This window comes from Manihot esculenta, chromosome 6, assembly GCF_001659605.2.
Source record: "Manihot esculenta cultivar AM560-2 chromosome 6, M.esculenta_v8, whole genome shotgun sequence".
NCBI classification, from domain to species: domain Eukaryota; kingdom Viridiplantae; phylum Streptophyta; class Magnoliopsida; order Malpighiales; family Euphorbiaceae; genus Manihot; species Manihot esculenta.
Window position 1 is genome coordinate 20,567,494 of NC_035166.2, and position 125,163 is coordinate 20,692,656.

The window sequence follows — 125,163 nt, forward strand, 5'->3', positions numbered from 1 at the left end:
AATTAATTTGAAGAAAGTGTTTTGCTGATTTTACATGATAATATAAATTATTTTATTATAATTATATCACTTAAATAAATATTATTAATATAAAAAATTTAAAATTTTTAACTATTTTATAATTTAATTTAAAATTTTAAAAATCAATATAATTCAATTCAAAATTTTTAAATTATTATTTTTCATTACTAAATTTTTGAAATTGTTATTGTATTTCACTCCCATTATTCAGTGCAAAGATATTATAATAATTTTTTTTTATATTTTTTAATTTTTATTTCCTTCAATTTTTTTAAATTTTAATTATATATAATTTTAATATAATATTTATATTTATACCATTAAGTATTAATTTATACTATTAAATAATAATAAAAGATTAATAGTGCAACCGTACATAATTTATAATATACAATCAAATCAAAAAAATCAAATCAAAAAAATTAAAACCAAATTAAATTTGATTCATAAACTGAGTACCACTCCGATGCCATGCGATTCTTTTAAGAGTTCACAACATGGAGGCAATCTATAAAAGAAAAATTTATTAAAAAAATCCATAAAAAAATATGATATAAATTTATCAGTATGCTTAGATTTTTAGATTAAAAATAAATAATATAAAATCAATTAATTTGTTGGAATTTTTTTTCCATTGAAAATATTTTGTGTATAATTTTTCACATACAAATTATTTTTTCTAAAGTCTTTAATTTGAAAACAATATTTTATTATTCTAAATAATATTAGGTTAAATATATTGAATTTAATTTATATTATTTATAGTTCCCGTTAATTAAGTGGTAAATATGAAACGATTTATGTTATTATTAATAATTTTAGATAAAGAATTATTTGATATATTTTAATATCATATTCATTTTCTTGTAAAATCAGATTTGTAAATGAATTAGTGGTCCAGAACTGGGCCACGTTCATTTCAACGATTCATGTGATGGGCTTCTAATTTAATCACTAGTTTTTTTTCTAAAAAACAAAAAAAATTGTAACCTAAAAACTCTAAAATCTAAAATATATAAACTCAAGAATTTTGTAATAGTTGAATTCAATCAATTTATTTTCTATTATTTCTCTTATTTCTAATGAAATAAATTGAATTTATTGTAACCTAAAAACTAATTTTGAAATAAAATCAAATGATGTATAATTTTATAGGGATTAGTTTGATTTTTTTAAATTGCAAATTAATGTTCCAAATGAAATCTTATAGCTAGCAGTTTAAAAATTGGATTATAAAATTAAATATTTTTAATCAGTAAAAATTATGGTCAAATAATTAAATTGAACTTCAAAAGTAATAAAAATTATAATATAATCTTTAAATTTTGTTTGATTAATAATACAATAATTTGATTTAAAATTATCTTTAAATTTTTTGTAAATAAAATCTTATAACTACGACCAAACTTTCTATACATAAATGTTATTAACATTATCTATCGGCAATATTTTTACTAAATAATAAAAATAAATTATTTTAATAAAATAAATTTTTAAAAATATTTTTCATATACATGTTATATTTTGAAAAAAAAAATCTTCAAGTAAAATAAAACCACTCAACTAAAATCAGATTAACCCAATACAAAAAATCAAACAAAAGCAACCACCCAACCCAAACTCAAACAAATCGAACCAAGCAAACTAACAGGCCATCGCCTCCTTACTCCAACATCTCAGACACCAAACAGAAGCAAGAAAAGTTTCATAGAATAATAAACAGCCAAACCAAAGTGGAGTAAAAACAACATTGACCAAAAATAAAGAGAACAATCATGCAACAAAGAAAGTAGCCCTTCACACAACCAATAAAGACGGCCAGCAGCATGAGCATAGATGGGAAACTGCAAAGCTCAATCAAAATACGACCAATAGGAGCGATATTCACAGGATTCATCAGTGCAATATTGAGGTGTCAACATCACTTTAATAAAATCTCTTTCTCATCGTTGAAGTCAAAATCCTGAGTCATGTTCAACATGCAACTTTCCTTAAAATCTTACTTTTTTTTCGATAAAAAAAATATTACTTCTTTACCCTCTATTCTCTCTCTTCTCTTTCTTTTTTAATTTGTCAATAGATAGTAGATTCATCGATGAAAGGCCATTACAACAAATAAAAAAACCTAGAAAAAAAGGACTAGATTACAGGCAACTTAACATAAGGAGCCCAACAAAGTACAAGAGCCCAACCCAAAAACAGGAGCCCAACTCATAACACAACTCTGACTAGAGCCAACCCGATCCAGACCTAGAAAGAGGGAAGAGCTTTGGCCTTCTCTATGGCATTTACAGATTCAGAGTCCAAGATGAGTGGGTCCGTGAATGTCTCTGAGACGCTTTCCCTCTTCAGACCCCTCAAACGAGAAACATTAGTCGCCCTTCAAATTCTGATCTTACATATTCAAACGAAAAATAAGCAAATACCAGCATGCAGGATCAAAGAATGTTACAAAAGGAAACTGGGCCGAAATTGAGATATTAAGGCAAAATAAACTTGATTATTATATTTAAGTAGAATATATTTATATATAGTTTTATCGAGTATTTTAGAAGAAAGTATGCGTAATATACTGTTATTGTTATAATAGAAAAACACGTGAGTTAAGAGGGAGTAAAAGAGAGAAAATTTTGAAATATCTGATCGATTTCAATCCGATTATTTTAGAATAGTTATCTGATCTAATCATTTTGGAGTGATCTTCTGATCGTTTATTAATTTAGTTATTTTAAAATAGTTATCCGATCCGGTCATTTTAAAGTGATCGTTTGATCGCTCATTTATTTCAGTTCGATTATTTTAGAATAGTTGTTCGATCTAATTATTTTGGAGTGATCGTCTGACTTGATTTATTTATTTCAGTTCGATCATTTTAAAATAGTTGTCCAATCTAGTTATTTTGGAGTGGTCGTTTGTCTTAATCTATTCGAGTGGTCATTCAACATGATCTTTTGACTTGATCGTCTGTCTTGTCTGTTTTTAGGTGATCGTCCAATCTAATTTTTTAAAATAGTTGTTTGATCTGATCTGATTGACTTTTGTTTGACTTTGAATCGTCCGATCTGATTTTAGAATCATCGTTCAATCTATTCAATTTTCATCTAATTTTGAATGGTCGTTGGACCTCTGGAGTGATCTTTTAACCTTTTATTTATCACATGACGAGGAACACCTTCTTAAAATCCATTATCCAGCAAAAGAAAAATAAGAAAAAAGCCCTATATACACGTAGCTCAAGCTATGCTAGTTGATGCGGCTGTGTTGAAAAATGCTACGGTGATATAAGGACTTTATATAGGAACAATTTTTAAAGTACCTCGGATATTCTTGTGTTGTCGTTGGCCTGTGCTGCTCAACATATGAATGAATGAATGAGATATATATGGGAGACTTTTACCATTGTGTATAATTTTATATTTAATTAATTAAAAATAAAATTATATTTTACACTCTACTTATTAATATTGTGATAATATGTTAATTTTTTAATGGATAAAGTCATAAAGAGTAGATAAGAATAACACGCATACACTTTAAAAAACCTCCTCCATCTCTAGATAAGTTATAAATTTTCAAAATTTATTTATAAATTATAATAACAATTATAATAAAAAAATATTAATTCTAATTATTTATTATGAAAGCCATGAATGCTAAAAGAATAACTATTTCATTTTTAGTTAATTTTTTTTTAATGAAAATGGGTATATATTTTATTAAAATTTTCATTTTAAAAATTTTGTTTATGAATTTGATTTTAACTTTGTAAAACTGAGATTTTTCATACATAATTTAGAATTTTTTGCGAAAATAAATTTTGAATAATTATTTCAGGTATTTTTTTATAGAATTTGTTTAGAATTACAATAGAATTTAAGTATAATAGGACAAAAAGGATTTTAAGTATAATAGAATAAAGAATTCTAGATATATTTAAAGTATAAAATTAATTTAAATAGTAAATTTAAAATAATTATACTCATTTTATAGCATAATTTTTTATTTATTTTATAAAATTATTATTTATTCTCGATTTTCACATTTTAATAATATATAAATCGACTTTTATAATTTTATTTAACTTTATTTTTTAAAAATCTTTAAAAATTTCTTTTAATATTTAATAAAATTATATTTATATTATAAGAGAATTTATTAACTTTTTATTTTTTAAAAAATTGATTAGTTTATTTTGTTTTAAAATTACTTAAATTAATATTTATATATTTTATAAAATTAAACCCTTTACTTTCAAAAAATTGTTAATTGCTTTTCTTTTTAATATTTATATTATTTAATTTATACAATTTTAATTATTAATATATTATTTAATTTTTATAATATTAAATACCAATACTATTTGATCTCTATAATTAAGGTTAAACAAATTCATTAATGTTTTGATAAAAAAAAATTAAATAATTTAGCTGTATAAAAGATAAATATTTTTTAATTAAGTGAGATTTTTTTATAGGAGTCTATAAAAACTCAAGAGCTAATAGGAAGCCTCCCATATTGTTTTTATTATTATTACGGATCGAGGGAAAAAAAGAAAAGCGATTGAAGTCGAGAGTACTGTCACAGAGATCGGATAGTAGAGGAGGAAGAAGCAAAAGAAGAAGAAGAGAAGATGAAAATTTTCGTTAAAACTTTGAAAGGCTCTACCTTCGACCTCGAAGTGAAACCTGAAGACACCGTATGCTTCTTTCGTACTACTTGCTATTCTCTGTTTGCTGGTTTCTATGATTCTTGTTCATTAGGGTTTTTTCTCTTTCTTAATTATTGTTACTTGCTAGTTTCTCAATCCAATTTGGAATAATTGGAATTGAATTGAGATTCGTCAGTGTTTGCTATAATTACCAAGGCCGCGTGTTTGGACTATTTTTGTGCTGGTTGAATGGGTGTTTAATTGGTTTAGTTAGCGTAGCTGCTCAGTGAACTTGTCTCTGTTAGGATATTAAGGGATGTCGGGGCTGATTAGGGTTTGGACTGTGTGGTTTTGTAATTTATATATTTGAACTTTGGAAAATTTGACGCATCATCTGTGCCTTGCTCTTTGGAGCTTTGGAGTTAAAATTGATTAGATTCAAATTGCCTGACAGTAATTACGTGGAAAGCCTAACAATATGTGTTATTAGGGGACTGTAGATGTGATATGACTCGAACACTTTTGATATGTAGTGGGGTGTGTTATTGTTACCTGCACATCAGTTATTGTAGCATATACATTGTTGGAATTTGGTGTTTGTAACTAAAGAATAAAGACTAAGGAGAATGGGACCAAAACTGCAGCTGTTTCTATCAACCCAAATTGCTTAATATAGTAGCATGCGTATTGTCCATGTGACTAAAGATTAGGAAAATATTTGGGTACAGAAGTTCAGAGGAGTTTGTTTCAATCATCTTTTGTTTTGTCATTGTTGGTACAATATTTCGTTATATTTTCATTTATTGCTATTATTTCTAGAGCCACATTCCACATGTGATATATTGGTCATAAATGTGTTATAGCTGATATTTGTTGCCTATTCTTCAGTTTAATTTATTACGACAGTTAAATACATAGCTATTTTTTCCAGATTGCTGATGTCAAAAAGACTATAGAAACTACTCAAGGGGCAGATGTTTATCCTGCTGGACAACAGATGCTCATTTATCAAGGGAAAGTCCTTAAAGATAACACAACAATTGATGAAAACAAGGTTGCTGAAAATGGTTTTGTTGTAATCATGTTAACAAAGGTGGGATCTCGTATTAAATTTTCGAGAATTATTTCACACTTTTATATTTTTAGATTTCTTTATCATCTGAGAGCTTCTGTATCTGTATATACTCATATTTTCATTGTCCAGTATGCAGTATGTTTTTTGATTGGGCGTAAGCAATTGTGTTGAACTTGATATAATGATACTTGGTAGTGCTGTCTGGTGTGATTTTCCAGCAAAGTCTTTCTTATTTGTATAATTTGATTTTAGATTATTATATTGAAATAAAATAGCACCCGTATTTTTGACTTGCCCATTTTCTTGTTTTCATGAGCTATAATAATACAATATATTGGAAGTTACCTTATTTCATGTGGTTTCATGCAAAATTAGGTATTCTTATTAAAATCCCTTTATTGGCTACTTGATAAGCAGTTAAGCACTTTCCTGCAATACTTGCTCTCTCTCTCTCTCTATGTATATATATAATATACTTGTTGAACTTGTTACCATTCTCATCTTATTCTTCTTAGTTATATGGGTGTAGAGAAAAATTCATGTATCTTTCATTTGATTTATTATAATTGAACTGGTTTCTTTGGATTTAATCTGAATACTTTGGAAATGCCAGAATAAGAGCTCAGCTAGGGATGGTTCAACTGCATCCACTGCTTCTACTACTAAGGTAACGACAGTACAGTTGTTTTTGGTGCTTTTGTACAATCGCTGCTATGAACAGTTATTGGTGCTAGTTTTTTATGTAATTCTTCAATTGTGTGCACATAGCATTGCTGTTGGTTGGAATGTAAAACTAAAGCTCCTACTTCTATGTGGTCTTCCTGCACATAACATTATGACTTACATTGTTATGTAGGCACCTCAGATAAGCACCCCACCTCAAGCGCCTGTACCAACCTCATCACCGTAAGTCCGAGTTCCCGGCCATTTCTGTGCATATTGCTTGGTTCATAAGACATTAGTCTGCATTCTATTCTGATCTGATTTTGATTGTTTGTTTCAATTTCAAAGGCCTGCCCCTGCCCCTGCTCCTGCCCCTGCCCCTGCTGCTGCAGCACCTGGTCCTGCTTCTGCTCCTGCTCCTGTTTCATCAGCTAATGCTACGTCTGTATTTCCCTTTTATTTCTCCTTCCATGAGATTACTCCCATTTTTTCCCTAAAAAAAATATTTTTAATGTTTTTGCTTTCTGAACTTCTAAAATTACTTGTTATATCAGGTCAGAGGCTGATGTTTATGGTCAAGCAGCATCTAATCTGGTTTCGGGAAGTAATTTGGAGGGAGTAATCCAGCAAATTCTTGATATAGGTGGAGGGACTTGGGATAGGGATACTGTTGTTCGTGCTCTTCGTGCTGCTTATAATAATCCTGAGAGAGCTATTGAATACTTATATTCTGTGAGTACATTTCTTTATAGCTGTCTTTTAGTTTATAAAGTTCCGAGTTACATTTTGTAATTTTTTGTTTAAGATTATGTTGGATGTGAAAGTATGAAACACTCTCACAGTGAGAGGTATGAGTTAAGCTATTTTCCAAACTGAATACTGTGCTGGTTATTTGGATATTCATAGCAGAGGTTGTCTTTGGTAGGCCATATTGCATTATAGTGCAGTCAAATTCCTGTTGGGATTAAATGGAAAATTTGATTGTGTTAAATTGCATTACAACTTACGAAACATAGCCTTAAATCACAACAGATGGCTGAAGCGTGTTGCTTTATTAGAAATGCTATTATGTTGCAATATTTGTGTTGTTGGTTTAGCATTGCTAGTGAAGTTTATGGCCCTGCACTGGATGTTATGTCATCTGATATCTGATCTGTTCTGGTAGGTTATTTGCATTGCAATAAGCAATTTAGTTTTATATGCATCAAAAAAATACCTTTGTCCTTGAGATTATTGATTAGTTGCTAACTATTAGCAAAGTAATTTTTGTTGTTGCTGATGCAACTGTTTTCATTTTGCCTGTCCTAATTGGCTCATTATTTTTTTGCATGGATGTGCAGATACTAATTTGACTACAAATATTCAAGTCCAAGATTTTGATGCGAGTGTATTTTTTTTTTAATTTTTAAACCTCATGTATTTTTATGTTTTCTCAGGATATGTAATTTTTCTTGATTTGATTGCATTGTCAGGGTATCCCGGAAGTTCCACCTGTGACTCCTGTCCCTGTGAGTGGGCAAGTTGCAAATCCTCCAGTGCAACCTCCGCCACCTGTGCAACCTTCACCTGTTCCTTCCACTGGACCCAATGCTAATCCTCTAGATCTCTTTCCACAGGTATTTGATATGCATTATGCACATCAATCATTGATATTGTTCCAATTAAATCTGCTGCTTCTTCCCCTTATATTTCTTAAATCTGGTTATTGTTGGTTGCCTTTCAGGGCATCCCCAACACAGGTTCAGGTGCTGCAGGTGTGGGAACTCTTGATTTTTTACGGAACAGTCAACAGGTTCCAAACCCACTTTTTCTTTTCTTTTGTGATTGATTCACGCCGAAGGATACTTCAACTTTATAACGTGTTGTTCATTGTAGTTCCAAGCATTGAGAGCTATGGTGCAGGCTAACCCACAGATATTGCAGGTTAATAAGCCCTCACTCCCTCCCCCAACCAGGTCCTTATTTTTTTCATTTGATAAGAGCTCTTATTTATAATATTTATTTGCAGCCTATGCTTCAAGAGTTGGGGAAACAAAATCCTCATCTAATGAGGCTTATTCAAGAGCATCAGGCTGACTTTCTTCGTCTCATCAATGAACCTGTTGAAGGTGGAGAAGGGTAAGATCTAATGTTGGTCATTTGGTAGAACCAGTTAAGCATTCAAGTCTTGTTCTCATTTGTTAATGCGCTGTAGGAATATCTTGGGGCAGCTGCAAGCAGCTATGCCACAGGCGGTAACAGTTACACCCGAGGAACGTGAAGCAATAGAACGTGTAAGTTTCTCCTTTTCTTTAAAATTAATTTCTTGGGGCATGTTTACTTTTTTAGAATACATGGGGAAAGATCAGATTACTTCTCGGCTGCTTGTTGACTTCAATCACATTAGCTTTGTTACTGGGGATGGTTACGGGTCTCTGGTTGTGGTGTAGGGGTGGAATTGATTTTGATATTTATTTTATTTGTTTTGAAGTAAATGTCACCTTCTGAGCTTTTTGTGTCATAAAACAAGTTATAAATGATTATTGATGAAGATCGCATTACTTCTGTAATTGTCATCTTTTCTTGTATCATTCATGATGATTATTGATGGCCACTTCATTTTGCGTCTCTCTTCCTTCCACATTTATAATCCAGCTTGAAGCAATGGGTTTTGATCGGGCACTTGTATTAGAAGTGTTTTTTGCCTGCAACAAGAATGAGGAGCTGGCTGCCAACTACCTTCTAGATCATATGCATGAGTTCGAGGAATAATTCTTTTTTTTTTGGAAATACTCTATCCCTTTTTTTCCCTCCTCCTTTTTGCCCCCTATATGTTCGTCAACTTCATTTTATAGCAAAGTTTGGAGTCTGGAGTTATATAATTTGTGAAGTTTCTAGACGAGAAGCTAAATGTAAAATTCCTTTCTCCAGTTTTATCCCATGTTAGGAGCTTTTGATATTGTTTACATGCTTGGCTCGGTAATTTGCTCTCGTAATGTATACCTGGACTGGTGATCCCATCAATCAAATACGCTGAGGTTTTACAGAATTGTGGTAATATACTGGTTTTCATAAATTTGCTTGGCCTGGGAAAAAAAGCGTTTGTTATTTATGAAATATACATAATTTGGTGAATTTTTTTAAACAAGATAAGGAGTGTATCTATTATTTTGGAATTTATAATATTTATAGTAAAGTTACTATATTTAAGAGAGATGATTTCTTAAATTACCATGATCATTTAATTCTGTACATAAAATTACTATATTTACTCTCATTATTGGACAGCTAAATTATTATCAGGAAGGCGAATTAAATCATATTCAATGGTCGAGTTTGATCATGCTGTTGACTGTGACTGCTGACATTTTTCTTACTTCTAAGAAAATATAATTAATATAATTAAATTTATTAATTTAATATTTTTTAATATACACTCTACACATTTCTTCATTACTCAATTATTGTTACTATGAAAGGTTTTATTTTAAATTAATATATAAAAAGAAAGGTGACCAATAATTTGAAATAGATAAAAAAGAGAAAAATATATATCTTTATGGAATGGACAGAATAATTAACTTACAAATTCCATCCTCATAAAAATAGATTTGTATTTTTTATTCGGTATAAATTTGCAAGTCATTTTTCCTTTTCAGACAATATTATATTAAATATCTTTTTAATATATTTCTACTTAAATTGCATTAAAAAAAATAAAATTTATTAGTTTTCAAAATAATTGAATAACGAAAAATTATGAGCAAAGTGCATATTATGAAAAATAATACAAAATTTATTGATTTAGCTATATTAATTATGTTTTCTTAATTTATCATCTTGTGGAATGGAAAAATATTAAATTTTTGTCTTTTATCAAAATTGTATATTTTTTAAAAATATTTATACTTTATAAAATTAAAATCTTTATATAGCCATTTATTATAACCTTAAATACTATTTAATTCTTATAATTTTGCAATTTAATTTTTATAATTTTAGTTTTTTTTTTAAATTTAACACAAACATATATATTACTAGAATAATGAATGGTGGAGGAATCAAATCTGCCATGGAAACAACTGCCCTTCCTAAAATGACTTAGAGATATACTAAAGTCGTGCACAATTTAATATTATGAAAAATACCAGCAAAATAGGTGAAATTAGAACTAGAATTTTGCGAATTTTCTCTTGAAGCATCAGAATATCATGCATCATTTTGTAGAAAAACAAACAAGATGCCGGAAAAAGGCTAATTAAATTTAATGCAGATGAGAAATGTGCATTTAAAAAATAAATGAACCACATCCTCCTCATACTCTTCACAAACTAGGTAGCACGTTGGGATGTCAACCTGGTGTCCTCTCAAATTCAATCTCATTGGAAGGATATTACGACACATGCGCCATACCACGTCTTTAACCTTTCCTGCTACTTTAACATGCCACAACTTCTTCCACGATGACATCAACAATGGTGGAATAGCAGTAGCACAACCTTGCGGTGATGTGAGCTGCCAATAGCCACTATGCACACTATAACACCCCCGTTGTGATCCAAGCCACATCTATGTATCAGAATAAACATGTTTACTCAAGGGTATGTGTCCCTTCACACAAAAACACTATGAAAACAAGATAGGTTCCATGATCGGAATAGAACAAACACATGGATTATTAAGGCATGGCAATCAAGGCTTGCTCTGGATATTAGTAGATAAACCATCTCCAATGCGTCAGCAAACCTCCTTAATTCAAAAATGCTCCTCCATACATAGGCAGGGGAATGGCTTAATTCTTCATTACTCATTACATAATAAGGCACTGTTTGGGCAACAGATTTGAGGAGGATTCTTTACCTGCCTTGAATAGTGAACGACGCTTCCAGCCTTGTAAACGTTTCCAAAACTTCTAACACTAAATATAACAAAAGCTTAATTTTATAAATATAAAAAACTTTTATTTTACTTTTAAAATAAATAATTTTAATAAAATATAAGAAAGAAATCAGTTCCCATATATTTGTGGCACTTATTTTCCTGCTTGTGTCATCTCTTGCGTCACTTTGATTCCAGCTCGCCAATAATTTTCACTTCCAATTTCCAAATACTTCTTAGAACCCACGTTGGCTGTCCAGGTCCAACTTGTTTTTTTTTTTTTTTTAATATTCACCTTCAAAGCTATTTTCGTATTAATTTTCTATATTAAGATTAAATTTATTTTACAAATAATTATATTTTTTTACATTATCTTAGTATTTTTAAAATAAATAGATTTAAAATATTTCACAACGAAATCAAGTCCCAATTAGTAATTTTAATTTGTTTTCAAATTTAATATTCTCACTAAAACTCATTAAATTATTTTTTCTAATAATTTGTTCTATTAAAAATAAATCATGTGCCCATTTGAAATAAAAATAAGCAAATATGTATTTGTACGGTAAATATAAGATAGGTGATGCTGGTTTGGTATGGTTGTATTTTTTTTTGTAGAGAATAAAATTTGAAATTTTTTAAATTTATTTAAATATATTTACATTTATGAGTATAATTGTCTTATTTTTACCTGTTTTTTCGGCGCTTATTGGATCAATAGCCTTCTCTCATTTTTTATTTTTTTAAAATTTGTGAAGTAGTTGAGATTTTTCCATCCTCAAAATATACGTGAACATTTAGATAATTTATTTATATATATTTAATAAAATATTTATTTTTCTCAAAAATAAGAAGTATATATAATTATTTAATTATAAATAATTATTTAATTGCACTCCGAATCTTAGTCTGGTGGAAAATGTATCCTTATAGTCTTGAGAGGTCTAAGGTTCGACTTCCCCGACCCCTATTTTAAAAAAAAATATAATTATTTAATTATATATATATAAACCAACCAACTGGATTGAATAATTTTTCAATGACACGATTACACTTTATAATTTGTCTTCTTGTGCTTAATTTCTTCTACTCCAATCATGAAGATAAAACACCGCCCAATCTTTGCGGGATCATTTATTCAAAGAAATTTAATTAAGTAATGAAGGATAAAGATGTATAAATTTCCTATGATTTAGTGACCCAAATTTGCATGATTGCTACTATTTTTAATTAGCTCTAAATAGTGTATATATAGACTATGTATACGTACAGCCCATTTTCAAGCTTAAGACTTTGGCTCTAATGGAGCAGAAGAATATGCAAGCAAAACGCAGCCGTAGAGGGCAAAAGGGTGGGATTATCACCATGCCCTTTATCTTGGGTAAGCTCCTGTTCAGGCCAAGGAATATTCCTTTCTCCTTTAATTTCCTTTTCTGGGTACTAATAATTTTTGTAATTAAAAACTTTGTTTTTAATTTAATTGTTATTATTTTTGGTGTAGTGAATGAAATTTGTGACAAGCTGGCAGTGGTGGGTTTTGGTACCAACATGCTTAACTACTTAACAAAACAACTACATTTGCCATTAACAAGAGCTGCTAATACTCTCACCAATTTCAATGGAACTGCAAGCTTGACTCCATTGCTTGGAGCCTTCATAGCTGATGCATATGCTGGGAGATTTTGGACAATTACTTTTGCCTCCACTATATATTTATTAGTTAAGAATCTCTCATTTTCTCATTAATATTAGCTCTCACTTCATATAAACACTGATAAAATTACTTATTACTCTAATTTTAATGTGATTAGGGAATGATCACTTTAACAATATCAGCAACACTGCCACAGCTAAGGCCACCACCATGTCAACCAAATCAAGTTTGCCAGGAAGCCAATGGAGTTCAACTTGGAATTCTCTATCTCTCTCTTCTGCTAAAATCTCTTGGATCTGGAGGAATTCGGCCCTGCGTAGCTGCATTTGGGGCAGATCAGTTTTCTGGGGAAGATCCAAAGCAAAAGATGACAACTTGGAGCTTCTTTAATTGGTACTATTTTGTCATGGGAGGATCGATTCTGTTGGCTTCAACTGTGCTTGTTTACGTTCAAGATTATGTTGGATGGAGTTGGGGCCTTGGAATTCCTACGATATCTATGTTTCTGTCAATAGTGATATTTGTCGTTGGGTACCCACTCTATCGAATTTTAGACCCAGCTGGTAGTCCATATACGAGATTGTTACAAGTCACTGTGGCTGCATTAAGGAAAAGGAAGGTTTCTATGGTTTCCGATCCTAACTTTTTGTACAAAAATGAGGAGCTTGATGCTTCTATTTCAGCAGATGGAATGCTTAATCATACTGAACAATTTAAGTAGGTTTCAGTTTCTGTTGCTGATATAATGCTGCTGAAGATTACCCTGATTGCTATACCTAAGAAAATCTCATTTCTGATGCCATGCAGATTTTTTGACAAGGCAGCCGTCGTAACAGAAGAGGAGAAGCTCAAACCATTAGAAAGGCCAAATCTATGGAGACTAAACACTATTCATAGAGTTGAAGAACTGAAATCTGTGATCAAAATGTTGCCGATAATGGCTGCTGGAATCTTATTCTTTACGGCCTCTGCCCAACAGCATACATTCTCACTACAGCAAGCCAATACTATGAACAAGCACCTTACAAATTCCTTCCAAATCCCTGCTGCTTCCATGTCTGTGTTCACTTCAACTTCCATGCTCGCTACAATTGCTTTATACGACCGTATATTTGTTCCTTTCCTTCGAAAATTCACAGGGCTCGACCGTGGAATAAATTTCTTGCAAAGAATGGCCATAGGCTTCGCCATTTCAATATTAGCCACTCTGGTTGCTGGATTTGTTGAAGTGAAGAGAAAACACATGGCATTGGCCAGTGGGCTTACGAATAGCAACAGTACCACCTTTCCCGTATCAGTTTTTTGGCTTGTGCCGCAATATAGCCTTCATGGGATATCTGAGGCTTTCATGGCAGTGGGACATTTAGAGTTTTTCTATGACCAGGCACCAGAGAGCATGAGGAGCACAGCTACTGCCCTGTTTTGGACAGCCAATTCTGCAGGGAATTATGCAAGTACACTTCTGGTATCTCTTGTTCACAAGTTCAGTGCTAGGCCTGATGGTTCAAATTGGCTTCCTGATGATAACCTGAACATGGGGAAATTGGAGAACTTCTATTGGTTGATCACATGTTTGCAAGTTGTAAATTTTGTTTACTACTTGGTTTGTATAAAATACTATACTTTCAAGTCTCTTCAGGGACCAAGCATTGAAATTGGTGAACCAAAAGAGGAAATTGAACTTGAGAGTCAGGCTTAGGAGAAATTTTATAATACAATAATCAAAGAATAAATTTTACTTCCCCAAGTTTCTTATAGAAAGAAACTCAATTTCCTCTTAATTTTTGCATGTCATTTTGTCTTTGTATAATTTTTAAGAAGGGACAGACTTTCGGCAAAATAAAAAAATAAAAAAAATTTATAAAAGTAATATATTCATAAATATTAATCAAAATCATAATATTACTGAAGTAAGTATTCTTAATAATAAAAAAAATAATTTTTTTATATTATAAAATAATATCTTAATTTATATTATAATCTTAAGAAGCCCCTGCTCATTAACATTCTTTTTATTTAGATTCATCTAACACATGAAACTTGTATTTCTTTTTATATTCATAATAATTTCACTACATTTAGTAGGGGAATTTTAATACTTTGTATTTCTTAAATTTAAGTCATAATAATAATTTTTTAATATAAATCATTCTCCATTTAGTCTAATTCATGAAACTTGAACTCATATTTTCCTAATTTTATTTTTTTTTCTTTTAGAATTAAATACTCTTGAACTGAAACCCATACTTTTCTAACTTTATTTTTTAAAATTTAAATAATATAATATATTTAATGGCGAATCCAGAAATTTAAGTTAGAAGTCTAATTTAAATAAGTGAATAGAAAAAATAAAACACATAAAATAATTATATATTAAAAAAATTTATATAAAAATTAATAATAATATAATAAAATTATAATGATTTACCTATTAAATTTATATTTTTTAATTTAAATTTTATTTTTAAAATTTAAATAGTCCATATAATCTACTAAATAATATAATATTACTAATAAAATAAAATTGAATACTCTTATTACTAAAATAAAAATTTTTTTACTATTTGAAATATTGTAACGTTGAAATCTTGAAGATTGAAAATAATAAAGAACGGGATAGGTTAAATATTATAATATAGTTAAAAATAGCATAAAAATTAAAACGTACTAAGAATTTATTTAATAAAATAACTAAAAAATTTGAATTTACAAAATATAAAATATTTTAATTAAATAATTTTAAAATAAAAATTAATTAATATATTTTCTAAATTTATGGAGAGTTAATTATAATTTTATTATTTTAAGGTAAAATTATTTAAATATTCCTAAAAAGTTTAAAGATTGTGAAGGGAGTCATGGTCCGTTGGCCGCTGAATGAATATCACTCATGAAACTTATGAAATCCTTAGAAGAAAAAAAACCTATGTAATCCATGCTTTCTTATATATAAAATTTATATTTTAAAAGTTAAATACTTTAATTCAAAAAACTCATGCGATTAGTCAATTCTCTTAAATAGTTACAACATGGTAATATAAAAAAAATGCAAATAATTAATTCTAATACAATAAATAATATAATTAAGGGATTAAGAAATTATTAATGCATCCCTAAAAATTTTGGAAATTTAAAGGGTCTAATGCCCCTTGGCCTACATGTGTGTACCCCTGGCTATAAGGTGTTGGAAAGAATCCTCTGCCATGATTGTAAATCAATCAGTTGTTGGAAAGAATCCTGTCATGATTGTAAATCAGTCAGTGATCAAATCTTACCATATTTAGCATAACACGATTCTAGGACATAATTGAGGGCTCAATCAAAGGTCTAATTGTTCATATCATGTACTATATAAACTCTGTAACTTACTACACAAGAGGTAAGAAAATAAAAACAGTTTTCTTCCTATAATCTCAAGATGGTATCAGAGCAAGTTTCGGTCTAAAAATATAGCCATCCTGCAATAATCCTTTACCAGATACCCTTCCCAACTTCTTTCTCTCACCAAAACAACAATGGCCGACCTCCCCAGCCCGGTTGACCAATCCCAGGCAATAATTGATCCAATAGCAGACCTGTCACAAAAACTATTCCAGTTAATTCAGAATAGCCAAGATGAAAATCAGAAATCAGTGAACCAATTCACTCTTAATTCAGCAAAGATGATGGAGATGTTTATCACGGCACTACAAGGAGCCGCGAAAGGAGGAGGCACGGGTGTCCCTTATGATCGGAAAGGAGGTATTTTAGGGTTAGAAAGGAGGGAAAATGACCTTTCTACCCCTGTCTCTTTAAATAAATCTAAATGTGCCTCTGCTTGTTTTAATTCTAACAAGGTACAAAATACTAGTGGGTGGATATTTGATTCAGGAGCCACAGACACTATGACTAATGATTCTTCAGATTTTGTTGTGTCAGCCCCACCCTCAAAATCCAATATTCTAAACGCTACCGGGGGCTCTTTTCCGGTCATCGGTAGTGGTACCATTTCTATAACCCCCACTTTAAATGTCTCCAACAGCCTCTATGTACCTTCCTTATCTTGCAAATTACTCTCTGTCAGTCAGATCACCAAACAGTTAAATTGCAGAGTACTCATGTATCCTCATTTTTGTGTTTTGCAGGATATTCATACGGGCACGGTACTGGGCCGTGGTACTGAGAAAGATGGACTGTACTATGTGGAGGAGATCTCAAGTACTGGGTCAGCTCATTTAGCTCAAGGGTCCTCAACCCGACACCTATGGCTCTAGCACCGACGCTACGGCCATCCCTCAAGTGATTATCTTCGTACTTTGTTTCCTGAGTTTAAATCCATTGACATTCCAGTTTGTTCTTCATGCGTGCTTGCTAAGAGTCATAAGAGTACTTATCATATATCCACAAATAAATCTGATACTCCCTTCTCAATAATACACTCTGATGTATGGGGGCCTGCCCCGGAAACTGTCTCCCCTGATTATAGATACTTTGTGACTTTTATTGATGATTGCACTCGTGTTACTTGGGTTTACCTGTTAAGACAAAAAAGTGAAGTGGCTGAGAAATTCTGTGATTTTTTCCGCATGATTAAAACCCAATTTCACAAGACCATTCAAGTCCTCCGATCTGACAATGGGGGGGAATTTGTCAATAACCATCTCCAAACCTTTTTTCGGGATAATGGGATCCTTCACCAAACTGCTTGTCCTTATACACCACAGCAAAATGGGGTTGCTGAAAGGAAAAATTGACATATCCTTGAGACTGTCCGAGCCCTAATGTTTGAAGCCCAAGTTCCTCCTAAGTTTTGGTCTGAAGCAGTTGCCACATCCATTTACCTCATCAATCGACTTCCGTCTCGCGTCCTTAATTTCCAATCTCCCTTGCATACCTTGTCCTCTCATCACACCATCCCTTCCCTTCTCAACCTTCCACCTAAAATCTTTGGCTGTACAGTTTATGTTCACATTCCTAAAACACACCGCACTAAACTTGATCCATGTGCTCTTAAGTGTGTTTTCTTTGGTTATGGTGTCCATAAAAAGGGCTATCGGTGTTTTGACCCAATCTCTAAACGGCTCTTCACTACCATGGACTGCACTTTTCTGGAAGAGGAATATTTTTTTCTCTCGCCAACTAGCAGTGAGGGGGAGACAACGGCACAATCACCACCACTGACAAATTAGCTTAGTCAGGAGGGGCCAGAACTTGATCATTCTTCTCTTCCTGAGTCTACACCAAAACTGGGAGACACTGACCATCTAGTACAGTCCTCGGTCTCAACGTCACAACCAGAACCTGACACCGTAGAATATCCTGAGGAACACACAACTAAGGTATGTGAATCTGAACTTTCCCCTGGTTCTAATAACCTTACTACTGAACCCATTTCCCTTGAGGTTTCTGAAACATGCCAATATGTCCTACCCCCTCGGAATAATAGAGGAATTCCACCCAGGAGATATGATCCAGAATTCGAGGCAGCCAGGTCCAGATACCTTGTGGCAAATGTTACCAGAGGAGAAAGACTATCACCTCAGTTGGTCAACCTACAAAAAAACATTTGCTCAGAATGGATACTAAAGGATGCCACAGAGGCCCAGAAGGACAAAAGATGGGTTGAGGCGATGGAGACCGAGATGGATGCCCTGGAGAAAAACAAGACCTGGGAAAAATGCTGGCTACCCAAGGGAAAACGACCAGTGGGATGCAAATGGGTGTTTACCATAAAGTATAAGTCAGACGGAATGGTGGACAGATATAAAGCTAGACTTGTAGCAAAAGGATATACTCAGACTTATGGAGTTGACTATTCTGAAACGTTCTCTCCAGTAGCAAAAATTGATACAATACGGGTCCTATTCTCTCTAGCTGCAAACCTAGACTGGCCACTTCACCAATTTGATGTGAAAAATGCTTTCTTACATGGTGATCTGGAGGAGGAAGTATACATGGATGCTCCACCAGGGTTCATGAGTGGGTATAGAAGGGGAGAAGTGTGTCGATTGAGGCGAGCCTTGTATGGGTTGAAACAGTCACCCAGAACATGGTTTGAGAGATTTACTCAAGCAATGAAGAAAAATGGATATCGACAGAGTAACTCCGATCACACTCTATTCTTGAAGAGGCAAGGAAGGAAGATCACGTGTTTGATTATATACGTGGATGACATTATTATAACTGGAGATGATGTGGACGAAATCAAACAATTGAGGGACAACTTATTCTAAGAATTTGAGATGAAAGACCTGGGGATGCTAAAATATTTTCTTGGAATCGAAGTTCTCAGATCAAACCAGGGAATTCTAATATCACAGAGAAAGTACATTCTTGATCTGTTAACTGAAACAGGAATGATAGATTGCAAACCAGTCGATACTCCGGTAATGGTCAATCACGAGTTGGGCAAGGACTCAAAAGAAGGACCCACAGACAGGGGGAGGTACCAGAGACTGGTAGGAAAACTGATTTATTTATCACACACCAGACCAGACGTGGCATATGCTGTGAGTTTGGTAAGTCAGTTCATGCATGATCCAAAACAAGACCATATGGAGGCAGCATTAAGAATCGTTCGATATCTGAAAGGAACAACTGGGATGGGCATGTTGTTCAAAAAGAATGGTCATTTCAGTATCAGTGGATATACGGACGCAAGTTGGGCAGGAGATCTCTCTGACAGACGATCTACTTCAGGATACTTTACCTTTGTCGGAGGAAATTTGGTAACGTGGAAAAGTAAGAAACAGAAGGTGGTGGCACTGTCAAGTGCTGAAGCAGAATTCAGGGGAATAGCAAAAGGATTGGCAGAACTCCTATGGATCAGAAAGTTGATGTTTGAGCTTGGATTTCCATCAAAGGATGCAGCTGAACTCCGTTGTGACAACAAGGCGGCAATAAGCATTTCTGAAAATCCAGTTCAGCATGATCGAACAAAACATGTTGAAATAGACCGACATTTCATCAAAGAAAAGTTGGACAGTGGTCTGATATCTTTACCGTTTGTTCGATCAGAGGATCAATGGGCGGACATCCTAACCAAAGCAGTAGCTGGACGAATATTCCATGAGGTTTTGGGCAAGTTGGGTATGCTAGATCCACATGAACCAACTTGAGGGGGAGTGTTGGAAAGAATCCTCTGCCATGATTGTAAATCAATCAGTTGTTGGAAAGAATCCTCTGTCATGATTGTAAATCAGTCAGTGATCAAATCTTACCATATTTAGCATAGCACGATTCTAGGACATAATTGAGGGCTCAATCAAAGGTCTAATTGTTCATATCATGTACTATATAAACTCTGTAACTTACTACACGAGATATAAGAAAATAAAAACAGTTTTCTTTCTATAATCTCAAGATAAGGTATATTCGAGTTCTAGAAGAGATTACAAGTAATTTTAATATTTCTTGTAAAATATTATTTTCGAGAATTGCATGTGATTCTATTTTGATATTAATTTCTATATAGACTTAGAAAATCCACACTCTCAAACAATTGTAAATAGTATATCCTTTCTTGTCTGGTTTAATCTAATCCAATATTGCGTATCACTTGTTAAATAGACTTAACAAGATTCAAGTTCCTAATATCTTTATTATTATTATTATTATTTTAAAAAAAGCCAGCATTCTTTTCTGCTAAAAAAAAAACTGCCAATAAGGCATATCACGTGGACTGATTTTTTTTTAATCTCTACTTTTGTTTTTCTTTCTCTCTCCTCTTTCATTTATTTCCTTTCTTTTTCATATATCTTCTATCTAATTATAGCCCCGCCATAATGAGATATTTTAAATTATAATGATTATATATAACAATTTAATAATTTCAAAATATGTGAAATGCAAAATAAATGGATAAAAAAATAAAAAAAAACTCATTCTTTTATTTTTTTTCATATATTTAGCAACAAATAAATAGTTTGTCACTGTTTTATTATGTAATTTCTCCTACTATAAGGCTCTTAATTGCATGTAGATTTGCTTAGTTACTCTAAATTTTAGAAAAGCAAACTCTAAAAAAATTTCAACTACTACCCGTATTTATCCATTAATTCAAATTCTCGATTTTTAATCTTTATACTTAAAATTGGATAATTTTCACTTATGATTACTGAATTTAAGTAATTATTTTATTATAATTATTAATTTTTAATTTTTTTAAAAAATTATTAATATTTAAATATTTATCATTCGAGTGAATTTTCAATAGATTTTCTGACTAAACGCACATGTGGCATGTCTTACATTACTCAAAAAATTTTTAAAAGAATTTTTTAAAAGAAGTTCCTTTGCTACGCCAGATGGTAGAGTTCCTTTCATATACTCTACAATGTATATTCTCAAATCTAACTTCTCACATTTTTGCAAACCCATTTTGCTCACACATCTTAGAAGAAGTAAAGGAAAGAAAAGGAAATTGACTCATTTCACTCGTACATCTCAAATGAAGCAAAAGGCTCAGTTACAGTGTCTGAAGGAAGCAATAGAAGCATGTAACCAATATGCAGCTGTAATCGTAATGCAGATTTAAAAATCTCATGGACTAGTTGGCTCTTTGGAGTTGAAGTTTTCTTGTCACTTTTTTTGAAGATATCCCTTCTTCTCTTTGAAGCGATTAAAGGGATTAACGACTCTGCTTCTACAGTCCTAGGGATACTTAGGGCTCTACATCAGGATGCAAATTGGGAGGTGGGGAATTTGGTGGGTCCAAGCAAGGCCGAGGGTGGTTGTAGAAGTGAAGTAAATGGAGAGAAGAATGCCGTCAATAAAGAGTCCATCGCGGGATAGTAGATCGCATTTCTAGAAGGATGGATTACGGACCATCCAGAACTGGAATTCGGAGGAGGTAGAAGCGTTGCTTCTTCTTCTACTATTGCATGGAGAGAGTGGTGCTTGGCTGGGTACAGTTTTGGAGTGTCCATAATTAGTGTATTGAGAAAGAGAGAGAGAGGAGGTAAGGTGTGAAAGTTTTTTAATTTGCTAAGGAGATGTGAGAGTTTTAGTCTAGGTAACTCTATAGTTGCGGGCAGTAAAGAAACTCTATTATCTAATCTGATAAAGGAATTTTTTTTCAAAAGTTTTTAATTATATAAAATATATTACGTATCCGTTTTATCAAAAGATTTATTAAAATTTATTTGAGTGACTATTTTAAAATAAATTAATGTTGAACAATAAATAATAATTTAAAAATTATTTGAGTGATGGTATGTGAAAATTATCAATTCAAAATTACTTTTTATTTTTTTTTTTTATGTTTTTTATTTTTAAAAATCTTCCTTGCGGAAAATCATATCAACTTAGTGGAGGTTGTACACTTAAAATAGGATGCTAAGATTCATTCAAACATGTGTATTAAAATACAAGAGTCGGATCTAGAAAGATTACTTTCTCTTTACAAGATTTTATTTTATTTTATATTTTACATTCACTTTAGTTAGGCTTGAGGAATAATCAGGCCTGCACTTCATCAGAGTAGTAGAGAATCACAATACGAAAAGGGTTCATAAAAAGACGTGGACCTCAAAGGATACGTGCCCTTAGATGGGGTACACAGTACCCTTACCCCATGTTCTCCTTAACAAAATTTCATATGCACTCCCTTAACTAAGTCCCTTATTATCTCCAAATAAATTAAAAAAATAAAAAAGACACCTCTTTTTTTTTTTTTTTCCTTCTTTAATTTGTTTCTTTTTGTAACCTCAAAAAAAAGCAAATAATTCATGGTTGGTCTTATCTGATACCTCATGGTCAGAAGTTGCGGACCACTTGATCCCGTTTGTCCTTTCGAAGGCCCCACCTACGGCCACCCCACTTACTCCTTTTGAAAATTAAAGTTCCATGGTGTGATTCTGGACTCCAAGTGAGACATTGTGTCACAGTCACAATCGCCTTCACTTGATCTGCTAATCATGCAAGACTTGGTGAGTCGAGGACAGGTGGGTGGCTGATCAACCATTGAATTTAATGGACATGGAATGTAGAAGGTCACAAACCACTAGTGCGTAACTTGGATATCTCTACATGAAAGTTCAGTGATCTGTAAATGGTAGGCATTTGGGTTAGTGTTCAATTCCAATATTATTGCTTGCATCATCTGTGGCGTCAAAGGTCTTAAAGGTGGGCAAGGGATAAGCAAAATAAGCATGCACCTCCTTCGCATCATTAGGTTCTTGTTGTATTTGTTGTTTTCTGTTTGTTCATATGTTCATATGGCATTTTGGCCATATTTTGGTCTCTTTCCCAGTCAAATCTCTCACGCAACATTCTCGATTGCACCTATCATCTTTTCTAAGTAGGAAAAACAAAAAAAAGATAGTTCCCTATTATTATTATTATTATTATTATTATTATTATTATTATTATTATTATAATAATAATATATTCTCAAGCGAAATATAAAACATATATACTTCACTATACTTTCAAAAGGTTTTGAGACTTCTTAATTTATTTATTTTCAATAAATTTAAATAATCTAAACATTTTGATCGAATTACGTTTATATCATAAATTTTAAATTTTAATAATTAAATCAAATTGATTCAAAAAAAAATAATTAAATCAAAATTTTAAAATTTATCACAATTTTATTTATGAGTCTAAATTAATTTTGATCAAAATTTAATATTATCATCTTGTCATTCTACTTGGTATTTTTATTTTTTTATTTATATTTTTAATTTATTAATTAAAATAATCTAAACATTTTTATAAATCCACATTTATATTCCAATCTTTTTAATTTATTAAATAAAATAATTCAAATTGTTAAAAAAATTTACATTTATATCTCAATTTTTCAATATTAAATAGTTGTAAAAATAATTATCAAGACACTCAAAACACTGATCACATTCTTAACTGAGGAACAGAGAAGAAAAAATCAAATTAGTCAGTAGTTTTTTCTTAGTTTTGACAATAATGAAACTAATAAAACTTAAATGATGATAAAAATAAAAATAATAAATAAAAAAGATTAATTTAAAGAATATAGTTAAAAATGGATAAATAATTATTATTTTTTAAATTATCTTTTTTATCTATTATTTTTTTTTCTTGTTACCCTATTTATTTATATTTTATTATTTCTCTATCTATTACTTTTTTTTTTTTTTTTTTTTGAAAATAGGGGTAGAGGAGTCGAACCTTAGACCTCACAAGACTGCTAGGATGCACTTTCCACCAGGCTAAGCCTTAGAGTGCATTACTTTTTTTTTATTATCACTCTATTTATTTAAATTTTATTATTTCCCTCATGATTAGAGCCATAAGGAAAATTACTGACCAATTTATTTTTTTTTTCATGTCGATACCTTGATCAAGAATGCTGTCACTGATTTTTTTGTATTGTTTAATAATTGTATTTCAATATTTAAGATTTAAATATTAAAATATAAATATAAGTTTATAAAAATATTTGATTTATTTGGTTTGATAGATAAAAAAAATTAGAATATACATATAAAATTATAAATTAATTTGGATGGTTTCTTTCAAAATACTAAAAATATAATTAATTAAAAATAATTAAAAAAATCAAGTAAAATGAAATGTGACGATTTAAAATTCCAATTAAATTTATAGGTAAAATTGTGATAAATTTTAAAAATTTAATTTAATTATTTAAAATTAAAAATTAAAAATAATAATATGAGTTGATTAAAATGTTTAAATTATTTAATTAATAGGCCTATTTTTTAAGCTCAATATAACAAAACCTATAGTTGAGATAGGATCATATGTATCATCATTGCCTAACATTCTCCCCTCAAAGTGTAAATAATTGAACGAGTTTATACCAAATTTCTTTCATATATGATTTTCTACACCAACTTTCTTTTATATACTTTTTTTCTAAGAAATTCACGATATTTTAATCATACAGATTATTACTGTAATGATGATAAATAATATTTTCTTACATTGGATTCTTTTGAACCTTTAGTTTTATAATTGTAAACCATGAATTTAAAATAGGATTATTAATCCACAAATGTTGAAGTTAAATTGTATAATTCAATCTTTCAGTTTATAATTTTTATTCTTCACAAAGTTTACCTAACATATTTATAATTTTTAAATAAGTCAATCATTAGGAGGAGTTAGCCATATCTGACAAGGGTGAAGGGACCCCTTCAAAATCATTTTCTTAATTGACCTCTCACATAACTCGTCTAAAATGATTGATTTTTTTCTTTGTTTTTATCAAATCAGCTCAAACGGATTAGACTAAAGTATTAATAAGACTTATCTCAGCGGTAAAATATACAAATTAATCCATCTAAAATGTGCAGTCCAAAATCCAGCCGAACCAATGCAATCTAGAAAAAGTGATCCTCCAGAAACATCCAGCTGCCGACCAGAACCAGCTTTCACTATAACCGCTCACTCCATTATCCTCGCTGAGTTTAGCTAAGTTATCATTCCTCGCATCCATCTGTCGTCCGTCCTGCGAAAATACCACCATCATGTGATGGAGAATCCATTGAAAATGCAATGCACCAAGCAAAATAAAAATTAAAGACAATAACTCCGTTGAAACTAGAAAAGAGAAACCATCCGAAATTAAAAAAGAGACGCCATCCGAAATAACTGTATAATAAGAAACCAGACTTTTTTAGATTGTTGTATTTCTTACAGATCGTGATCCTTGGACAACAGACTAACCCATTTTAATCTTGTATAGCTATAGAGCCATTTTAAGAAACTAAACATAAAAATATAGTGTTTTTTTATATTGATGAGGCGAGATCTAAAAGTGATACAAGAAAACTACGTATATTTATTAGAGAAAATTTAGTGCCTTAAAAACATAAAAGGTAAAATATTTTATTCAAATACAGTGTCGAATTAGAATATTGGGTTATAACTCAATTCACTTATGAAATTCTATGGATAAATCATCTGCCAAAAAATGTTGATATGGATTTTGTGTTACCTGCGAAACTTTGTTATAATAATAAGACTGCTCTTCACATTACTTCCAATTAAGTATAACGCAAATAGACTAAATATATTAAAATTGATTATTATTTCATTCGTGAAAAATTTAAAAAAATTTAATCTCCACGGATTATGTGAAGATAGGAGAGCAATCGAGTGATCTACTCTCTAAAATTTTAAAGGAGTTTCGAATAAAATATTTTTTTAACAAATTAGATATAATAAATATTTATACTCCAATTTGAGAGAAGTGTTAGAGTGTGAACATAATCTACATGATTAAAGGAAATTACATAATCATAAATCAATTGATTGACAAAAAATTTTAGAAATTATCTTAATAAGATCTTGTAATATATATATATATATATATACCTATTTTAATAGAGAAAATATACTAAAATTGTGTAATTATATTTTTTTATCTTATTTATACACTTTTAAAATATAAAGTTAACTGCACTCCGAGGTTTAGCCTGGTGGAAAGTGCATCCTTGTAGCCTTTGTGAGGTCAAAGTTCGATTCCCCACCACTATTTCAAAAAAAAAAAAAAATAATAAAGTTAACTAAAAAAGCAGGTTTTTTTTTTTTACTTTTAACTAATTTACCATTTGCTATTTTTTCTTTAACTATCTTGTACTTTAACCAATGAAAAATTAATTTTAAAATTTAAAATTATTATGCTTCATTGATAATAAATATTTTGAAAACATTAGCAAAAAAAACATATATTTTTATTACTAAATATTTATATTTAAATTGAAATTTTTTTTTGAAATCAACTTTAAAAAAGGAGGAATATATATTTTTTCTTATTTTTAATTTTTTTGGAGATATATTTTTTTTTCCTTATCTTTAATTTTTTTTCTTGTCAAAATTAAGAAAATATCTATTCCTTTTTTTTTCAAACTATATTAATTATTAATAAAATATAAAATTTTTAAATTTCAAAATTAATATTTTAATTTATTTAAAAATTAAATAAAGGAATGAATACTTTTCCTCTATTATTTTCTTAATAATAATGATGATAATCTTATTTTTTTTTTTAAATATTGAAAATGAAGAAAGTATAAAAGAATAATATGTTTACAATTTGAATAAAAATGACAAAAAAAATCGAAATTACACTTTTTACCATTATATCATGCATTTTTATTTTTAAAAACATATAATAAATACATATAAATTGATTATTATAATTCTATTTAATTTTATTTTATTTTTAAAATTTTTTTAATATTTAATAAAATTTAATATATTTAAAATGTATATAATTAAAAAATTAATAAAAAATTATATTTTTTAATACATGTGAAAAAATAAATTTTTCCACAAATTTATCAATAAGGAGTATATGTATATTCCATTTCAGAAAAAAAAAGAGTATATGTCTATTAAATAAATTTTCTATCCAATTTTTGAGAGATGACTTTGGAGAGTAGAATAATTTTTAGAGGCAGTTAATTTTTGAAGTGAATATCGATATATTAATCATTGATTTATTTAGATGAATTTATATAAGTGATTGGATTTATTTATATATCAAAATTATTAATCAATTTAATATTATAAACTAACAATTTATTTTGTATTTTTTTATATAAAACTTTTAATAAGAATAATAATTTAAATATAAGAATGATTTTTAAGTATTAGATTGAATTAAGTATTAAATATTATTTACTTGTTTTGTTATGGTTTGTTATTTTATAGACCAACAATTCAATAGTATTATTTTCGTTGGTGGTTGGGTGCCATCAGTTCAGAAGTTGGCTCCCCAGATACGGCCTCGTCTTACTCTTACCATACCTTGTGACGCAATCGTGTGGAAATGTCCAGATTTTACGGGTCTCTCTCAGCAATTGTACTCTGCCCCTGCCCCTGGCCCTGGCCCTGGCCCTGCTATTTTGTGTGAAAAACTTTATCCAAGATGAGAATCTTATTATAGTCTACAAGTATATATATTAAAAAATAAAACTGAAAAAAAAAAAACCATTTAATCAGTGGGTTGCATTAAAAAATTGATCAAATATTTTTTAAAAAATAAATAATTGAAATGCATACGTGTTAACTTTGTTTTCACTTACCATTTCATGTCAATCATACTGTCAACTATTATGGTGGGCTGGTACTTATATTTTTTATTTAATTTAATTTTTAAAATTTTTTTAAATATCATATTTACGGACTTATATTTTCTATAAAAATACATATTAATAAATTTGACACTGAAATTTGTTATATTTTAAATTTTAAATTCAAATATTATTTATAAATATATTGTTTTATTATTTTAATTATAATTTTAAAGGAATTATTATTATATTTTACATATTTCAACTTAGAGAAGCTGTCGAAGCATGTAAATAATAAAATAAAAAAAAGTAGTTATTCAGTTTTTTTTATTATTTATATATTATTTTGTAATTATTTTTAAATATTAACATTAAATAATATTTTATTAGATAAATATTTAAATTATTTTTAATAGCAGTACTTTATTATAATAATAATAATAATAAACTATAATTAAATTAATATTTGAATAATATGAATTTTTCAATTTAGCTAATATTGAATATTTATTTTATTTTTTAATATTTATTTTCACAAAAAAATACATGGATAAAAAGAGTAAAAAGGTTTAATATACACCACTTAGAAAAGTTGAAAGTTTATATTTAATAATTAAAGACAATAAATAGGACTTTTATATATAATGTGGTTATTGTAAATATTTTATTATTTGTGTTAATATGTAAAATTTATTAAATTTTGAATAGAAAATATGAATTTATGTGGGTATAAGAAGGGAGAAATAATATTTTTTAAAAAATTTTCACTAATTTAGAAATTTATTATATATTAGATAAAAGTAATTTTAATGATAATTAAATTAAAGTTGGAGGATTTGTATGAGACAAATTAAAATTAAAAGATAAAAATTGAAAATATTCTCAAAGTTAAAGTACTATAAATGAAAATTAATGACTTATCATTCATATAAATTTATTTACATAAAAAAACTACTTAATCATATAATTTTTCGAAAGAGAGCCTTTAAAGGCTTAAATTGATGGTAAGTCCATCTGAGTAAATTTGAGATATTTTAAATTTTAAGAGGAGCACATGCACATCATGTCACTCACTGCAATAATACAAACCAAGAAAATCAAGGGTGAAAGTTAAAAAATTTCAGTGTCCATATGTGCCTGTCGCACATCCATTTATACATTTCTCCTAATTTGTAATTATTTTTTTTTATTTGACAGTAACTAGAATTTTAATTTAAAATCATCTAGTTTCAATATTACTGAGTTTTACGATAGGTGTTATTGAATAGATCTAAAACTTGCAGAGTCTGTGTATATTCACATGCAAAGTTTTTCTAACTATAAAAAATTATTTTATTTTACAATTCTATCTGTTTATTTGATTTTTTTTTTTTTTACTTTTATTTTCTGAAAGGAAGGAACCCATTTGAACTTAAATGGTAGGATAAAATAATAAATGGAATTGCGTCACAGAGTTGGTTTCTATGAATTATCACTCTCATTTCTTGCCATACCGTACCGGCTATGGCCTCATGTAGTGACAAAAGCTTTATGATCACACATGCCTATATATATGGTTCCTGGTAGGCCAGTTAAACAACAAGGAATGAAAATGGAGAAGATGGAGGAGAAGGGTCTCCATGCCAAAAGGCAGAAGGGTGGACTGGCTACAATGCCCTTCATATTTGGTAAGTTTTTGAGGTTTCTTGAAGAGTAGCGAAGTTCTTGCTTTTGTTTTGTGTAAGGGCGCATGTGATGCTGATACATATTTTTGTATTGGCTTTTGTTTTGGCTAGCAAATGAGGCCTGTGAGAAGCTGGCTGTGGTGGGTTTTAATACCAATATGATTAGCTACTTAACAGGCCAGCTTCATATGCCATTAACTAAAGCGGCAAACACTCTCACCAACTTTGGAGGCACTGCAAGCTTGACACCTCTGCTCGGTGCCTTCTTTGCTGATGCTTACGCCGGCCGATTCTGGACTATAACAGTTGCTTCCATAATATATCAAATAGTAAACACCTTTCTCTTTATCTCTCTCTGCCAAGAATATTCTTACGACAACATAAAATTTTTCTTTTTTTTTTTTCTTTTCCTTTCAATGATTAAAGAGCATTAAGAAGTTTCCCTTGTGAGATGCCAATTGTGAATTATTGGCAACTTCAATTCGCAAAGTATATCTGAACTTTTTGAGTACTTTATTTTTCCTTTTAATAAATTGACCATTTACATTCCTATTATTTTTGTGTGTATATATATATATGTATATCAGGGCATGACAAGCTTAACACTATCGGCCACACTTCCAAACCTAAGGCCACCCCAGTGCAAAGAAGATGAAGTATGCCAAGAAGCAGACACAGGACAATTAGCAATCCTATATGCATCTCTTCTTCTGACAGCTTTAGGGTCAGGAGGGATCCGACCCTGCGTGGTTGCATTCGGGGCTGACCAGTTTGATGAAACAGATCCTAAGCAATCAACAAAAACATGGAGATATTTCAATTGGTACTATTTTGTGATGGGGGTGTCTATTTTGCTAGCAGTGACAGTACTTGTGTATGTCCAGGACAATGTCGGATGGGGATTGGGCCTCGGAATCCCAACCATTGCTATGTTTCTCTCAATTATTGCATTCATAATCGGATACCCACTTTACCGGAACCTGGATCCAGCTGGGAGTCCATTTACCCGCTTGTTACAAGTGTCGGTGGCTGCATTTAGGAAGAGGAAGTTGTCCATGGTTTCGGATCCTAAGTTACTGTACGAGAATGAAGAACTGGATGCTCCCATTTCCATTGGTGGAAGGCTTCTTCACACTAAACAAATGAAGTAAATTACAACTGTCTCTCTCTCTCTGCATAAAGCTGTGTTTTTTCATTTTTTTGCATGTGCATATGGAGGATAGAGCATGTCATAGGACATCTTGCTAGTGCAGTAATGCTAATCGTGCATAAACTTATTAGCTTTGGTACTTGACATTCTTTCACTTAAAGGGAGGAGCTAGGTGTTAGAGGTTAATTTACAATTACCACGTCATCACCAGTTGTGGCCTAGTGGAGCAATTCCGGTGGTTGCCATTGGTTTCAGAAAAGGCTGCTGATAATGGTTCAATAATTTGTCACCAGTAGTGCATAGTGTTAGTGTTTGGTCTAGTGGATGTCTTTTTCGGCTAAACAACAAAAGCCCACTACTGTATGCATCCCTTCCTCTCATAAAACTTTTCAGAAGCATCGCAGCTCACCATGACCCATCACCAATAGGAATATCTTTCCCAGAATATTGTGCCCTTCATATTACTACATAGTCACGGGTCATTTGCTGAGCCAAGTTGTGTCCAAATGTGGAATTCTGTCTCTTCTGTACGTTTTATACATTTTGTTATTCTCGCCGTCCAGGAGTTGTTTTTTTTTTTTTTTTGTTTTTTAAAAGAAAGATTCATTAGATCTTTAAATGGGTAAGGAAAATAATACATACTTGAATTGCGCTGAAGGATTGTAGAAGAAGGAATGAGAAAGGAGAGGAGAAAACTAAAGGGAAGATTATTCCCCTTGGAGAATATTTTCTTTTCTTTCCCGTTTTAAATGAAAAATGAAGTATAGAAATTGGTAAAATTCCCTATTTATCCTAATATATTTTCTCGTGAGTATCTATAATCTACAATTGCTAGTCCTAAAAATGTACTTTTCGAGAAAAAATGTGAAGAGAATTGGAAAGCAACTAGGAGAAGACATCAAAATTCCATATTCGTTCAAATGAAAAAAGAAAAAATTAGGGTAAAGCTATAAAAAATTCAGTTCATATGTCGCCGAATTAAATTGTAAGTGTGAAATTCATATATTAATGTATATTAAATTTTCATTACGTAATATTTATATAGATATACTAAGTGAAATAATGGAGACAATATGTAATTACTTGAAGGAATATAAAATTAAAGCACATGAAGCCGATATTATTTTTGCTAATATGTTGTAATAAAATGCAGGTTCCTTGACAAGGCAGCCATTGTGACGGAAGAAGACAACCTCAAAGCAGGTGAAACACCCAACCTGTGGAGATTAAATACAGTACATAGAGTAGAAGAACTGAAATCTATAATCAGAATGGGACCAATATGGGCAGCAGGAATTCTCTTAATCACAGCTTATGCCCAGCAAAGCACATTTTCCCTCCAACAAGCCAAGTCCATGGACAGGCATATCTCAAAATCCTTTCAAATCCCCGCTGGTTCCATGTCTGTCTTCACCATGACCTCCATGCTCACCACCATAGCCATATATGATCGGTTCTTAGTTCCTTTTGTACGTAGATTCACGGGGCTCGAACGGGGTATAACCTTTTTGCAGAGAATGGGAATTGGTTTTGTCATATCCATATTTGCAACTCTAGTTGCAGGCTTCGTGGAAATCAAGCGAAAACATGCAGCTGCTGCTAATGGCCTACTAAATTCTCATCACACTATTCCCATCTCAGTGTTCTGGCTCGTGCCACAATATTCCCTTCACGGGATAGCAGAAGCTTTCATGTCTATTGGGCATTTAGAATTCTTCTATGATCAAGCACCAGAAAGCATGAGAAGCACAGCTACAGCACTATTTTGGACAGCGATTTCAGTTGGGAATTATGTGAGCACGCTTCTGGTTACCTTAGTGCACAAGTTTAGTGCAGGCCCTGATGGATCAAACTGGCTTCCGGATAACAATTTGAACAAGGGGAAACTAGAGTATTTTTATTGGTTGATCACATTGATGCAAGTCGTTAATCTCGTTTACTACTTGATTTGCGCTAAGATGTATACTTTTAAGCCCGTTGAGATCCACAGAAAAGAAGCCAGTGACTCCATAGATGATGGGGTGGTGGAGCTTACAAACAAGGCTTAACCCAATCTATTAGTTTTTTCACACAAGATCAATGCTTGTATTCCAAGATGACATAGCTTGCGTAGTAGAATCTGATACTCTGAATAAACTTTATATATAATATGCGCAAAATGATGTAGAATCAAAATCAACAGAAAACCTATGAAAATCCCAATCTTCTAATTATATGTTGACGTGCAATTATGGGAGCATTTTTTCGATTCATGCATAAAAGAAAAAAAAATTTATCAATTCACGTGGGATCCGAAAATATTTTTCGATCCTGTGTGTCAGCGCAGCGTTCATACTACCGAACACGCTTGTTCGACATTCAGAATGTCGAACAAGAGATAGTTCGACACCATGGGTGTCAAACTGCCAAGCAGACCAGCTTGTTCGGCACCTTAGGTGCGAACACGCACAAGTATCAAGGCTTCGTCATTCATGCAGAACACTTTTATTTTTGATAGTGTTACCTCCATGGGTTATCTGATAGTCTTCAAGTAATGACCGTAATAAAATAAGTAGAAAATTTATAATCGGGGCGGGTGAGGAAGGAGCAAATAAGTAAGGTAAGGAGGGAGCAAGGAGGTAACAGGAAAGAGGTAGCACATGGAGGTAACAAGAAAGAGGTAGCACATGGAGGTAACAAGAAGGAGATAGCAAATTTATAGCCGGGAATATGGTGTAGTTCGGTGTAGTTCGGCAGTAAAACTGCCGAACTAGCCATTTTGGTTGAATAAATGTGGAGCCGGGCGAACATATGTCTGCATTGTTGCTCACATGGGGTGCAGAGACCATGTCAATTGGCATGTCACATGGGTGTAGAGATTCTCTGCACCCATGTCATATTGCAGACATGTTCGGCACTCACTTTGAGTGCCGAACATGTCCACACTTCCATACAGGGTGCCGAACACGCCTCATGAGCCACGGGAGCAGTTTGAAACTGTTTCCGTGGCAAGGGCCATAGTTGTTCGACACCATTGGTGTCGAACAACTATGCCGCTATGCTATCGAACTGCCATTTGTTCGACACTAATGGTGTCGAACAAAAGTGTTCGGCAGTATGATTGCTGAACATTTAATTTTGACACACAGGATTCGAAAATATTTTCGAATTCCACGTGAATTGATAAATTTTTTTTTTTATGCATCAATCGAAAAAATGCTCCAATTATGATATTGTATATATGTGGCCCTGGACCATAATGAGCCGTTGAGCTAATTCCAACCCATAATTGTCTGATCAGAATGTATTTGCTATTTACCAAATGAACCCTCACAGGAGCACGAAATTAGCAGGAAAATCTCCATTAGTTACATATGCGCTACATGATTTTTCCAGATTAATAATAGATATTTCCATTACTAATCAATGAAAAATCCGTTACTAATCTGTTTAGTAACGGATTTATATCTGTTATTATGAACCTCGTTGCAAATGCAATAGTAACCGATTAGTAATCCGTTACTAATTTTGTAATGAATTTATAATGAAATTTAATAACGTATTCAAAATCCGTTACTATTTTAATAAAAATTTTAAAAAATATATAAATATATATAAATTAAATCTGGTACTAAATTTAGTAACGGATAGAAATCCGTTACTAATCCGATAAAATAAAAAATAAAAAAATATATTAAATTTATATTCATTATTAAATTTGTGGTTAATTTTTAAAAAATATTTAAAAAATTATATTAAATTATTAATTTATTTCATTATATTTTACATTAAATAATAATTTAATTATGGTAAACTCTTAATTTTTTCATTGTATTTTACATTAAATATTAACTTTAATATTTTAAATTTTATTAATTTTATAAGAAAATTCTTACAAAATTATATAAGAAAAATCTAAAAAATGAAAAAGAGTGAGAGAAAGGAAAAAAATGAGATATAAAAGAAAAAATAAGAAAAAAAAAAGAAAATAGAAGAAAATAATGATAAAAATAAAAGAAAATAAGGAACAAGGGGAAATTAAAGAAAATGAGAAAAAAGAAGAAAAAAGAGAAAAAAAGAAAAGAAAATGAGAGAAAGATGAAGAAAAAATGAAGAAAAATAAATAGAAAATGGAGATATAGAAAAGAATGAAAAGGAAAAAGTTAGAGTATATATATGAGAGAAAAGAAAGTAAATGAATGAATAATGAAAGAAAAAGGAAGGGAAAAATGATAGAAAGTGGAAGAGAAAATAAAAAAAATGGAAGAAAATGAAAGAAAAAATATGAGAGAAAATAAAGAAAATGAAACAAAAATTAAGAGATAAAAGGAAGATTAAAAATGAAAGAAAATTGAATAAAAAATAGAAGAAAATAATTGAGAGAAGAAAATAAGATAAGGGAAAATTAAGGAATGAGGAGAGAATAAATAAAAGAAATGAAAGAAATGAAGGGAGATGAGAGAAGAAAATAAGGTAAGGGGAAAATGAAGGAATGAGGAGAGAAGAGGAGAAAGAAAGTGAATGAAATGAAGGGAGATAAAATGGGTGAGTGTATAAATACACGAATTAGTAACGGATTTAGTAACGGATTGAATCCGTTATTAAATTTAAAAAAAAAGCGGGCAAATTAAAATAAAAAGGTGATATTTTAGTAACAGATTTTTTAATCCGTTACTAATTTTTAGATTAGTAATGGATTCAGTAACAGATTTTTTCCGTTACTAAATTAGAAATAAAAAAGACGGAATTTTAAAATAAAAGCGTGTTATTTTATTCTCTAAAATTTAGTAACAGATTATAGAATCTGTTACTAATTTTCGAATCAGTAACGGATTTAATAACAAATTATATCCGTTATTAACTTAAAAATAAAATATGAAATTTTAAAAAATAAAAAGTCGATTTTTTGTTAAAAAAATAGTAATGAATTTTAATTCGTTACTAAATCCGTTACTAAAAAAATAATAGATTGCATTCCGTTATTAAATTCGTTACTATTTTATTCATTTAATTTATTTATTTAGTAACCGATTTAGTAACAAATTAATCCGTTACTAATTTTTAGCTAATTTAGTAACGGATTTATAATAGATTTCAAAATCAGTTATTAAATTTATAAATAATTTTATTAAGTAAGAGATTTAGTACCGGATTTGTTAATCCGTTACTAAATAATAAAAATTAGTAACGGAATATAAAATCCGTTACTAATCCGTTACAAATTTATAATAAGTTTAAATCTGTTATTAATATCCGTTACTATTCTGACTATATAGTGATATACATAATTACAGTTATATATTAGTTAAAAAACAAATTACATTAGTGAAGTAATTTCTTTACAAATTACATTTCATGAAATTTAGTTATATATATATAATTAAACATTTTTTAAATGAATTTTATATTTACTTTTTAAAATAATTGAAATATATATGAGAAGGGGAATAATATAATTTTTTTTAATTACTCTTAGTTTTTTTAACTATTAACAATTGTATTTAAATTTTAAAGTGGAGAATATTTTTTATTATTTTATTTATTGTTAAAAATAAAAATTTTGGGATAAGATTATTAAAATAATATATTTAAATATTAGATAATTATGAAAAGGATTATGTTGCTGGCCAATATAATTCAAGGTTATTAAAATGACTAAATTTTATTTTTATATAGTGAACAGTGAAATTATCTAATATATAAAATTTTAATTTAATCTATTTAATTTTAAAGATGAAAGTGTGACAATTCTATAATTTAACTTAAAAATAATTATAAAAAATTAACCTTGCTTTATCGCATTTTTAAATAAAATTCTATACTTTAATTTATAACAAATAGAGCATTATATTTTCACTCGAGATTTTTTCTTTTAACACTGTTTAATATTAATGGTAATTTATAATTTACTCTCTAATATTTAATTCATTAAATTTTGTTTGATTAATAAAATAATTTTTTAATTTAAATTTATATTTTTAATTAAAATTAATTTCTATGTTTTTATACAATCATCTCTAAATATTATAATTACTAGTAAGTTCTTATATTTGTAAATTAATCTCTATATTTGTTAAATTTTAATATGTTACTTGTGAAAAACAATAAAATAAAAATAAGATAAAAAAATATGATATCTCATTTTTGTGTTAGTTAATAAAAAAAATTATTGAGAAGGAAAAAGTTAGACTAAAAGGAATTATTTGAACTTAAATTTAAATACATATTGTATCAAGATTATTGATTTAATTTTTATTTTATTAATTTAATCTAAGATATTAAATTTAATAAACCGGTGAAATTAATTTTTAAAAAATTAAGTATTTATTTGTAAATAATTATAATATTTAGAATCAATTTATAAGAATATAGAGATGAATTATCATTGAAAGGACTATTTTATTATAAAATAAAATTTTATAATTAAATTTATAAATATTTGAACTAAATTATATATTTTATAAAAATTTAAAGATTAAAATATAATTCATCCTAAACAAAATTATTTTTAAATGCCACAACTAATGGTTAGATAGAAAAGTCTTATTTTACTAACGGAATACGACTCTCAAATTAAATTATAGGATTTTACTTAAAAAAATCACTAAATGATATGATAATTTTTTTATAATTACTCTTTTAATATAATTATTTATTATTTTAAGAGTTAATTTAATTTTGGACAAAAATTTTATGAGGATTATAACAATACATAAAATTAGGATAAATATTAAAATTAATAACTTTGATAATATTCAATGTTTAAAATATTAATTATCAAAATAAATGATTTTTCATAATTTTGATCACAAGTTTTTATAAAATTAGGATAAATATTAAAATTAATTACTTTGATAATATTCAATGTTTAAAATATGAATTATCAAAATAAATGATTTTTCATAATTTTGATATCAAAGTTTTTATAAGAGGGAACCATAAGATACCAATATTTCACGTTAAAATATTACAATACTTATCATAATATTGAATTATTATTTAATATTTTTTAAAAAATATAGGATAATGAAGTAAATATAATATAATTCAGCCGATTTAGATAATATATTTAATGGAACAAAATGTTTAGAAATTTTATTTTTATGGATCTCAATCATATAAATAAATAGAAAGAGAGTTTAAAAGAACCAAGTATTAATAATTATTTACTTGTTTTGTTGTGGTTTGTTATTTTATAGATCAACAACTTATTAAGTTTTGTTTTTTCAGTTCAGAACTTGGCTCCCCAGATACGACCTCGTCTTACCTCCCTGTCTCTTGCAGTCACCTAAACAGGGAGTATTTATACCCTGTCCCTGCCCTAGCCCTGCTATTTTATTCGAAAAACTTTACCCGAGTTGAGAATTTTGTCATCTATAAGTATATTAAAAAAAATTTTAATTAGTGGTTGCATTAAAAAATTAATCAAATATTTAAAAATATAAACAATTGAAATGTATACGTGTTAACTTTGTTTTCGCTTACCATTACATGTCAATCATGTGGCCTCATGTGAGAATAAAAGCTTTATGATCACACAGGCCTATATATCACGGTTCCTAGTAGGCCAGTTAAACACCAAGGAATGAAAATGGAGAAGATGGAGGAGAAGGGTTTCCATGCCAAAAGGCAGAAGGGTGGAATGGCTACATTGCCCTTCATATTTTGTAAGATCTTGTGGTTCTTGAAGAATAACAAAGTTCTTGCTTTGGTTTTGTATAAGGATGCATGTGATACGTACTGATGCATATTTTTGCTTTGGCTTTTGTTTTTTTTGTTAGCAAGCGATGCCTGTGAGAGGCTGGCTATAGTGGGTTTTAATACCAATATGATTAGCTACTTAACTGGCCAGCTTCATATGCCATTAACTAAAGCAGCAAAAACCGTCACCAACTATGGAGGCACTGCAACCTTGACACCTCTGCTCGGTGCCTTCTTTGCTGATGCTTATGCCGGCCGGTTCTGGACTATAACAGTTGCTTCCATAATATACCAAATAGTAAACACCTTTCTCTATATCTCTCTCTGCCAAGAATATTATATCAAAGAGCATTAAGAAGTTTCCCTTGCGATTATTTAAGATGTCAATTGTGAACTATTGACAATTTCAATCGCAAATTATCTCAAGTTTTGAGTACTTTATTTTGTGTGTGTGTATATATCAGGGCATGACAAGCTTAACACTATCAGCCGCACTTCCAAACCTAAGGCCACCTCAGTGCAAAGAAGATGAAGTTTGCCAAGAAGCAGACACAGGACAACTAGCAATCCTATATGCATCTCTCCTTCTGATGGCTTTAGGGTCCGGGGGAATTCGACCCTGCGTGGTTGCATTCGGGGCCGAGCAGTTTGATGAAACGGATCCTAAGCAATCAACAAAGACATGGAGATACTTCAATTGGTACTATTTCGTGATGGGGGTGTCTAATCTGTTGGCTGTGACAGTGCTTGTGTATGTACAGGACAATGTTGGATGGGGTTTGGGCCTTGGAATCCCAGCCATTGTTATGTTTCTATCAATTATTGCATTTATAATTGGATACCCACTTTACCGGCACTTGGATCCAGCTGGGAGTCCATTTACCCGCTTGGTACAAGTGTCAGTGGCTGCATTTAGGAAGAGGAAGTTGTCCATGGTTTCGGATCCTAAATTACTGTACCAGAACGAAGAACTGGATGCTCCCATTTCCATTGGTGGAAGGCTTCTTCACAGTAAACACATGAAGTAAATTACAACTCTCTCTCTCTCTGTACATAAAGCTGTGTTTTTTTTCATTGTTTGCATGTGCATAGAGAAGATAGAGCTCGTCATAACACAGCTTGCTAGTGCAGTAATGCTATCCTCTAGCATATACTGATTACCTTCGGTGAGAATTCATCAACATAACAAGCAACTTTGTATAAACATGTCAACTTTGGTGGTTAACTTTTTTTTCACTTATCCTTCGTTTATTTAGGAGGGGATTTTATATTTTTCATCTGTAATTTGTGTATTATTATTAATTACATTTAAAACGTTTATTAGATAGTTAATTAATTAAAAAGTCAAAAAAATAAAGATAAGTTTATATTTAAAAAATAGATCATATATAAATCTCTTTTTTCAAATTCAATTAAATATAATGGTATAGTATGTAATTATTTGAAAGAATATATAATTAAAGCACATGACACTGAGTTTAGTTTTGCTAATATGTTTATAATAAAATGCAGGTTCCTTGACAAGGCCGCCATTGTGACGGAAGAAGACAACCTTAAAGCAAGCGAAACACCCAATTTATGGAGACTAAACACAGTACACAGAGTAGAAGAACTGAAATCTATAATCAGAATGGGACCTATATGGGCAACAGGAATTCTCCTAATCACAGCTTATGCCCAGCAAAACACATTTTCCCTCCAACAAGCCAAGTCCATGGACAGGCATCTCTCAAAATCCTTTCAAATCCCTGCTGCTTCCATGTCTGTCTTCACCATGATCTCCATGCTCACCACCGTAGCCATATATGATCGATTCTTAATTCCTTTTGTACGTAGATTCACGGGGCTCGAACGCGGCATGAACTTTTTGCAAAGAATGGGAATTGGTTTTGTCATATCCATATTAGCCACTCTAGTTGCAGGCTTCGTGGAAATCAAGCGAAAACATGCAGCTATTGCTAACGGGCTACTAAATTCTCATCATACTATTCCCATCTCAGTGTTCTGGCTCGTGCCACAATATTCTCTTCATGGGATAGCAGAAGCTTTCGTGTCTATTGGGCATTTAGAATTCTTCTATGATCAAGCACCAGAAAGTATGAGAAGCACAGGTATCGCGCTATTTTGGACAGCAACTTCAGTTGGGAATTATGCGAGCACACTTCTGGTCACCTTAGTGCACAAGTTCAGTGCAGGCCCTGATGGATCAAACTGGCTTCCGGATAATAATTTGAACAAGGGAAAACTGGAGTACTTTTACTGGTTAATCACATTAATGCAAGTCGTTAATTTCCTTTGCTACTTAATATGCGCCAAGATGTATACTTTTAAGCCTATTCAGATCCACAGAAAAGAAGCCAGTGACTCCATAGATGATGGGGTAGTGGAGCTTACAAACAAGGTTCCAGTCTGTTAGTTCTTTACACAAGATCAGTCCTGTTATGTTTCAAGGTGACACAGCCTGCGTGGTAGAATCTGATACTCTGAATAAACTTTATATATAGTACGCAAAAAATGATGTAGAATAAAAATCAACAGAAGCCGATGAAAATGTGGCGTCCAGTTATTTGGGATGCTATCGTAAATCTGTGGGCCTGGAGCAACCCTTGGGCTAACTCCAACCCATAATTGGCAGATGAGAGAATGTATTTGATATTTACCAAATGAACCCTCAGAGGAGCGCGAAAGTAGCAGGAAAATCTCCATTGAAGAATTTTCAGCTGATATGTGTGTAACTACGTAACTATGAGCCACCTGCAGAACAGAAGAATCAAGAATGTGCTGCTTTCGTTAGGCAGACCGCAATTCTAGCGAAATTATTTATTTTTATTCCTTTCCAAAGATAAAATTGAAAACACGAACGCTCATATTATGGAAAAAGAAGCAACCAGGAAACCCCAACCAGATCAGACCCTTTATACTCATGTTTCCATTCAATTTTCAAATTCCAATTCCTTTTTGCCTTTTCAATTTTCATTCAGATCGACGATTCCATATTATCAGACTTAAATCATGAAGAGATATTTGTTTAGATCTAGCTCAGCCCAATCCCTGCAAGAACAACCACATCGACCGTCACCAGAACTCTTTGTTCAAGATTCCGCCATGACAACAACTTCGCATGCTGAACCAAACGTCAGAGAACAAAAGCCGCTGTCGCCGGTTGTAGAGGCATTTGAAGACTTAGCTAACCATCTACAACGTATTGATATTGATGGAGGAGAGCTTCGATTGGATACGTTCTGTGATTCGTGTTCTCTGGTTTCTATTCTCTTCAGCTGCCTGGGTCTTGCTTTCAAATTCGCCGAGTCTGAGTATGTCTCAAAGGTTCACAGCGATTCCTATTCATTTCTGTAATTAGTTTCTTTGTTTAATTTCTTGGATCCATCAAACACGAGATGAGCAGAAAAGGCTTTCGTCAGACTGAAAATGCCCTAACTTGATTCTAAGATCTGATACATTTCAGGTGGGCAGTCTTTTGGAAGCATCAAAGAGGCATAAAACTTTACAAAATATACTTGATTTGGATGTTGCAAATGGCACAGTGAGGACAGCTGGCAGTCATTCGCGTAATTTACGTAGAGTCAGGCAGGGTCTTGATCTCATCAGAGCTTTATTTGAGCAGTTTTTGGCAACCGAGTACGTTCCTTCCCTCCCTCTTGCCTTACTCATACAAGTCTTTCATAAATACACCAATACATTCACCAAATTTAAAGTGACATTTATAAAATTAGGAATTTTATATTTTTAGGTTTAGAATTTATTATTCAATAATTCTGTTTAGTTTATAATTTTCTAGTTAGATTGGCTTTTTATCCCTAATTTATTTTGATTTGGATACCTAATTAGTGTTTAATTAGTGTTCTAATCCTATGCAATAGCACTTGAAACTCTGATTTTATCTTATGGTCGTGCAAACTGATATTTTGAAATTTGTTCCTTGCAGTGATTACTCTTTAAGGGACGCAGCTACAACAGCTTATGCACAAACTTGTGCACCATATCACACATGGGCGATAAGGACAGCCGTTTATGCCGGAATGTACGCTCTTCCTTCAAGAGACCAGCTTTTGCTGAACCTCTGTGAAACTGGTGAGTATCGAGTCCATTTTTGCCGTAATATGTGTGTGTTTCGCTTCTACATGATAATTGAAATGAATTTGGAAGATGGCTTTTTGATGACTTGTCTACTTTTGAACCGTGCAATTCTACTTTGTGAATGAGGTTTTGCTCCCCAGATTCAATATAATCCCCCTGCATATTGCCCACAGCCGAGAAACAACCCCATGATTGCATAAGGTGTACAACTAGTATGAAGTATAAACTTAAAATGTGAGCTTATGGGCCATACGTGTTGCGAAGGAAGAAAGCATGAATATCGATGAATGTTTGTGCATTTGAGTTCTTTTAAATAAAGATTAATTAGGCAAAAGCAGTATCAAACGGCGAGTCTGTAAACCAGTAAATTTGAATTTAGTGTCTTCTACACCTTTTAACTCCTTGATTTCGACTCTGTTTCAGATCAGTCTGCAGAAAAGAAAATGAGAAGGTACATCAATGCCTCACTCCCAGTTATACAGTACATTGATAAGCTTTACGTTTCCAGGAATATCAGCTTGGATTGGTGACTCGTACCTGTGCGAAGTTGTCCAATGCATTGATTTGTTATAATTGAACAGCAGCTGCATTTCTTATAGCAGCAACTTGTAATAGCCTGTAGTTCTATAACATTAGCTTCTTCTTTTCCTGTTGTCACACATTCCGAGAGAGATCACCTGCCATTGATTACGTTAATTGGATTTCACTCAATTGTCGCATCACTAATCAATTAATGCAATCCTTCTTCTGTAAACAAAAAAAAAATGGTGATGGTAAAATTCTCTCCAAAAAAGAAATAAGCAAGTTATTGTAAGCTTGATTTGAGATGTTGATAAATGATGTTTTACTGACTAATCTTATAATACTCGTGGAAATTAACTCATAAAAACTACCAGAAAACGTAAATCATTTTCATAGAAGGCAACATCAACAAGGTTCTGTGAAAAGCTAAAAATTTTCCTATAACTTATTTCCTGCTTTTACAATTATTATCAACAGTATCTTATATGATGTCGCTGAAATCATTGCAAAATTAAAACACTTTAATTTTTTTTTTAAATAAACAACAACAACAATACGAGCATAATATCACTAAAGAGGAGTACTGCAAAACTGATCTCCTCAGCCAACGGCTTCCTTTAGCAGATGCCGGGGCCTTGATTGTTGACACTTGACACCCACCAAAATGGACTACTCAAAATTGGCAGAACTGTTGCATAAGAACCAAAAACGTCATCTACAATGTCAGGCTTTCTGGGTTCTCAACAATCTTTGCAAAGGTTTGAAGGAAGGCAGCCAAGTCAGCACCATAGATAATTCAGTGGTCAGCTGTTACATTCACCTGGTAGAAAAAATCAAATACAATTCAATCATCCTGTGGAAATATTTACCCAGGAGCAAAAATTTCCAAATCCAGATACATGCAGCTTATGGTCATTTTTGCATTTGCCAAATAAAAATATTGCAAATATTTTATCATGAAAAATATGCAGATAGAATCATTTAGTGGAATCTATTCAGCAAGAAGATATATTCCTCCATATATGAAGACAGGAGGTGAGGCCATAAAAATCAAATAATTACAAGGCATGGCTAATTGAGAGTTTGTAGACAAGATCTATTTCCTTTATGTTCTTCATCTTGAAGAGATCAACCACTTGGAAATATGAATTTCTATTCTTGAGATATATACAAGCTAAGATATAGAAGTAGAAAATCAGTATCACTACCTTAGTTAGTTAGGACTTAGGACAGACGCAGGTAGATCTTGTAGAAATTTTAAGCACTTTCCTCCTATCAGATGTGCAAATTTCTATGAATTATGATACTCCATGAAAAGATGATTTCCATTTTATGGTCATATTCAGTTTAGTCAAGTCTTTATCCATGTTAACAGCAAGTAGCAAGCACATTCATGAGGTGGAAATTAATTATTTAATTAACCAACATCTATGTGCGAGGAGAAAAGAATTTGCAAGTATAGGACCCGTTCAAATCCAACTTCTTTGCTTAATGCTGCATCTTCAGCTGGTTTCGATGCTCCAGCATTTTATTTTGCACACTAAAGAATCCATCTGCATCAGCCACTACAGTTGGTTTCGATGCTCCAACAGCCATTATAGCCCCCTGAACAACATTCTGAAGTTTAAGCAAAAACGACTAGGATAGAAACCCATTAACTGGTGGATTCCATTAACTAATAGATCTGATAAACCCATTCCCATTGCAATCAACTATCAAATCTCCTATTTACTCATCCATTGTCCCCATTCCTAGTTTGTTGGTAAGAAGTTTGGGTGGCACTCAAAGGATGCTCGTTTTGTGAAGTTCAGATGATGAAATTCTACCATTTGTGGGGCTTTTTAGGTTATTGGGGTTAGAAGAAAAAATATTTAGGACATGGGGTGGGCTAAAACATTTTAGCAAATAGGGTTTGACTGCTCATGTGGTTGTCTTTTTGTTTTTTCTTTTTAAAAAAATCCTTGAAGTGCGGCAGGCTTTGTCTTGTCGGCTGGCAGAGATCAAGAAATTTATTTATTTTTTTTAAATCAAGGCCTGCACGTCAAAAGTGCGTCTCTGCCAGCAACAGCACACCATCGCCAGGCTGTTTAATTTTTTGGTTTGTTTTTACCGGGGGATGCTCTCTTATTTAAGCATCATCCCCCATCCCTCTCCAACTCACTTTTTCAACCTCCTTATTCTCTTATTTATCTTTATCTCCCATTTCCTCTTAATCTCACCCATCCAAATTAAATTTGTTAAAGTATGTTTTTTCAGTTAAATTATATTGATTTTTATCTTCTCTCATTTCTTGTCTCATTGTATTCTTAAATTATAAATTTTTTTAGTTAAATTTTATTATTTATTTACAAATAGTTAATTTTTATGTATCATATATAAATTTTTATGTTATTTATTTTATTTTTTTATACTATTTTTTTGTCAAAATATTAACAAAGGGCAATTATTCGCATCGTATCAAAAATACTAAAGGGAGAAATTTTAAAGAAAATGTGAAAGAGAATCTATGAACTAAAAATAAATTTTAGTGGAAATTTAGTAAAATATATTTGGTTGAACTTTTATTTACAAGAAATTATTTATTTTGATTATAATATATGAGATGAAAAATAGTTGATGTATTGATGGAATCTATTCATTTAGTTATTTTGAAATTTTAGATAGCATTTAAAAAAAAACAAACTGAATGATTATTTTATTTTAGTAATAGACTTATTTTTGTATGTATAACAATTTACGAGTTTTTAGTGTTAGAAGAAAAAATATTTAGAATATGAGGGATGGAATAAAATATTTTAGCAAATAAGAGTTTAACGGCCACGTGGCCGATAGAGTTCCACCTGTCACACGTCAGAAGCACGGCAGGTTTTCTTTTTTCCTTAAAATTCCTTGCTTGCCGCGCTGCATAAGCACAACAGACTTTGTCTTGTCGGCTGGCAGAAATTCCTTTGCCAGCCGACAATAAATTTGAAAATTTTTTTTCACAAAAATCTTACTCTCCATGGGAGAGAATGAAAAGCCTTACTACAAGTGCCACATGTGAAGCAGCTGTCAGACAGGCGAGAGGCATGCCTCCCTCAACGGATACGCCTCTAATTGAGAAAAATTTTAAATTTTTTAAAATATAAATATATATCCAAAATCATCTTCCTAGCTCTCTATTATCTCCAAATATCTCCAAGCTCCTTTTCAAATTTCTTTCCACTTTATACTCCCCAAATCTCTCCCAACTCCCTCTTAAATTTCTCCTACCTCTTGCTAAATTTCTCTCGACTCATATCTTAATGTTAGTTAATTTATTTAAATAATTTTTTGCCATTTACATTTTCAGAATTAATTATTAGTATTAATTGTAATATTTTGCTATGTTAAATGGTAATTGATAGAATTAAATATTGTAATATTTTGCAATATAAAAATTAATTGGTACTTATCATAAAATTTATTTATTAAAATTTGCGTATTCAATAGGCGAAGATGATAAACTTCTATTGAATATGCAAATTTTACATAAATTTATTTCATATTTACCCATGCATGAATTTTATGTAGAAATAATAAATAAATTTTATAATAAGTACCAATTAATTTTTTCATTGCAAAATATTACAATATATTAATTCTATCAATGGGTTGTTAATTTTTATCGGTTATTTTGGAGGGTCCCTTTTAGTTATTTGATGCTAAGAATTTCAAGATTCTTAATCACTTCTCTTGAGTGTTGGACCATCGAACCCTAAGGTGGCTACAAATTATTGGTGAGCTCTTCTTGATATTCCCCTCAGACAAATCCTTGGCTGGTTTCCTTGTGTGATGGCTTTTGAGATCCCTGGGTGGTTCAAGCTTCAGCGGCTCTTTTCTCTTTTTTGACAATTATCTTCCGCATCTTCCCCCGAGTTCATTCTTTTTGCATGAATAAATTTAAAAAATTACAGATTCTACTTTTCTAATATTAAATTTTCATTTCAAAAAAAAAATCTAATTCTTTTTAAAAATATACTAAATAGTTATTACAGTTTTGAGCATTGAATTGGGGTATGGGGACTCATACTTAGATTTTTCAGGTTTTAACTATTGGACCAAGTCACAATGTTAATGGTGCTAAAATTTAATGAAATCAATATTTTACTTGAGTTTTCAAAAAACTATAGTATCTATTTAGTATATTTTTTAAAAATATAGAAATTAACTAATTAATTTCTATATAATATATGGACTAAATAGTAATTTTAAAAATTATAATGAAAAGAGGAAGATGAGGAGGATCAAGCCGTTGAGGAGATAAGGAGGCACAGGGGAAGAGCAAAGGTCAAAGAGGACGAAGTTGGAGATACAAGACGTTAAGGAGACAATGACGACGTTGATCATTAAGGAGAGGACGATATGATATTGGCAAGCGGGACAGGAGTGTTGGATGGAGGAGGCGAATGCAATGGATGCAAGGCAAAAGCAATAGTCAGTGTTAAAATTTTAGCTCAGAAATGTTGCTGGAGGATTTCAGCTTTCATCTTTCTGGTAATAAAATTTTATCACTCTACCAATCCTTATCATGTCCATTAATCTAGAGGTTTAAATATAATGAGCAACTTGTTATACCTGTTTGATTTCATCAGTGGGTGGCTACTACCTGATCGTTGCTTACTGCCAAAGTGTGTGCCGTGGTACGGTTTGTGAGCCTTGTTTGGTTGGATTCCTACCCAACAACGCGCTAAGAATCCGCCCGCACCACTGTAGTGTGGGTTCCCACGCAGAAAGGAGTATCCTTGAGTAGATTGTGGTCATTATTTAACATCATGATCTCTTTCTTTGTGAAGCCTAATCCCTGTTTTTAAGGAAATACGAACCTCTTGTGCCCCTTCGAAACAGGAAAAATTATTTATATACGACGATTACATGTGAGCCAATGGTTAATTGGTTATGATGGGACGTGCAAAGGACCTGCCATTATCAAATTGCCAAACAAATACAATGAATTTGCTGGGTGAATCCTCAGAAAGCAAGTTTTGTTGATCCGTTGGGTATTTCAACTTCAAATTGCTGAACAATCAAAATCAATCAGCTAAAAACTTCCTTTTGTTTATTTGTTAATCTTCAACGGTTACGTTGAAACTCACAAACTTTGGTGACCCAGCTATTTTATGGAGCCAACCTGGAGACCCATCCCTGAAAAAAAAATATATTACAAGCAACTTGGCTCAATTTGGCTCGTCGGACAGCAGCCATAAACACGCTCCTTGTGACTTGACTGATCAGTTGAATTTAAAAGTTGCACAAGTCTTTGATCTTGTAAGTAAGCTGCACAGGATAATTGTCGAGGAGAAAGCTCAAGAAAGTGGTAGTTGTGGGCCTGCCTATCTTATGTCAATAAGGCATCTAAGTCGCAAGGACCTTTTTCACTTCACTATGCTTTCATACTGCTGTACTAAAATTTTATCTTTATTCCTTCTTGTTCAATGTTCTCTAACAATTGAAGCATCTATAAAGAGATGGGCTTGCTCCATCGGTACAGCATAAGCCGTTGTTAGATCCTTTTCTGTTTCTCTGTCTCTCTCTTTCTTTGTGCACGATGAGATTTAACTTATTACCTTACTTCTTCTCTATATGAATATTTTATTTTTCTGTGAAAGTGTTATCATAACGGAGAGATGGCTCTTGCTAATCGGCCTAAGAAGGAGACACCGAGAATTGGACGCAAGAAGCCAAAGAATATGCTTCTTCCTGGAACTAGCCTTGCCTCTGTTGAATCCTTATCAGTTCCTCTTGTTTGTACTCTCTCTCTCTCTCTCTCTCTCTCCATATATGCTGCTTTTTGCAGATTGTTTAGGCTTAAAATTTATATCAAATGTTTATGGATCTTGTCGAGAGCAGGTCCAGGAAGTTGTTCTCTCAGCAGATATTCGATGTGCTGAATGTCAAGTGAGAATAGCTGAAATAATGTCCAGAATGGCTGGTAAGATATCTAAAACTGTAATAAGTTCTTATGTCTCCCTCATTCAATTATTTTAGGAATTGCTTTTGGAAGGATTTTCCTATGCTTAAATTGATGGCCAGACACGGATATAGTTTTGAAGGAAAATTTCCATTTTCTCATAAAAAAGTAGGTAATCCTATGGCAACCCTTTTATAATTTTTTTTTTAAGCAAGTGCTTTTAGTGGTAAATTCTAGAGATGGCTATGCCTCTTTTGCATAAAGCTGAGCTTTTGTTCACAGAAGCTGGTCCAGATATGTTAAGGGATTAAAGAAAAAAGCGGAAAAAGATGAAGTTTTGAAGTGCCAAGTTAGTGCATCTTGCATATTAGGGGTGAAACCATCAGTAGAGCTGTCTGCAAATTTTGATACTGTAATTGGAGACTTTAGTTTGATTTGCTTGCACTGTTTTTCACAGGTTTTAGATGTTTATGATTGTTGCAATTATTCAAGTAGGGTATCTTCCACAGGCATATTTATGTGTACTTTTGCTACAACCGGATTGCAATGTTTTGATTTGGTTAGAAAATATTGGCTTTCACTTTTTAATAGAATGATGTTAAACATAAACTTGTATGCTGGTCTTGCAGAGACTGATTCTCTGTCAGTTAATCTGTTGGAGAAGAAGGTAATCCTTACATGTAAATATCCTGGCGTTAAAGTACCCACAAGGCAAGTTGCTGCTGTGTACAGTAATCCTCTCAGCAAAATTGCCATGTTTAAGCGCATTTTTCGCTCTACCAGCAGTTGATTGCTTGTATAATCATTCCAATGCCATACGCTCTTATTATCAAAAGGTTGTGTTTGTACTGATGTAGTATTCAAAACTGAACCGACCGAACCGACAGATTGCACACTCTGACTACTTAGAGTGTGGCTAGTTTATCTGGTTCAAATTTTAACAGCAAGAAAATGTGTATATTGATCAGACTGAAGTAGTAGTGTACATAATTGTCACAGGATATGGAGGAAATAAGAAAGAAATGGGAGACAATAATAAAAAAGTTGTAGCATAGAGATTCTCTGTTTTTATTATTGTAGTTAAAGCTTGATTGAAAAGTTATCCATAATAAAGGTTTTTATTTTCCCCGAGTGTTAAACAGTTGCATCAAACATCACCTATCTTTAAAGTTTCTTAATTGTGAATCTTTTCTTTTTCTTCAGGGCAATTAAAATCAGGGTAAGATGGCTCAAATTTTGTGCCACATCACCTTTGGAAACAAGCTATTTGATGACATATAATGAAGTAAAACAAAGCACGGAAAATGAGAGAAGGAATGTTTTCCCTCTGACTCTGAACAAAGCTCAAAAAAGAAGTTAGGAATAGTAAGCCAAACGCGTCAAACAAAGACCTCCCTCTCCCTTTTAAGCCTAAGCATAATCAGATTCCAAACTGAAAATGAATAATTTCCAACTGACAATCCAAAAGTAGAAATATCATTTCCTTCAAATTCTCAAAATCCAACATTTCCTTTTTCATTGTCATCTTCGACGTATCATTGATCTAATGTCCGTTCACAGCTTCATACCGGCAAAGGCAAGGATAATCATAATATTCAAATTTTGTTTCTGATGTTGGCTTCCTCGTTGTCAAACTCACTGAACAGAAATAAAGATTAAACACTAAATGATTTTGTACTTGTGATTTTTTTTTTCTCGCAGATTTGTTGCATGGTGGTGAGAATTAACCTCGACTGCAACTCTTGCTGCAAGAAAGCAAGGAAAATTATTCTCAACATGAAAGGTAAATAAAAAAAGAAAAGACAGAAAGAAATACTTTTCATAACTGAGGTGATTATTGTCTAAACTTGAAATAGAAGTTGAAAAGCTTTTTGTTGTCCTGTATAGAGATAGAGACGCATATGATTGCTAAGCAGGAATCCAGAATAGTTATCTGCGGGAGATTTACGCCTGCAGATGTGGCAATAAAGTTAAGAAAGAAGATGAAACGCAGGGTAGAAATATTGGAGATCCAGGAGATGGGTGAACAATTGCAAGCATGAAAACTAAAGACTAGTAATGAATGCGATGTATAGATAGAGTTATTTGCTCTGAACACCAAACGAAGCATATGAAAAAAATGGCTTACAAGTTTGTCTTACAAGTAACAATAAGATGAGATTATATATATATTTTTTAATAATATATAGTGGAGATAATATTTCCATTCATAAAAATTATAATGTTGGGATAAAGTATGGTATAAGAATGATGGCGTTGAAATCAAAAAAATCCATGGAAATGAATTAATTTAAAAATTCAATTTGTTTTTTATTTATTTCGCCAGTTTTTAATTTCAAAAATTTGGATTATTTTGATTCGGTTCGGTTCGGTTTTAATCAGAAAAAATCAAACCGAACCGATTAGTAATAATAATATGTTATTTTTAGAGAAATTAAATCATATTAAAATTAAAATATTTTAATTAAATTTTAAAATACGTAAAAAATTAAAAATTTATAAAAAAATTAAAACTGAGCAAACCAAATCCAATCGAATCGAATCAGATTGGTTCAGTTTGATTCGATTTTTGATCAAAATCAGTTCGATTCAATTTTTATAAATACTAAAATTTTGATTTTCGATTTATTTGAGTCGTTTCGATTTTAATATTTAATAATATATTTTTATATGCACATATATAATCTATTTATTATTATATTTGATAATAGTAACAATGTATTTTATAATAAACATTTATGACATATTATGATAACCGCCGGATTTCATCACCTCTATATGAGGCCAAGCTCACGATGACAGTTCTGAACCGACGGTCGAGAAGTCTATTTAGTGAGCCGGCTCGGACCATTCGGTTTTGAGATCAGGTCTCCCATGGGCCTCAACCTCCCCACACCTAGCTCGATTCTGAGGCATAGTAGGAGAGGGATAACCGGCCCACGTGCACCAGGAAGGAATTAAATGGCCGTTTAGCATAGAGCAGACGTTTGATATTTTCGTACGTCCGTATCTGTGTGACATTTTCGTACGTCCGTATTTATGTCACAAAGACAAATGACAAATGAAAAGAATAAAAGGAGAGAAACTCTTTCCTCTAGACTAAGCTTACTAAACCATTATAAAATTTTATTTTCTGAATCTCAGATTATCATATTAGATATTTAATAGACTATAAAGTGTAATTAGACTTTTTTATTCAAATGGTTAAAAACTTAATTCATCGGTTTCATGAAATTTATAAAATTTTATTTACAATTAAATCCATACGATTGAAGTCTTTGTAATTTATGGCGTAAATTATGAAATTTAGTGAAACATACAATTTATTTTTTAATAATAAAAAATTAATTTATAAGTTTTTTATTTTACTAATAAAATAGTTATTATATTAAATTTATTATTAATTAATCAAAGAAATTAAGTCAAATTGAATGGATCAAATTATTAAAATTATAAAAATAAATTATTTTAAATATTAAAAGTAAAAATTAAACTGTTATTAAAAATAAAATTTAAATAATTAAATTATCATAATTTAATATTAAAGCTTGATAGAATAAAACTTTTAGATATTAAATTGCGTACCATTAAAAAAGTAGTTTCGTGCCAACTTTATCAAATTTCAAGCACTAAATTTTGAGTTATCCCTTTATAAGCAAAAGTGAAGATTATTATTTAATTTTTATATTATTAAAATTTTTTTTATTAATCTTTCATTAATTTTATTATTAAATATTTTATTATTTAATTTATATAATTTTAAAAAAATTATTAATTGATGTTTTAAAATTTTTAAAAAATTATTAATTAAATTTTCTGTATTAAAAATATTTTAAAATTTTTTATAATATTTATTAAAACTAATAGATTTTCTTAAAAAAGTTAGGATTTTTGAATTAATTAATAAATTTTTATCCCTAAACAAAAATATAACAAAATTTAATTTGACAACGTTATTAGCATTTTCACCTTTCGTCCTCACAAATTAACTCAAGCGCGCCCTTAGCTGGACCTGGACGAAAGGAAACCCCAAAAATAAAACCCTAATCATATAGTGCTCTATCAATTTTGATTTTGAAAACAAAAAGAGAAAGAAAAAACCAATGGCCAGGAACACCGATCCGTCCAGTCGCAAGCATCGCCGATCGCCCCCAGATGATGAAGTGGAGAAGTCCTCAAAGCGACACAAACACCGACACCATCGCCATCACCGTTCCCACCGAAGCAAGAAGCACGGTGAGGAAAGTAACCATGCTGTTGATGAAACTGCTCGTTCTTCTCCTCCAATGAATCCTATTGCTGGTACTGCTAATAACAGGCTTGATGATGACGTGGAGGAAGGCGAGATTTTGGAGGAGGAGGTTTCTGGTGGTGTTGTTGTAAAGGCCATCGAATTACGTGAGGAGAAAGTTGGTTCTCAAAATCTGGTATGTTCTGTGAGTCCTTATGTGTTTCAATTGTTTGCCTGAATTGTTTTTTATAAGGTTGTGTGCTTTTTGTTCGGTCTCTAAGAAAAGTGGGGAAAGAAATTTTTAATGATAGATTTTGTATTCCGTTTGATTGTGAAAAGCTCGCTTTGAGAAAAGCGTCATTTTGACTGGCAGCCAAGAATTTAAAAAAAAAAAAAAAGGAAAATTCAGGTTTTAGATGAGAACTTTATTTTCCCTTCATCTTCATCTTAAGTTAGTTCTCTCAGTGGCGAAACGGATGCTCATGGTAGTGTTGTAAGTTATATGGTATGTTTTTTTTTTGGTATTTGGTGAGAGCTTGTTATATGGAAAGTATGATGGTTTTTTGTTTGGTGAGAGCTTGTTAGAGTATGTCCATGCACATATGTGAGAACCTGCTTGCACTACGGACGAACATGAGTGAATTGCAAAAAGAAAGGAGTTTCCCCTATGCGTTTCAATGGAGAACTGGTGGCTTATTATTAATTTGTAAGAGCTAGTTACAAGTTTATTTCTATTTCGGTGCTGCATGTTAACTGATTCTCATTGATTAATTTACATATTAAGTGGAGTATGTCATGCCCTTGCAAATTCACATGAATCATACCCCTCAATTCTTTTTCATTGTATTGCAGGGAGAACATCCTTACTGTATTGCCAATGGCTTAACTGATTCTTGCAATTCTAGTAAGTTTGAAAGCAAACTTAATTTGCCCAAAGGCCCTATGGTCGAGATTCAAGATGAATTATTTCTGAGAGAAGAGCTTGAAGTTCGTACCAACGGAGATTTGGATTATGAATATCATAAAGCAGGTAAGAAACATCATGCAGAGTCTGTCTTTTGCAATGGAAGTAACAAGCGAAAGAGTTATCGTCATGTTGATACACCTGAGGGTGATGAAAGCAAATTGGGTGATTGGGGGAAGTCATCATCTCCTGAATGTGGGGGGGGTAAAAACCACACTGAAACAGGCTCAGCATCTCATGATATGTCCCATGATGATGTAATTGCTAGGAGTAGGTCATTGTCACATGATTTTACTGGTGAGAGATCTCATTCCCACAGCATAATGGAAGAGGAGGTTCTTTTGAAGAGAGGACGACACACTGGTAAGTTGGAAACTTTTATTGATGATGAAAGAATGTCTAGACGTGATAGGGATCTGCTGCATAGCAGTAAAGATTTGGAAAGGGAGCATAGAACCAGTTACAGCAGAAGTCTAGGAGGTGGGGACAGACACAGAAGCAGGGATGCATGTGGCCGAGAGGTGAGCAGGGAGAAGGACAACTGGGAATGGAGAAAGAATCAGGAACGAGAGAGGAGCTGGGACAGGGATCAGAGAAGAGAGAAAGATGGAAAAAGAAGCAGGGACAGGGATCTGAGAAGAGAGATGGAACAGGAGAATAGGGACTGGGATGGGAGAAGAGAGAAGGAAAGGGAGAGGAGCAGAGACAGGGATGTGAGAAGAGAGAAGGAAAAGGAGAGAAGCAGGGACAGGGATGTGAGGAGAGAGAAGGAAAGGGAGAGAAGCAGGGACAAGGATGTGAGAAGAGAGAAGGAAATAGAAAGGAGAACGGACCAGGATATGAGGAGAGAAATGGAAAGGGAGAGGATTAGAGACAGAGAGATGGACAGGGATCGGAAAAGAGAGAAGCAACGAGGGAGGAGCTTGGAGAGGGATAGGAAGAGGGACATGGAGGAGGATCTGGACAAGAGAAGGCAGAAAGAAGGAGATAAACACATAGGTAAAGATGTGGCTAGATCTAGTGATATACACAGTGATTGGGAAAAAGAGAGGGAGAAGGATAGTGAAAGGTATAGGGAGAGGGACAGAATTAAAGACCAAGATCGGAAGAGGGAGAGGGAAAGGCGTAGCGATAGAAATAATAACAAAGCCAGGGACATTAAGAGTGATTCGCAGAAGGTCTATAATTCTCATGGTGATCCTTTAGGTGACAGAGACAAACTCAATAGGTATGCTTCACCAGTGGATGTTTGTTTGCATTATTCTTTTTTCTTTTTTTAATTTTAGGCATAATTCTTTTTTGTGGTGTGCCTTTTCCAATGACTTCATCAGTTATTTATTATAATTTGCTTTAGAGATCAAGATGAACAGGATGATTTTGAAGAAAGGATTAGTATACAATTAGCTGAACAGGAGGATGATCTCGATAGGGTTAAGGAGGAGAGTAGAAAGCGCAGCCAAGCCATTCTTGAAAAACATAGAAATAAGCAACTACAGCAACAAAATGAGTCTCAATCAGATGATGTGGAAAAAGGTGTGTTTTAACCTCTCTTGCACATTACAGAAGGACTTATTAGTTATTTTTTTGTTCATGCTTAATATCAGGATTAATTGTTCATTGTCGTGATGTAGGGCTGGCCTTTGGATGAGGAGGCTTCCTAGTTGAAGCTCAACTTTGTAATTTGTTCTTTTTTATGAGAAATACCTTGATTAGGAAGTGTGATTTTTCTAAACGGATGTTGCATGGCACACAAAAGTGTAACAGAGCATGTAATTTTACAACTTAAGACTAAATATTTGTTTCCACATTTTGGATTTGTACGTGGCCTATACTTAAAAATTTTTGAATAGTATTTACAAAAAGGAAAAATTAAAAGTCATTGGTATTCTCTATTACTTGAGCCTTGTTTCAGTTCTGGTATATGAGTAGGAAATCATGTGATAAAATGTATAGGTTATTGCTGACTCATTATTGAGGTAGGATAGCACCAGGCAAAACCTGGATTACTTGCTAATGCTTACTGCTTTTAACGTCTTTATTTTATTTTTATTTTCTGAGCTTTCTGCTTATGTAGTCTTACCTTCTGTGTGAAGCAGATGTGGAACCTGCACAATCTCCTATTCAATCATTACTAGCTTCTAATGTTGCTCCAGAAACTCTTGATACTAGGATTGACATTGATATTTATGTTGCTGAGCCATCATTTTCTGTGGGCAAGTTGCCTCCACAAAATGGAGCAGAGGCTTCTGAGAGGTGTTCTGTTGCTGTGGGGCTTGGAGAGGGTACTCCCAAGGTGTCTTTTTAATCTCAAATTGCTTGTTCTGGCTGAGCAGCACATATACTTCCTAATATGAAAGCCATACTGAAATTTGCCTTAGATATGTTTTGCATATGATACTTATTTTATCAATTTGGGCAGAGTGAGAGGTCAGAGGAAAGATATTGTGATGACATATTTGGCGAGACACCTGCTGGAATTCGTAAATTGGTATGATTAATTTCTAAAAGGTTCTTATAAATCTGACAAACCATCTTTGCACTTGTCCAGTTTCCTTTTGCATGTATTTCCGCTTGTAATATAACAGTAAATTCAATATCGACCACTGGTGCCCCCCCAAACCCCCCTCCCCCACCCCAAAAAAAAAAAAAAAAAAAAAAGAGATTCATTGGTAAATATGCTAAAGTTTTGTGCATATAATCTTATACAGGACAAAGGAGATGGTTTACCAATTATTCGGAATGGTCTTCATGACAACTGGGATGACTCTGATGGGTATTATGGTAAGTATGTAAATAAACAGTGGGCCTAAAGCAGAAAATATATGCCATTTCATGCATCTAGATGCAGAATGTCTTGTTTCTTTAAATCTATTTTGACCTGAATATGATGTTTTTAGTATTTATTTATTTGTTTTGTTTTCAATTAGTGCCTGGCTGTGGTTTTCTGAAGTAAAGTAGATAGAGAAGTTGCATGTTCTTTATTTGCTACTTTGACGTTAATAGCAATATAGCATTAGGTTCTGTATATATATATATATAAGGATAGAAATGCTTTCTATAGGTCACTAATTAAAAGAAAAGTAGTGCTTGAAGTTAGTCCTGAGAATATTTTATCTGAAGTTGTACATTGAGAAGTTAGACTTCCTTTCACATCATTGTTTAATAGGCAGTATGGATTCCCCCCTTCAATTTGTCCAAAAGAGAAACATCTAAAAGAAGCAATTTGTGCTGTAGATTGTTCTTTGAATCAATGTTTTACTTCTGTTTGTCCAATGTTTATCCACTTATTATTTCACTAGTTGTATTATCTGTGCGTTGCATGGATTATTTATAATATTATTTTAATAATAGAATATCATTTTTATATTGAAAAATTTTATTAAAAATGAAGTTATAATTATCATTAACATATCGCTATGATGATTCATGTTATTGATAATTATAATTTCATGTTCAAATATTATTAAATAAATTTTTATGAAATAATTTATACAATTTATATTTGCTAAAGTTATAAAAATATGTACCATGTAATTTTAATTTTAAATAAGTTTATTATTATTATTTTAATATTATTTTAAAATTATTTGATGTATACCAATAAATATACAAATAAAGTGAAAAATACATATGTGCTTTGTGGCATTTTTGTGACATATCATTTATAAAATTCTTAAATTTTAAATATAAGAAATTTTTAAAAAATGAAGTAATCTTTATAAATAATTTTTTTAGTTAACAAATTATCTAGTATATTTTAATATAATTTCTGAAAGATAGAAATTTATTTGAATGTATAATAAAATAACCTTGAGAGTTTAGAGTGATAACATTGTTTTATCCAAATTAAATAAATGATTGATGTTTAAAAATATATATAATATGATAAGTAGAGTTTTATAATGTTAAAATGGTAAACTTTTTTCAAATCTTTATATGGGATAATATATATTAATATAACATTTATTAAAGTTTAAAATTATCAAAAAAATATTAACTTAAACGTATATAACCTGATCTAAATATCCATAATGATAAATTAAAAAAATTATAAATATGATTTTAATAAATTAATGATATATTATTTCTTCGAAATTTTAAACTGTAAACATATATATACGTTCTCTTATTCTCTTAAAGAATACCCTTAGAGAGAAAAGTGGCTCAATCTCCTAATTATAAACACTATTAGTAAAAATGCCACGTAATTATTTTATATGGTGGCTTAATATTTTAAAATCATTTTTGAAGTTCTTAAATAACGTGTTAAAAAGAATTCCGATAATTGTCTTTTTTGTATAAAATGAGATTCAGTAGTTAAAATTTGAGATAATAATTTATTTATTTTGTATAAAAAGACAAAAGTTAGGATAGAAAGGGATCACACCATGTCTCGAGTTTTTGGGCTTCCTCATTAGCTTAGATGGCACACTCTTGGAAAGCAATTTCAGAGGCTTAGCTTTAATACTTGTATATACACACACACCACACCCACAGAAATGATTGTTGTTTTTCTGCACAGGCTACAGATTTGGTGAAATACTTGATGGTCGGTATGAAATTGTGGCTGCTCATGGAAAAGGAGTCTTTTCCACAGTAGTTCGTGCAAAGGATTTGAAGGCTGGTGTTGGTGAACCTGAAGAAGTGGCTATAAAAATAATTCGTAATAATGAAACAATGTGAGTAATCTTGCTTCCATAATTATTCCTTTTCTCCATCAGTTTTTTCCCCTTTTGTATAGTGACCAACCTTGGTCTATACTTATATAATGTAGGCAAAGAGCTGGTCAGTCAGAGGTTAAGATATTAAACAAACTAGCAGATCTAGATAAGGACAACAAGCGCCATTGTGTTCGATTCCTTTCAAATTTCAAGTATAGAAATCATCTTTGTTTAGTTTTTGAATCTCTTCATATGAATCTTCGTGAGGTCTTAAAAAAATTTGGTCGCAATATTGGCCTGAAACTAACTGCTGTGAGGGCATATGCAAAGCAGCTTTTCATTGCACTGAAGCATCTTAAGAACTGTGGTGTTCTTCATTGTGATATAAAGCCTGATAACATGCTGGTATGTGTCTAGTTTTTCTACATGATTGTGGTGCTCTATCAGTTAATTATGAATTCAACTCGCTGTTTTTTGCCCCCTTCTTTTACAGGTAAATGAGGCAAAAAATGTGCTGAAGCTTTGTGATTTTGGTAATGCCATGTTTTCTGGTAAAAATGAAATTACACCCTACCTTGTGAGCCGCTTTTATCGTGCTCCAGAAGTCAGTAAGTTTTACCTTAAGCTATCATATGGGATATACTTTCTTGTGGTTAAATGATTGCAGTTATATAAATATAATGTACTTTTGTAATGCTTCTGTATCAGTTCTTGGCTTGCCTTATGATCATCCAATGGATGTGTGGTCTGTTGGATGCTGTTTATATGAGCTTTTTACGGGGAAAGTTCTTTTTCCTGGTACTACAAATAATGAAATGTTGCGACTTCACATGGAACTGAAAGGCACTTTTCCAAAGAAGATGCTTAAGAAGGTGGGATCTCTTTCTTTTTTTGGGTACCCTGTGATAATAGTCCATAGCTGTTACTGTAGTCTCCAAACTGTCTTCCATGGTGTTGGAAGTTATTTTGTTGGCTCTAGGTTCCCTGATATCTGGATCATTGTGATTTGTTGCCCTCCAGTCTTTTACAATGTATTTCTCCCTCTTTTTCCTTTCCAATCTTTGGAAGACTGTTAAGCTTGGTGTGACTGGCCTGTGTATATATTCTGTAATTTCACTTTCTTTTATTGCACTGATGATGCGTTATTTTGGCTTTTTGCAGGGTGCATTTGTTGACCAGCATTTTGATCAAGATTTGCATTTTCATGCTACAGAGGAGGATCCTGTTACTAAAAAAGTAGGATTTATGCATTCATCTTTTGTCATGCATAGATCTACTTTTCTCAACATTTGAATCTTTTATCATGATTTTCTTTCATATTAATTGAGATTGACTTCTGTTTTCACAGACTGTAAAAAGGATGATTCTAAATATAAAGCCAAAGGATATTGGGTCGGTTGTTACAAGTTCTCCGGGTGAGGATCTAAAGATGTTGGCCAATTTTAGAGATATTCTAGATAAAATTTTTGTATTGGATCCTGAGAAGAGGATGACGGTTCATCAAGCACAACTTCACCCATTCATCACTGGCAAGTGAACCATGTTGCTGATTTTCTGACACCAGAATTGCTGTTGTGCTAGATATTAGTGCATTATGACTTAATATTCGGTTATCTAATCATTGGGTATTATGTCTTAATCTTCTATATGCTGGCCTATGAGCTCTGCACAGTTGTAGCCGTCGTTGAAATCAGAGGTGGTGATGTTTGGTCAGGAGTACTGGCAGTTCTTTCATGGGAAATTTACTGTTTCTATTGTAAGACAACTTGCCAAAGGTGTTCTCCCCCTCTTGTAACTATTCTTAATTATGGGCATTGTGAAAATTTATCATGTTTGTTCTCTATTTCCTTGTCACAATTATATTTGTACTTTGTATGTGGTTGCTGCAATTGAATTATGGCAAATCAAAAGGAAAAGAAAATTGGGATTTCTGTGGTTAAGGACAATCATATTTGTTTTTGTGAGCATCTGCTGAAGGTGGCAAGGTGGATCTTGTTTTTCTATTATTTTTCTTTTCGCAGTTCTGCAGTTCATGCATAATTTCTTTTGAGTGGGATATGATTGTTTTCGACTTGCAATGCCAACTCCCCTTTTATATCTTGCAATCTGTTCTCTTTTTTAATTTCCTTTTGTACTGGGGGATCTAATCCAATTTTTCATTCAGGATATTGCCCCTTCCTTTGAGGCAACCCTCCAGTGCTTAAAAGCTTAAAAGGCACCCAGGAGAAGGTACCTTGGTTTGTTTACTGGATCTTATTGAAACGCAAAAGCATCATGTTGTTTTGAAAATCATTTGCGCTTGAATGGAATTATATGAGTTAAATTTATGTGAATTTGCTTGTTGTGTGCGTGAGAATGGTTTCTCACACTGCTTTTTAAGTGTTTGGGTATATTTCCTTCAGAATGGTTGCTTGGATTTTTTCGTACATGGGACCTATCTGTTGTGCATTGTGGTTGTGCTTTGCAAAGTTAATGTCCTGGAACATTTACTAGTAAATATAAATTGAATTGTTCCTTTAGCATAGTTGACAACCTTTTCACTCTATTTGAATGTGTATGTATTTGGTCTCTTCTTCGATCTCCTCTTTTTTTTTTTTTTCTTTTTTTTTTTTGTTTTGCAGTTGAATTCTAAATAAGTAGTTTTTATATGCTGTAGTTTGTTTTATCTTTGCCCATATGCTAATGCTTTTCTATACATCATCTGATCCATGGATTACTTCTTTGGATGCAAATGCTACTGAGATGTGCTGCTTCAACTTTAAAGTGAGAGTATGTGTAAGTAACTTGATTGCTGTGGCTCTCTCTGAATTGCTTATGCTGAAGTGGTGGCATTCTGTTGGAAATACTAATGTATTGATCTCTCCTTTTTAGGGCATTCTGGTCATCCCTTTGCAACTCTTGTAAGTATTTGGAATCTTCTTTTGGTTACAAGATGAGCTTTCTTTTTCTTTCTTTCTTTCTTTTGGTATGATATATGTTCTTGGTGCTCATTTTTCTCAACCTCCTCTGGTGCCACTGTATCATATGTGAATATCAGATACTGCATGAGATTCATGGATCATTATCTTTTGCGAGTCTCTGTTTTATGTTAGCTGTGTCTATGATGCAAAATCAAGGGAAAATCACTAAAAACTATGACATGATGCATAAGCTTGGTGCATGAGATGTTATTCTTTACCCTGGAAAAATGCACTTGAAGAACTGAAACAAGTCATGAAAAACTCTTAGAATCCTAAAAATGCTTCATGTTATTTGAGTGTTTGCTGCTGAAACTTGTTTCGCTGGCTGGAGGTCCAACTTTCTTGATTCCTGTGATCAATATTACAACCCTAGGGGCTAGGGCAGATAGTCTTGTAAAAGCAGTTAATGCTGAAACCTAAACTTATATGAACCTTGTACTTGACAGAGTCCAGCTGTTCTGAGTTTGATGCCCAAAATGCAATTTCTAGTACTTGAACCCTAGGCCTCTGTTGAATATCCATTTTAAAATTATGTATGCTTTAGGAGTTGGACTGTATCCATAATTTGATCATTCTTAGTGCAACATGAGTCTTATATAATCTTTTTATTTGACATATTTTAGCATCGATAAGCGTCTTGTTGACTTAAATAAAGTGGGTCTATATCATGTATGTCCACTGTTGTTGATCCTCGCTCCCCCATGTTAGCAAAGAAGTCCATTTGCTTGTTTCATCTTCCTTTGTAGCTTTGATGAGGTAAATGGGATGTTGAAGATGGCGAGAAGGGTGGCTTTCATAGAAGGGGTGATCATAGGATATTTTTATCATGGCTTTAGGGGCAGAGAGAGGTGCCCATGGTGGTGCCTTTAAGGGCAGAGAGCCACATCAGTAACCTTCATCCTTTTCTATCTATTCCATTTGGGTTTTTGGCTGGATAAATAGAAGAGAATTGCCAAAGAATTTGATTATTCTCCAATCAATTATGGTTCTGAGCATAGTCTCAGGCTCCAGGCGCACCAGGCTCAAAGGTCAGCGCCTTGATATGCCCCAGGCGGGCGATGATTCAAAGGCTTACTCAGGCATGCCTTGCGCTTCGGCAATCCAGGCACTCTATTCAGAGATGGCTGGCTTTTTCCTCACTTCAAACGCAGATACAACCACTCCTAGTAAAGAACATGTACTTACCTTTGTGTGCTCTTACAAATCACTTGTTTTTTATTCTTCTTCTTCATCTTCTTCTTCTACTCCTTTCTTTACTGTTTCTTTTGGATTCTTCTCCTACTCATCTCTTTCTTTCTTCTTTTAGATTTTTCTTCTGGGTTCCCTAACCTCTCCTTTCTGTGCTCTTATGCTTCCCAAGTATAAAAAAGAATTCCTTGTTGATGCTATTATATTATCAAATGAAATTACATACTATTGTACAATATTAAATTTATATAATTTTTTGCTGCCATTAAATTAATTATTATATTATTTATAAATATTGAAGATAAATCACAAATAAATAAATATAATTTGTAATTACAAATTTTATCATATCGTCAAAGTTGAAAATTCTAGAATTATGAAAGTAGATAAACCTAAATAATTATCTTGTATTTCTTTAATTTTAATAATTATTCATATTCATTTTTTTTTGTGCCTTATTTCGCTTAGGCGCACTCATGTGCCTTGCGCCTAGGCTTCAGGATTCTTAAATGCCTTTGTGTGCCTTGACCCTTTAACAACTATGGTTCTAAGATTGCAATTGTAATTCTTGGTCGAAAAGGAAGATAGAGGGTTATGTAGAGAGGATCTATGAACTCGAGAAAGAGTGAAGTCAAAAAAGAAGAGGGAATTAATTAATAAATAAGGTTATTTCTGTCTCTCTCAGTCATTTAATAGTAGAAATTGTTGGATGGGAGGACCAAATTTATAGCAGAAAAAAAAGTTAGGGACATTATAACAGGTCATTGAAAATACGAGCAGGGATGTTAATAATGGCTATGCCTGTGGACTTGATTGTAGTTCATTTATATAATAGTATGTTTGCTTTTACCATAATTATTTTACAAATACTAACAATTTTTAAATCTTTTTTGCACATCCTTTCAAAAAAAAAAAACCATCTCTTATACATCTATAGATTTTTTTTAGGAAAATTTTTTACTTATTGAAAAAGTATTTAATATTTATTTATATTAGTAGGTTTCTATTTAACTAAAATTAGCACTAGTTTAAGTGGAGACTAACAGTTTGTGAAGGATGGAATTGAGAAGTGAGAACTTTCTGGGCATCACAGCCAGGGTTGCGTTGAAAATATTATTGATAAAGAACCTTAATACAACATTTCAAATATAGGTTTTTAGTGAAAAAAAAATCCTAAACTTCAAGGGTTTAGACTTCTAAGGTAATCCTCAACTAATAAGGATTCCAGTTAAGGACTCGTATAGAAATATAGATGTTTCCGGAAAATATGAAATTACAAAGTTATCCAACAACAATATTTTAATTAAACACAAGTAAAACTCTACTTCTCCAACAAACTAGTTATTAAAGCTGAACTATAGTCTTAAGCTTCTCAAGTATTTAACTGGGAATTCTCTTGATACTTGGGTTCATCCCTGTTCTTCCTTAGTCTGGGTGGATATGATTTTCTGTCAAATGGTTTCCACAGATCCATTTAGTGATGAGTGCTGTGTTGTGGATGTCATGCAACAGTGAACTGCTCTGTGCTCTACCCTGACAAGTTAGTACTGTTTAAATCAGTGTTTAATAAGCGACACTAATGGCTTGTTTGGATGATGTTTTCCCATGGTAGTGTAATGTATTGTTTCTTATATAATCGCATTTGGGAAGATTTTATAGTTTTTTGTATGATTTTTGGTGATTAAGTTCCATGATTATAGAACCAAGAAAATTCACATGTTCTTTAACCATCAAATTAGTGGTTTTGCATTATATAAAATTTGCTTCCTCTTTTGCCCTTAAATATTTTATACTTTATACGTGATTAATTTACCCTTTTAACCATAAATTAGACAAATAAAACTTGAATGGAGTCTTCAAGTTGCCGAATATCTTGCAGTTTAACCATAAAATCATTTACAACAGTTATTTATTTAACTATCAAACTATCCTTTCCAACCTAATAAATGCCCTATAGGATAAATGTAGGCATATACGAGGGGAAGCTGAGTATACGTGCCAAAGGTAGGGAACGTTAGAAACTTGTTGTTAAAGGAGTGTCATGATACGCTATGGATTGGACATTCGGGTTGGCGGCGCACGATAGCTTTGCTAGAACATGGCTATTATTGACCTCACATGGAAGATGATGTAAAAGAGTACATAAAGACTTGCTTGGTGTACCAACAGGACAAAGTAGATAGACAGAAATCGACGGATCTTCTACAACCTCTACCAATTCCAAGGCCTGCACGCCTTGGGAGAGTGTTTCCTTGGATTTCATCGTTGGCTTGCCAAAAGTGGGGGAATATGATCATATCTTAGTGGTTATAGATCGGTTTTCAAAGTATGTCACATTCATACCAATGTCGAGATTTTGTTCAACTGAAAAAACAGCCAAAACTTCCTTTAAGAATGTTGTGAAGTATTGGGGTATTCCTAAAAGCATTGTCAGTGACAGAGATGGACGGTTCACAGGGATCTTTTGGTCTAAGCTGTTTAACATCTTAAGCACAAAATTAAATGTGTCAACAAGCTTTCATCCTCAGACTGACGAACAGACAGAGAGATTCAATGGGTTGTTAGAGGAGTACTTGCGACACTTTGTCAGTACCAGCCAAAAGAATTGGTCTTCGCTGCTTGATGTTGCACAATTTTGTTTTAATTCCTTAAAGAGCTCTGCTACTAACAAAAGTCCTTTTGAGATTGTTACAGTTCAACAACCGCTGGCAGCACATACACTCGATGTGCTATGACAGGGAGAAACCCCAAAGCATACCAATTCGCGAAGGAGTGGAAGCGAAATGCAGATATTGCACGAGCTCTATTAGAGAAGGCATCCAAACACATGAAGAAGATGGCTGATGAACATTGAAGGCCTCAAGAGTTTGCAGTACGAGACTTTAGTGATGATCAAGCTACTACCAGAACAATTGCGATTCCTTCGCAACCGAGACCGAAGGTTGGTGCACAAATACGAAAGGCCAATTCCAATCGTTGCCAAAGTTGGGCCTGTAGCATATAAAGTGGAACCACCACAGTGGATGAAGATTCACCCAGTGCTTCATGTGAGCAGACTCAAGCCATACTATGCAAATGAGACAGACGATAGCAAAAACAAACCCTCAAGACCTGCCGTTTCACGAGTAGCACCATTGCATCAAGGCGTTGAAGAAATCTTAGCAGAACGAGTTGTGAAGACCACCAAACGTCCTCCTTATAAAGAATACCTTGTCAAATGGAAAGGCCTAAACGTTGAAAAAACCAATTGGGAGAGAGTCGAATCTCTAACAACATTCCCAGAAGATTGAAGAGTTCCTACAGGCTCAGTCGACAAGGACGTCGGCCGTTTAAGTGGCGGAGAGTGTTAGGGGTCTAGAATTTTGAGGGATTAAAATGTAACTTTTTCAACGTAGGATTTCTTGAAAACGAGATGAGTAGAAATTAGTATAAAGTAGTAGTATCAAAAGAGTCGTGTCAGTTTCTTGTAATTCATTTTCATGTAATTATTAAGGGGGTGTCACTTCAGACATATTGATGTCTCCTTCTGCCACAGCTCAACTTGTTCCTAAAGCTCTTTAGGGGGGAGTGACTAGTTGGCCACCAGTGAGAACTGCGCCCAGCTGGCCGCCGTAAGCCTATTGAGTCCCTGTGTTGTGCCTCCACTCCTTGTAAACATTCCCTTTGTATGCAAGTGGTGTGAGGATCGTTGTATCGAATTGTGTAATGATTGTTTTGCTCCTGGAATGAAATGAGTAGCCCTTTTATTAAAATCTTTGTGCCTACATGTGATATTTGGGTTGCTTGTGCCTTTATGTTTATTATATATTGCTCGCTTTAAAAACATTCTAGCCTCTTGGCTAACCGACATGCTTTGTTGGGCAAATCAACGTGTAGATACATCGGCTTATTTGCCTTGATAGTGTTCAAGTCAAGTGCCAGTCTCGAGTGAGTGCCAAAGCTTGGGCCCGTGACATTTAGTGGCAAGAGAAGATATCAATGTCTGAGGTGACACCCCCTTAATAATTACATGAAAATAAATTACAAGAAACTGACACGGCTGTTTTGATACTACTACTTTATATTAATTTCTACTCATCTCGTTTCTAAGAAATCTTATGTTGGAAAAATTACATTTTAGTCCCTCAAAATTCTAGACCCCTAACACTCTCCCCCACTTAAACGGTCGACGTCTTCATCAACTGAGCCTGTAGGAACTCTTCAATCTTTTGCAAATGTTGTTGGAAGTTCGACTCTTTCTCCCAACTGGTTTCTTCGATGCTTATGTCTTTCCATTTGACAAGGTATTCTTTGTAGGGAGGACGCTTGGTGGTCTTCACAACTCGTGTTGCTAAGATTTCTTCAACGCTTTGATGCACTGATGCTGCTCGTGAAACGGCCGGTCTTGAGGGTTTGTTTCTGCTGTCGTCTATCTCATCTGCATAGTATGGTTTGAGTCTGCTCACATAAAGTATTGGGTGAATCTTCATCCACTGTGGTGGTTCCACTTTATATGCTACAGGTTCAACTCTGGCAACAATTGGAATTGGCCTTTCGTATTTGTGCACCAACCTTTGGTCTCGGTTGTAAAGGAATCGCAGTTGTTCTGGTAGTAGCTTGATCATCACTAAGTCTCCTACTGCAAACTCTTGAGGCCTTCGATTTCATCAGCCATCTTTTTCATGCGTTTGGATGTCTTCTCTAATTGAGCTCGTGCAATATCCGCATTCCGCTTCCACTCCTTCGTGAATTGGTATGCTTTGGGGTTTTTCCCTGTATATGGCACATCGAGTGTATGTAGTGCCAGCGGTTGTTGAACTGTAACAATCTCAAAAGGGCTTTTGTCAGTAGCAGAGCTCTTTAAGGAATTAAAATAAAATTGTGCAACATCAAGCAGCGAAGACCAATTCTTTTGGCTGGTACTGACAAAGTGTCGCAAGTACTCCTCTAACAACCCATGGAATCTCTCTGTTTGTTCGTCGGTCTGAGGATGAAAGCTTGTTGATACATTTAGTGTTGTACTTAAGATGTTAAACAGCTCAGACCAGAAGATCCCTGTGACCCGTCCATCTTTGTCACGGACAATGCTTTTAGGAACACCCCAATACTTCACAACATTCCTAAAGAAAGCTTTGGCTGTTTCTTCAATTGAACAAAATTTCGACATAGGTATGAATGTGGCGTACTTTGAAAACCGATCTATAACTACTAAGATATAATCATGTTTGGCACATATACTCGGCTTCCCCTCGTCAAAAGTTAGATCGTTATCTATCCAAAATTGATGAGTTTTCCCTTCTTGTGCTAAACTTTACAAGGCCATTGCTTGGGGATCCTTCTTCAAATTCCCTTGAATCTGACTGCCCATTGAGTTCTCCACTTGGCTTCGAGGCAGATGAGCTATTTGGTTAAGTGTGAACACTTCTGACTTTCTACTCAATGCATCTGCAACTCTATTGGAACTTCCAAATTTGTATTTGAATTGGAAGTCGAATTCAGCTAAGCATTCCTGCCACTGGCTTGTTTCGGTGATAATTTTGGTTGTGAAAAGAAATGGCTGACACCGGTATTGTTTGTCTTTACTACAAATTTTGACCCCAACAAGTAGTGCCTCCATGTACGCAAACAATGTATAACTGCTAATAATTTCTTTTCCTAGGCAATGTAACGAATTTCTGCATCTTTCAGCTTACGGCTTTCAAAAGCAATTGGATGACCGTCTTGCATTAATACTCCTCCTGTTCTAAATTTGATGCATCAATCTGTACCCCAAAGGGCTTGTTCATGTCGGATAGAGCTAATAAAGTATATGTGCCAAAGGTAGGGAACATCATAAGATTGAGATAAATGAATTTATATATAATAAAGTATGAATTTTATTTGTTTTGAAACGTAGTTTTTTCAGGTTAAAAGAATTAAATACCTTAGAATTGACAAAAATCATGTGAATTGAATTTTGGTAAATTGTTTAATTCTAAACATGTAAATGTACTTGAATTGTGAGAGAAACGATATCATATTGTTTGATAATATATAGGCTGAATTGATATGAATCTACTGATTTGAATCAATTATTTTTCTAAAGGGATGAGACCTTTCTTAACTATGTTTATGGCTGGCCGTTTTTCTCTATTCTCCTCTCTTTTTTCTTTTTTTTTTCCTTAAAACCTATTTTGTTTTTTTGTTAAATTGATTCTCTAATTGTTGTTATTGATATTTATATTAATATATTTGACCTGTTAATTTAACCTAGTATGTTTTTTATTATTTAATTATTTAATCAAATTTAAATAGGTGTTTCAGTACTTATATCATTGTAATCATTGTTTTACAATATAAATCCACATAATTTGACAAGAATTTATTGTTATTAAACATTCTTATCATTAGTTAAATGATAATTTTATGTTTATAAAAATATGTTATATGATTTTTTTACTTGTTTTTTAGAATATAGTTAATTTTTAAATAATTTTGATGATTTGTTGAATTTTACGACTCAATTTGATAATTGACATTCTTTATTCCAATCAATTTGATAACTGTACTGGGTGTGACAGTGTGCTTTTCATGAATAGCATTTACGTTATTACCTTTTATTCTGATTAATAATGTTTTTTTCTTAATTTTATTTTGTACTTTTGCGCTATATATCTTTTCATTTGTACTTCTGCTACTGGGTTTAGATTTTTTTTTTTTGTCCGAGGCATGAGAACATTACTGATCTAGAACATTAGAAACAAAGCTAGCTAGATAAACAGGATATTTATCTGGTTTTATTTATTTATTGAGGGGTGGGGTGGGGAGAGAGATGGTTTTGTTGGTTGAGGGTACAGGTAAATTCGATGCTTTATTCAGGCAACATTTTGTGAAACAACGCGACCAAGCAATCATGCTCTCTTGCTACCGTTATTTTTGGTGTTATTTTATTATTATTAATTTTTATGTTGAAGTCTGTAGCATTGCCCAAAATGTATCTGATTGTTATGTTTGACATTTTAATCTCTACGACTTCAAATGAGATTAAATTGATATTAACTTTTTGGTGCGAATTTTCTTTCCCCGCGTTTAAGTAGTAACTTGTGTGTTTAGCGTGCTAGGCTAGGCCCCATGAGATGACGATTATTGTGCAAGTAATGAACTGGAAAGAGATTAATAATGGAATTAAGGGATTGTAAAATCAATTCCAGTGTTTGACCTGGTATTATTTCTGGGTGGTCTCTGCTGTCTGTCTACGCAGAAAAGATCTCTTCCTTATCTTTCTTTTTCCTTCTCTTGTTTTTTTTGGCATTTTTTTTCCCTCTCTTGCGCTGGGAAGGACCCTTCCTTGGTATCTTGGAAGATCGGGATATAGAATAGAAGATTATTTTTATAATAAAATAAAGGGAGATTTATAAGTCTATATGATAAAATTAACATCCGAGATTTATGAAACTGTTATTAAGAATATAAATATAAAGAGTTTATAATGATTTTATTTTGTTAGTAATTATCATTAATTAATGTAAATCAGAACATATTGTGGTAGTATTTGTGTATGTTGACTGTTCAGATTATTTAAAAAAAAAACCTCGAGATTTTATAATCTTTCATACCGCCAAATGATAAAAGAATTTATAAAGTTTACTGAAAATCAATGTAAGCGCGGAAGTTAATTGTCAATAAAATATAAATTCAATTTAAGTAGATTTTTTTTTGGAAGTGAAATAAAATTGCATAATATAGATATTGAAATTAACCGATTTTGAAATGATGGGCTCATGTGCCTTTTAAATTAGAACTAGTCGTTCTCTCTCACACAATTTCCATCAAATGTGAAACCAGGAGGTGAATGATTTCTGAATTATATATAATGAGAAAGATATTTTTGCTAACATTGCTACTGAGATGATTATGCAATACTTTTAAAAGATAAAAACTTGGGAGTAATGGTAAAGTCAAGATTATTATCGTGTATACAATTTTTCTCCTTTTAGGTTTCAAATATATCGAAAAATATGACAAATACAAATATAAAATGGAAATGAGAAAGACATTTATAATTATAATAAAATAATATAAATACATAGGAAAATAAATTATAAGTTCAGATAGTTTCTTTGTTAGTATTCATTTTTTTATCAAAATTTAAAAAAAATCATTTTGTCCGTACTTTTATTTAGTTCTTAAAGATAAAAATATTTTTGGTTATTTTGTTTTAATTTTTATAGTATATTTGTTTTTGAAATCAACTTATTTTATTAATAATAAATATTTAAAAAAACTTAATAAGTCAAGTTTGTACTATTCTAAGTCAGCAGGCTCTTCAATACACCTAATCTATAACCTTGATTGTAAGTAAAAAAATCTTGAAAAAATCAAAATCTAAAACAAAAATAAGGAGGTTCTTTTATATAGTTGGACTAGTATGAGATAAAGCTATTTTAGTGAGAATATGAATAATTCTATTAGTTTGTCTTTATATTTAAAAAAAGTCTACTAAATTTATTTAGAAAACAGTAATTTGAAATGAGATGTTTAAATTACTCGAGACAAAAAAAAATGAGAATCGAATAAATTAAATATCCCAATAAGTTGGAATGAAATTGAACATAAAGCAACTGAATCATATCAATGTCTTTAAGTCATTAATACTAGTTGTATCCAAAAGAAATCTCGAATTCATGTAGATTTTTTTAAACATTATTTCAATTTAACCCAAAAATCAGAAATAGAACTTATTCATTTTTTGAATAAATAAAAAAATTACTGAAAAAAAATTAGAAATTTAACTTTTTTATTTTCATCTAAATCAATAAAATTTTGATATTTAAAAATGAAATCTAAATCAATAAATTTTTATTATTGAACTACATTAAATTTGAATTGAAACTGCTAAATTACTTTAGATAAAGAAAAAAATTTTAAATTGATTAAATTGAAATCTGAATAATTAGGGGTGAAATTTCCTTGAACACAAAAGAACTAAATCACGTTTAAAATCTTTATCTTGGATTTTTTGGAATATGAAGCCGTTTTCAAAATCTTATTCTTAAGAGCAATAAATAAAAAGTCTTACCTGCTAAGAAAACCAAAACAATCAATCAAACGAGTCGTGAAAAAGGCTCATATGATCTTCAGAACACAGACTCACCCCATAAAATTTAGGACGACGCAGGCATGAGAAAGAAGCTTGACGCTCTTCTTGGAAGAACCTTCAAGGTCTTTAAATTCATCACACTTGCCAATCTTGCTACCTCTCGCGTTGCAGTTTTCAAGAACCAACGCCAAATCAGGTGCAATCAAGCTCGCTCTGAAGTGCTTCAGCTTCTTCAACATGGCGAGCATGAACGTGCTCTTCTTCGTGTAAGCTTTTTCTTTCTTTTTTTTTTTTTTTTCTTTTTGACATGTCTACTGAGTTGATCCGTTGCCATTTTGAATAAAGCTTTGTATTTAACAGGTTGAGCATGTGATCAAGGAGCAGCATACGCTGGATGTGTATGTTATGGTTGAAGGGTACTGCAATCTCTTGGTTGAAAGAGTTCACCTCATTGATAAAGAGAGGTTTGTTTTTTTTTTTTTTTTTTTTTTTTTTCTTCCAATTTTCATGTGTTATTTTAGTAAGATTGGTTTATTGGTTGCAGAGTGTGTCCTGATGAAATGAAGGAGGCAGTGTCAAGCTTAATATATGCATCTAACAGATGCGGAGATTTCCCTGAGCTTCTTGAAATCCGAACCATTTTCACCGCTTGGTATGGGAAAGAATTTGCTGCTCGTGCTATTGAATTGCGAAATAATTGTGGAGTGAATCCTAGGGTAAGTTTCCATCTTAAGAATCACTAGGAATCTTATTGCACTCGTTTACGAGTTGCTGAGTTGATTATCATAACTTGCTTACTATTGGATTCCTGCAGATGATACAAAAGCTTTCAACCAGGCAGCCTAGCTTGTATAGCAGATTGAAGGTCCTCAAGGAGATTGCCTCAGAAAATAACATTATTTTGCAGCTTGAGGAAGCCTCTCTTACAAATGAGGTATGCAGTTTAATAAAAAAAAACACTGATATTACATTTAGTATGCCGTCATGCAATGTAATACAATCAAGTTGTCTATTAATGTCGTAAGTGTATGAATGTCGTCAGTATTATAAAATGGCACTAAACGTATGAACAATGCAGGAAGCACTGAAGCAGAACCATTATGAGCCAGAGTCATCAACTAGTTCAGGTGGCCCTAAGCGAAAGTATAAGGATGCAGTTGATGCAGCCCAAGATGCCTTTAAGCTATCAGCCAATGCAGCAGCTGCAGCAAAAGCAGCTCTGGAACTCTCTCGATCCGAACCCCACGATACTCACAATAATAACAGTTCCAAAAATCGAGGAAAAAGTAGTATGAGATAATGGCCATGAAACTTGAATCTGAACACATGTAACTCACCATTAAAATGAGGCTATAAAATGGAAGGCAACTAATTTTGTGAGTTGGTTTTGTCTTGTTATTTTCTGTTTTTGTTGGAAATTGAGATATCTTGTTGCAAGTAAATTTCTTTGATGTAAATGCGTTGCTGAAAGATTTGAAAAAAAAAAAAAAATGTTTGTGTACAAGAAAAGAAAACACAGTCATACCTAAGTATGAGTATAGTTTGACCGAAAAGTGATAGGCTGGCTTATCCCTTGTGCCTTAATTTTGGATATGTGTAAGCTTCCAGCCTTGGCTTTTTGGTGGAAATTTACAGAACATTCAGGAAAGCAAGCGATAGCTCATAAAAGTGGGACTTTAATAACCACTCAAACGCATAACATGCTAATCTTACAATTGAAGGATGTCAGGCCATCAGGCCATGAACCCAATTCAAATTGCAAGCAGAAGCTTCCCCTCCACCAATTGAAACACAGTTCTATTTGCAAATATCTTACTGGGAAATCAAGATTGTAGAGTTGGACCCCAATAACTTCACACATTGGTTCCAATCTTAAAAACTGAGATAATACCAATGGAGAATTCATGTATCACTGAAATATATGGTTACAGAAACCAGCAAATGCAAATACCCTCAGCCATGAACATAATTGAATTATGATAACAGATTCCTCAAATATTCTAGACATGAAGGTACAAGAAGAATCTTGTAAACAAATCAGCCAACTCAACACCTAAAACACAGCAATTAACTTGGAAAAAAAACCAACATGTATGTTCCATTATGTGGTAAGATTGCCACCACTTTGCTGCCACAAATTGATGATATCAGTGGCCTGATTGAGAAGGATGATCATCTTCTTCTGGGATATCCATGGCTTACTCTCTAGAGTGGTCTTAAGCTCTTCCCATGCATCTTTTCTTGGCCAAAAATAGTATGGACTCAAGGGAACAGTACCATGTCCAGGAATTACCTGATCAAGAGCCAACCCAATGTTTTTCTCCATCCATATGAACTTCAACACCAGCCTTGGCTTCTCCACTTGCTTCACCGTCACTTCAACTTTCTGCAAAAATGGAGAAAAAAAAAAAAACTAAATAAGGCAATTTTTTCAGACACACAAATGACTAATAACTAAGGAAAAGAGAGATTTGGACCTCAATTTCTTGCTTGGGGATTGATTCTTCCACTTCCGTGGCTTCTTCCGCTTCAATTGGCGTTTCAGCTGCAAGAGCTTCTGGGGCTGCAAAACCTATTATTCTTTGGTTTCTGGAAATGGGTCTGATTTTTGGTTCAAGAATGGTTGAAGAGGGTAACATATTGGGTTTGGGATTGACGAAAATGCTGGTTTTAACTGTCTTGCAACTAAGGGTCTGACAAGGAAATGGGGACACAGTGAAAACACTGCTAAGACCAGATTGAATTGCCATAGATAACATCTTCTTCGTGTATTAGAGAGAGAAATTTCCGACGATACAGAGTGAATTAGAATGTCGGAAACAAGACCATTAGACCGTGGTCGTGTCTCTGCCTTCACTGATGAAAAAGAACCCCGATTTGGATAAGGGATTTGGGGTTTTAGTTCAGAAGGCGCAACAAGTTTTGCAGCAAAGAAGAATGGGGCTGGTTGGAGAGCAAGCCCTGCAACGAGGCCAAATTTTCCATGCTAATATGGGCCACAAATGACAAACTCTAGTGGAGGGTCCAAGCCCATATATTTTCTGCCCATTTACAGATTTTTAATTTATCATAATTCTTGGATTGGATCTAATAGAAATAACTATATATCTCTTAAATAAAATTTCGAGTTTAAATCTTATATTAAATTTAAATTAATAAATTTATTTAATTGTCTTAAATTAAAATTAATAAATTATTTAATTAATATTTTAATAATAAATTTATTTTATCTTATAATTATTGGAAGCTATTCCAAGAAGTTTTCTCTCATGAGTTTTCTCCAAATAGAATGATAATAGAAAATGTAGATAATTTAATTGAATTCATATTACTCTTTTATTAGATAACTTGAAATTTCATTTAAAAAAAATAAAATTTGCTTATTTTTTAGTATATTATAAATTTAAATTTTATTTTATTTTATTTTTTTATTCTTATTAATACAAATACTTTAATATAAAAAAAAATCCATCTCCTTTTATTTACTATATTGCAAGTATTTTTACACTAAAATTTGATGAAATTTTATATTTATTTTAAATTTAATATAATTTTAGTAGAGATCATTAAAATATTGTTTATATTTGTAAATTAAATACATATTTTATAATATTTTTTAAATTTTAACATAAATAAAAACAATTAACTTCTTTATCATTAAATTTTTGTGGAATCTCAATTAACTGATTATATATATTGTAAGAATAAATTTTTAATAATTACTAAGAATTTGAATCAATTAATTTAAACTTAATTTAATATTAAGTCTATATTTGTTTAACGAAACATCGCATTTTATGGCGTGAAATACTAAAAATTTAGTAAATAAAAAAATATTTTATTGGCTTTAATTTCTCCATATAAATTTATTAATACAACTTAGTTTTTAAATTAAAATTAAATAACAAAAAACAAGTTATTTTATAAAAATATATTTTCTATCAAAAACATTTTAAATATAAAATATTTTTCAAATAAGTTATTTTCCGCAAACAATAGAGTCAGTCACTTATCTTTAAAAAATATTTTCCAACAAGATTGTAATACTATGTTAAGTTTAAGTATTAAAATTTCAACTTTCTGATGAAATTTCCGTTGCAATTTGAAATTTCATGATCGAAAACTTTAGAGGGGTAAACCTCTCATGTTCAGCCGCCAAATATAAGCTAACAAACCCAACTATAAAAGGGTCTCAACTCGTTTTTGAGAAAAATTCTTATGTCTTTTTTCGGACAGAGGCAAGTCTAAGACACTTTGGTGATTTTTGTTTGAATTTTTTCAAATCCTTTATAAATTCATGAGTTTTATATTTTATTTTAAAGAATCGGGTTTTGATTTTCGAGTTATAGCTTACGGGATTTTTGAAACTCATTCCTTCTTCTCCGAAATCTTTTTTTTGTTGTTGTTGTTGTGTCTTTAAAGAGGTAAGTTGTCTTTTTCAAAACTCTTTAATTTTGTGCAAAATGTGATTTGTGTGTGTGATTTGAATTGCTGAAATGATAATGCATACAAAGTTTATGTCTTTTTCTCATTTTTGTTTTGAATCTTAAATGTTGATATGTTATAAGTGCTTACATGTTGTTTTTGAGGAGTCTCCTATTTACTTAGAAGCTCCTAAGTTGTTTTGGAGTGTTTGTGAGTTGTTGCATGTAAGTTTAGTTTTGTTTCGGTGGCTATGGGTTGAGGCAAAATCGGGTTCTGTATTGCAGAAAAAGTTAAGTTCGACCGTGGAACCTGCTTGTGAAGGCAGCCTTTTGGCCGCCTAACTTGCCTCCGAAGATTTGACTTTCGGATTTATATGGAGACTTTATGCCTCTGAGAGTCTCCTGTATAGCCATTTTCAGCTCATTTTTCTACATGTTCTCTTATATGTTTTTAGGAGTTTTTGTGATAGTTTTGAATATTGTAAAAGTTATGTTTGATCTCTCATTTAAATCCATCTATATAGGATTGTACTTGAGAGACCATAGAGACTTGTAATGAGATAACTGCTTCAAAATTAGGCTTGTGTCAGACAGAGGTGAGTAAAATTAAATTGAACTATTATACGCCCCTGACACTATATAAAAAAAAAATCAGGATTGCCCATTCTACGTTCTTGCACGTTATATTTAAGAGTAAATCCTAAGGAGCATCCATCGTGTATCAAGCACTATTGAAATTATGGAGAATTACTGGTGACAGGTCAATTTTAATGTGAATTGTGTATATTGTGATACATTCATACAATTATATATTTTATTAAATTACTTTTATTTATATTTATGCTCATTAAACTCTTGTAGTTTATCTCTTTTCTCAAATCCCAAGTTTGCAAGACCAATATTAGTTTAGGAGGTCAGTAGAGTCGTTTGGTATAGTTTTAATACAATAGTATATTGGTTGACATATAATTCTTATTATGGATTAGAATTGTGTTTTGCTCGATTATTTTGTTATTATAATCCTTTGTGTATGATTTTTTATATAAAAATTTTAAAGTTTAAGTTATATTTGAACCAAATTTGATGTATCTAATAATAACTATACTGGAGCATTTAATGAGAGTGCTAATTTAGATTTTATATTTTTAAGTTATGATGCATATACATATCAAATTTTGGTTAATGAAATAAAAATATTTTATATACTTGTATGATCATATATGAAATTATATAAGATATAACAGAATGTATAATAGTTCCGACGATCTTAAATCAATCTTTAACTCTAATGTCGGTAATGGTCAGATTTTCAAATTATTATAAATATAATTTATTTTCTATTACTTACTTTTAATTTAAAAAATAAAATTTATTAATAAATTTATATATAAAAATTTTAATAAAAACATTAAGGCGTGAAAAAGGAATTCTTTTTTTTTTTTAAATGGTTTCAATTAACTAAATTTTTTAAAATGTTTTAAATATTAAAAATTATGAAATATAATTTTTTAAATAATATATTTTTTAAATCAAATAGTACGTTCAGTGTAATTATTTAATAAATAAATAGTAATTCAATATATTAAAATAAAAATCAAAGAATCAAATATATTTTTCTTAAAAATTAAAGATTTAATATATATATATATATATATATAGTCTTATTAATATTTATATACAATAAATTGGTTGTTTACAATTATTTTGTCTGTTGAATTTTTTTATCATTACATAATTAAAATTTTATTAGTTATAAATATTGTTCTATTTTTAAATATTTTATTTTCAAAATAAATTATTTATATTACTCAAATGAACCTGTAAAACAAATATAATATATCATAATGTATTCAAATTAGAACTTGCAATATTAAATTGATATATTTAATAATGGTTTGATAAATTTTGAACCTATATTCTTTTTTAGGATTTGGTCCGATCTCACCTCAAATATACTCCAAATATAAAAATTCTGGTGGTTATCATATATATATATATACATATATAAATTAAATTTTTTTTTTAAGTATGATAATGTATGGAGAACATTATCTCCTATTAATATTATAAATATCTTTTGATGGAAAATGTAAATATATAAATTAAATTGCAAATAATACATGTGTAATGTATTTAGCTAATAATTATTCATTATATTATGTCCTCTGTCTTTCTCTTATTTATTTATTTATTTTTTTAAATTACAGTTATCCAAATTCTCAATTCAGCCGAAGACCAAACCAACCGGGCATTGGTTTGGACAAAAGAAAACCGGGCGTTGGTTCTTAAATAAATAATTAAATATAAGTGTGATTTCAAGCCTTCAGAAGTAAAAAATTACTACAAACCATAATTTAACCGAAAATTCATAAGCTCTCTCTCTCTGTCTCTCTCTGAGCTTCGTCAGAAGCAGCCGGCGGGAACGCATTGAGGTCGGTGAGAGCACAATCAATTCATTTCGTCCTCATTTTCATTCGTTTCCTCAGAATATAGACACAGCGTTAAGTTGTAGGAATTCAAAACCGGTGTTTTTTCTCTTCCTCTTTTGGCTTTTTCGCCGAGCCTCCGGATTTGGTTTATAGACTTTGCTATAGATCTCGGGGTTTCTTATTTTTAGTTGCTCAGGAATTTTGTGACTATAAACGAATTATGGGTCCTTGGGATACGATGAATTACAGTATTTATTATGGTGGTTGTTCGATCCAATTTGTAAGCAACATTTACATTTATGTGCTTTCTAATTCAAAAAGGTTAATTGTTAATCGGTTACAAGATCACTTTGATTGTGCTATGGTAATGGAATACAATTTACTTTCACATTGTGGGTGATCTTTTTGAGCATTTATGTGGAAGATTTTCTACCGCGTTTTTTGAATTCCAATTTGTTGTGGTGTCATTTTACAGGAACTTTAAGATACAATGTCTATGGTCGATGAGCCACTATATCCCATAGCTGTTCTCATAGATGAGCTAAAAAATGATGATATCCAGCTTCGTCTGAACTCAATCCGTAAGCTATCTACGATTGCTGGTGCTCTTGGGCAGGAGCGGACCCGTAAGGAATTAATTCCATTTTTGAGTGAAAACAATGATGATGATGATGAGGTTCTTCTTACAATGGCAGAGGAGTTGGGAGTGTTCATCCCCTATGTTGGGGGAGTAGAGCATGCCCACGTTTTGCTTCCTCCTTTGGAAACCCTTTGCACTGTGGAGGAAACATGTGTGAGAGATAAGGCTGTGGAGTCTTTGCGTAGGATTGGATCCCAGATGAGGGAGACTGACTTGGTTGACTGGTACATTCCTCTTGTTAAGGTGAGAAAATGATGTCCTTATAGTGGTTAATAAATAGTGCTGTTTATCATAGTTGTCAAATCAAGAATCAAAATCATCATTTTTGTAAATCAATAATTGAATTGAGTCATAGGATTCAATATAAATTCTCAAACTTAATTAAAAATGATACATGTTCTAAAAAATAAGTAAAAGAGACATAATAACGTTATTTTAATAAATGTAAAATTATCATTTAGCTAATTAGACGTATGCTTTATAGTAGAAGAATATTCTTGTTATATTATATAGTTTTATGTTATAAATTATGAACTCTTGAATCGTAGACAATTGTTATCATTGTACACCCGCCGAAACTCATATTTAAATTTGATCAAATAACTAAATAATGAAAAAGATAGCAGGCTACATTACACAGTCAGAATATATTAATGTAAAATGTCATAATTTGACAACTATAATTAGAGAAGTAAAATGACCAAAGAGAAGCGAAAAGAATGAAGAGGGAGAGGAAAAAATGGTTGGTGGGGAAAAAAAAAAGTTACCAAGTGAAGGTTTTATTTGTACTTTTCACAGTAAAAATGAAGGAAAAAAAGAAAAAATAAATTCTAAAATTTGAAGCTACAAGGTCTAACAACCCTTTAGAGAAAGAATCGACAGAATTGGGTGAAGAATGGTTGGTTGATATTGATTCACCTGATTCACTATCAAATCTTTTGATTTAGTCACGATTCAGGTATATTTGTGATTTACCTCATATATTAGAATCACTAGGATGGAGAAATGAGTCAAGAATCGTCTGATTTGACAATCCAAGTACAAGTGTAACTCACCTATAGATTGAAATCACTGGGTGGAGAATCAAATTAAATTGTAAGATTCAAATTGAGAATTGGAAAATTCTAATAACAATGCTGTTTATTTCTCTGTTGAATAGAGTTTTTACTGGTAAGGCTAGCAGCTGAATTGAATGATTGTCCATCATTTAGGTCCTTGTAGAATTGCAATTTTTTCTTAGATATCTTGAACAGTCTGTTACGTCTCTCGATTGTTAGATTTTGTGATGAATGGGTTTGCCCTTTGTTATTTATCACATATTGCATGTTGTCTGCATGTCATTTTCTCATTTATGTCGGAGTATATTGAAATGATCCTATGACTCTTTTGTTGCACCCAACAAAACTGTTACTTCTCTAGATTGTTAGATTTTGTGATCAACAGGTTTGCCGTGTTATTTATCACATATTGAATGTTGTCTGCATGTCATTTTCTCATTTATGTTGGAGTATATTGAAACGATCCTATGACTCTTTTGTTGCGCCAATTTGTTGGGCCTTTGCATCAAATTTGTAGTTACTTTGCAAGTGCACCATTTTGGCCTACTGCAGCATTTTATGCTTGTCTTTGTCCAATAATTAGATATATATGCTTTATCGGTCTAACTTGCTTTCTGCCACCATCATTACCAGTTCTTTGATTGCTACATGTTTGAACTTCTTATTATTAGAGGCTGGCTGCTGGAGAATGGTTCACAGCTCGGGTTTCTGCATGTGGACTATTTCATATTGCCTATTCAAGTGCCCCTGATATATTAAAGACAGAATTGCTTTCATTATATAGCCAGCTCTGTCAAGATGACATGCCCATGGTTAGAAGGTCTGCTGCCTCAAATCTGGGGAAATTTGCTGCAACTATTGAACCCGCTCATCTGAAGACTGATATCTTGTCAATATTTGAGGATCTTACCCAGGATGGTAATGGACTTTAAATGAGTGCTATGTCACTTCCATTTCTTTACCTAGGGAATAATGTCGTACAAGCACTATTACATGGATGACCTGATAATGGAAATAGGGTAACTGTCAACTGAATTACTTGGAAGTTGTATATAGCCCTGCTTTCATATTGGATTGAATTTGTGTGACAAATAAAAATAATGTCATAATTTTTAATTTATTTATCAAGTAATACTTGGGTAGATAGGGGCCGGCTTTACGTGTTTAACTCTGTGACCTGTTATGAGCTAGTAATGAAGTTTTCTCTTTTGCTTGACCTCAGATCAGGATTCTGTTCGTTTATTGGCTGTTGAGGGTTGTGCTGCTCTTGGAAAATTGTTGGAGCCCCAGGATTGTGTTGCCTATATTCTTCCTGTTATTGTCAACTTCTCTCAGGTATCGACATAGATTTTAGATCCCAAGAAAATGGGGGAGGGGTAGGTATGGAAAATTAGCATGATTTATAATAGGCAATTTCGCAAGTGCACAAAATCATTCAAGTAATAAAGTAATGAGTAGAGTCCTCGATACCATGAGGATTGGTTATTAAGTACCAAAAACATTTGTAATTCTATTGTTATTTAGAATATCAGATTAAACGATAAATTAATTAACTAATGAAAATAAAAATAAAAATAGATTTACAAATTGATCTCAAGCAAATAATCACAACCAGAGCCAATAATAATAAGAACTAGGATAATTTTGACTTCATCTATGCCAATCCAACTTAATGTATTTAACTGATAATCCATTTTTAATTATCTAATGCAACGAAGAAGAACCCTAAATTATTTGATACTCCCTCTTGACTCATACAAACATATTATTTAAAATTCACTTCCTATTTCTGATAGTTTTAGCAAATAATAATTAATTCTTTAGGTCCATTGGTTATTCTATGAAAATTTCTATAGATCAAACCTTCATTCCTAGTACAGTTATTCTTTCTATGTAGTTTATGGCCCTATTCAGATCACTAGCCTTCTACATCAATTAAATTTTTAGCCATATTTAAAGGCATTAAGAACAGCAATAAACTATTGCATTGACAACCAATCAACTCAAATAAATTAAATAAATTTAAATCTCAAAATTACATCAAAATCCCCTAGTTATAAATTCTGTTCAACATAATAGAAATAAAAATACAACTTAATTGATTTAAAATATATAGAATCCATCCTAACAAAGAAAACTAAATACTAAAATCAAAATAAAGAGGATAAAGAAGAAAAACTATTTAGCAACTTGAAGCCTTCAAAAGCTCTGCCCTTGAATCTCCACCATGTGGCTGAGGTTGATCAAAGTAGGCTGAAAGGATCCCTTCTTCTTATGAAACTTTCATTTTTATAATGATGTCCTCGTATGGTCATCCTCTCTACCATCCAACTCCAATTCTCAAAATAATAAAATAAAGCACGGGTATAGATGGGCCATTGAATTAAAACACGTTCCAGGTATTCAAAACAAGGAGTCAATCCGTGTTTTACACTTCCAGAAGTTGATTCTCTTTTTATTTTCTACTTGGCTCCATGCCTTACGCACAAAGACATGCTGAAGCTTATTCCATGGTGATACACGTGTACTTAAAGACAAAAGAGTGGCCTACAATTACTGATGTAAGAAAAATAAGGTGAAGAAAAAACATGGCACAAAAGTGAAACAAAAACAAAATAATTTAAGAAAAACTTATTAAAATTACTAAAAGCTTATTAAGCTTAATAAAATAATTAATAATATGAAAAAATAATTGAGTTTCTAAATTATCCATAATATCAATAAAATATTTTGTATAAACTTATTAATATTTGATGTGATTTTCGCCCTATCAGTTTATAATTTCTTGGCATTCTTTGTTCCTTGGTAGCAGTGAACTGCTTTTCCATTGGTATTTATCAAAATGGTTTAGACAAATAATTTCGGCTTGCTTATTTATTAGTTATATTTATCCGGATTGCTGATGCACAGGACAAGTCTTGGCGTGTACGCTACATGGTCGCAAATCAATTATATGAAATTTGTGAAGCTGTGGGGCCTGAACCTACTAGGTATCTGTGTATGTGTATATGATGTGAACTACTGCTTTAATATGAATTTGTTCTCCATGCTTGTCTTAAAATCCACTTCTATTTGTGAATGGAACTGTTGATTCAGGTGATTCATATTTCTGATTTAAGGTGATTCTTTTTTAAGGACGGACTTGCTTCCTGCATATGTACGCTTACTTCGTGATAATGAGGCTGAAGTACGCATAGCAGCTGCTGGCAAAGTAACCAAGCTTGGCTCCATTTTGAATCCAGAACTGGTTATTCAACATATTCTCCCATGTGTAAAGGTGCATTTGTTTACATAGTGTTAACCTTTTTTTTAAACATCATGTCAGCTGTTAAAATCTAAATTCTTAATTTTCTGCTGCAGGAACTTTCATCAGATTCTTCCCAGCATGTTCGGTCTGCTTTGGCTTCAGTTATAATGGGACTGGCCCCTGTCCTGGGGAAGGTAAGAATGCCATATAACTTCCTATGCAGGATCTTGTCATTGTCATATCAAAGAAAAAAGTTCCAATGTTGTTCTTTCCATATATGTGAGTTGGATGCATCATTCATGATTTTTTTATTATTATTTTTATTTTATCAATTCTAATGGGATCCTTTGAGAAATTATTAACAAGGGAAAAATGAACCAATTTAGCCTTGTTTAGTTGTAGAAAACATTTTCATTTTTTCTAGTTTCTTTCACCATTTCCTAGTTTTCCACTTTTTCATTTTTCCAGATTAGGATTTGAAAAATTAATGAACATTTTAGTAAACCAGTTTTTCATTTTCTATTTACCACATTTATAAAGGGTAAATAGAAAAAGAAAAATTGGTTTACTAAAATGTTCATTAATTTTTCATCATTTTTTTTTTTTGAAATGGGCATTAATTTTTTATCATTAAAAAGCTTTTGAATTACAAAGAATATTTTTTTATCTGTGATCATGTAAATAGTTTCATAATATTTTTTGACATGCTTTTGAACATAACAAATAACAATTATCATGATTATTATTATGAAATTATTTAATTTCAACTTTTCAAAACTAATGTAAAACTTATGAATCATAAGTTATGAACTAAAAACAAATGTAAATAATATATGATTAATTTAGCTCTGTCTTTTTATTTAAAAATTTACTTGGTCTAATAAATTCGCCAATTTCATAGATGTAATTGTAAAAAGAAATAAAAGGAATGTAGAAGTAAAAAACAATATGAACAATGTAAATTGCATTGGTAGGGTTTGAATTTTAACCCATCAAATAATGATATTGATGCTGAAATTTTCCACTTTATTTCTATTCCTTTGTGTATTAATGGCATTTGGAAAACCAGCAAGAAAAATTTTCCAATCATTAGTATAAATTTAGAAAATTTGGAAAACTCTTCCGGTTCTCCGTTTCTTTTTTAAACTGAACATCAATTCACAGTTTTCTTCAGAGTAATTTTCTGGAAAACATGCACAGTTTTCCATTACTAAACACCACCTTGGCTTTATGAAAATATCTTGAACTGGCGGGTGGAACTGTTACATTTATTGCCACTCCATATATTTTGAAATAGGATATAGGCTTGAATTGTTACATGTATTGCCGCTCCACGCATTCAGAAATAGGATATAGGCTTGCACTGTATAACCGTGTATGAAGAATTGTACACCTATCCACTTTGGTGCTATTGTTTACCAGGTTTGTGATTGCTACTTGTGCATGTGAGCAATTCATTCATCTGTTTGGGCACCCTGTAGATTGGCACTTGAGTTGAGAGGCTTAAATTTGGATCCTTGACTTTGTTAACTCTTTCTTCATGGTGTTTGGCAAACACATCTGATCTATTTTAGTTCTTATTTTTCATTAGTATCTTGCTATATATGTATTCCGTGCAGTTGTTCTTCCAATTTCAATTACCACATTTGCTTGCAACTGTTTACAATGGACTACTGAAATTCAGTTGGTTCTTAATGCAGGATGCTACTATTGAGCAGCTTCTTCCAATTTTCCTGTCCCTTTTGAAGGATGAATTTCCTGATGTGCGCCTCAACATAATCAGCAAGCTTGATCAAGTGAATCTGGTTTGTAACAACTTAAACAGCTCTGGGGTTTCTGCTCAATCTTAAGTACTATATGGGCCTCCTTATCCATCTCCATAGTGAAGAATTCAAACTTTGCTAAGGGAAACTATTAAGTTTGACATGTTCTGTCCTGAAATGGTGGAGGAAGTTGAGACATATATTCCGTATAAAAAAGAATTCCTATGTTTTTCTCACGGCCTACATTTCTAACTTGAATTTATTCTGGCTGAAGTTTCATGCACTCCAATTATTTTTCCTATTTAGGGCTTGTTTCTGAAGATATTTGACCTCATCTTTGAAGATTTGTGTGAGAGAAATTTCTTTGACACAAATTTACTTAAAGAGCTTATGCCTGGGGTTGCGGCTTCAAGATTCCATGGGTTTTTTCATTTAATGGTTAATGTGCTGTTTGTGCATTGTATATATGAAAAAGAAAAAGAGAAAAAGCTCCTTTTTTATAAATTAATTCAAGTAACTCTTTTTCAGAATTTCATGGTGTTTTTTTTTTTTTTATAAATGTGCTGTTTGCGTGTTGTATATGAAAAAAAAAAAAAAAAGAAACAAAGAACTCCTTTTGTTAATCAAGTAATGCTGGAATAAGCCTTCCTTGCAGGTTATTGGAATTGATCTGCTGTCCCAATCATTATTGCCAGCCATTGTTGAGCTTGCAGAGGATAGACATTGGAGGGTTCGGCTTGCAATCATAGAGTATATACCTTTATTGGCTAGTCAGTTGGGTGTTGGTTTCTTTGATGAGAAACTTGGGGCTCTTTGCATGCAGTGGTTACAGGATAAGGTCTGTGTTTTCTTATCACGTGCAACAGAAATTATATGTATAAAAAAAATTCTTCTATTAGTTCGACATTGGTGTCAAACTGGACTTTGCTGAATGATCAATTTTTTTCTTTTACTCTTCTTTTAAAGAGATTCTAAAACTAGAAATGTGTACTTGAATGCTAAAGCTTTTAGTGTCCTGAAGAAGCAGGAAGAATGGTGCACGGCCTGTGGGGACCGTGTATTAGATATAGCTGAAAGTTTGGTATAACAGAATGTCATGTAACCAGGTTCACTGTCACAGAAAATAATATAATTAGAGAGGAAATATAGAAAGAAAAGAAATATTTCGCATTGGTTTCAGTTCTGGAATGACAATCTGAGACCTATTCCAGCTCTTTCTGTATCCTATTTCCTGCCGATCACAGGCTGGAAATCTAGTAACTGACTAACTAATTTTCTCCCTTATGCTAGCTGACTTGTCTCTGTACTTCTCATTATTATCTTTGTTCCTGTAATTCCTATGCAACAATACCTCTTCCGTGAGAACATCTTGTCCCCAAGAATGTCAAATAGCTGGGTGTTGAGCCTGAATGAAGGTTCTTTCATTCTAAGTTCATCATAAGCTGGTAAGTTGGTGTGCCGAATGAGATCTTGGAGAACTTGCTGATGGCGATTACTGTAGCAATCCTTGACCAAATTTGCAGCATCTTTTTGCAGCAACTTATCCTTCTTGAGTTGCATATGGCAACATGATGGCAACTCAAACATACCACCAGACTTCCAATAAGTTTTTCTACATTTTCCTTCTTCAGATCTGCCTTTCTTTATCTGCCTTCTCCATCTTTCAAACACATCTTTAAGAATTGCAGTTGCAGCTCCTTTCAAGATTGATTTCTTCTTCGGCCTTCTTGAATACCTCCCACTTATCCTCCATGTTAGGAAATCACAAAAATAGATGACACGGAGCAACTAGCCTTGGATTTTACGGCAGACTTGGACCGGGGTTAACTTTTGTATTTTAATTATTATTTTTGGATATTTTAGGTATTTTCATAATTTTGCACATTAGGGTTTTGTTTCTATTATAAATAGCCTCTCTTGGCTATTAGGATTTTAGACTCCTATTAGGATTAGGATTATTTTTGCATATTAGGATTTTATTTCTATTGTAAATAGCCTCCCTTGGCTATTAGGATTTTAGACTCCTATTAGGATTAGAATTATTTTTGCATATTAGGATTTTATTTCTATTATAAATAGCCTCCCTTGACTATTAGGAACTCACTTTTCAATTTTCGAGGAATTTCAATAAGACTTTTAGTCTTTCAGCCTATCTTTTCTCTTATTTCGTCTTAACCAAACGATATTGGTTAAAACTCCTGACGGAGTCTAAATAGTCCTGTATCAGATTGGTATCAGAGCGAAGTTCGACCATGGCAGATAACCAAGAGGCGCGACTTGCTGCGATTGAGGCATCTTTGGAAGAATTGAGGGAGATGATCGGACAATTGACCTTGCAGCAGGGAATCCACCAACCCGCCGCCACCGCACACCCCCAACCAGTCGCCAATCCTGTGGCCGCTAATCTTGTGGTCGACAATAAGGGAAAGGCAGTCACCTATGTGGTGAAGAAAGTCTTATGTTCAACAAAACAGGAGGATGAAACGCAAAGGAGGAAGATTTTTCAAGCAAAGTGTCGAATAGGAGAGGCAATTTGCAGGCTAATTATAGATAGCTGCAGTTGTGAGAATCTGATAGCTAAGCAATTGGTGGAGAAATTGCAGTTGCCTACACAGCTGCATCCTTCGCCATACAAAGTCGGATGGATTAAGGAAGGTCCGACAATTGAGGTCAACAGAATCTGCAGCGTACCTATCTCGATCGGTAAATCTTATACTGAACTTGTTAATTGTGATGTTGTGGATATGGATTGTTGTGGAATTTTGCTAGGTCGCCCTTGGCAGTTCGATGTTGATGCTTTGCATAAGGGGAAGGAGAATTTATACATGTTCACGTGGAATCAAAAAAAGATTACTATCTTGTCTTCCGGTGCTGCGAAACATTCTAAAATGGAAGGGAAGAATGTTGTTGCTATTTCTACGGGAGTGCAGAAGCTATCAGGCACAGTTGAAAGATCTCGAGACACAATGGCTTTATTGGTGAGAGAAAAAAGTACAATGGAGGATGCACCACCTTTACCACCACCAGGTGGAATTTGCAAACAACAGTATTGCAGCAAGCAACTTGGTAAAGTAGCACGTGGATGTTTTCAAACAGGTACAACAATGCCTTACAGAAGTCAATGACAAAGATAAAGCTACAGCCGATAAACATAGGCGTTTCAAGTCCTTCAATGTCGGTGACCAAGTTATGGTGTATTTACGCAAGGAGCATGGTGGAGGACAGAAAAAACTTGACGCCAAGAAGATTGGTCCATTCCGGATCATTCAGAAGATCAATGACAATGCCTATGTTCTTGACCTCCCACATGAGATGAAAATTTCCAAGACGTTTAATGTGGCAGATCTATTTCAGTACTACCCTGCTGATGACAACTCGAGGTCGAGTTCTTTACAAGTGGAAGGGAATGACACGGAGCAACTAGCCTTGGATTTTACGGCAGACTTGGACCGGGGCTAACTTTTGTATTTTAATTATTATTTTTGGATATTTTAGGTATTTTCATAATTTTGCACATTAGGGTTTTGTTTCTATTATAAATAGCCTCTCTTGGCTATTAGGATTTTAGACTCCTAATAGGATTAGGATTATTTTTGCATATTAGGATTTTATTTCTATTGTAAATAGCCTCCCTTGGCTATTAGGATTTTAGACTCCTATTAGGATTAGGATTATTTTTGCATATTAGGATTTTATTTCTATTATAAATAGCCTCCCTTGACTATTAGGAACTCACTTTTCAATCTTCGAGGAATTTCAATAAGACTTTTAGTCTTTCAGCCTATCTTTTCTCTTATTTCGTCTTAACCAAACGATATTGGTTAAAACTCCTGACGGAGTCTAAATAGTCCTGTATCAATAGAACTCATAATCATGGTTCTCAAAATACTACCACTTCCTTGCAATGCTCCCCATTTCTCCAATTCCCTTTTCCTTCTCTTAATGAAAAAAGTTCCTGAGTATCTCAATTACGAAAGATAATCGTACGAATCCAGAATTTTAGTGGCACCTATCTTCTTCATGGGCACTGTGATTTGAGGTTTTTCCATTGCTCCAAGAAATCTCAAGTTTAAGTACTTTGTGTTGTGCAGCTTGAAACGACTCCTTCAGTCTTTATATTTTCTGGAAGAATAGGTTCTGATTCTCGAAAAGAAGAATAGAAAGACAGGGAATGAGAAATAGAGGAGGAAACAAGAACTTCAAGAACGAGGTTAGGGTTCTTAAACCCTCATGGAGCAGAAATTGGGGTAAAAGAACAAATTGAGAGGGAATATGACATGGAGCAACTAGCCTTGGATTTTACGGCAGACTTGGACCGGGGCTAACTTTTGTATTTTAATTTTTTTTTTTTTGGATATTTTGGGTATTTTCATAATTTTGCATATTAGGGTTTTGTTTCTATTATAAATAGCCTCTCTTTGCTATTAGAAAGATACTTTTCAATCTTTGATGAATTTCAATAAGACTTTGTCTTTCATCCTATCTTTTCTCTTATTTCGTCTTAGCCAAACGATATTGGTTGAAATTCCTGACGGAGTCTAAATATTCCTTTATCAGATTGGTATCAGAGCAAAGTTCGACCATGGCAGATAACCAAGAGGCGCGACTTGCTGCGATTGAGGCATCTTTGGCAGAATTGAGGGAGATGATCGGACAATTGACCCTACAGCAGGGAATCCACCAACCCGTCGCCGCCGCACACCCCCAGCCAATCGCCGATCCTGTGACCGCCAATCCTGAGGTCACCTATGTGGTGAAGAAAATCTTATGTTCAACAAAACAGGAGGATGAGACGCAAAGGAAGAAGATTTTCCAGGCAAAGTGTCGAGTAGGAGAGGCAATTTGCAGGCTAATCATAGATAGTTGCAGTTGTGAGAATCTGATAGCTAAGCAATTGGTGGAGAAATTGCAGTTGCCTACACAGCCGCACCCTTCGCCATACAAAGTCAGATGGATTAAGGAAGGTTCGGCAATTGAGGTCAACAAAATCTGCAGCGTGCCTATCTTGATCGGTAAATCTTATGCTGAACTTGTTAATTGTGATGTTGTGGATATGGATTGCTGTGAAATTTTGCTAGGTCGCCCTTGGCAGTTCGATGTTGATGCGTTGCACAAAAGAAAAAAGAATTCATACATATTCACGTGGAATCAAAAGAAGATTATTATCTTGCCTTCCGGTTCTGTTAAACATTCTAAAGTGGAAGGGAAGAATGTTGTTGCTGTTTCCATGGGAGTACAGAGGTTATCAGGCACAGTTGAGAAATCTGAAGGCACACTGGCCTTATTGGTGAGAGCAAAAGGTACAATGGAGGATGCACCATCTTTAACACCACCCGTCAAAGAGCTGTTGAAGAAGCTTCCTAAGATAGTGGAGGAATCATCCTAGCTTCCACCTCTGTGGGATATTCAATATCAGATTGATCTCATTCCTAGATCAAAACTATTGAATCTGCCTCATTACAAGATGAGTCCAAAGGAGAGTGAAATCCTCCAAGACCAGGTGGAATTTGCTAACAACAGCGTTGTCCATAGCTCCGCAAAGATGTCACCGTTTGCTGTTGTGTACAGGAAAGTCCCAGTGCATACAGTTGATTTTGTTGCCCTTTCCACAGGTTCTCACAACAGTATTGTAGCAAGCAACTTGGCCAAGCAACTTGGCAAAGCAGCACGTGGATGTTTTCAAACAGGTACAACAATGCCTTACAGAAGCCAATGACAAATATAAAGCTACAGCTGATAAACATAGGCGTTTCAAGTCCTTCAATGTCGGTGACCAAGTTATGGTGTATTTACGCAAGGAGCGTGGTGGAGGACAGAAAAAGCTTAACGCCAAGAAGATTGGTCCATTCCGGATCATTCAGAAGGTCAATGACAATGCCTATGTTCTTGACCTCCCACATGAGATGAAAATTTCCAAGACGTTTAATGTGGCAGATCTATTTCAGTACTACCCTGCTGATGCCAACTCGAGGTCGAGTTCTTTACAAGTGGAAGGGAATGACATGGAGCAACTAGCCTTGGATTTTACGGCAGACTTGGATCGGGGCTAACTTTTGTATTTTAATTATTTTTTTTTTGGATATTTTGGGTATTTTCATAATTTTGCATATTAGGGTTTTGTTTCTATTATAAATAGCCTCTCTTGGCTATTAGAAAGATACTTTTCAATCTTTGAGGAATTTCAATAAGACTTTTAGTCTTTCATCCTATCTTTTCTTTTATTTCGTCTTAGCCAAACGATATTGGTTGAAACTCCTGACGGAGTTTAAATAGTCCTTTATCAGAATAGCAGGGACAAAAGGGAAGATATTTTCCACAGGTGAAAGAAAGATGGAGAAGAAAAGAAAGACTTTTATATCAGTATTTTCTACAATTCCAATTTGTCTGAAGAAAACCTTCAGTTTATGGTTCTTTGAAATGGAGAGAAATTAAGGAAAGAGCTCTGATACTTGGACGCTTCATTTTTCCATACCATATCCACGTCGACATGACACTTCATGGTATATGACATGGAATATGCATCTGACACGTTTTCATGCACTCGAATATTCAAGTGACCTGTTCATGCATAGTTAATAGAATATTTTTTTTCTCTCAAGATAAAGATCATTTATTTAGATTAAGAATAGTTATTTTATTATATTTTGGATGATGTATTTGGTTATAATTAATTATCTATTTAGACTACAATTATTACTATTCTAATTTATTTATATAATATAATGTATCCAAACACGTGTCTAAACTTAAATCCATATCCCTGTATTTTTTATTTAGAAATTTGATAAATCAAACAAGGATATGCTCCTTTCTACACCTGTATCCGAGTACAAGTAACATAGGGAAAGAAGACGAAGATATTGCAGATAATATAGAAGGAAGAAAGAATTAGAGAGAAAGGGAGAGAAATGAGGATTTCAAGAAAGAAAGAAAGGAACTGGAATTTAGGGCCTGAGAATCGTTGGCTTTGATATCATCGTCATGTAACGAGGTTTTCTCATCACAAATAATAGAGATTAGGAAGGAAATAGAGAAGGATAGGGTCTAAGTAATGCTCTAGTTACATCTGTGATCAAACTTTCACTATCAACTTCATTAAGGGCCACTTGTTTTATGCATATTGATACTATCTTGCCTCATGTTTACCAGGTTTACTCAATTCGTGAAGCTGCTGCTATTAATTTAAAGCGGGTCGCAGAAGAATTTGGTCCAGAGTGGGCAATGCAGCACATAATTCCACAGGTTTGGTGTATTATTCTTCTGGGCTGGAGATTCTACATGCTGTGTAATTGTCATTTAATTGCTTTCCCCCCACCCCCCACCTATCTAGAAGCTAAAACTTCACCTAACTATCTAAGGCTTCGGGTGTTTACACATGAATATTCAGAGAAGTTAGGCCTGTGGCAAGGTTTTTTTTTTTTTTTTTTTTTTTTTTTTTTTTGAGGGGGTGGTGGTAATGGGGAGGATAAGGTGGTTTTGATTGGAATAGTTATTTTGCTATGACCTGTCCCATTTCTGTCTGGTCATTTTGTCATCACTTGATATGTTTGTAATGCTAAAAAAGGTGTCAACAAACCCCTCTATATGCTTCAGGTTTATCTGTATTCATCATTTGAGTAATATTTTCCTTTTCCTGTTGCTTTGATATTTGTAGCTACCCATTTTGTTCTAAAATAATAACTCATGCAGGTGTTGGAGATGATTAACAATCCTCACTATTTGTACCGTATGACTATTTTACGTGCTATCTCACTCCTTGCTCCTGTTATGGGATCAGAAATTACATGTTCTAAACTGCTGCCTCCGGTCATTAATGCATCAAAAGACAGGTATATCGATTTATGGAACTTGGTAACCTGGTCTAAAAGTATTTTATTGCACTTTGGTGTTCTTTTTCTATTTGAACTTGGTTTTTTTCTGCAGGGTGCCCAACATTAAGTTCAATACGGCAAAGGTGCTGCAGTCCCTCGTCCCTGTAGTTGATCAGTCTGTAAGTCTCTGTGTGTGTATGCGTTCTTTTTTGTTTAAGAAAATTATTACTTAATCCCTATAATATGAAAAAACTTACTAGTTGATCTTTTAATCTTAAAAAATATATTAAAACATTTTTAATGTTTTTAAACTAAATGGTAAAATATTAACTAATAAATTTTTTAAAACGTTAGAAACGTTTTAATACATTTTTTAAAATCAATGAAATAATCAGTGAGTTTCTCCATATCAGGGATTAAGTAGTTTTTTTTTTTTTTCTTCTAATTTTTCATCACACAAGAAAAACTCCATGTTATTTTAATCAGCTAGAATTCATTCAATGAAAGATGACTGGTTTCTTTTACCCGTCCTTTTCATTGGCCACAAATTTGATCTCATAGGTAGTTGAGAATTCCATCCGGCCCAGTTTGGTTGAGCTGAGCGAGGATCCAGATGTTGACGTCCGGTTTTTTGCCAACCAAGCACTTCAGGCAATCGATAATATCATGATGTCTAGCTAGACAAGATTCCTTTTACACACCCGGCTGAACTTGCCACACAAATGTTTTTGTTGCCCTTTAACGCTTTCAATTTTATGTGCTTTAGCCAATAGAGTGCTCAATAAACCTGACCATGTAATTTTTTTTTCTCCCCATATTTATTTATTCAATTCCCATTATAAAAATAAAAAAAAGCCTTCATTTTTTTGTTTCAAGATTCTTTTATGTATTTTATTGATATTTGGGTTTGTCATTTGTAATCTATATCCTAATATACTGGTGATAAAATAGATGGTATCTAATTTAATTTAGGATTTTAATTGGCATGGTTTTTTGGAAAACGAATGACTAATAAGTGGATAAATTAGATTAAATCGGATCAATGGAGTCACGGCTATATATAACAAAACTTTCACTGGTTTGTCCAAGAAAATTTCTCACATGAGGCACTAAATTCCTTAAAATAATTTACGTGAAATAGGCAGCAATAAAACAAAATTTTCTTGATTATATTCAAACGATAATAACTAAGCAATAAAGATAAAAATATAAAAGCAGAGTTCTATCTAGTCATTCCATCAACTACAGGAGCCATTGAATTTGCTGCCATTCGTTTCTGCCTTTCCATGTTCCCATGCCACCCTATTCCATTACATTTAACATTAAAATAAAACTATATCAAAAATCCAAACAAAACCCACCAAAAAAATCCAACAAATTAAAAAAAAAAGAAAGTAATTAATAGAGAGGCCATACCTATTGTCATGTCGAAGCCAAGGTTCTTGAGCTCTCTATACTCTTGACACAAGGCACATTCCTCGCAGCAACAATGGACACAACAATCGGTGCAAGGACTTTCCTCCAAGAAATATTGGCCCCTCAACTTCGATCGGTAGAAGCACGAGTACAAGCACGAGCAACCCGTCAAACACAGCATCAACATGTACAGTGCTCCACTCACTCCACAGGCTGCATTTATTATCTATAATTAATTTCTCTCCCTTTTTTTTTAACATAAATTAAGGACCACATCATTTTCTGATTTACCAGTAGATCCTCTGTCAACCATCTCCGCAATTCGTCCGAAGGTAATGCAGGGACACCAGCACGTCAAGCAACCTGATCAAGAATTTGATCAAATTATTTTCTAATCAGACACCAAATGTTAGTCACTGCAGGAGAAATGAACTCACAACTGCTAACATCCTGGCAGCAGTCGCAGAGACCAGTGGACCACGGGCCTGGAGATTGGAAATTGTCGGCGGCAGTTGTGGGACGGGGGATATTGGCTGCCGCTTTCATGGAATCTGTTGCCGCTGCAGATGATGTTGAAGGATACATTGCTGAAGGAGAGTAAGAGAGGCTGTAGCCATTGTTGAATAAAATGGTTGCTCAAGGACATGTCTCTTCAAAATCAACCGTTAGCAACGGTTGGAGGCATTACGCGGATTTAAAAAGAAAAAAATTATAGAAATTGTGTAGATGTTTGCTTTACTATTATATTCAAAGATTCCATTAATAGAAAATTACCAGCATGTAGTTTTTATGTTAGACTTGCCATATTTGATGATTGACTGACAATATACATCCCAGAATTTTTATGATTATTTTGTTTAAAATATAGCAAAATTATTTTGTTTATATAAATAATTCAATTTAAAAAAATATATATTTTTTATATCATGGGAATATATATTTGAAATTAGATTCTATATCAAAATTTTGGTGGAAAAATAATATTTCAAAAAATATAAATATAATATTTTTTAAATTAAAAAAATTAAATTAGATCAACAAAAAAGCAAATAAATTTAGGGTAATTTACGATTTAGTCCCTGGGTATTACCATTATTAACAAGTCAGTCCCTGTATTTTTAGAAACCTATTAAAACGTCCTTATGTTTTATTTCCGTCAACGAAACAGTCCTTCCGTCCTATTTTCCGTTAAAATTAGATAAAGGAGGAGAGAGAAAATTTTTACAATCCAATTTTACCCTCAAATAAAACCATTTATTTAGTCCTTGTATATTACCATTATTAACAAGTTAGTCCTTATATTTTTAAAAATCTATTAAAATATTTTTATCTTTTTTCATATCTATTAAAACGTCCTTATCGTTTTTTTATGTCAACTAAATAGTCCCTATCTTTTCTCAGATCTATTAAAACGTCCTTATCGTTTCTTTTTGTCAACGAAATAGTCCCTGTCTTTTCTTTCGTCCTCCTCCTCCTCCTCCGAAAAAGAAGAAGAAGAAGAAGAAAAAGAAGAAGAAGAAGAAGAAGAAGAAGAAGAAGGAGAAGAAGAAGAAGAAGGAGGAGGAGGAGAAGAAGAAGAAGAAGAAGAAGAAGAAGAAGAAGAGAAAGAAGAAAAAGAAGAAGAAGGAGAAGAAGAAGAAGAAGAAGAAGAAGAAGAAGAAGAAGAAGAAGAAGAGAAAGAAGAAAAAGAAGAAGAAGAAGAATGAGAAGAAGAAGAAGAAGAGAAAGAAGAAAAAGAAGCAAAAGAAGAAGAAGGAGAAGAAGAAGGAGAAGAAGGAGAAGAAGGAGAAGCAGAAGAAGAAGAAGGAAAAGAAGAAGAAGCAGAAGAAGCAGAAGAAGAATTGATGAAGAAGAAAAGGAAGGAAGAGGAGAAGGAGAAGGAGAAAAATAATGGGGGGTAATATAGTCTTTTACTATATTTTTAACGGCAAAAATAGACAGAAGGACTATTTCGTTGACGGAGAGAAAACATAAGGACGTTTTAATAGGTTTCTAAAAATACAGGGACTGACTTGTTAATAATGGTAATACCCAGGGACTAAATTGTAAATTACCCATAAATTTATTTAATTTAATAAATAGAAAATGATATTTCTAATTTTTTTTACAGTGTCTTTTTTTTTTTTGAAAAGGAGGGATAGAGCCCTTTAATTTATTATACGATCATGAAAAATATTCATACAGTCAGCATTTAAGAGGAGCTTAATATTAGATGAAGGCAAATCAATAAGACTCATACCAAAAACTCCACCATGCGCACTATTCGCAAGATAATCAGCTACCATATTAGTTTCCCTATATATTTGCACGACCTTAACCTCCCATTCCCGCCGGATAAGAGCTCTGCAATTAATAACTAAAGACTGCAGTCTATAAACACCACTGCCTTGACCTTGAAGAAGCTGAACAACAATTTGAGAATCAGTTTGAATAACAATTTTCCGCCATCCCCTACTCCAAGCCACATTCAAAGCATGATATATGACACATAATTCTGCCTCAACCACACCACAAACTCCCAACACACAACGAAAACCAAGTAGCCATTTACCAAAACTGTCTCGAAAAGAACCCGCACAGGTTGCAGCTCCTGAATTTTGACGCACACTACCATCTGTGTTGATTGTAATCCACCCTATAGCTGCTGGTGTCCAGGCCACTCTAATCACTCGACATTGACGTTGAATAGAAGAAGGAAAATAACCATTCCATGCTTGATATATTTCCTTATGCTTGATATATTTCCTTAGCCTTGCCCAAGATTAGTGGGCGAGAAACTGATCTTTGGACTCCAAAATTGAAGGACCGTTCATTGCGAAATTTTCATGCCCACCAAACTGTAACCATAAAAACTACAGGCCAGGGAAACTCACCAATACAAAAAGAGCTTTTAAGACACCAAGACAACCATTCCCGGATATCAACGAAGCCAAAAAAGGTTTGGACTTCACTAGCAGGTAATAAATTAAGCCAGCAACTCTTAATAAAGTTGCAATCTCTTAAAACATGTAGCACCGACTCAGACTGAGTACCACAGCTCATACACAAGTCTGAATTAATCCATCCTCTCCGAAATCGCTGAACATTGACCATAATTTTCTCATGGGCAACTTCCCATAGAAAAACCCGCATCCTCTGCGTGCCAGGTGCTTTCCAAATAAGCTTCCATAATGGTAAGGCAACTGGTAAACCACATTTCTCCACTAGAAGAGAGTACCCCGTTTTAACTGAATACTGTCCACTAATGGAATGTCTCCATATTATTCCATCCCTTGAGTTAGCATCATCATGTAGGCAAATGGGGAGTAAAAATGCTAAAACGAAATCAGGTAGCCATAAAGACAACCGATTCCAATCCCATCCATATCCAGGGATCCAATAATATCTCACAACCACCTCTAATTCCAAAGGATCAATAGGAGCAGAAACCAATCGGAAAAGAGGTCCAACCGAAAACCAATCATCTTGCCAAAACTTAACATCAGTACCACTACGAACGTCAATAGAAACACCACTAGAAACTAATTGGAGGCCCCAGCATAAAGCCTTCCAATTCATAGAGGCACCAGGAGGTACTCGAAGATTCCAAGAAATTCTACCATTATTATATTTCCAAAGAAGACATGAGATCCATAAGTCAGATGGGTTCATAAATGCCCGCCAACATAATTTACCCATCATAGCTTGATTCATTAATCCAAAATTCCGAATGCCCAACCCACCATTTTGCTTTGGATATAGCAAAGTTTGCCAATTAATCAGATGAACAGCAGAATCCCCACTGTTACCATGCCAAATAAAATTACGACAAAGCCGCTCCATTTCCTTACAAATAGACACCGGCAATTTAATAGATTGCATAGTATAAATAGGAATAGAGTTCAAGACTGATTGGACCAGCGTTATTCTCCCTGCTCTAGAAAGTGCACCCGCCTTCCAACCAGCAAGCCGGCTTCGCATATCATCAACCAATCCACGAAATTGTACCTGAGATACTCTACCATGAAGAGATGGTACACCCAAATAACGCCCAAGGTCAGAGACCAAAGGAATTCCTGATTTAGAGGATAAACGAGAGGCTGTAGATGTACTCACATTCGGAGAAACAAAAAGGCTTGACTTTAAAAAATTCACCTTTTGTCCAGAAGCATTACAAAAGACAGTTAAACACTTAATAATAACATCCAGCTGTTCTTCTGTAGCTTCAGCAAACAATACCATATCGTCGGCGAACATGAGATGTGAAATCAACGGACCATTGTTGGAAATAGGAAGTGGATGCCACTCCCCTTGTTCCACCGAATGTTTAATAATATTGGAAAGTTGCTCCACACAAAGCACAAAAAGATAGGATGATAAAGGGTCGCCTTGCCAAACCCCACGAGTGGGCAAAAAAGACTCCAACTTCTCATTGTTCCAAAGAACTGACATAGTAGCAGAATGAACACAATGTCTCACATTCGTTCTCCATAAACTGGAAAAATTAGCTTTCTCCAAGCTCCAATCAATAAAGCTTCATTCCAGCCTATCATAGGCTTTTTCTAAATCAATTTTCAAAACCATAAATCCATTGCCACCGTTCATTTTCCCCACAGTGTCTTTAATAAAATTTTTTAAAAATATTACTTTAAAAAACAAAAGAGCATCTCTCTATTTAAACTGATGAGATAGAATATATAAAGTTTATAAAGTTTAAAATTTAAATAAATTTACAAGATATTCTTTTTTATGAAAATATCATTATTTTCTGATTATTTATTTATTTATAAAGTTAAAAAAATACCACTTTCTAGCAAATTTAAAAGAAAATACAGAAGTTTGCAAACTTTATTTCTTACAAACATTTAGTAATTTTTTTTCTAATTAGATCAATATTATTTGACTTCCTAATAATTAAATTTAAAACATTTAATGAAGATTGTGTAATTTTAGTTGGGTATTGCTGGATGGTCTGCAATTTTGACCATATCCAAAAAGTGGCATAGTTTTATGATTGCAAGGTCCAACTAGCATCTGTTATGGTAGTCCAGCAGCTATTGATTCTTCTTGTTGAAGTTTTCCCATTTTCACATCTGTTTGATCAAACTGAAAGCAACATATTAGAGATGTTCTTGTCAAGGACACAAGCTCTCATGCCTGATCTACTTCCATTGATGGGAAACCAACAAAGAAAAATGTACTCAAGTACAAAGATCATGAGATATTATATGGACTTTTACTCACATTAGTCAACAACAAATTCACCAAACCATTTAGTTAGCTAAGATTGAACCCAGAAAAAGAAACTCTTCAGATGATGTTCTCTCTTATATATATTGCAATTTTGCAGAATCCCATTTTTCATCAGACCAAATCAAAACATACCCAAGTTTCCATTTCATATTTTCTAATGGAATTCATGAAAAATCATGATCTTGAATACGATGATGAAGCTTATTACATTGAACTCAGAAGGCAGATTCTGCTTTTAACAGCAGACGAGGATGAAGAATTTCCACATGCCATTGTTTCAAACTCCATTCCTGCTGATCCTCAACGAGTCTCCAGCAGATTATTAACGAGCTCTTCCTCTTGTGCAGTACTGCAAACTAAAGAAGGTAGCAGTTGCTTGCCCTTGTGGGACGGTGAGGATAATACTAATTCAGCATCTACTTGGCTAGTGAACTTGAGAAGCACAACGGGGTATGGAACTGGGGTGTTCATCCCTCAAAATCAAATACTACAGTCCAGAAGAAGATATAGACCTAAAGGTATATGTACTTTCATTGCTCTTTACTTAAATATGACTGAAAGTTGAACGAGTTCGAACTTTAGATTTTTCAGTCTTGTAGAAGATAGCAGTTGATCTCTGGATTTCAAAGATTACTCTAGTATCAATGAACTAAAACCCATAATTGATTTCATGTTTCTAGTAACTAATTAAGGTTAATACTGGTTATTTGCAGGAAGGAAGAACAATGAGAAGAGTGGAATGTACAGGGCCAAACAGAGAGAATGAAAATTGTGGGTTGATCAATCTTCATGCAAGGAGAAAGTACAGAACTAGATATACAAACAAGTTCTTGATGATGGTTGTATTGCACGTTTCACCCATATATGACGAATATTAGTAATTGAAAGAAAAAGAAGAAAATTATCATTAACCACATTGATGTTCAAGTTCCATTATCAAATAATCTCAATTTTATTATTAATCAAAATTTGTTGGGCCAACAAATAGGAAAAAAAAAAAAAAAAAGATTACTCCTTTGCTAACAGTAATCTAAGAGCTAACTTGTAAATCAAAATGCTAAATAATTTTGGTTTTCTGAATAATCGAAATTTAACTTTTATGAACTTATATAAATTATTACCTAAAAAATTAAAGTCGTCAACAATCCACTTGGGTTGAAAGCAATCAAGAACTAGACATTTGCTAACGAACAAAAACAGACACATTTCCTGAGACTAGTCGATCCATTTGGAGACTTTTCATACAACTGCAACCTGAAGATTTGACCTTGAATAAAAATATTACCTTCATTTTCTAGGGACAGATTCTATATTAAGCCCACCTCATTTCTCCACATTACACCACAAATTTTCAACTCTAGAGAAATCTCAAGCCTCTACTATGGACTTCCAATTCCATTACAGTAATACAACTCAAGCCAACGGACATTTGAGCGGCAGAGACCCTTGTCTGGAATTTGAGGATATTGACGACCAAGATGCGTTTTATGAAGAGCTTAGACTGCAGGTTTTGCTTCTGATTGCTGATGATGATGATGATTTTGCAGAAACCAGACAATCAGACAAGTTATTCGGTAGATTTCCAGCAAAGCTACAGCCTGGATGCTATTTCGACTGGTGCGAGTGGGACAGGCGAGATGCTGATTCAGTACCAACTTGGCTTGAGAACTTGTGGAAAAAAGGCAAAGGAACAGGCGTGTTCATCCCTCAAACTGTCAAATCTACAAGATGTGGTCATGGTATGTGCTTTGTTTGATTGGTTAACCAGAGAGCTTGTCTCTGCTACATTTTGCTTGTCGTTTCACTTTTAATGAGTTCATAAAATTGCAGGTAGAAATAGAATGAGCAAGGGAAAGAAACGAGTATACAAGCAAGTGGAGCTTTAGCGATTTAACAAAGAGCCATGACATTGTTCATCTTGGCATTAAATTGTACCTTTAGCTCAAACACCTTAAAAATAGCCAAAAGTACAACAAGAGCTAATTTTTAATTTAACATAATAACAAAATCTTTCATCAAAGCCTTCTCCAGTTTATTATCGGATTATGAGGGAGTATCTCTTTAATCTAAGTTCTTTAATCTAAATTTTGGAATGAGTTACACCTTATCTGAATTTAACAGTTATAGATCTAAAATGTAATCTTTGACGTTGCTGTTTTAGACAGACTTGCAAAGAGCAACAATATTCACATTGATTGACTGTAATAACAGTGATACCCTTTGAATTCATAACAGAAAGTGAATTGAGTTTGAGGACAGCGCCAAATGATCGACTTAGGTGCCAGTTATCACTCTTAACATGTAAAGATCAGTGTCGGATCATGGAACTTGGCAAATTTGTCTCACCACCATAGCCAGGAGGATACGAGCTGATTATATATCCCCACCTAAGCAGTACCCTCAAGATACTACTAAGTACAAGAATTCTTCTCAACGCAGACATTTGTATAAGATGCCGAACTTCCCCTTTTAAGATAGACAAATTATAAGTGAACTGTAGCTTTGCAAGAATGGTTCCAAGGATGCTAGCCCATCTCCAAATATCCTCATCTACTCCGAGTAATGATGAGGTTATATAGCTCAATATTTCATAGCACTGGAAAATTTGCGAACGAGGAATTGTCAATCTCTAGGGCGTGCTAGCCATAAGGAGCTGAGTGCCCGGAGTCTAGAAGCGTAGTCACCGAATACAAGAAGGGCTCGAGCAGCCTGACGTGTTGTCAAAATTCGACGCATTTGTTGCAGAGTTTGCTGCCTTAACAGATCAGCCTATAGCATAGATACAACACAAATTGCAATGTTCCTAGTTAATTCATCATTATAATGATGATGTCAATGGCAATAATCTAAAGTGAAGAATTTAATCAAAATTATACTCGACGATATTACTTGGTGAAGGAAGTTCTCTAGCGTTGCAAGCTTGCCCATTGCGATTGCCATTTGGCCCATGTAATCGGCAACATTTCCAGAACCAGCAAAGCCCAGAGAGGTAGATGAAAGCGTGTCTACAAGTGACTGTTGCAAAGCTTCCATTCCTTGAGACAAGGCATCTTCCGCCTGTTGAGAGGACTGCTGCAGATTGCATATGCCCATTATCTGTTGATCCGTCAAGGGTTCGAGATGGTTCCCAAGTATCTAAATTACAACAAATAAAACACTTGGAAATTACAAGTCCATCGAAACAATTCAACCTGCTAAACGAGTATCGAGGACATGAACAGAAACCTCAACCGATTAAATTACCTTAAGAAGCTCTGAAGATCTGAACCCACCCAACCACATGAAACATCTCTCAGCAGGTGTCTTCCACATGCCTGAAAGCATGTGAAATACATCAGCCTTTGTGCCAATGCTCTTTAGCCGGAATATTTCATCATAATGTGCCATTACACCATCAACATGCAGGTGTAATTCATTGTCACCCATATGAGAACTGACAGCTGCTCGTAGATCACTGATTAACCGTTGATGTTCCTCAAGCCAATGTGCATACTCCATGTCAAATACAACAACCCCTAAAATATATGATCCATTAGAAGAACCAACTCGATCAGGACATCATTTTGAATCATCAAGATGTTCAGCTAGTTTTTAACCTTTGAGAAATCACATTTGATTTGGCATTGTTTAGTAGAGAAATAAACTACTTGATTTTCAAGTAATAACCACCAATCAAATTTTAAATTTGTTAATTAATTTTGAATTAAACTTTTGCACTTACTTGCAGAAACAATCAATTTTCATGATTCAACTTAAATCATAATAATTAAATTACAAAATATTAAAGGTTAAATTTGCTACATCTATTTAAAAATTTCCCACATTTTCTTTTGGAGGGTGGAGGTGGTGGGGAGAAAGGCTCCCCATCGTCTGCTCTTCCATTCTCCACCCGTAAGCAAGTCACAGCATTCACTCAGTAGTCAGTAGAGAACAGAGAGATCAACAAATATAAAATAACATTCTTATTTGGTTAAGATGATTCTTTGGGTAAGAATCTCAAAAATGTTTTCTACTGGAAGACTGACTCCTGCACATACCAAAATCCACTAACCAGCCACTAATTAGATAAATCAACTAGAAATGCTAAGGGATTTCCTTAATTAAGCTAACCATAGACCTGAAGCATTGTCTATCAAAATTCCAAAATCCCTTACCATTTCCAGACCCATGATCCCCAGAAAATCCAGTAGCAACGAAAACTCCCTGCAGAAAGAGATTAAAGGCAGGGATCAGACAGATTTAGGCTATGCATTTAAGAAAACTGGGCTACTTTCAATCTATTGCACTAAGATCTTTCAAAAGAAAAAATAAAAGAAGAAAGAAAAGTTTTATTTCTTAAACCTGCTGCTGAGCTCTTTGAAGCTCTTGCTCTAATTGTGCAAGCCTGAGTCGACTAGTCTCGAGCTGCTGGACATAGGCCTATCCAAAACCAAAACCTATAAATAATTCAAATACGGTTCATTCATTAACTTAAGACATCAATATTGCTGTAGCAAATGAGATAGATGATGATGCCAATTATTTCAAGTGTAACAAAATTAATAAGAAACACAGCCACTACAAACCGCTGCAAAAAAAGGGATTCTAAGGCAAGAACAATATTCGCATGTCCAAATCACCAACTTGGAAATTCAAAATCATCTTCACCAATGAAAACCAATACAACAAATTTATGAACAAAGGAGAAAATACAACAGCAGACTTAAGAAAACATTTTACACGATAATAATGTATAAAGCATTATATAAATTTTTTCATCGATAATGTCAACACCACCGAAATACCACAGGCTAAAAGGTCGTATTTTTCACACCAGCATGCATTGCAGCTCATTCGTAGAAGAAGGAATTGCAATAATTGTAGTTTATGAGCCAGACCGAGTATTATATTATCTCATGCTGTTTAAATTACCCTCTAGGCAAGGCTAGTCTAGTCAGATCAAATTATACATGCCACAACTGGAGCAAAAGATAAAATAACATCAGTAATGTATATGCAGAAGTGGAAAGATCAAGATTGAGAAAGAGATTAAACTTTTCAATTATGACATTACTTTCTTCCTAAGTCGACTCTTCCTTGCAGCCTCACGATTCTGAGCCAGCCTTCGAAGAGTCTACAAACAGCAAACATTAGTTATTGAACTTGCCTTTCAAGCACCACACATTTTGCTGCCACAACTACTACCGAAGAAGCATCATGACAATAACCTTTTGATCACCAGTTTTTGGCCTGGAATCCACAACCACAACTGGACCATGCTGGACTCCATGAAGCTACACATGATCCATAAACATCCTTAATCAGAAACTTGTATCAACATTCTAAGCTTTTTGAATTAAACGGAAGCTAACACTTGCAATTATCAAGTAATTATCATAAGCCAAAAGTATAAAAATTTAGTAGAATGGGAAATTTCTTCTGAGACAACAGGGATTAGCTAAATAGAAAAGCCTTTTTAGCCCTGGTGCTCTAAAAGTCAAAACGGCTAAGACACAGCTAAGCAGATTTTTCTACAAAAACTAAAACAAGTCAACAAAAGAATATGATGCTAATACATAAAACATTTACAGTAGATTCTCAACTCCGAAGGTGACCACCATCGTTAAGCCAAAAAGACAAAATTCCCATTCAAGAAAACAAATAATAACAGAGCATACAATAAATAAACAGGCAAATTTGCAGAGAAAGAGACGCCAAAAAAGACCTGATTTCTATCATCAGTATCAACATCCGTAGAAGTGTCAGTCTGTTGGCCATTATCTGCCATCCCTGAGTGCCCCCAGTTTTCAATACTATGCCCGTTTCCCAACGAGGAAACAATCGTTGTCCCCTTGGGGTGCATGTATTGCCCTGTGTCCAAACACCCTGTTCCTGTCGTTGCTATCTCTGCAGACCCAATACTCTGTGGAGAACAAAACAAACAAACAGGACAGACAAAGGATTCATTAATCAACAGCCAAAAATATGGTCAAGTCACGCATCGTCAAATGGACGTATGAACAGAAAGTAGGCAAAAAAAAAGGTGGAGATAGGTACAGTGTTCAGGGCAGGATCATAGTTGAAGTTATTGGACAAAACAGCAACATTGCCTGATTTTAAACTGAACATGGAGTCTACACGCCATTTAAATAGCAGGAATAGTTAGAGAAACTGAACTTTTCAGACGTAAAAGGTTCATATACATGACTATATCAAGAGAGCGAAAGATAGAAAAATAGAGTAAGAAATAAGAATACTTGGGCTTAAATCAATAGCATCATCAGGATGAAAAGCAGAAGCTGTTTGATCAAGTTCTCCAAGATAACGAAAACGTGCCTGGTTCCGGCTACCATCTTCTCCTCTGTTTCCAAGCACAAAAGAAATAAAAATGAAAAACAAAAAAGAACAGCAAGAGAGAGAATTTGCATAAAACAAAACCACTCGGAACTTCTCTAACAATCACCAAGCACGACCAAGAAGAAGAAGACAAAGAAAAATACCTGAGGAAGAAGGAAGAGTGGCAGTACATTTCAGGGGGAGGAAGATGTTTGAAGCTTTGCATCTGAGAGTGTTAAATGTTTGTGTGCTGAGCAGAGAGAGTGCGTGTGACGTTGGAGTAGTAAAGGGAGAGAAAATCTAGCGGCGATCTTAATGAAGAAGAAAGCGTAGGAAGAGTACGGCGCCCTTTTGATTCATAGTTATAAAAAGAAGAAAAGCTTCTGAGGCTTTTTTATTATTGCGTTCTGAATTGGGAATTTAGTTTCCCAACACTCCCACACTTTCCTATATCCTCTTGTCCTGATCCCCTTCATTATACTCCATTTCCATTTATATCCTCTTCCTTTTTCTTTTTTAGAATTAATTTTGTAAATTTTAATTCCTTTTTATAAATTTGTCTGAGAGATTTTTATCATTTAAAAATGCCTCACACTCAATCTTTGTATTTTAAGCCAAGAAGCGTAGAACCCTTTTTTTCTCTGTCTGGAATTGTGTGATTTTAGACGCAGAAGCAGAGTGCAGGGGAAAACACCTGGGAAAGAGCGACTGCGTCCTGCGCCATGATGTGATGGCGATGAGATATGACGATTATAGGTTCTTTTAAAATATTTACAATAATTAAATAATCATATTCTGTTATTAATAAAGGAATATAATTGGAAAAAAAGGGTCTAATTCCCTCGTGTTTTTATCCGAGCTCAAATTTAATCTTTTTTATTAAATAAAATTTTATAGTTTATATTTGAGCTCAAATAAGTGTTAATTTAATAAGACAATATTATTATTATTCTATTTACTTTTTTGTTTTAAATATTTATAAACTATAATTTATTATTAACAAATAATTATTTTTTTTGAAATGGATTATTAACAAATAATTATTAAAATTATTCTTTATTTATATTAATGGTAAAGTTCAAAAACTGAGTTTATTTGCATTAATGACAACTTTTAAGAGTTTATTCACAATTTTTACTTAGTATAATTTACACTCAGATGAATAAATGAATTTAATTGTAAAATTAAATTAAATTGATTAATATATATTTTTTAAAATTATACTATTCAGTTTGATTTATATTTTTATACAAATTTTAATTTTAATTATGTTAGTTAAAATTCAAGTAATCAACTGAAATTAACAAGCCTATTATTTTATATTCATATACCTTAGTTGAGGAAATAAAAATCACTGGCTGTGCCGTCTTCACCAGCAAATGGCTCTCTTCTTTTGTCGTCCACCATTGGCAACCACCACAGGTTGGTTGGTTCAAATGCAATGTAGATTCCTCATTTGCTACTTCTAGCGGCAGTGCAGCCTATGGTTGTGTTATTCGTGATGCAGCAGGCAAGCTACTGGAAGGAGGTTTTGCTGCTTTAACAGCTGAAGGTCGTTGAGTGAGGGCTGCCAGGCGATACATTGAAGCCAAGCAGTTTTTGCCTTCGTGTCCATGAAACTGATTGTTTAATTTTGCAGTTCTTGCTTTCTCATCATCAGCAGTTAGATTCCAAGGGAACTTCATGCTGTTGTCTCTGATCTTCGAGCACAGCTTTACTCTACTTCCTCAATGGTTGTGCAGTTTCGTCCGCGTAAGTCAAACCGAACCGTTGCCGTTAAAATAAATAATTGTAAAAGATACAAATGTAAATTCACTTTTTGCTATTTACTAAATTACTCAACTTATTTCAGTTTTGGATTTTCTTTAAGATATTAGAAGCAAGTCTATTGTGTTGTTCCTGAGCCCAATAATCCATATAAATTATGATCTGCCAGTCTTATATTTTTCGGCCTTTTTATAATTAATGGAGTTTTATCTTTCAAAAAAAAAAAAAAAAAGGAAAAGCAGGAAATGCAAATTTGTGGATTTTACTATTAACATATAGGAGCTTCTCTTTCTTCTTTTTTCTGTTTAATTTTTTTTTTTTTTAGAACATAAGTAGAGTAAAAGGACCATTTGGAGCCCAAGCCTAACAGGTGTTTGAAGTCAGAGCTCAACAAAGAATTCCAAAGTTGGATTTGGGATGGACTTGGAATGTTCTAACACCAGTAAGCCTAACACACAAATTTTAGGTTCAAGAAAGGCGTCCTGACCCACAATGTCTCGGGCCTCCACCTTTGTTTGTGTTGCTAATATATGTAGTTATGAAAATATAATTTTTTGACCAATTCTTTTCACAATTCGGTAGCTATCTAAAAATATATTTCTTATAATAGTTAAAATATGAACGTAGATTTGTAAGAATTCAATATTTATATTCATATTATTTTAAAATAAAAAACTACAGTTACTCCTTTGATTCTGCTAGTGACAATGGAATTTAACGAGGAAATCGACAATGGCCAGCAGGCATGCGTGTTGGATTGTTTTCAATTTGATTCAGAAACCAAAGCATACCTCTGGTGTCATTGTGTTAACAAAATGCTTTGGAAACTAATCAAAAGAGCTTTCATGGATTACTTTTATTAAAATTTCTAATTAAACCCTAATGATGTATTAATGTATAATATTTTTCCTTAAAACATGAATAAATAACTTTTAGAAAATAAAGAACGTCTAAATTAAAATATTATCTCGATCATTTCACAAACTAAATATTTAAATAAAATAATTATAAAAATTATATAACTGCTAAATAAAATTACGCTACGATATCTTAAAAGTTAAGTGATAAAAAAATCTCTCGAATTCTCAATCATATTAAATTAATTTTTTTATTTATTAATAATTTCCTATGATTAATCAAATTCCGTTTAGTATTTAAATAATACAAATTAAAAAGCAATTTAAAAAAGTTAGTTGTCCTTGAAACTATTTATAAAATTAGTTTTTTAAGTTAGCTCAATAAAATAAAAATAAAAAATCAATTGGACGAGTGTTTTTAAGTTTGATATACCAATAAGAGTCAAATTTGCTCTTTGAAAACACCAATTAAGGCAGGGTTTTCTATAGCAATCATATGTTTGTCATTTTCAGAAGTAAATAAAAAGTTTGGGGTAAACCTTTACTTTTGAAAATGCCAGGTAAACTGAAAACATCACTTTAAATGATGTGATTGTTTTCAGAGTTTTTTTTATACTGTTGTCACGTTAAACCTAAAATCACTTATTCAATTAGCATTTGTAAATAATTTCAAAATCATCTTAAATTTGTAAATTGCTTTTTTAAATTATATTATTTAAATAATAAATCCATGATTATAATACTTTTACTATTGTTTTTGGGAAAAAAAAAAGAAACTGTAATATACTTTTTTAATAATAAATTGTTTTTTTTAACAGTAAATACTTCCAATCATACTAATTTCTAGTCTGCCATGTAATGTACCCTCTCCAAATTGAGAAAAAAAAAAGAGTAAATAGTGTGAATAGCTTCACTTACAATCGAAATCAAACAATGCCAAAGAAGATCTGTGAGGTCAGAATCCCCTGCCACCCGAAGCATAAAGAGAACATCTCCCCTCATTTGTGCAGGAATAAAGGGATGACCCTGCAAATTATACATTAAAATAGCATTTTGCTTTCTTTCCTTTAAATTAACACCCACATCTGTCATCTACAACGTAACGGCTATCTCAACATTACTCCTAGGCCACATTTCAGAGCTATACCTCGTAAAATATAATCACCGTTAGGGATAAAACCGTCAACGAGAATTAAATAATAACATCCCATCAGCCCCTAGCATTTATTAGGCTCGAAGCCAATACGAGAATTGGCGATATCGAAACCGACACGTGTCCCCTGCTGCTGTACGTTCCCAATAATTGACAGCATCGAAGTCGTTGGAGCAAACGCAAAACAAAACGTTCCCTCCGAGTCAACCGGTATCAGGTAATTCTTCGCTGGTAACGGTAACACCTTGCCTTCCGGGAAGTGAAACGACACCGTTGGAACCTCCACGCTACCCTTCGTTGACAAATCGTAACACGTGTCGAATAATGCAACGCCGTTGGTCGTCGGCAAGTTCTTCGTGGCATTAACAAATGCGTCACGTAGAGAGTTATAAGTGTCCGTTTGAAGCCGAGTTATGGCAGTGCCTGAGTCAATAATTATCCCTCCGTTTCCTGACTCGTCCATTTTGAATGCTGACTCGGGAATAGAGAGCAACTCGCCACCTACACTCAGACCTGTTATGCCGACGTAATAAAACGTCTCGAGCTCGTGGTTACTGATTAATGGAGCAGTAACAGCATTTGGAAGGAAAGTGGAGTTAAACTCGAGAGTTGAAGCAGAGTCGGAGTCGCGATCAGTGAGACAATAAGAGAAACTCGCAGCATTTATCTGAGACGGGAAAGAGAGTGAACCGCCACCAAGTCCAAGCAAACCGGCGGCTCCAACAAACAAACCTTGATTATTATGTCCACAGCCAATGGCTATATTTTCAATCGAAGTTGAGCCGAGAGTGATGGTTTCGGTAACAAAATCGCCGACGGTATATGAGCCGTCTCCGTAGGACACTTCGTAGAGACACGTACCGTTTCGACACTCAGATATGTCGAGGGACTTGCATTGTTTGGTCTCGCATGTAAGAGTCGAGTATGAAGCAGAGTAAGCAGGGTCAAAGATCGGATCGACTTGCTGGTAGCAATCAGCACAGGGTTCGCATTGAACCCAATTAACATCACTGCCAGTGTCGAGCACCATATAAACGGAACTCGGCGGTTTTCCAATTCCAATACGGGAGAAATACTCACCACTTCCTTGACTAGTCCCGGAGACGATGGGACTTTGAAGATCCTCAGCTTTGAACTCCATATCACTATAAAGCGGCTTAAGATCCGAGGCGGAGCTGCCATGAATGGCCAGATCTAAACGAGAGGTGAGAGATCTAACTCGGGCGGAATCGAGCTCGAGTCGAGCTAAAGTAAGAGATTTGTAGTCGGTATGTGAAGCCATATGAACGGAAGTTCTAGAGTGTAGCTCCATTGACAACAACGAGGAGGAATAGGAAGCGGTCTCTTGGTGGTGTAACGGTGTCGTTTCAGGAACAGAAGAGAAAACGTCTCTGGTTCTCTTAATGGAGGCTTTGACATCGAGAAGTGAAGTTGCAGGGCTGTGTGATAAGATTCGAGAAGAGGCGAACGGAGGAGTGAGAAAGAGGGCGAAGAGAACGCAAAAGACAAGTCCCATTGTCGCCGGTATGAACAGAACGGTAGGAATTGGATAGAAACGGTTGGAGTGAATTGCGCTTTTAAAAGGAGGGACTCACGTCACGCTTGGCTCGTTGAGAAAAAGAATAAAGCAGCATAAAAAGACTGTTGGTGGACCTCCAAAGAAATATCCAATCGTTCCCTAGGTGTCTTTGCATTTTCATTAATCTTTAGCTTAGGGGTCAAATAGAAAATAAGCAATTTTTTGGGGGTTTCAATGTCATTGCAATGAGTATATGATTGCTTCTTTTTTTTTCTTTAGACCAGAAAAAGAGTTGATTGATTTTGGTTAGTTGAACTTGGATCCATATAAAGAATCAAGGTTTGTTTGGATTGAATTTAAAGAAACAGGTAAAATAATAATAATTAAAGGTGGAACTTTTAATAAATAAAAAAAATTAAAATTGGGGATAGATTCTTTCCGAAAGCATCGTGGAAAATGAGTAAAGTGCCTAAATTGAAGCACTTTTTTGTGAATATTATATTCGGAGCTAATAGAATGGTGTGTATAAATAAATTCATTCTTTTTTTTTTTAGAGCAAATCTGTGGTATAAGTGGAGGAGATAGTGAAATTAATACTTCAATTTAGTGTAATTTTTAACTTATTTTCCTTGTTTGAACATACTATTAATATCCATTCTCATACTGTTATTGCTTCTCTAATTTATTTATATTTTTTATCTTGTAAAATAAATATAAGCACTAAAGGCTAAAGCCACGAAAATTACATGCAATGCATTGCATAAACGTTTTAATTCAAAAAAAAAATTATAATCTTATTTGACAAATTTCTTACATCTTTACTAATATTGCAGTTAGAAAAACTTTTGATAAACTTATTTATGTGAATGAAAATTTTGAATTATATATAATTAACATAATTTACATTTATTAACAAGGCTTGTATTAGACTATCCACATATATAAAACAAAGTCTTTAATCCATGTTATTTTTATGTTTAATCGTAATTATGAGCTTATATAATTGATTAATTATTTTATTTTTACTGTGATTTTTATAAGATATAGATTAAAAATAAAATTTATTTCACCCCTTTCCTAAATTTCATCAGCAATAAAACCATCATGAAAAAAATTAAAGTAATACTTCTTTGATCCTCTTTATTTGATAATATTAGTTATTTTAATAATTATTAATTATTTTTAATAGTCTATAGCTATTTTGATAGTAATTAGTATCGATTAAATATGCATTACATATTCATTATTTAAAGATTTTTTTTATTCTTTTGTGTGGTGCAATTTTTGACTTGTATAAGATATTGTTCTGTGGAAACTGCATATTGGTTTTATATGTTATTAAGTAATTTTTTCAAATAAACAAAATCTTTCTAAATATTTTAATATCTAAACCCAAATTTTGAATTCATTTTTTATTTCATTTAAAATGATTAATTCAAACTATTTAATAATTTCATTTTAACTATTATATATCATTCGAATTTTTTATAATCCACCAATGTCGACGTTCCACGTCCCACAAGTAACCGAATGTTACACTTTTACTTTCTCTCTTCAAATAATAGTTAGTGTGCTATTTTTTAAAAGAACATAATGTGCCACTATATTTAGTATTTTAAAAGTACAAATTATTTAATAAAGCAATATGAGCTGTAAACTAAAAAGATTAAATAATTTTTTAATTAAATATAGTATTTTTTAAATTAATGTGAAAATTAAAATAAATAGGGGATTGTTCATAAATCGTTTTCAACATCTATACTTTCCCCGAATAATTAACTTCTTGTAATTGAAGAGAGGTGCCAATTTTAGATGTGGCCTCTAAGTACTATACCAAAAAAAAATAGTGTTTATGATTATTTGGGAGCAATTGTTAATAAGAAACAAATTTATTCAAATAGCTAACAAAAAGAGAGCGGTTGGGGAAATTGATTTGTTTTTGTTGATGGAAAGGATGTTTTCACCTCCAAATTTCTTCTATGTTAGGCTATATATAATTTATTTTATTTTAAAAAGGCTCATTCGATTTTGTTTTGAATTTTCTTTGTTTGGTTTTTGTTTTGATTTATTTTGGTCGGTGTTTAGTGTAATACCCGGCTAGACTCCGGTATCGGAATTCCTACCGTCCGGTGGAATCTCGGATGTCGGAATCCCCTAGTAGGGTAGAAACATGTTTTCATAAAATGTTTTAATGTTTTTCATAGTTTTAAGTGAAAAGGAAATGAGTTTTTGCATGAAAACAACTTTGGAGGAAAACCCAGGTTCGGCCGCCGAACCTCAAGTTCGGCCGCCGAACATGCATGCATTTCGGGTGTGCCTTAGGCCCCCGAAGGCATAAGTGAGGGAAGTCCAGGTTCGGCCGCCGAACATGGCATGCATGCGGAGGCACATTCGGCCCCCGAACGTGGCCTGGCCAGCCACTATAAAAGGGTCCCTTAGCCGAAAACGGGCGAGTTTTTCTCCCCATTGTCGACCAAGGTGAGCTCTCCGCCGTTCCTCACCAATCTTTGAGCTTTTCCTTCAAATCTTTCACGCTTTTCACAAGTTTTCATCTTGTTTTGAAGATTTTCAAGTTTTGAGCAAGTTTTGGAGCTTTGAGGTTCAAGAACTCAAATCTCTCCCATCTCCGAGTTTAGGTCGTCTCTCCCTCGATCTTCAAGAGGTAAGAGCCGATCTTAAGCTCATTGCATGTTTTAAGTAAGTTTTATGTAAGATCTATGAGGTAGAATGCATGTTTAGCTTATGGTTAGGTTTATGAGCTTATGTGGTGATTTTGAGCAATGTGTTGTTGTTGTGTGTTGTAGTTGGGGTTTAAGATAGTTTGAAGCCCCTAGGAGCCAATGTATGTTTATTTGCATGATTTGAATGAGTTATATGCATGTTGGAATGAGAAGGAGAGGTTTTTGTGCAAAGGGAACCAAGTTTCTGCCCTCTGGCAGAAACCAGGTTCGGCAGCCGAAGGACTTTCGGCCGCCGAACCTGCCTGGGAGGCAGGCCTTTCGGCTGCCGAAGTTGCCCCCGAAAAGAGACTTTCGTCTCTGTCTGGGACTTTCGGCCGCCGAAGGTGCCGCCGAACCTGCCCTGTTCAGCCTTCCTTTGCATGTTTTGCATGATTGTTTTAAGGTGTTTTAGGGGGTTTTTGGGGGACGTTTTTAGAGTCATGTTATAGTATGTTGGTCCCTCATTTGAGTCCACCTGTGTAGGTCCGGACCCGAGGAACCGAGGACCTCAGCAGTGAGTCAGCTGCTTCTGTCAGTGTCAGAGCTAGCCAGAGGTGAGTAGAACTAAATTAAAACTTTTATCTTAAGAACTCAAATGCTTAAAGCATATTCATGCATCATGTTTATATGTAATAGGTTGATTGCATTAGTTACACGAATATGTTTCATTGCATAAAATGTTGTTGATGCGGATGAATGTTGAATGATCCATTAGCCCTCATATGTTATGACATGATGATATGATATGGAAGTCCAGGTGTGGCCTGCACTACGCCCCCGGCACCATGGATTATGTATGTTATGTTATGTATAAGAGAAAGACCAGGTGTGGCCTGCACTACGCCCCTGGCATGATTGGAATATGTAGAGGGCTAAATGGTGACAAGTTCATCCTTGATATGATTAGTTGTGATGTGATGCATTTCATGTTATCATATGTTTAAATGTTTTATTATTCTGCTCACTGGGCTCTTGTAGCTCACCCCTTTCCCCTTAACCCCAGGTATGCAGGTACAGGGTAGACCAGGAGGTCCGCAAGAGTATTGAAGTCGTTTATATGTAATAGATAGAATGTGGACATGATGAAATTGTAAAGTTATGAATAGTTATGTAATGTAATGATATTGAGGATTAGAGATTGTGCTTGACCCTATGTGTATGGTATCCCTTTTAATAATGATCTTAGAGGTTTTGTAATGCTTATGTAAACCAACTCAACATATGTTATGCCACCCATTGGGGGCATTGATGAGGTCCCACAGAGGGGCCAATGTTTATGATTTATGTCTATGTTCAGTGCATGCACAGATTGAGTTTGGTGTATGAATGAAAGAAAAGTTTTAATTTTTATGTATGTTGTTGATCATGTATGGGATTAAACAGGTTTTCAGGTTGCATGTCAGGCTTGCTACGGGTCCCGGCGGCCTTAAGCCGACCTGGATCTTAGCGCCGGTAGCGGTCTGATTTTCGGGTCGTTACAAAATGGTATCAGAGCCCTAGGTTCATATGGTCGGACCTAGAGTGTCGGGCTCATAGTTGTGTTAGAAGGTCAAGCACAATAGGAAGATCATGTCCACTAGAATAGGATGTGGAGTCCTGTCTTGCATGATGATGTGAAATGCCATGATTATATGCATGTGCATTAATGATATGCTATGATGTGTGATGCGGGTTCATGTGTGCCCACATGAACCATATGATGCTAACGTTTATGTGATGTGTACTGTTTTTCTGAAAACAGGATGAGAGGAACTCGTCGATCTGCACGATTGACTGGAGTGCCACCTGAGGATGAGGGCACGAGCGCCCGTCCTCCTACATTGCCTAGGGCAATGTCTAGTAGGTCTAACAGAGAAAGAGCAGTAAGAGACCCTAGAAGGTCTCTGGATCTGGGCAGAAGCAGATCAGTGAGGGGAACAGTTCAAGGAGGAATGTTAGAGGACATGGGGGATGATATGGATGTAGAGCAGAGGAGGGATGGCAGTCTGGGAGTTAGCATGTCCGAAGAAGGAATGAGAGAATTCCAAGGAGGCACCCAGGCCTCGGGATTTGTTCAGCCACCTTACTACCCACACTTCTCACAAAATCCCGGGTATTCGATGGGAGGTACATCGGATTACCCTAGCTTCACCCCTTATCCCACACAGATGCCATACCCACCTTATTATCCACCATATTCACAATACCCAATGTATCCACCCCCACCTTACTATCCAAATCCAGCAAACCCTACCTCAGAAAATGTTGCACCACCTCCACCACCTACAGAACCAGCAGCCCCAGTTACTCAACCTTCTAGACCTAGCTCAGCCAGTGGGAGTAAGGTCAAGATGACCGACTACATGAAATTGGGTGCTCCTCAGTATGAAAAAGGGGATGACCCATTTGTGTATCTTGAAAGGGTTAAAGTGATCACAGATGAGATTGGGGCTGATGACAGTAGAGCCATTCAGATGGCTGGGTTCACTCTTAAGTGCAAGAAGGCACGAGAGTGGTTCAAGAATTATGTGAACCCGAAAGTGGATAGCATGTCTTGGGAGGAGTTTGCAAAAGAGTTTGCAGGATGGGCTTTCCCAGATAGTTCAAGGGAGCTGAAGATGATAGAGTTTGAGCAGTTGAGGCAGACTGATGAGATGGGTGTAGAGGAGTTCACAGACAGATTCTTGGAGCTGTTGCCATTTACAGGGCAAAACCTTGACTCAGACCAGAAAAGGTCAAGGAGGTATATCATGAAACTCCACTCCAGATATTCCTCCTTGATCCAGTCAGCAGATAGGGAGAGCTTCCATGCCATAGTGGATATGGCCCGGAAAATGGAGGCCAGTGCCATCGTTCAGGGGACAGTTAAACAGTCAGTGGCACAGCCTTCTGGTTCTAAGACCCCAGGCTCTTCTTCAATGAGTGTAGCAGCTTCAGGTAGCAAGAAGTGTGACAGAGGTCCCAGGAAGTCTAAGAAGAACAAGTTCTGGAACAAGGTTAAGTCCAGTCTGGGACTAGGGATGTGGCTCGAGCTCTGGTGCAGATAATGCAGTTTGTGCAAAGTGTAGTAGGCCACACAGGGGAGTTTTCCGGGCTGGGACAGCAGCCTGCTTCAGATGCGGGCAAAAGGGACACATGGCTCGGGAGTGTCCTAGGGCAGCTTTTGGAGCACAGTCTCAGCAGACAGCTTCTGGCAGTGTGGCTCAGCCAGCAGCTCCAGCCGCGACTCAGGCCAGTGGCAGAGGTAGAGGGAGAGGGGCAGCCTCTTCTTCAGCGGGTTTCAGAGGTGAAGGTCCATCAGCTCCAGCACGGATCTTCACGATGACTTAGCAGGAGGCAGACGCATCTAACACCGTGGTGGCAGGTAACTTAGTCATTGGTTGTTCAGATGTGTATGCCTTGATGGACCCTGGTGCATCTCATTCTTTTATTGCTCCGAGAGCCGTTCAGAGGTTGGGGTTGATGATCTCTGGGTTAGAGTGTCCTCTCTGGGTCAGTGGACCCAAGTGTGATCCATCAGTGGCAGAGTCAGTCTGCCAGTGCAGTCCAGTCTTTGTTGAGAGAAGATGCCTTTCCGCCGACCTTGTGGTTCTAGACTTGACAGATTTTGACGTCATTCTAGGGATGGACTGGTTATCTACCCATGGTGCTACCTTGGACTGCAGGGACAAGGTAGTCAGGTTCAGAGGTCAGGATGGGTCAGAGGTTGTCTTCAGGGGAGACAGGAGGGGTACACCTAGAGGTCTGATATCGGCTCTTCAGGCTCATAGGTTGCTTAGGAAGGGATGTCAGGGGTTTTTGGCTCATGTAAGAGAGCTTAGCAGTCAGGTTAGAGAACCCGCCTCAGTGCCAGTGGTTAGAGAGTTTCTAGACGTCTTCCCAGACGAGCTACCAGGTTTACCGCCTGCTAGGGAGATAGAGTTCGAGATAGAATTGATGCCTGGAACCCGACCGATCTCTATCCCTCCCTACAGGATGGCTCCAGCTGAGTTGAAAGAACAGTTGCAAGAGCTGGTAGAAAAGGGCTTCATCCGACCGAGCACCTCACCTTGGGGTGCACCAGTCTTGTTTGTGAGAAAGAAGGATGGATCCCTTAGACTTTGTATCGACTATAGGCAGTTGAACAAAGTCACTACCAAGAATAAGTACCCATTGCCAAGGATCGACGATCTATTCAACCAGCTATCAGGAGCGGGGTGTTTCTCCAAAATAGATCTGAGATCAGGGTACCATCAGCTGAGGATCCGAGAAGATGATGTGCCAAAGACAGCTTTCAGGACCAGATATGGGCATTTTGAGTTCCTTGTAATGCCGTTCGGGTTAACCAACGCCCCTGCAGCATTCATGGATCTCATGAACAGAGTGTTTAGCCAATACCTGGATCACTTTGTTATTGTCTTCATAGATGATATCTTAGTGTATTCCAGGAATGCAGAGGAGCATGCCCATCATCTGAGGTTGGTTCTGCAGACCTTGAGGGAACATGGCTTATACGCCAAGTTCTCCAAGTGTGAGTTCTGGCTGAGGAGCATTTCCTTCTTGGGGCATGTAGTGTTAGAAAAGGGATTAGAGGTGGACCCCAAGAAGACAGAAACTGTGGCTAACTGGCCTAGACCCACTTCAGTGACAGAGATTAGAAGTTTCTTGGGTTTGGCAGGTTACTACAGGAGGTTCGTTCAAGACTTCTCAAAGATTGCCGCTCCTCTGACCAGGTTAACCAGGAAAAATCAAAAGTTTGTGTGGACCGACCAGTGCGAAGAGAGTTTTGAAGAGCTTAAGAAGAGGTTGACTTCAGCACGAGTGTTAGCTCTGCCATCTAGTGATGAGGACTTTACAGTCTTTTGTGATGCGTCCCGTGTGGGACTGGGTTATGTACTAATGCAGAATGAGAGGGTGATTGCTTATGCTTCTAGGCAGCTGAAGAAGCATGAGTTGAATTACCCCACACATGACCTAGAGATGGCAGCAGTAATCTTTGCGCTCAAGATGTGGAGGCACTACCTCTATGGGGTAAAATGTGAGATCTTTACAGATCATAAGAGCCTGCAGTACATTCTGAGTCAAAGAGATTTGAACTTGAGACAGAGGAGATGGGTAGAGCTGCTGAGTGACTATGATTGCAAGATTCAGTACCATCCGGGTAAGGCGAATGTTGTGGCAGACGCCCTAAGCCGGAAGTCACTAGGCAGTCTATCCTACATCACGGCAGAGAGGAGACCAGTGGTGAAGGAGTTTTATAAGCTTATTGATGAAGGTCTTCAGTTGGAGTTGTCTAGTACAGGTGCTTTAGTGGCCCAGATGAGAGTGGCACCCGTGTTTCTGAAGCAGGTGGCTCAGAAACAGCATGAGGACCCAGAGTTAGTGAAGATTGCCAGGACTGTTCAGTCAGGCAAAGATAATGAGTTCAGATTCGACAATAAGGGGATCCTCCGCTATGGGAGTCGATTGTGTGTACCAGATGACATAGGGCTAAAAGGAGGAATTATGAGAGAGGCTCATAATGCAAGATACAGCGTTCACCCCGGAGCCACCAAGATGTATCAAGATTTGAAGAAAGTTTATTGGTGGCCAGCGATGAAGAAAGAAGTGGCACAGTTTGTGTCAGCCTACGAAGTGTGTTAGAGAGTGAAGCTGGAACATCAGAAGCCGGCTGGAATGCTTAACCCGCTACCTATTCCAGAGTGGAAATGAGAGAATATAGCTATGAACTTCGTAGTGGGGTTACCGGCAGCGTCCAACAGATTGGACTCCATATGGGTGATTGTGGACAGACTCACCAAATCTGCTCACTTCATCCCTGTCAGGAGTGGCTATTCTGTGGACAAGTTGGCACAGGTATATGTTGATGAGATCGTCAGGCTGCATGGGGTTCCTGTTTCAATAGTGTCGGATAGAGGGCCCCAGTTCACCTCCAGATTTTGGCGGAGTCTGCAGAATGCCATGGGTACCAGGTTGGATTTCAGTACTGCCTTCCACCCCCAGACGGACGGACAGTCCGAAAGGACCATCCAGACTATCGAAGATATGCTTAGAATGTGTGTACTGGACTTTGGCGGTTCTTGGAGGCAGCATCTACCTTTGGTGGAGTTTGCCTACAATAACAGCCATCATGCTAGCATCGGGATGGCTCCATATGAAGCTTTGTACGGAAGAAAGTGCAGGTCACCTGTTTGCTGGGAGGAAGTTGGAGAGAAGGCCTTGGCAGGGCCTGAGCTAGTAGAGATTACCAGCAGGGTAGTACCCATAATCAGAGAAAGGATCAAGACGGCTACAAGCAGACAGAAGAGTTATGCAGACATCTGCAGACGGCAAGTAGAGTTTCAGGAGGGGGATCTGGTATTGCTCAAGGTGTCTCCAGTGAAAGGAGTGGTTCGCTTTGGGAAGAAAGGTAAACTAGCCCCACGATACATCGGACCCTTTGAAGTCTTGCAAAAGATTGGGAATGTGTCGTACAAGCTGGATTTACCTGCTTCAATGGAAAGAATCCATCTGGTTTTCCATGTTTCTATGTTGAGAAAGTTTGTGTCAGATCCGGGCAAGGTTCTTAGTGAGCCTGATGTGGAGATCCAAGAAGATCTCACCTATGTTGAGCAGCCAGTACGGATCCTAGACACCCAGATCAGGAAGTTGAGAAACAAGGAAATTCCGATGGTGAAAGTCCTTTGGAACCACCACAATATGGAAGAATGCACCTGGGAGACACGAGAGTCCATGCTCCAGCAATACCCTTATCTTTTCTGAGGTTAGTTCCTTGTGAGTTATATGTGCTTTGTATGTATGATATGTGTATGCCATGCTATGTGCTAGTTGAGGAACATTCGGGGATGAATGTTCTTAAGGGGGGGAGAATGTAATACCCGGCTAGACTCCGGTATCGGAATTCCTACCGTCCGGTGGAATCTCGGATGTCGGAAGCCCCTAGTAGGGTAGAAACATGTTTTCATAAAATTTTTTAATGTTTTTCATAGTTTTAAGTGAAAAGGAAATGAGTTTTTGCATGAAAACAACTTTGGAGGAAAACCCAGGTTCGGCCGCCGAACCTCAAGTTCGGCCGCCGAACATGCATGCATTTCGGGTGTGCCTTAGGCCCCCGAAGGCATAATTGAGGGAAGTCCAGGTTCGGCCGCCGAACATGGCATGCATGCGGAGGCACGTTCGGCCCCCGAACGTGGCCTGGCCAGCAACTATAAAAGGGTCCCTTAGCCGAAAACGGGCGAGTTTTTCTCCCCATTGTCGGCCAAGGTGAGCTCTCCGCCGTTCCTCACCAATCTTTGAGCTTTTCCTTCAAATCTTTCACGCTTTTCACAAGTTTTCATCTTGTTTTAAAGATTTTCAAGTTTTGAGCAAGTTTTGGAGCTTTGAGGTTCAAGAACTCAAATCTCTCCCATCTCCGAGTTTAGGTCGTCTCTCTCTCGATCTTCAAGAGGTAAGAGTCGATCTTAAGCTCATTGCATGTTTTAAGTAAGTTTTATGTAAGATCTATGAGGTAGAATGTATGTTTAGCTTATGGTTAGGTTTATGAGCTTATATGATGATTTTGAGCAATGTGTTGTTGTTGTGTGTTGTAGTTGGGGTTTAAGATAGTTTGAAGCCCCTAGGAGCCAATGTATGTTTATTTGCATGATTTGAATGAGTTATATGCATGTTGGAATGAGAAGGAGAGGTTTTTGTGCAAAGGGAACCAAGTTTCTGCCCTCTGGCAGAAACCAGGTTCGGCAGCCGAAGGACTTTCGGCCGCCGAACCTGCCTGGGAGGCAGGCCTTTCGGCTGCCGAAGTTGCCCCCGAAAAGAGACTTTCGTCTCTGTCTGGGACTTTCGGCCGCCGAAGGTGCCGCCGAACCTGCCTGGGTTTCGGCTCTGGAGGGACTTTCGGCCGCCGAAGGTGCCGCCGAACCTGCCCTGTTCAGCCTTCCTTTGCATGTTTTGCATGATTGTTTTAAGGTGTTTTAGGGGGGTTTTTGGGGGACGTTTTCAGAGTCATGTTATAGTATGTTGGTCCCTCATTTGAGTCCACCTGTGTAGGTCCGGACCCGAGGAACCGAGGACCTCAGCAGTGAGTCAGCTGCTTCTGTCAGTGTCAGAGCTAGCCAGAGGTGAGTAGAACTAAATTAAACCTTTTATCTTAAGAAATCAAATGCTTAAAGCATATTCATGCATCATGTTTATATGTAATAGGTTGATTGCATTAGTTACACGAATATGTTGCATTGCATAAAATGTTGTTGATGCGGATGAATGTTGAATGATCCATTAGCCCTCATATGTTATGACATGATGATATGATATGGAAGTCCAAGTGTGGCCTGCACTACGCCCCTGACACTATGTAAGAGAAAGATCGGACGTGGCCTGCACTACGCCCCCGGCACCATGGATTATGTATGTTATGTTATGTATAAGAGAAAGACCAGGTGTGGCCTGCACTACGCCCCTGGCATGATTGGAATATGTAGAGGGCTAAATGGTGACAAGTTCATCCTTGATATGATTAGTTGTGATGTGATGCATTTCATGTTATCATATGTTTAAATGTTTTATTATTCTGCTCACTGGGCTCTTGTAGCTCACCCCTTTCCCCTTAACCCCAGGTATGCAGGTACAGGGTAGACCAGGAGGTCCGCAAGAGTATTGAAGTCGTTTATATGTAATAGATAGAATGTGGACATGATGAAATTGTAAAGTTATGAATAGTTATGTAATGTAATGATATTGAGGATTAGAGATTGTGCTTGACCCTATGTGTATGGTATCCCTTTTAATACATGATCTTAGAGGTTTTGTAATGCTTATGTAAACCAACTCAACATATGTTATGCCACCCATTGGGGGCATTGATGAGGTCCCACAGAGGGGCCAATGTTTATGATTTATGTCTATGTTCAGTGCATGCACAGGTTGAGTTTGGAGTATGAATGAAAGAAAAGTTTTAATTTTTATGTATGTTGTTGATCATGTATGGGATTAAACAGGTTTTCAGGTTGCATGTCAGGCTTGCTACGGGTCCCGGCGGCCTTAAGCCGACCTGGATCCTAGCGCCGGTAGCGGTCCGATTTTCTGGTCGTTACATTTAGTGTTGAGGGATTGTGGATTTTGCATTTTCTTTTCGATCAGTGGTTTTGCCCCTACTTTAAGAGAGGGCTTTTACATGTCGACATTGACACTTAGGACTACACTAATGAGTCCGACGATCACTGCTCTCGTGAGCTCTGTCGCGTCGCTTCCCTTCAAATAGTGTTGCAGCGATTTAAACCTTTTATATTTTGATTTTACCTAATAGTGGGTGATTCCGATTAGAGCTGAGATTTATTTGGCATATACTTTATTTTGGATCATGCTTTACTAGATTTATCCCGTCTAAATTTGTTTGTGCATATTGATTTTCTTCGTCTGTAGTCTTTTTTTCCAACTGTGTCTAGGAATGTAAAGGGATAGGGCACCCGTGAAATTGAGACTACCCAAATCCGAACCTGATTATATATAAAATTTTCGAACCCGTCCCAAATCCATTTAGTATTTTAATTTTATTACTTGTACCCGTTACAATACCCGTATAATACCCGAACCCGACCGAATCCAATTTTTTTAAATTCAATTCAATAAAAAAAAATTTAAATTTAGATATTATATCCCAAATATCAAACCTGAATTAGAAAATTTGCACAATCCAAATATCAATCTCAATTATCTATTCAACCTAAAACTATTTATCCCTAAGATATGCATGTGAAATATTAGAGAAATGCCCAGCAGTAGAAACATTGGAGAACAATAATTAAATAGCAAATAATTAGATTTTTTAACAGTATCCAAATAATCAAATCTAAAAATTCTTGAACAACATGCACATAAAAGATCTTGATTATAAAAAAATTTTGATTGCAAACCTGAAGAGAATTCTAGTAAAAGGAGATGTCGCCGACACCGATTGTGGAGAGGAAGGGTTGTCTCCAGTAGTAGTCAGTGATGTGGGGGAGAGAAGCGTCAATCGGGAAAAAGTAGATGTCAACGACTGAGGAGAGAGGAGATGTCGCCGATGCCAACCGGGGAGAGGGAAGAGTTGTCTCGACTGAGAAGTGGGAGATGTGGCCACTGGAGAGAGAAGGAGATATCGAGAGAGAGAAGGAGAGACAGAAGTAGGACTGTGGGAGATGTTACCGACTGGAGAGAGAAGAGAAGGAGATATCGATGACTGGGGAGAGAGAAGATTTATCGTCGCTAGGGAGAGAAAGGAGAAGTCGCCGGTGCTAACTGGCCTGCGCTGACAGTGAAGTGGAGAAGAGAGGCATCGATATGGGAAGGAAAGCAAGGGAGAGAGGCCGATGGAGAGCTGGAAGTAAAAATGAAAAAAAAGGAATTAAGGATTAGAGTTAGGGTTAGAGTTAGTTTTGTTATATACTAATCGGGTTCGGGTAACGGTATTCGATCATCTAATTCCGAATCCTACCCGAATCGAAGACGGGTAAAATTTTTTAAATCCGAATTCGCCCAAATTCATTTTGTAAAAACTCAAATCCATTCTAATAGGGTTTGGACGGATCGGATACCCATAAAAATCCGCCCGGCTGACATCCGTAGCTGTGTCCAGTGTCAGTGGATCGGAGATCCTTAGCGATTTTTTTCCGGCTGTGTCCAGTATCAGTGGATCGGAGATCCTGGGCGATTTCAAGCGATGCTGAAGTTAGATAGAGCGGTGCGTGGGCTGAATTTGGATTTACTAGTTGAATTTTGAATTTGACTTTTTTTTAGACTTATATATGCTTTTTGGCCCGATGGGCCTTTAAATGCAAATTAACTTTAGATGC

At 34.0% G+C, this 125,163-nt stretch overlaps 14 protein-coding genes across 24 annotated transcripts; 10 read left to right on the forward strand and 4 right to left on the reverse strand.

Moving 5' to 3' along the window:
• The first annotated feature begins 4,529 nt into the window (after nt 1–4,529).
• LOC110618042 (ubiquitin receptor RAD23c) lies at nt 4,530–9,435 on the forward strand. 2 transcript variants are annotated; one of them, XM_021761056.2, is made up of 12 exons: nt 4,530–4,717; nt 5,601–5,762; nt 6,358–6,411; nt 6,601–6,651; nt 6,763–6,848; nt 6,962–7,139; nt 7,880–8,023; nt 8,131–8,199; nt 8,283–8,330; nt 8,416–8,525; nt 8,602–8,680; nt 9,042–9,435. In XM_021761056.2, the coding sequence occupies exons 1-12, from the start codon at nt 4,652–4,654 to the stop codon at nt 9,156–9,158; spliced, it is 1,164 nt and encodes a 387-aa protein (XP_021616748.1). In that variant the 5' UTR covers nt 4,530–4,651; the 3' UTR covers nt 9,159–9,435. The 2 variants fall into 2 exon arrangements, with proteins under 2 accessions (XP_021616748.1, XP_021616747.1); XM_021761055.2 differs by having other exon boundaries at nt 4,531–4,717; nt 6,601–6,650; nt 6,756–6,848.
• Nucleotides 9,436–12,377: 2,942 nt separating this feature from the next.
• LOC110618258 (protein NRT1/ PTR FAMILY 3.1) lies at nt 12,378–14,675 on the forward strand. The gene is made up of 4 exons (XM_021761395.2): nt 12,378–12,645; nt 12,766–12,983; nt 13,076–13,635; nt 13,726–14,675. Exons 1-4 carry the CDS (start codon nt 12,567–12,569, stop codon nt 14,615–14,617), a joined length of 1,749 nt encoding a protein of 582 aa, XP_021617087.1. The 5' UTR covers nt 12,378–12,566; the 3' UTR covers nt 14,618–14,675.
• Nucleotides 14,676–29,270: 14,595 nt separating this feature from the next.
• LOC110618171 (protein NRT1/ PTR FAMILY 3.1) lies at nt 29,271–32,954 on the forward strand. Its single transcript, XM_021761254.2, has 4 exons — nt 29,271–29,593; nt 29,702–29,919; nt 30,178–30,737; nt 31,894–32,954. Exons 1-4 carry the CDS (start codon nt 29,467–29,469, stop codon nt 32,786–32,788), a joined length of 1,800 nt encoding a protein of 599 aa, XP_021616946.1. The 5' UTR covers nt 29,271–29,466; the 3' UTR covers nt 32,789–32,954.
• A 5,350-nt stretch (nt 32,955–38,304) lies between these two features.
• On the forward strand, nt 38,305–41,413 carry LOC110616936 (protein NRT1/ PTR FAMILY 3.1). Its single transcript, XM_021759469.1, has 4 exons — nt 38,305–38,386; nt 38,501–38,718; nt 38,885–39,444; nt 39,933–41,413. Exons 1-4 carry the CDS (start codon nt 38,305–38,307, stop codon nt 40,834–40,836), a joined length of 1,764 nt encoding a protein of 587 aa, XP_021615161.1. The 3' UTR covers nt 40,837–41,413.
• LOC110616937 (ACD11 homolog protein) lies at nt 40,973–43,335 on the forward strand. The gene is made up of 4 exons (XM_021759470.2): nt 40,973–41,747; nt 41,887–42,059; nt 42,367–42,512; nt 42,942–43,335. Exons 1-4 carry the CDS (start codon nt 41,433–41,435, stop codon nt 43,046–43,048), a joined length of 741 nt encoding a protein of 246 aa, XP_021615162.1. The 5' UTR covers nt 40,973–41,432; the 3' UTR covers nt 43,049–43,335.
• A 3,959-nt stretch (nt 43,336–47,294) lies between these two features.
• LOC110616973 lies at nt 47,295–50,094 on the forward strand. 2 transcript variants are annotated; one of them, XM_021759522.2, is made up of 5 exons: nt 47,295–47,555; nt 47,654–48,560; nt 48,668–48,802; nt 48,909–48,990; nt 49,599–50,094. In XM_021759522.2, exons 3-5 carry the CDS (start codon nt 48,686–48,688, stop codon nt 49,757–49,759), a joined length of 360 nt encoding a protein of 119 aa, XP_021615214.1. In that variant the 5' UTR covers nt 47,295–47,555; nt 47,654–48,560; nt 48,668–48,685; the 3' UTR covers nt 49,760–50,094. The 2 variants fall into 2 exon arrangements, with proteins under 2 accessions (XP_021615214.1, XP_021615212.1); XM_021759520.2 differs by having other exon boundaries at nt 47,654–48,806.
• Nucleotides 50,095–52,933: 2,839 nt separating this feature from the next.
• LOC110616931 (serine/threonine-protein kinase prpf4B) lies at nt 52,934–61,034 on the forward strand. Of its 5 annotated transcripts, XM_021759465.1 has the most exons (14): nt 53,098–53,396; nt 53,786–53,906; nt 54,053–55,392; nt 55,519–55,697; nt 56,261–56,457; nt 56,584–56,652; nt 56,873–56,945; nt 58,687–58,843; nt 58,939–59,230; nt 59,319–59,433; nt 59,534–59,697; nt 59,987–60,061; nt 60,174–60,354; nt 60,498–60,774. In XM_021759465.1, exons 3-14 carry the CDS (start codon nt 54,143–54,145, stop codon nt 60,716–60,718), a joined length of 2,973 nt encoding a protein of 990 aa, XP_021615157.1. In that variant the 5' UTR covers nt 53,098–53,396; nt 53,786–53,906; nt 54,053–54,142; the 3' UTR covers nt 60,719–60,774. The 5 variants fall into 5 exon arrangements, 2 of the variants coding, with proteins under 2 accessions (XP_021615156.1, XP_021615157.1); XR_006350974.1 differs by lacking the exon at nt 53,786–53,906 and adding an exon at nt 60,990–61,034 and having other exon boundaries at nt 52,934–53,396; nt 60,174–60,600; XR_006350975.1 differs by lacking the exon at nt 53,786–53,906 and adding an exon at nt 60,990–61,034 and having other exon boundaries at nt 52,934–53,396; nt 60,174–60,581.
• Nucleotides 61,035–61,040: 6 nt separating this feature from the next.
• LOC110617893 (IST1 homolog) lies at nt 61,041–73,488 on the forward strand. Its single transcript, XM_043957384.1, has 7 exons — nt 61,041–61,600; nt 61,697–61,725; nt 72,100–72,297; nt 72,392–72,495; nt 72,576–72,747; nt 72,846–72,965; nt 73,110–73,488. The coding sequence occupies exons 1-7, from the start codon at nt 61,597–61,599 to the stop codon at nt 73,329–73,331; spliced, it is 849 nt and encodes a 282-aa protein (XP_043813319.1). The 5' UTR covers nt 61,041–61,596; the 3' UTR covers nt 73,332–73,488.
• A 428-nt stretch (nt 73,489–73,916) lies between these two features.
• LOC110616933 (30S ribosomal protein 3-1, chloroplastic) lies at nt 73,917–74,989 on the reverse strand. The gene is made up of 2 exons (XM_021759466.2): nt 74,509–74,989; nt 73,917–74,417 (listed from the first exon to the last, which is right to left on the reverse strand). Exons 1-2 carry the CDS (start codon nt 74,788–74,790, stop codon nt 74,133–74,135), a joined length of 567 nt encoding a protein of 188 aa, XP_021615158.1. The 5' UTR covers nt 74,791–74,989; the 3' UTR covers nt 73,917–74,132.
• A 3,778-nt stretch (nt 74,990–78,767) lies between these two features.
• On the forward strand, nt 78,768–94,278 carry LOC110618206 (serine/threonine-protein phosphatase 2A 65 kDa regulatory subunit A beta isoform). 4 transcript variants are annotated; one of them, XM_021761312.2, is made up of 13 exons: nt 78,768–78,887; nt 79,360–79,767; nt 81,254–81,500; nt 81,805–81,917; nt 83,493–83,572; nt 83,718–83,859; nt 83,943–84,023; nt 85,530–85,634; nt 86,248–86,430; nt 92,742–92,834; nt 93,282–93,421; nt 93,516–93,582; nt 93,965–94,278. In XM_021761312.2, the coding sequence occupies exons 2-13, from the start codon at nt 79,375–79,377 to the stop codon at nt 94,082–94,084; spliced, it is 1,764 nt and encodes a 587-aa protein (XP_021617004.1). In that variant the 5' UTR covers nt 78,768–78,887; nt 79,360–79,374; the 3' UTR covers nt 94,085–94,278. The 4 variants fall into 4 exon arrangements, with proteins under 4 accessions (XP_021617004.1, XP_043813542.1, XP_021617005.1 ...); XM_043957607.1 differs by having other exon boundaries at nt 93,911–93,985; XM_021761313.2 differs by having other exon boundaries at nt 78,787–78,891.
• A 273-nt stretch (nt 94,279–94,551) lies between these two features.
• Nucleotides 94,552–95,650, reverse strand: LOC110618249 (cell number regulator 2). The gene is made up of 4 exons (XM_021761384.2): nt 95,257–95,650; nt 95,111–95,182; nt 94,820–95,032; nt 94,552–94,705 (listed from the first exon to the last, which is right to left on the reverse strand). Exons 1-4 carry the CDS (start codon nt 95,402–95,404, stop codon nt 94,626–94,628), a joined length of 513 nt encoding a protein of 170 aa, XP_021617076.1. The 5' UTR covers nt 95,405–95,650; the 3' UTR covers nt 94,552–94,625.
• A 4,184-nt stretch (nt 95,651–99,834) lies between these two features.
• Nucleotides 99,835–102,025, forward strand: LOC110618063. Of its 2 annotated transcripts, XM_021761088.2 has the most exons (3): nt 99,837–100,569; nt 100,765–101,790; nt 101,882–102,025. In XM_021761088.2, the coding sequence occupies exons 2-3, from the start codon at nt 101,433–101,435 to the stop codon at nt 101,935–101,937; spliced, it is 414 nt and encodes a 137-aa protein (XP_021616780.1). In that variant the 5' UTR covers nt 99,837–100,569; nt 100,765–101,432; the 3' UTR covers nt 101,938–102,025. The 2 variants fall into 2 exon arrangements, with proteins under 2 accessions (XP_043813174.1, XP_021616780.1); XM_043957239.1 differs by having other exon boundaries at nt 99,835–100,569; nt 100,765–102,025.
• Nucleotides 102,026–102,174: 149 nt separating this feature from the next.
• LOC110618062 (transcription factor TGA2.3) lies at nt 102,175–106,810 on the reverse strand. The gene is made up of 11 exons (XM_021761087.2): nt 106,531–106,810; nt 106,288–106,391; nt 106,088–106,164; nt 105,756–105,953; nt 105,259–105,324; nt 105,105–105,164; nt 104,393–104,470; nt 104,206–104,254; nt 103,295–103,566; nt 102,941–103,186; nt 102,175–102,820 (listed from the first exon to the last, which is right to left on the reverse strand). Exons 1-11 carry the CDS (start codon nt 106,590–106,592, stop codon nt 102,674–102,676), a joined length of 1,359 nt encoding a protein of 452 aa, XP_021616779.1. The 5' UTR covers nt 106,593–106,810; the 3' UTR covers nt 102,175–102,673.
• A 3,054-nt stretch (nt 106,811–109,864) lies between these two features.
• On the reverse strand, nt 109,865–111,818 carry LOC110618061 (protein ASPARTIC PROTEASE IN GUARD CELL 1). The gene has a single exon (XM_021761086.2). The coding sequence runs from the start codon at nt 111,657–111,659 to the stop codon at nt 110,208–110,210; it is 1,452 nt and encodes a 483-aa protein (XP_021616778.1). The 5' UTR covers nt 111,660–111,818; the 3' UTR covers nt 109,865–110,207.
• Between the last annotated feature and the right edge of the window lie 13,345 nt (nt 111,819–125,163).

Excerpts from the sequence above, each read along its gene's own strand:
- LOC110618042 (XM_021761055.2), top strand. The coding sequence starts at position 4,652 with ATGAAAATTTTCGTTAAAACTTTGAAAGGCTCTACCTTCGACCTCGAA. Across the intron at positions 8,024-8,130 it reads CTCTAGATCTCTTTCCACAG|GGCATCCCCAACACAGGTTC; the intron begins GTATTTGATATG and ends GTTGCCTTTCAG. Across the intron at positions 8,526-8,601 it reads CCTGTTGAAGGTGGAGAAGG|GAATATCTTGGGGCAGCTGC; the intron begins GTAAGATCTAAT and ends AATGCGCTGTAG.
- LOC110618258 (XM_021761395.2), top strand. The coding sequence starts at position 12,567 with ATGGAGCAGAAGAATATGCAAGCAAAACGCAGCCGTAGAGGGCAAAAG. Across the intron at positions 12,646-12,765 it reads CACCATGCCCTTTATCTTGG|TGAATGAAATTTGTGACAAG; the intron begins GTAAGCTCCTGT and ends TTTTTGGTGTAG. Across the intron at positions 12,984-13,075 it reads CCTCCACTATATATTTATTA|GGAATGATCACTTTAACAAT; the intron begins GTTAAGAATCTC and ends TAATGTGATTAG.
- LOC110618171 (XM_021761254.2), top strand. The coding sequence starts at position 29,467 with ATGCCTATATATATGGTTCCTGGTAGGCCAGTTAAACAACAAGGAATG. Across the intron at positions 29,594-29,701 it reads TACAATGCCCTTCATATTTG|CAAATGAGGCCTGTGAGAAG; the intron begins GTAAGTTTTTGA and ends TGTTTTGGCTAG. Across the intron at positions 29,920-30,177 it reads CTTCCATAATATATCAAATA|GGCATGACAAGCTTAACACT; the intron begins GTAAACACCTTT and ends TATGTATATCAG.
- LOC110616936 (XM_021759469.1), top strand. The coding sequence starts at position 38,305 with ATGAAAATGGAGAAGATGGAGGAGAAGGGTTTCCATGCCAAAAGGCAG. Across the intron at positions 38,387-38,500 it reads TACATTGCCCTTCATATTTT|CAAGCGATGCCTGTGAGAGG; the intron begins GTAAGATCTTGT and ends TTTTTTTGTTAG. Across the intron at positions 39,445-39,932 it reads CTTCACAGTAAACACATGAA|GTTCCTTGACAAGGCCGCCA; the intron begins GTAAATTACAAC and ends AATAAAATGCAG.
- LOC110616937 (XM_021759470.2), top strand. The coding sequence starts at position 41,433 with ATGAAGAGATATTTGTTTAGATCTAGCTCAGCCCAATCCCTGCAAGAA. Across the intron at positions 41,748-41,886 it reads AGTCTGAGTATGTCTCAAAG|GTGGGCAGTCTTTTGGAAGC; the intron begins GTTCACAGCGAT and ends GATACATTTCAG. Across the intron at positions 42,513-42,941 it reads GCTGAACCTCTGTGAAACTG|ATCAGTCTGCAGAAAAGAAA; the intron begins GTGAGTATCGAG and ends ACTCTGTTTCAG.
- LOC110616973 (XM_021759520.2), top strand. The coding sequence starts at position 48,642 with ATGAATATTTTATTTTTCTGTGAAAGTGTTATCATAACGGAGAGATGG. Across the intron at positions 48,807-48,908 it reads CTTATCAGTTCCTCTTGTTT|GTCCAGGAAGTTGTTCTCTC; the intron begins GTACTCTCTCTC and ends TGTCGAGAGCAG. Across the intron at positions 48,991-49,598 it reads AATAATGTCCAGAATGGCTG|AGACTGATTCTCTGTCAGTT; the intron begins GTAAGATATCTA and ends CTGGTCTTGCAG.
- LOC110616931 (XM_021759464.2), top strand. The coding sequence starts at position 53,073 with ATGGCCAGGAACACCGATCCGTCCAGTCGCAAGCATCGCCGATCGCCC. Across the intron at positions 59,434-59,533 it reads TTATCGTGCTCCAGAAGTCA|TTCTTGGCTTGCCTTATGAT; the intron begins GTAAGTTTTACC and ends CTTCTGTATCAG. Across the intron at positions 59,698-59,986 it reads CAAAGAAGATGCTTAAGAAG|GGTGCATTTGTTGACCAGCA; the intron begins GTGGGATCTCTT and ends GGCTTTTTGCAG.
- LOC110617893 (XM_043957384.1), top strand. Across the intron at positions 72,496-72,575 it reads CACCTCATTGATAAAGAGAG|AGTGTGTCCTGATGAAATGA; the intron begins GTTTGTTTTTTT and ends TATTGGTTGCAG. Across the intron at positions 72,748-72,845 it reads ATTGTGGAGTGAATCCTAGG|ATGATACAAAAGCTTTCAAC; the intron begins GTAAGTTTCCAT and ends GGATTCCTGCAG.
- LOC110616933 (XM_021759466.2), bottom strand. The coding sequence starts at position 74,790 with ATGTTATCTATGGCAATTCAATCTGGTCTTAGCAGTGTTTTCACTGTG. Across the intron at positions 74,418-74,508 it reads TCCCCAAGCAAGAAATTGAG|AAAGTTGAAGTGACGGTGAA; the intron begins GTCCAAATCTCT and ends CCATTTTTGCAG.
- LOC110618206 (XM_021761312.2), top strand. The coding sequence starts at position 79,375 with ATGTCTATGGTCGATGAGCCACTATATCCCATAGCTGTTCTCATAGAT. Across the intron at positions 79,768-81,253 it reads GGTACATTCCTCTTGTTAAG|AGGCTGGCTGCTGGAGAATG; the intron begins GTGAGAAAATGA and ends TCTTATTATTAG. Across the intron at positions 93,583-93,964 it reads TCCCTGTAGTTGATCAGTCT|GTAGTTGAGAATTCCATCCG; the intron begins GTAAGTCTCTGT and ends TTGATCTCATAG.
- LOC110618249 (XM_021761384.2), bottom strand. The coding sequence starts at position 95,404 with ATGTATCCTTCAACATCATCTGCAGCGGCAACAGATTCCATGAAAGCG. Across the intron at positions 95,183-95,256 it reads CTGCCAGGATGTTAGCAGTT|GTTGCTTGACGTGCTGGTGT; the intron begins GTGAGTTCATTT and ends ATTCTTGATCAG. Across the intron at positions 94,706-94,819 it reads TGGCTTCGACATGACAATAG|GGTGGCATGGGAACATGGAA; the intron begins GTATGGCCTCTC and ends GTAATGGAATAG.
- LOC110618063 (XM_043957239.1), top strand. The coding sequence starts at position 100,113 with ATGATGTTCTCTCTTATATATATTGCAATTTTGCAGAATCCCATTTTT. Across the intron at positions 100,570-100,764 it reads AAGAAGATATAGACCTAAAG|GAAGGAAGAACAATGAGAAG; the intron begins GTATATGTACTT and ends GGTTATTTGCAG.
- LOC110618062 (XM_021761087.2), bottom strand. The coding sequence starts at position 106,592 with ATGCAAAGCTTCAAACATCTTCCTCCCCCTGAAATGTACTGCCACTCT. Across the intron at positions 106,392-106,530 it reads CACTCTTCCTTCTTCCTCAG|AGGAGAAGATGGTAGCCGGA; the intron begins GTATTTTTCTTT and ends GCTTGGAAACAG. Across the intron at positions 105,954-106,087 it reads ATGATCCTGCCCTGAACACT|AGTATTGGGTCTGCAGAGAT; the intron begins GTACCTATCTCC and ends TGTTCTCCACAG.
- LOC110618061 (XM_021761086.2), bottom strand. The coding sequence starts at position 111,659 with ATGGGACTTGTCTTTTGCGTTCTCTTCGCCCTCTTTCTCACTCCTCCG.